The sequence below is a fragment of the Coffea arabica genome, chromosome 6c (genome assembly GCF_036785885.1).
Source record: "Coffea arabica cultivar ET-39 chromosome 6c, Coffea Arabica ET-39 HiFi, whole genome shotgun sequence".
In the NCBI taxonomy this organism is placed as follows: domain Eukaryota; kingdom Viridiplantae; phylum Streptophyta; class Magnoliopsida; order Gentianales; family Rubiaceae; genus Coffea; species Coffea arabica.
In genome coordinates, this window is record NC_092320.1 from 24,180,118 (window position 1) to 24,290,931 (window position 110,814).

At 35.5% G+C, this 110,814-nt stretch overlaps 5 protein-coding genes and 2 long non-coding RNA genes across 12 annotated transcripts; 4 read left to right on the plus strand and 3 right to left on the minus strand.

Annotated features, from left to right (window-relative positions):
• Positions 1–40,741: 40,741 nt before the first annotated feature.
• Positions 40,742–41,536, plus strand: LOC113693180 (uncharacterized). Its single transcript, XR_011816065.1, has 2 exons — positions 40,742–40,881; positions 40,965–41,536. It is a non-coding gene; the product is annotated as an uncharacterized lncRNA (long non-coding RNA).
• Positions 41,537–41,923: 387 nt separating this feature from the next.
• Positions 41,924–57,159, minus strand: LOC113691637 (dihydroorotase, mitochondrial). Of its 6 annotated transcripts, XR_011816062.1 has the most exons (12): positions 56,821–57,159; positions 50,407–50,489; positions 49,855–50,000; positions 49,511–49,692; positions 48,559–48,695; positions 47,751–47,916; positions 47,544–47,660; positions 46,525–46,685; positions 44,155–44,300; positions 43,787–43,933; positions 42,728–42,927; positions 41,924–42,620 (listed from the first exon to the last, which is right to left on the minus strand). XR_011816062.1 is itself a non-coding variant. In XM_027209866.2 (10 exons), exons 3-10 carry the CDS (start codon positions 50,431–50,433, stop codon positions 45,503–45,505), a joined length of 1,131 nt encoding a protein of 376 aa, XP_027065667.1. In that variant the 5' UTR covers positions 50,434–50,489; positions 51,277–51,404; positions 56,821–57,159; the 3' UTR covers positions 45,172–45,502. The 6 variants fall into 6 exon arrangements, 2 of the variants coding, with proteins under 2 accessions (XP_027065667.1, XP_027065666.1); XR_011816063.1 differs by lacking the exon at positions 43,787–43,933; XR_011816064.1 differs by having other exon boundaries at positions 41,924–42,537; positions 42,728–43,933.
• Positions 57,160–59,058: 1,899 nt separating this feature from the next.
• On the plus strand, positions 59,059–62,243 carry LOC113693920 (conserved oligomeric Golgi complex subunit 4). The gene is made up of 2 exons (XM_027212697.2): positions 59,059–60,795; positions 61,462–62,243. Exons 1-2 carry the CDS (start codon positions 59,179–59,181, stop codon positions 62,089–62,091), a joined length of 2,247 nt encoding a protein of 748 aa, XP_027068498.1. The 5' UTR covers positions 59,059–59,178; the 3' UTR covers positions 62,092–62,243.
• A 12,125-nt stretch (positions 62,244–74,368) lies between these two features.
• On the plus strand, positions 74,369–76,228 carry LOC113691395 (protein ENHANCED PSEUDOMONAS SUSCEPTIBILITY 1-like). Its single transcript, XM_027209518.2, has one exon. The coding sequence runs from the start codon at positions 74,725–74,727 to the stop codon at positions 75,892–75,894; it is 1,170 nt and encodes a 389-aa protein (XP_027065319.2). The 5' UTR covers positions 74,369–74,724; the 3' UTR covers positions 75,895–76,228.
• Positions 76,229–88,376: 12,148 nt separating this feature from the next.
• LOC140008570 (uncharacterized) lies at positions 88,377–92,745 on the minus strand. The gene is made up of 2 exons (XR_011816066.1): positions 91,941–92,745; positions 88,377–88,575 (listed from the first exon to the last, which is right to left on the minus strand). It is a non-coding gene; the product is annotated as an uncharacterized lncRNA (long non-coding RNA).
• Positions 92,746–96,592: 3,847 nt separating this feature from the next.
• On the plus strand, positions 96,593–99,488 carry LOC113694181 (uncharacterized acetyltransferase At3g50280-like). The gene has a single exon (XM_072053336.1). The coding sequence runs from the start codon at positions 97,860–97,862 to the stop codon at positions 99,222–99,224; it is 1,365 nt and encodes a 454-aa protein (XP_071909437.1). The 5' UTR covers positions 96,593–97,859; the 3' UTR covers positions 99,225–99,488.
• On the minus strand, positions 96,747–97,115 carry LOC113693179 (uncharacterized). The gene has a single exon (XM_027211752.1). The coding sequence runs from the start codon at positions 97,113–97,115 to the stop codon at positions 96,747–96,749; it is 369 nt and encodes a 122-aa protein (XP_027067553.1).
• Positions 99,489–110,814: the final 11,326 nt, after the last annotated feature.

Below are 110,814 nucleotides of genomic sequence, written 5' to 3' on the forward strand. Positions count from 1 at the left end.
TTGGAAATTTTGGTAGTAAAAATGACGATATATTTATGTGAACCTCTGATATTAGATAAGATTGTAGTGATCCTATTCATTATGATTGACTACTACATATGCAATAATAGGTTTTAGTACTATTTGTTAACATGTAACATATTAACAAAGCAATTGGGGAGCTTTCGGTAGTATTTATTAAAGTGCTTATAAGCAATTGGTATTCTTTCCACATTCTTATAAACAATGAAAACAACAATAATATTATAATGTTCGAAATATTATTAATACTTAGAAGTACAATAAAAATGCCAAATTTTAAAGAATAAATAATACTGAAATTTCTAACTTGATTTTTATAAACAATGAAAACAACAATAATAATATAATATTAGAAATATTATTAATAATTGAAATAACAATGGAAACGCCAATATTTAAAGAATAAGTACCATAATTTCTAACTTGATTCTTATAAACAATGGAAACAGCAATAATATTATAATATTGGGAATATTATTAATAATTGCAATTATAATGAAAATGCCAATATATAAAGAATAGATAATACTGACTTGATTCTTATAAACAATGAAAACAATAATAATATTATAATATTAGAAATATTATTAATAATTGTAAATATAATGAAAATATCAATATTTAAAAAACAAATAGTACCGAAACTCCTAACTTGATTCTTATAAACAATGGAACCATCTCATTCTGGATTGTGCCCGTGCATAGCACAATCAAGATGTGACATGAATTTTACATTTTTTTAGAACCTCATTCCTACCATAAGTAAGATTTCTAAAAGATGTTTCAGTTGGGCAGATGCTCGTTATCATAAGTAGGCGTGTGAAAGATGCTTCGTGAGCCATTTGCTTTACACCTATCAATGTGCCCGTGCACATATTATTCTGGAAAGTTACTATATTATTCTGGATTGTGCTACTTCTTAGGATCAACCAGCTCATTCTCATGAGCTTATATGTCGATGGCACCTTTTATAAATACTAGTATGGGATTTTGCACAATGTTTAATTTGAAAGAATAATCAATTATGGATTTTGAAGGTTTGTCTTCTAAGGTTTCAGTTCCTACATTGTTTTACAGATATAATGAGTCAATTTTTTTTTTTAAATCAGTTGCAAAAACTTGGATCATATGTTCCATACCATTGACCTCAATTAGAGTTTTACATGATCGAACCGACTTGATCAGTTTCACCGCAATTCGTAAATCAACTGTTTGCATTTCTTAGTAGGCTACATGGCAGGTTTTTCCTGTCATCAGTGTTTGTCAATGATTGGTACTCAATTTGCCAAGTTTTGTTCAACAACGAAAAGGAGTCAAATTTAGGTACCTATTTCTGGCACATCAAACATATTGACAATAATACTAGATCTCTAAGTACGACCATTATACTTCAAAGGATACCCACGCAGTAGAACTCTACACCTTTAGCAATTTCTGTTTTCCACTAAAAGTTAAGCAAAAGATTGAATTTTTGCCTCGAAGAAGATACTTAAGAGTTAAAAATCACATAAAGACAGAGCCCCAATTCCTAAATTTGCAAGAATTAGAAGTCAAAGTGTGTAATTTGAGACCAGGTAGCAATCTGCCATTATGTAGACATTTCACGAAAATGTCTTTTTTCTCTAATCAAAGCTATGACCATGTTCCGGGACTAATCTAAATAATTAGTAATACAATGAGAACTATATGTCTAAATGTCTAAACTCACATAAAAGCCATAGTACCATACTTTGTTGAATCATCCAACAAAGATTAGTAACATGTGAAGAAGGAGAATATTTAAAGCATGAATAGTACCAAAACTTCTAACTTGATTCTTATAAACAATGGAAATAGTAATAATATTATAATATAGGAAATATTATTAATAATTGTAATTGCAATGAAAATGTCAATATTTAAAAAATAAATAATACCGAAATTTCTAAATTGATTCTTATAAACAATGAAAACAATAATAATATTATAATATTGGGAATATTTTTAATAATGGTAACTACAACGAAAATGTCAATATTTAAAGAATAAATAGTACCGAAACTTGTAAACAATGGAAACAACAATCATATTATAATATTAGAAATATTATTAATAATTGAAATTACAATGAAAATGTCAATATTCAAAGAATAAATAGTACCGAAACTTCTAATTTGATACATAAGATTACTGTCCATAAGATTACACCTAAAAAGTATATTAATTTTTAGGTGCCATTGTCTCATATGTTTTTGCAAGAATTATTTTTTGAATCTATTCCCTTTTTTTTTTGCTCTTTCTCTCGATCATCAATATTTTTGTCTTGCACGATTCCAACTTTCCACAGCAAAATTACAGCATAATCCAGATTTGAACAGCCCAAGGACATGTAATGCAGTAAGACACAAAATCTGCCAAAAAAAAAAAAGCCAAAACACAAAAAACGAACCTACCCGCTAGTAGTAATATCTTAATGTCAACCTTCAGAACATCTTATTTCAAAAAAATGAAGAAACTCCAAAGATCACAACTCATAATTAATAGTACTACTATTTTTCGTGATCAGAATTAATAGTACTACAACAATATGCTACCATATTAATAGTTTGGGGTAAAACCAACATAAGTCACATCATGAGCACAACCCATGATATGATCAGTTTTTCAGCCATAATGTGGGACGTAGTATACTTTTGGGAATTACTCATTATCTTTGTCAAATTTAAAGGGCTATAGTGAAGCACTTTAAGCATGATCTTCCACCAAAGACTTCTGCAATAAATGCAAACTGCATTCCTTGTTCAGTATAATGTTTCAATTAATTCACATTACCTTACTTATATATTTTTTTCAAAAAGAGAATGTTACATTACTCCCTCGTCAATTTCCCCAGCTATTTGTCTCTTAGTCTGGATAGTCACTCGAGGTGACTGGAGAAAATATTTTAATCTCCATTTTTGTTCTAAACTTTTAGCGCTTTGTGCGTAGAAATAATAGATTTGTTTTGAGTATTATTACATCTAATTATAATTTCCTTTATAATGTATTGTATACACACATCAGATTGTATCTCTTTTTTTTTCCGTTATGCCCACTATTCATAAAACAGTCACGGGACTATTTCATGAAAGAGACATTTAGGTAGACATTTCATGAAACAGTCACGCTAGTAGTAATATCTTAATGTCAACCTTCAGAACATCTTATTTCAAAAAAATGAAGAAACTCCAAAGATCACAACTCATAATTAATAGTACTACTATTTTTCGTGATCAGAATTAATAGTACTACAACAATATGCTACCATATTAATAGTTTGGGGTAAAACCAACATAAGTCACATCATGAGCACAACCCATGATATGATCAGTTTTTCAGCCATAATGTGGGACGTAGTATACTTTTGGGAATTACTCATTATCTTTGTCAAATTTAAAGGGCTATAGTGAAGCACTTTAAGCATGATCTTCCACCAAAGACTTCTGCAATAAATGCAAACTGCATTCCTTGTTCAGTATAATGTTTCAATTAATTCACATTACCTTACTTATATATTTTTTTCAAAAAGAGAATGTTACATTACTCCCTCGTCAATTTCCCCAGCTATTTGTCTCTTAGTCTGGATAGTCACTCGAGGTGACTGGAGAAAATATTTTAATCTCCATTTTTGTTCTAAACTTTTAGCGCTTTGTGCGTAGAAATAATAGATTTGTTTTGAGTATTATTACATCTAATTATAATTTCCTTTATAATGTATTGTATACACACATCAGATTGTATCTCTTTTTTTTTCCGTTATGCCCACTATTCATAAAACAGTCACGGGACTATTTCATGAAAGAGACATTTAGGTAGACATTTAATGAAAAAAAATGTTGTCTCTAATCAAAACTATGACCATGTTCCGAGACTAATCTGATTAATTACTAATACAATGAGAACTATATGTCTAAATGCCTAAACTCACATAAAAACCATAGTACCATACTTTGTTGATTGAGCCAGCAAGGATTAGTAACATGTGAAGAAGGAGAATATTTAAAGAATCTTAATGCTTATAAACAATGGAAACAACAATAATATTATAATATTGAAAATATTATTAATAATTGAAAATACAGTGAAAATATCAATATTAAAAGAATAAATAGTACCGAAACTTCTAATTTGATTGGCGCGGCATTTGAATCGGTGTAGTTGAGATTTTATCTATCGTAGTTGATGTGAGATTTCTCTTTCGTCGACGCAAAATTGTTGGAACTTTTCCAATTCTTGTGCGGGACCGTTGTGGCGTCCTTTTCGTTTTGTTAGCAGATGTTTCCTCTTTTGCAATCTTGCGAGTTTGAAATTTAGGCGTTGTTGACATGCTTGTAAACGGCCATGTTCCATTGTGAAGTTAATTTGAGAGGTTCGAGAAGGAAGTTGATTGGAAGGGTTTTAATTGGAGTGGGAAGGTGGGTGTGGAGTGAAATTGCAAGAGTTACTTGTAGTAGTACCATGTATATTGTTGCTCCATGGCAGTTGGAAAAGATCATGTGCTATCTTCAATTCCGTTGAATTAGGGGCTATCTTTATTCACGTCAATGCTCTTCAACTCACTGGAAAATGGGAATCAGTAGTGGTACCACAACCATCTGATGCGCGGGTAAGTGGAAAGAGTTTTAATGTAAGTGGAAGTTAAATTTTTGTTTGAGGGAACGTGGGACCAAGTATATTGTTGCTCCGTGGCAGTTGGAAAAGATCATGTGCTATCTTCAATTCCGTTGAATTAGGGGCTATCTTTATTCTCGTCAATGCTCTTCAACTCACTGGAAAATGGGAATCAGTAGTGGTACCACAACCATCTGACGCGCGGGTAAGTGAAAAGAGTTTTAATGTAAGTGGAAGTTAAATTTTTGTTTGAGGGAACGTGGGAGTGTTAGAGTTTTAATGTAAGTGGAAGTTAAATTTTTGTTTGAGGGAATGTGGAAGTGTTAGTTGGAGTTAATTTCTTATTTGAGGGAAACGTGGGGATGTAATGTGCCCATGATTTTTTTTTACGAAATAAAATAAATGCGAAATGTTAGGAAAATAGAGTTGAGAGTGGGAAGGGTTGTGGAGGCTTGTTGTTAAAATCCCTTCTCAAATTTATATAGACATGGATTAGAGAGAAAAAGTAGCCGTCATTCTTGACTCTTTTTGGAATTGACTTTTGCATCTTTTAGGTTGCTTCTTCTTTTCTCTCGTATGTGAGAACCAGAGGAGAAAACAATAAGTCATCTTTTTTGACTTTGGAGTTCCATTGATTACTATTTTATTCTTATTCCATCGTTTCTTATTGGGGAATTGAAGACAATGTCGGCGACCAGTGTTCCTAAAATCTTGTACAGATTTTCCGCAACAGGGATAAACTAATCTCTTTTTCTAGTCAAGGAACAACGGAAGATTTGGTTTGACTTAAATTGTGAGATCTAACTGATTTTAGTTTTCCTATTATTTCCTGGTATTCGCATATTTGTTGCGTTATTTTCTTATGATTATTGTATTATTCCATTATCTTGGGTCCGGATGTTAGATTAATTCAATAACCTAGAGCTAATTAGAATAATTAAATCTATAATTGTTTGATTGTTCTAAATTAGTGGCAACTGGCTTAATCAGGGTTATGTAAGGGAAATATACGGGCTAATTTGTAAACAACCCTCGTAGCGTATTGTTTGGTTAGAACAGGGTTTCTCTAAATCTTAAAACAATTGTGAAATTTAATTCTATGGTCGTACCTAAGATTATTTTGCAATTAGGGCGATAGCTAATGGTCGTATCTTAACTATCGATAATTACGAAGAAACTAATTTTCGTCGCTTGATTGGCAATTATAATTTGTTTATCAGTTTATATGTGAAATTATTCTTACATCGATGATCAATTAGAAGAACCATTTCTGAAGTTGCTTCTTGACTAGAGCCTTCCAATATTATCTGAGTTTTTACCTTATCGCTATTTAATTGTTATTTAATTATTATTCAACTGTAATATTTGATTAGTATAGTTCATTGCTAATTTCCCTAAAAATCCCCCATAACTTGAACTTTAGTAGAAACGAATTACTCCTAGTCCCTGAGGATACGATCATACTTGCCCTGTATACAAATTATAGATTTCTCGTGAATAAATTATGGTATATCGGGTTAAGCAAACTCTTCGGAACTAGGGTGAATCAAGTAACCCATTGCACATCTAGAGTCCCTGCTCCAGTACTAGAGTTGACACGAAACTATTTTGTTGGCACTTAGATAATAATAATTATTATTGCACAGGCATTGACAACCTGTCAGTATTTGATTTCTTGACTTCCAAATCTGCCCTAGGATATTTATTGTTACTATAATATGATCCTTTCATTCAACTCTATACTTGGCTTCCAAGATGCTATTCCACCACAACCAAAACTTATTTCTAAACTCATGGATTTCATCCCATTTAATTGGAGCCGCTTTCCATATCATCTTAGCATGTCTGCAAAAGAAAAACATATGTTCAATTGTCTTTTTACCTTCTCTACAATACTTGCACTTATCATATCCTTTTCCTGTTCTACTCTTCAACACCTCATTCACTGGGATTATTCTATGTAAGCATTTCCATAAGAAATGTGTGAGCTTTTGCTTCATATTTAGACTCCACAAAGACTTCCAGACTTCAGTGTTTTGCTCGTTTCTACAACCGCTCGCTTATTGTTGTGTCCTTTCTATTTTTTCCTTTTGGATCTCCTTTGCAACGATATATCTAGTTTTAATAGTATACACTCCTGTAGTTGAGTATGGCCATACTAGTCTGTCTTTTCCATTGCAGATGCTGAGTGGAATACTGGTGATACGCTTGCAATCTTCTTCACTAAACATTGCTTTTACTTTATCCACATTCCACTTTCCAGTTTGTATTAATGCACTTACCATCTAAGTTGACAATTTGGTGGCTTTGAATTAAATACCTTCCCTTTTCCTCTATCCATTATCCATTTGTCCCTCCAAATATCGATAGTACGTCTATCTCCCACCCTTTTTCTAGCACCTCTTTCAAGCAAATCTCTGGTTCTGAAACCTAATCCCCCTTTACTTTTAATTTCTGTCATCCTTTTCCAATTCATCCAATGAATCCTCTTCTCCTTCTCCTTTTCCCCCCACCAGAACTTTGCCATCTCTTTACTGATCTCCTCACATAATCCTTTAGGCAATTTGCAACATGCCATTACATACGTTGGCATAGCTAAGATAACTGACTTTATAAGCACATCTTTGCCCTCTTGATCTAATGGCCTTTCTTTCCACCCTTTTAGTTTATTTATCACCTTCTCCTTAAATATAGCTAAAGACTTGTTTTTTGGACCTGCCAATTACCATTGGCAATCTCACAAGATCTACCATGTACCAAATTTTACTAAAATCTAAATATCCCATTTTCTACAAGTATATAGATCGTTTATCAAGTATAGGGATATTAGTTGTCAATCTCACTAAGAAGATTGTCAATTACCGATGATTTTTGAATTCCTTTATTATTTAGACTACCACAAATACAAAAAGATTAAATGTACACGACATACATGAAATAAAGTAATAAAAATAACAATAGAAAACTCCTAAGGTTATGAAATTTCTTCCTACTCTTGCAAGTGAAATTATCGATTAATTAAATGTTTTTATCTTGGCTATGTGACGCCCCCACTTCTCCCAAGGGCGAACCCAAGGGTATCCGCGGGACGCCTGCCCAGCTCTCGCCAGGACTCAAGACAATTCAAATCGAACTTAACGATACATACCAAATACTACAAGTCAAAATAAAGAAAAGTCGCTTCTTTAACTAAATATTCCAATCTTACTTCATGTTCACAAAAGATATATCAAGTCCCAAAATACAACCATTAAAAGTCGACTACCAAAATTTTCCAATCCAACCTGTTAAGGAAAACAAACTAATGGGATGAGCCAATACTCAGTGAGGCCAAGAAACACACATGCAAACACATAATCCAAGTAGTCACAAATTACATAGTAAGTAAAGTTATAAAGTTCGAATAATTCACATTTCGAATAGGAAAAAAAACTAAACAGAAACAATTCAAGGATACTGTAGCTTTCAGGAGCTAAATTCCACGTAGTCGAGTCGAATTCTTGATCGCATCTCACGTTGACACTCCGTCAACCACATAAGTATCAAATCCGTAGATACACCACTTTGCTTCGAATCCCGTCACCATTACACCCCCTTACCGGGCCCGCTCATCAAAGTTTTTGATAATACTCGAGTATATCATGGCAATACTGCACGAGTAATGCCGAGCAAGATCTCTCCAATAGATCATGCTCTACGAATATCTCATGGTTGGCTAAGCTTATCAACCAAGCCCATGCTGGCTCGATTCGCAAAGTTAACCAACGAGTTTGGGCGTCCTCCGAATACGAATACGAATACGAATACAAATACGAATACGAATATAAGTCGACGAGCAACGCTCAAATCGACGATTCCAAATAGGAATCACAAATACGGATCGCATATACAAATCAAAACAAATACGAATCATATCCACATTACCATGTACAAGTCGGATATGAATTCACATAGCAAAATTCAAATATAATTTAATTTGAAAGAGCACGAGTGCGGTAAAGTACACCCTCGTCTCAAAATTTCAAATTTTCATAATGGATAAGAAACAGATAACCACTTAACATCAAGTTCATGCACTTGACACTCACCAATCGAAATAAGGGAGTAAGTGCGTAAACGAGCCTTTAGGTGTTCCCTCTCGAGATCCTCTTGAAGGTCTCCTTGAGCACCTGAGCAAATGGTAATTGTCTATTACACACTATCGCTTAAAACCCCTAATTATCAAGGAAGATTGCACACTTGTATAATCTAAGAAAATTTCATGAAAATAAGCCTTAATTACTAGTAAATCAAAGCTCAAAAATGGGGTTTTAAAACACAAGCGAAATCTGATTTTCATCTTTGAAATCAAGTGTAAAACGGCTTAACAATATCGAAGGAAAATAGAGAGTTCGCAACCCTCAATTTCCTTTAAGTTCGGAAATTTCAGATTTGTCACCTATACTTTGAAAAATCGTATCTCATTCTTTACAAGTCCAAAATTGGAAAACTTGACACCATTGGAAACCTCTTTGAAAGTACTAAAAGTTCTTAGAAGATACTTTTCCATGAATTTAAGTGGAAGGTATTCAAAAATGGGCTTAAAGTTACTGTTTTAGGGTGCTCAGAATTGTGCTGGGGTTGGTTTTTCGCTAACTTTGGAAATTCGGTAAAATTCATACGTTGCAAACCAGTCTCTGAAATTTATAACTCAATTAGAGTTGCAAGTAAAGTTTAGGACAGAACAAGTGGATCAAGAATCGGAGTTTTGAACACCGAGATACGGTCACTCAAAGTTGGAGGGAAAAACGAAACTGTTAAGCTAGTTTCCAGATTTGAGTTCCAAACTTTGGGACTTTAGTTTGATAGCAAAATAGACTCAGAACGGCACCAAATTTGGTATGAATATACTACCATAAAAGGGCCACTCCCTTGCCAAATTTCATAGAAAATATGAAAGGGAAGTCGGTTAACAAAACCGTTGAAATCGCAAGAAGTTCTAAGGCTAAGCTGCCTTTGAGCTTCCGCTTTGCCATTTTCCAAACATTTGGCCAAGAAACGACTCAAACATGATTCATTCCCATAGGTAATGTCTAAAATATACCCAAGGTACATTTGATAGGTGATTTACACCAAGAAATTTCGGATAACAAGTCCCAAATCATTGCTAGTTCAAATCTGTCCAAATGTAAGGTATTCCTTCACCATACCAGATTCGAGTTTTGATCATAAATCACTCAATTCAACTCGGAATTGAGCTTGGTTGATGGCGTTAGAAAATAGACTCATAAGGCTACATTTTCTCAGAAGAAACCATTTTCAAAATCTGTCCATAACCAGCTCGTTCGTGAGCATTAAATTGCAGCTCATGAGCTTCCTTCCAGGAAGCAATGAAACAGGACAGTGGATTTCAAATGAATGGTTTGGCTAGCTCAAGTGGAACCAGGACATGAATTTCATACCAACCGAAAGCTAGGAATGTCTAGTTTCCAATGCCGCAAACGGCACTCGATTCCGACATCGGAGCAACAAGTTATGGCCGAAACAAGAAGACTGCCTGGGGCAGTGACGGGATTCAAATTCCAGATTTTCAAGCTTTCGAATTTCCGACATTTCGGTGATCAAATCATGTTATTTTTCAATGAAACTTTTAACACAACCAATATAACATGTAAACAACATAAACAAACCATTAGAACCTCAAAATTTGACATTAAAGTGCTTGAACAAGGCAGGGGCAAAATGGTCACTTTTGGTCATTGCACCATCTTGGAGTTTCTAACAATAACCCAACATTATACCACTAAACTAACATAATTATCATCATCAACCACCAAATCAGTTCATCAACCAAAGTGGGAGTTCATAGAGCCCACACACCAAAATCCAACATAAATAAAGCTACCCACTTACATGCATGAGCTTATATGTGCAATAGAATTTCCATAAATCAAGATTTTAAAGCCGGATCGTCACTTACTTCACTAGATGTTCAAGGCAGAAATTTTCGGTCTTCTTGAGCCAAAGAAAAACCGTGAGAGCAGCCTCCTTTCCTAGCTCAAAGTGCTCTCCAAGTGATTAGTTAAGTGTAGTTAAATTTTGGTGTGATTTGGAGAAGATTTGGTGAAGAAATGATGAAAGAAAATTGATGAAGCAAGTTTGGTTCTTGCTCTTTGAGATGCACGGCTGAAATGGAGGGAAAAGAAAAGATGTTGCACGCCACTTTAGTTGAGGAATTGAAGGGTTTTGATCTAGTGTGATGCACCCATAAGGAGCTCAATAATGTGAGGCCCAAAATGCTCCAAAAGTCAACTATGGATAGTGCGCGTATACGCGCACTTCGTACTCGATTCCTTTCGAGTTTATTTCACAAGTGCACTAAACCTTTAATGCACTCATATTCATATAAATATTGTCCACTCTTAATTATCCCAAAATGAGGGTCTAAAGTCTCTTAATTAAATCGCACGTGTAAAAACGCGTATCTCCAAATTAAGCGCGATAAAGCGAAACTTCCAAGAATTTCTTATAACGATAGTACTAATAACTATCACTTAAGTACTTAAACATAAAATTACCTATTTTAAGACCATCCTGCAAGTCTCTAATTTTCCAAACTTAGTGTATCCTCGAATCGATTATTAACTCCAATCGCGTATTCGCAATTTTCACTTCGTGAGTTTCCAAAAATTAAATTTTAAAACGAGTCATTTTAAAATTATAACGAAGCTATAAACTCATGTAATTAGGTCTAAATAGACTAGAAAATAATATTCGGAGTAGATGGGCAATTAAATATTTAAATAAGCTCGAAATGGAATCTAAAATAATAAATTTTACGAGTCCTCACATGAGTCGAGTTTTAACTCCTCAAATCTCAAGTTAACTTTTCTAAATCTACTATTGATCATTCTTACTTCTCCAAAATTAATATACTCTCGATTCAAATATAGTCTCGAAAAACGTATACTCGTTGTTCCGAACTAAACGAGTTTTCGAAAAGTAAATTTTCTAACAAAACGCTTAAAAAACATAAGAGAGGTGTTTTTCCATATAAATGGATTTTATGTAGTCGAATTAAATAATTTGGAGAAAATGAATGAATAACTATTTAAATAAACCAGTAATATACGACGAAAATAAGAAAATTTTCGAGTCCTTACAGGCTAGTTATGGTGTAATTTTCTAATTTATATGAAATCTACTATCGTAGTGAATCATGACAGGTGTCGCACCTATGCAATAATAAATTTCTACTTACAAAGATATAAATGAGTTCAATGGCAAGTAGGGTCGTCTCCACAGGGATTAGGAGGAAATATTTGCTTCTTTCCAAGTAAAAATTAATTTGGGGGAGGTTTGGAAAATGGAAGTTAAAAATAAAATAATCAACAGAAACTAAAATAAATAAATGAAAGCAGATTAAATTTAAATCAAGGATAAACGAGTTCTAGTCAAGGAAATAACTCCGAAAGTGGTTCAAACAATTGAACATTGATGCAAGAATTATCTCAATTATTCGCTAATAAACAAGTTATAATTGTCATACAAGCGATAAACAATCAACTTTTCCTTAGTGTTTCGATAGTTGATGTACACCCGTTAACTACTTCTCTAATCAAGAAATAACTTTAGGTAAGCCCGTATAATTTAATTCTTTAATTACATTAGAAACTAGAAAAATCCTGTTCTAATCATTAAACACACTACCAGAATTTATTTAGATTAGATCGTATGTCTTTCTAACATGGCACCAATCACGTTAGTCGTCACTAATTTAAGACAATTAAATAATTATAGATTTAACTATCTTAACTGGCTTTAGTTTGTTAAGTTGAATTAAATATCGGGCTCTTGATATTCAAACAACAAAACAATCATTAAATATTAAATCAGAAAACATGCGAATACTAACAAATAAAAGAATAGATAAAAACAATTAGATCTCATAGATGCAGATGAACCAAATCCTTTGTTATTTTTTGACTAGAAAAGAGAACTTAGTGTGCATGGCCAATTGGAACAATTCACACGATTTTCTCAAAGCCAGCTGCATAAGTCTTTGATAAAAGAAAAACTAAAGAAACTAAAGACCCAGCGAAAAGCCAAGCGCCTGCTCTTCCCCTTTAGGCCAAAGAGTCCTGATGGCCTTTTCTATTCCTGGCCGAAGTACTAATCACTTGGGAATCCGGCTTTCCTAACTCCTCTCTGTTTCCTACTTCGTGCATACTATTTAATAATAAACTCCTAAATGAAAAAGGGATTTACAAAAGATAATGTCCATGTTTCCTAATTAATTCCTATAATTAATAAAGATAATTTCTAAATCTTCCACCAAAGGCTGCCTAGAATTTGACTCGAATTAGGAAACCTCTGCGCGTAAATCTCTAATCTTTTGGACTTGAAAGCAGGTCCCGACGTGCCACCACCAAATTAATTCTTGACATGCTAGAAAATCGTCCATTTTATCACTTTTTGCCTACTTTCCTACAATTAGCACCATTACCAAATATAAGTAGAATCTATCAATTAATGCAATATTTAGCTAAAATCAAGGGAAAAATAATCATAAATTAAATAGCAATTTTACACCCTATCAAATCAACTATACTTGTAGTTAAACTATACCTACTCTCGTGGTTATGAAATTAACTACAAGCTCATTTTTTTTCTGTCAATGGAACAAGTTACTAAAACCACAAAAGTGCACCTCTACTCTCGTGAGTGTACTTCTTAGGTTTATTACTTTTTTGAACTAGTGTCAAATCCCAATTCTTATTGTAAGCTTAACACTTTAAGATTATCACAATTAATGGCCGATTAATCATGATTAGAAAAGCAACAGTGATAAATAACTTGTTTAAAATAATATCATCAAATAACCAAATAAATATCATAAACAAAATATAGAAAGTTCATCCATAACTCTAGGCATAAACTTTAGCAAAACATAAAGAGAATGAAAGAAAAGACCATACTTTGATTATAACTAAATATGAACTCAAATACAAAAGAGAAAATGATAGGAGAGGTGACTATACTTGTCTATCAATTAATATACTTGGATTATAACTAAATATGAACTCAAATACAAAAGAGAAAATATAAATAGAATCTATCAATTAATGCAATATTTGGCTAAAATCAAGGAAAAAATAATCATAAATTAAATAGCAATTTTACACCCTATCAAATCAACTATACCTACTCTCGTGGTTATGAAATTAACTACAAACTCATTTTTTCTGTCAAGTTATATGGAACAAGCTACTAAAACCACAAAAGTGCACCTTTACTCTCGTGAGTGTACTTTCTAGGTTTATTACTTTTTTGAACTAGTGTCAAATCTCAATTTTTATTGTAAGCTTAACACTTTAAGATTATCACAATTAATGGCCGATTAATCATGATTAGAAAAGCAAAAGTGATAAATAACTTGTTTAAAATAATATCATCAAATAACCAAATAAATATCATAAACAGAATATAGAAAGTTCATCCATAATTCTAGGCATAAACTTTAGCAAAACATAACGAGAATCAAAGAAAAGACCATACTTGGATTATAACTAAATATGAACTCAAATACAAAAGAAAAAATGATAGGAGAGAAGTCACTCTTATCACATGAGTTCCAAACTCTCCATCTTGCTCCTTAATTCTTCATTCAAATCTACTTACAAGTACAAGATGGATAAACTGCACTAACTCTACTATAGTAATTAATGAACTAAGAAAAACTAGTGAAAACTATATTTGGATGGTGTTTCTAGCTTTCCAAAGTTATTAAACAAGCTCAATAAAGGTTCTACTTATAGAGAATTAAAACTCCAAGCAATCATGTTTTAAGTTGTGCAAATTGTGTCTTAAGATTCCCAAAAGTTGTTTCTTGAAATTTCCAAGATGCTTCTTGCACTTTCCAACTGAAATTCGCTCAGAAAATTGATCCAAAAATAATAGGAAAGAATTGCAAGTTAAAGTACAACTAGTTCTAGCTGTAAAGCAGCCAAAATGTGAATACACACCCTCCAAATAGGGGTTGAGGTCACATATTGCACCCGCATATTGCCTCTCCTGCAGATTTGCATTTTTCTAATTAGTTTTCAACATTGTTCTATTTTTGCCCCAATTTTAACTAATATTTTCTGAATGGTGGAGGCCGAACTAGCTTTTGTACAAACACGAAAGTTGCGGCCCTTTGAGTTAGCTTTTCAATGCATCAAGAATCATGTAATTTTGATCTCTGTAGACTGATAAATGACCAAAATACTCTTGACTGATCAATTCCTTGTTTCAGCTTTCGACAACGTAAATGCTCGACTGTGATTCGACTTTTTGATTAAGAAAACTCAAGAAATGGATTTCAATGTATGAAATGTGAAGCTATGTGTTAGCTTCAAATGACTCAAGAATCATTTCAATCCGATACTTCTAACTCAAGATATAGCCAAAATACCAAAATGTGTCAAAACTGTCAAACATTTCTTCTTTTATACTTGATTGCATTTTATCTTTTGAACATTTTGCATTCATATTCTTTTTAAATCACTTCAAATCATCAAGAATCATCCAAATATCTTCTCAATTCATTACATTTGATAATTGAATGATTAAAATTATAAAAACATGAAGTTTTCATCATTTGAACACATAGAAATGCAATTATTATACTTTGAACCACAAAATGCATAATTCACTAGAAATCTAGTTAATTAGTTATAAAATTAAATAAAACACATTAAAACTAAATGATAAAACATATTTAAATCACTCAAAATGCACACTTAAGTGATTACTTTGCTTTACTTCTTTCATTCCACCAAGAATTTCCACTAAAGGGTGATTACACTAAAAGATTTGCCTTCCAATCAGTCGGTGTTCTAGACATTGATAGGTTTCAGCTCATTAGATTTACAAACTCTTTTTTTTTTCTTTTGACGGCTTAAATTTTTTATCATCAAATGAAATTCCATTATACAACTTATTTTCATCATTTGATCCATAATACCTTGGTAAATCAATACCAATTTGAAGAAACAATAACTAAAAATTAACACAAAAAGAAACATGTTAAAAGACATTGTCGACAATAATAGTGATAGAGTTGAGGATGAACATTTTCGCATATCTCACAAAAGACTTGATGTTGACCACTAAAAAAAAGAAAACAATTGGATGAGCAATAATTATCTCACCAATGCTTTCTACTCCGTACTATCATATAATACAAGGTAATTCAAATTGAACTTGTAGTCTAACAGCTACGTGATTGATGACCAGAAGAAGGTTTGGTATATGTTAATAGTCACAAATATTTGTGAAAAGAGCAAAACTTAGGATCCAATAGCTTGTATACTTGCAAGAAAGTACTACACAAACAAACGATAATTGATTTGGTCGGAATGTGATCAGAGCATCTTATAAGCTAGAATCTTATACTAATTGATGACAAACATCTATGAAATAGTTAAGAGTCTTACTCTCATCCTAGCAAATCAATTTCTTAGCTTGAGGTGTATATGATACCAAATTTGAGTTTCTGTTTAAAAAGTATAATTTGTGAAAGCAATTTTCATGAATTGCCAGGTATTATTATTATTTTTTATTGGTTAATAACTTCCAAATATTAGATTCATGGCTTCTTTTTAGAAATTCCTATGTTTTATTTGATATATTTACTTTAATTTGACATATAAGCATTATTCAATGTAATATGCAGTAGCTTTTCAAAAAATTTGTTTTCTTTTGCAAGTAAAAATCAAATTAGGATTTGTTATCCCTTATGTTATATCCAGAATCTAGTAGAATAAGATTAAGTAGCATTATGTTATTTGGTAGAAACTATGTTTAATTAAGTAATTTCATTCCAAATCTAACTATATTTTGTAAGAAAAATGTAATATAGTTCTCTTTCTAAAATAAAAACTTAACAGTGACATTACACAAGTCATTCAAATTTGGAACTAGCCTTAATATGTTATGGGGGGGTTAATGTTGGAAAGCAAAAACTAATTTTTACAATAATTAATAAAGTAGAAATACTTCTTCAATTTCCTTTTACAATATGGTTCTCCTTTTTTGGCTTTAACTTTGCTTTACAATATTGTTTCCCTTTTCTTTTTTTGTTTGACTTTGTTTTGAATTCCTTTCCGGTTAGAATACTAAGTTTTAAAAGACAGTAATTACATCCACACTAATATCCATAAATATCCCTCACCCAATTCGTATTTGAATTTAAGATACGCTTCATTATTTAATTATACAAGGGTATTACTAGAAAGCAAAAACTAAATCACTAAAACACCAAATCACACTGTGCATTTAATATATATATATATATATGATAAATATTTGCACAGAAAGGCTTATTTGGTATCTAGTCTAGGGCGATATCCGCAAAACCAACGAGGCAACCACAAAATTGAAAAAAAAATAAATAAAATGCCTTGAGAAACATTAGACATAGATTCAAGGGATCGTCAACCATGGCATTCCAACAGAAAAGGAGAACAACAAATTAAAGAGGAGAATCATCGAGGACATCAGAAATTAAAACCCATTAAATTAACTTTCTGATGTTGAAATAATGGTCAAGTGAAAGGCATCCCAACTCCAAAACTTGTTTTTTTTTTTATTTTGGGTTAATAACAGCTCATATAAGTGTGAAAATTGTGGAAGATTGAAGCATAAATCAGCATATCGAGAAGAAAATTGAAAATAAACTTAGGATCAATGAGCTACTAATAACTTGGCCTATGTGTTTTAAACCAGTAATTCAATAAACTTCAAAAGTTTTTATTGAGCCAGCTAGCCTGCACCGACATAACAATTGTAACTGCTAATGACTTGATTAAGTTCAAATTACAAAACAAGAACACATGTAATCGTATGGAGTTGAATAATATTTATCAATAACCTGTTATAAATATGGCACCACAGTAACCAAGTTAGTCCTAGCACCTCGTGATCACCAATTTAATCTATCATCTCACTTCTTTTTTTCTTTTGTTTTTATTTTTTCATCCATAACAATGTAGTTAACCACCATTGCCCTTACTATTACTAGATAGGATGAAAGGCGGCTCTTTTTTACCAATTAGAATCGTCGTATCCTATCTAATTAGTCATTTGGTTTACTGTAATGTAAAGAAAAAGTTAGATGCGGTCGACAAAGCCAAATCATAATTTTGTGTTTCTATTTTCCTTCTTTCTTTTTTGCGGGAAATTATGCATACTATTATAGTACTTGATCTTTAATTGCCAATAATATTGAAGCTAGCACATGTTTCATTCCATAATTATCATGTCTGGAGGTTCAATTTTTTCGTCTGAGGTTTGCCCTTTTTTGCAAGAGTATATTCAACTTTCATCATTGAATTAAATTTTCAATGTACCAAGGTTTTCTCAAATCGCTTCATACAAGATGCATTGATATTTGTTCTGATTTACCATGTCATCTTAGTATTCGTATGGGACCTTTCTGTTTACCTGATCATTGTAACGATATATGGTTATAATGGAACTAAATGGGAGTATAGCTAGCGGGAGCCCGAACTAAATTCTTTTTGAATATGAGACCTTGATTATGACAATACATAAATACCCTCAATGATATTAGTTATTAGAAAGTGCATTCAAATTTAGGGACATGATGTAGTCCTAATTATTTTGTAAGAAGGGTGATCTTGAAAAGAAAAACTCAAACGCTCAACCATCAAAACGAACTCTCTCTTTTAGCTTAGATATAGATATAGATGTTGAAAATGAGGTTTGAATTAAAACCTTCATTGGTCTAGAAAGTTTCTTTCTTAAAAGTTATGATTCTTCATTTTTTTCAGATTAGTTTCTTCTTGACTTTCGGCTGGGAAGTCATGACTTTTGGTCTAAAAACTGTCTACCAACAGTTTCTTCATGACTTTTGATCTATAAATATATGTTAGTAGGAGAGAAAGTTGGTAACCATTAATTCCTTTGTTGCATCAAAAGTTTCTGCAGAAGTTCCATTGAATCATCTTGAGAGAAAAGTGAAAACACAGAGTTCATAGACTTCCTAAATTTTTTGTGCAAGTTTGAGGGAGAATTCACAGTTGAATCCTAGGAACAGATTACTCACGCACTTCTGCACAAAGGGAAGGAGCAAAATTCTATTTTAGGACATTGATCAAAGATCAAGCCTCTGTGATTTGTAAGTTAGTAAGTTATTGTTAATAACATTGTTCTAGTTTATTACATCAGTGATTTGAATTTGTTTAGTGGTAAGATTTGTTACTGGTAGGTTTTTCATTTCCTTTTCTTAGACTTCTCTTTAGTCTCCAACAATCTAAAACAGAATTTTTGTTGGAGGTTTTCCTGAGTCTCTCTTTATTAGTTCATTGATTTGGTTTCACTTGAAGGCCGTTGAAAGATATGGCTTCAAGTTCTGATGTGAAATCGGATGTTCAGATCTCTAACAAGATCAATGATGAAAGGTCAGAAAAGTTTAAGGGAGTAGATTCCAAAAGATGGTAGCAAAAAATGCTATTTTATCTTACAACCTTGAACTTGCCACACATCCTCAAGGAGGAATGTCCCAAGCTAGCGGATCCAGATTCAAGAGAGTCTCTCTTGACCGTAGAGACATGGAAGCAGTCTGACTTCCTTTGCAGAAACTGCGTTCTCAGTCGTCTCGATAATACACTATATGACATATATTCAGCGTATTCTACTGCGAATGAAGTCTGGGATTCACTCGAGAAGAAATACAAAACGGAGGATGCTGGGGCCAAAAAGTTCGTGATTGGAAAATTCGTCAAATATATAATGGTGGATTCAAAGCCTGTCACAAAACAAGTCGAAGAGATTCAAATTCTCATGCATGAGTTACATGGGGAAGGATGCTCAATTAATGAACACTTTCAAGTTGGTGCAATAATTGAAAAATTACCTCCATCTTGGAATGATTTCAAAATCTACTTGAAACACAGGCGTAGAGAGATGTCCATGGAGGATTTGATCTTGAGGTTGCGAGTAGAGGAAGATCATCGCAAGGGTGATAAGAGTGATGCACCATCCATGGAGGCCAAAACCAATATGATTGAGGGATCGAGTTTCAAGTCGAAATTCCAAAAGAATAAAGGCAAAAAGAGAGTTGGAGGGGCTGGAAATTCTATGGCACCAAAAGGCAAGAATTTCAAGCGAATCAGAGGATCATGCTGGGTATGTGGAAAACCAGGGCACAAGGCAAAAGATTGTTACTTCAGAAAGGGCCAAAATGATGCTAACTCCTTGAAGAACAAGGAAGCAAACATGGTTGAAGAAAATGTTCAGCATATGGACACCGATGAAGACAATCTTGTTGCTGTAATGACTGAAGTGAACGTCGTTTCTGATATCAAGGGCTGGTGGATTGATACCGGAGCCACAAGGCACATCTGTTCGAATGAAAATATGTTTTGTGAGTACAATAAGGTCACAAATGGTGAACAGCTTTACATGGAAAACTCCTCTTCTTCAAGAGTGGAGGGGAAAGGGACTATCAAATTGAAGTTCACTTCTGGAAAAGTCGTAACCCTCAAGGATGTTCTTCATGTACCTGATATTAGAAAGAATCTAGTTTCTGGTCCATTCCTTAGCCAAAAAAGATTCAAGCTTGTGTTTGAATCCAATAATTTGTACTTACTAAGGGTGGAATGTATGTAGGAAAAGGCTATTTGGATGATGGTTTGTTCAAACTAAATGTAATGGTTGCAAATACTATGACTAAAAATAATATTTCTGCTTATATCGCTGATTCCTTTGACTTGTGGCATGCAAGGCTAGGGCATGTTAATTCAAGATCTTTGCATAGAATGATGAATTTGGGACTTATACCTAAACTTGACTTTGATGTCAAAAGCAAATGTGAAGTATGTGTTGAATCGAAATTTGCTAGACATACTTATAAAATTGTCCAAGGAAGAACAAGTGCATTACTTGACTTAATTCACACAGATATATGTGACTTTAAGTCACTTCCTACACGTGGTGGGAAAAATTACTTCATCACATTCATTGATAATTGTAGTAAGTATTGCTATGTATACTTGATCAAAAGTAAAGATGAAGCTTTGGGAATATTAAAAATTTACAAAAGCTGAAGTTGAAAATCAACTTGGAAGAAAGATAAAGACAATACGATTTGACAGAGATAGAGAATATGAATCTAATGCCTTTGCAAAATTTTGTGCTATACATGGAATAATTCATCAAACTACTGCACCTTTTGCACCTCAACAAAATGGTGTAGCAGAAAGAAAGAATAGAACACTTAAAGACATGATAAATTCCATGTTTAATAGCTCGGGTTTACCTCATAATTTGTGGGGTGAGGCATTGCTTACTGCGAATCATATCTTGAATAGAATACCATATAAGAAGACTAATAAGTCTCCTTATGAGATATGGAGAGGGCGGTTACCAACATATAAAACACTTAAAGTGTGGGGTTGTCTAGCAAAAGTCTTAATTCCTATACCTAAAAGGACAAAAGTAGGACCTAAGACTGTTGATTACGTTTTTATCGGTTTTGCAAATCACAGTGCAGCATACAAGTTCTTAGTGATTAAATTTGAGAATCCAAATGTTCATATTAATACGATTATCGAGTCCAATGAGGCTGAATTTTTTGAAGGAATTTTGCCTTATAAAGATAAGGAGACAATCTCAAAGAAAAGAGGTTATGACGAGAGTCAAAATGAGTCTCCTAAATTAAGCGTTAAAGATCGAGACATGGAATCAAGAAAAAGCAAAAGGACAAAAATCTCTAAGGATTTTGGTCCAGACTTTATCAGTTATCTAACTGAAGAAGAGCCAAGAACCTATAGTGAAGCTATGAGGTCACCTGAAGCTCCTTCCTGGAAGGAAGCTATTGATAGTGAAATCCAATCTATTTCACAAAACAATACTTGGGAATTGATTGATCTTCCACCAGGAAGTAAACCAATTGGTTATAAGTGGATTTTCAGGAGGAAACTCAGAGCCGATGGTTCTATAGACAAATACAAAGCACGTCTAGTAGCTCAAGGCTATCGGCAAAAGGAAGGATTGGATTATTTCGATACTTATTCTCCGGTTTCTCGAATTACATCTATAAGGATGTGAATAGCAATAGCTGCCATATATAACATGGATATACACCAAATGGATGTTAAAACAGCTTTTCTGAATGGTGAATTAGATGAAGAAATTTATATGGAACAACCGGAGGGTTTTGTGGTTAAAAATCAAGAGAATAAGGTGTGTAAACTTGTCAAATCTCTTTATGGACTTAAACAAGCACCTAAGCAATGGCACGAGAAATTTGATCACACGATGTTATCACATGGATTTAAGATAAATGAATGTGACAAATGTGTGTACTACAAGGAAATGAAGAATTCCTGTGTTTTAGTATGCTTGTATGTTGATGATATGCTCATAACAGGAACTAGTAAGGATGCAATAAACTCAACTAAGAAATTGTTAAGTTCAATGTTTGACATGAAAGATTTAGGTCAAGTAGATGTAATTTTGGGCATTAAAATCAAAAGAAGTGATGAAGGATATGTCCTTACCCAATCTCATTATATTGAAAAAAATACTCCAACGGTTTCATCAAATGGATTGTAAACCAGCAGTAACTCCTTTTGATGCTAATTGCAATTTGCAAAAATATAAAGGAGATCCAATTCATCAATTGGAATACTCTCAAGTGATTGGGAGTTTGATGTATCTGATGAACTCTACTAGTATGACGCCCCCACTTCTCCCTAAGGTGAACCAAAGGGCATCCGCGGGACGCCTGCCTAACTCTCGCCAGGACTCAAGCAATTCCATTCCACTTATAGCCGAACCACACAATGCAAACCGATAACTTAGATACAATAAATGTGCAAGCGTTCAAACTTAATAATAGTCATCCATTCTCCAAACCACACGTTAGTATACAAAATACATTTCGTCCAAAGGTTACATTTTCATACCAAAAGTACAATCCCAAAATCAAAGGCATAACCAAAAGTAATAGCAAACCCTAAAACAAAAGTACATCAGGAGGGCTTCTCCATTTTACCTCCGAGTTCACACCTGTTAAGGAAAACAAATCTACAGGGTGAGCAAAACGCTCGTGAGGCCAAGAACACACATGCAGACACATAGTTCAGATAACAAGCCCAAATACAATTCAGGTAATAGCTTGCAAGTAATTAATAACGCCGACAAAATGTAACCAGAAACAATTCAAGGATATGGAAGCTCTCAGGAGCTAAGTTCCACATTTGCCGATGTCATTTGTATATCTCCCCGTGATGACTCTCCGTCAACCGGGTTGATATTTTCATATCCGTAGTTCACCACTTACTTCTCATCCGTCCACCATACACCACTTCGGGCCCGCACGACATTTATAAGGCGATACTTTACGAGTATGCCAATCGAGATCTCTCAATAGATCAAGCTTATCATGTGAATCTCATGGTTCACCGAGATTCCCGACCAAACCCATGCCGGCTAGAATTCCAAGGTCGGCCTATGAGTTTGGGCATCCCCCATGTATCATGTAAATGTCGAGGAGATTCACTCCATCGACGTATGCAATCATAGCATACCATGGCATATATTCAAGCATTCAACAGGTTTAAGCATGTATTGTAGGTCATGTAAACCAGGCAGAGCATGTTAGACATGAGTCATTTGTGCCAAATGAGAACGAGTGCGATTAAGTACACACTCGACTCCATTTTTCAAAATCAAATAGACTAAGCATGTAATCAGGTAAGTCAAGCATGAATCAAGACTTTAGAGTTCAAGTAGGCAAACACTTGACACTCACCAAGTTATGCAAGCAAGTAGGTTGGAGGGAGAGTTCAAACTTCCACGGTAGGGCCCTCTTGGAGGTCCTCGTGCGTGCCTGAACATCGAATATTAGATAATTACTATAGGTCCCCAAGTGGCGAGAAAGATTGAACACGAGTAAGGTTCGAAAATATTTGAAACTTCGTTTGACTTGCCTTTGAAGTTGGATTCTCAAAAGGTGTAGGACTCAAGTAAAAGAAAATCAGATTATTATCTTTAAAATCATTGGTTGGAAATGAGTACGAGCGAAATGATTGCAAAACGAACGATCAAAATCGAAAGAGGGTTGGCCACGTCACAATCTGGCCGGATTTCTGGCCGGATTGGAGGCAGTGGCTAACCTCCCTTTTTTTCAAATTTCACCACAAATCCGGCCGAAAATCCAGCCAGAAACTGGCCGGATTCAAGGCCGGATTCTGGTAGAATAGTTCCCGAGCGGATTTCCTTTAAAATTTCAGAATTTTCGATTTTTGGTCAAATCTTTGAAAAATCATAACTTCTTTTCTACTAGTCGAAACTTGATAAATTTGGTACCGTTGGAATCGTCTTTCAAAGTACTAAAAGTCCTTAGAAGACACTGTTCCATGAATCTAAGTGGAAGGTATTCAAAAATGAGTCTAAATTTGCTGTTCTAGATTACCAGGATTGAGCGGGGGTTGGTTTTTCGCTAACTTTGGAAATTCGGCAAAAATCACTCGTTGCAAACCGGCCCTTGAAACTTATAACTCAATTAGAAGTGCAAGTAAAGTTTTGGACAGAATAAGCGGCTCAAGAATCGGAGTTTCGAGCACCAAGGTATGGTAGCTCAAAGTTGGAAAAAATTCAAGACTGTTACAAAATTTCTAGATTTGGTTCCGACTTTGGACCTTTTATTAAGTGTCGAATCGGACTTGGATTGACACCAAATTTTGCAGTATAATACTCCCATATGAAGGGTATCTCTCTATCAAATTTCATGGAAAAATACCCTCGGAAAGGTGGTTAATCATTCAACCAAAGTTTGGAAAAATCCTTAAGGCAATCTGTCCAAATCTAAGATTTTAAAAAACGAGGCAGTCGCCGTATTTTGATCATAACTCCCTCAATTTAACTCGGAATTGGGAATGGTTGATAGTGTTAGAAAATAAATTCACAGGGCTAAAATTTCACAGAAGAAATCGTTACAAGTTTCAGCATGCAACTGGTTCGAAATTAAGCCTAAAGTTGCAGCATCATCAAATCATTTCGGCAGAACGGAGAAACAGGACAGCTGAATTCAGATGAATGGTGCGGTTCACACACATGGAACCAGAATGTGCATTATACACCGTTGGAAACATGGGAACGTCTAGTTTCAAATGCCGTTAACGGCACTCGATTTTGACGTCGGAGTACGGAGTTATGGACGAAACACGAACACTGGTCTGGTTACGACGGCAACCGTTTCCAGATTACTAGCTTTGGAAAGTAAATTCTTTTGATCAACCAAAACTCAATATTTTTCAACGAAATTTTGTACACAACTTCTACAACATGTAAAAAACACAATCAAGCCATTAAATCCTCAAATATCTGCCGTAAAGTGGCCGAACAAACAGGGGCAAAATGGTCAAACTTGGCCATTGCACTCAACGTGAGTTTCCAGCAGTTTTCCTTCAACAAATCACTAACTTAAACACTGATCCGATATCATAAACTTCATCAAGCACAAAATCAGCAACAACCCAAGAGTGGGAATTCATAGACCCCACTTTTTTTTTCCAACAATACAAGCTACTAAAGTGAAGATTTCAGCTCAAATGCATAAATCAACCTCCATAAGACAAGTTTAAGGTAGTTGATCATTACCTACTTTGATGGTTGTTCAAATCAGAAAATTTCGATCCCTTTGAAGCCTGAAGAAAACCGTGAAGCTCCTCCCTTTTTCAGCTTAAAGTGTTGTCCAAGTGTAGAGTTAAGTGTATGTGAAGTTTTGGTTGAATCTATGGAGGTTTTGGTAGTGATTTGGTGAATTTGTAGAAGGAATGGTGAAGCTGTTACGACTGAAGCTATCCGTCCATTGCAGCTAGAAGAAATGAGATGCGGTTCTGGTTTCCTTTGCGTACAAAAGACGCTTGACGTCTAATATTTTAAATACGTCAAATCAATTACAACTAGTGCCCTACGCGCGCGTTTTGTATTCGATTTCTCTTACGTTTGTTGCACTAGTGCACTAAACCTCTAGGGCATTTACATTCATATAAATATTATTCATTCTTAATTGTGCTAAAATAATGGTCCAAAGTCCCTCAATTAAAAGCGCACGTGAAAACACGTATTTCTAATTTAGGCGCAATAAAATTGAAACCTTTGAGAAATTCTTATAACGATCGTACCACTAGCTATTACTTGTGTGTTTAAACCTAAAATTGTCTATTTTAGAACCATTGTATAGGTCTCAAATTTTTGAGCTTATTGTACTCCCAATTGGCTAAAGTGTTTAGACACGTTTTCACTTTTTCGCTAAACAAGCTTATAAGAAAATATTTGTTTATTTATCCATATTTTTATTTTATTTATTTTTAAAATGAGACACTTTAGAAATATAACGAAACTATAAAACCATGTACTTAAATCTAAAAAGGCTAGAAAATATTATTCGTGGCAAAAATCCAAATAAATAATTAATTGAGCCAAAATTAGGGATTTTAAAATAATAAAAATTTTCGAGTCCTCACATCCTCTCCCCCTTAAGAAATTTTGTCCTCGAAATTTACCTTGATTGACGAACAGGTCTGGATACTTTTCTCGAATTGTTTCTTCGACCTCCCAAGTTACTTCCTCCAACCCATGGTTTTTCAGAGGACCTTCACTAATGGTATCTGTTTATTTCTCAATTCCTTTACCTTCCTACCCAGAAGTTTAATCGGTTTTTCCTCATAGGTTAAGGTCTAATCAATATCAACATTTTCCGGTTGTAAGACGTGAGAAGGGTCCGGATGATATTTCTTAAGCATAGATACATGAAACACATTATAAATTCGAGATAAGCTCGGCGGTAATTCCAACCCATGGGCTATACTCCCCACACGTTGGATAATCTTATAAGGCCCTACAAATCTTGGTTGTAACTTCTTTCCTTTCCCGGACTTCAACCTTGCTTTCAGAGGTGTAATCTTGAGAAATACCAAATCTCCAACATTAAACTCCAATTCTTTTCTCCGATTATCAGCATAACTCTTTTGGCGGCTCTGGGCAACCTGAATTCTTTGTCGTACCAACTTTATTTTTTCATTAGATTTCTCAATCCAACATACTGTGATCGGATCTAGGATTTTCCGTTCACCTATTTCGTTCCAACAAATTGGAGACCTACATTTCCGACCATAAAGTGCCTCATACGGGGCCATCTGAATAGAAGAGTGGAAACTATTATTATAGGCAAATTCCACTAAAGTCAAAAACTTACTCCAATTTTCTCCAAAATCCAGAACACAAGTCCTTAACATATCTTCAAGTGTTTGTATTGTCCTTTCTGACTGTCCGTCAGTCTGGGGATGATAAGTGGTACTAAAGTTCAATTTAGTCCCCAATACTTCTTGCATCTTTTGCCAAAATCTCGAAACAAATCTCAGATTCCTGTTGGACACAATACTCACAGGTATGCTATGCAACCTAATGATTTCATCCAAATACAATTTGGCCAACTTTTCCAACGGGTACTTCATGTTAATCGGCAAAAAATGGGCCGATTTGGTCAATCTATCCACTATTACCCAAATCGTATCATGGCCTTTCTGTGTTCTTGGTAATCCCGATACAAAATTCATAGTGATATTCTCCCATTTCCACTCAGGTATTTCTAGGGGTTGCAAAAGTCCTGACGGTTTCTGATGTTCGGCTTTAACCTGTTGACAATTTAAGCAGGTTTGGATAAATTGGGCAATTTTCTTTTTCATGTTTTCCTACCAATACAGACTCTTTAAGTTTTGGTACATTTTATTCCCTCTTGGATGTATCGTAAACTTTGATCGGTGTGCCTCTTCTAAAATTTCCTTTCTACGCCCTTCATCCCTTGGCACAACTACCCGATTCCGAAACCTCAATATTCCATCTGACCCCAAATTAAAATCTGTCTTGTCTTCCATTTTACCCTTTTCCACCCATTTTTGCACTTCCGTGTCCTTTACTTGAAATTCCTTAATGCGTTCCAATAGAGTGGAAGTTACTATAATATTCCCCAAAATTACCTTCCTTGGTTCCAATCGAGAATTCCAGTAACTCACTTCTTCCAATAATTGAAACTCCTTAATCATCAATCCAGCCATTTGTACTTGACGACTCAAGGCATCGGCCACTAAATTAGCTTTCCCTGGATGGTACTTGATAGTACAATCATAGTCCTCCAAAAATTCCATCCATCTACGTTGCCTCAAATTCAACTCCTTTTGAGAAAACAAGTACTTAAGGCTTTTGTGGTCTGTAAAAACCTCAAATGTTACTCCATACAAATAATGTCTCCATTTCTTCAAAGCAAAAACCACAGCCGCTAACTCCAAATCATGAGTCGGGTAATTCCCTTCATGTGGTTTCAATTTCCTAGAGGCATATGCTATTACTTTGCCATCTTGCATTAAAACACATCCCAGTCCTTCCTTAGAAGCATCTGTGTAAACCACAAAACTATCTTTTCCGTTTGGCAAAGCCAACACAGGTGCCCTTGTTAACCGTCTTTTCAATTTCTGAAAACTTTCCTCACACTTAGGACTCCATATAAACTTCCCATTTTTTTTGGTCAATTCAGTCATGGGTCCAGCAATTTTTGAAAAATCCTAAATGAATCTCCGGTAATACCCTGCTAATCCAATAAAACTCCGAATCTCGGTAGGGTTTTCCGGTCGTTTCCATTTCGAAACAGCTTCAATTTTAGCTGGATCCACTTTAATCCCTTCCTTAGAAATTATGTGTCCCAAGAAAGTCACTTCTTTTAACCAAAACTCACACTTGCTAAATTTAGCATATAATTGGTGCTCCCTTAAGGTTTGCAAAACAACCTTCAAGTGTTTCTCATGGTCTTGCATATTCTTAGAATACACCAATATGTCATCAATAAAGTCCACCACAAATTGGTCTAGATAAGGTTTAAAGACCCTATGCATTAAATCCATAAAAGCAGCAGGAGTATTCGTTAACCCAAATGGCATCACGGCAAATTCAAAATACCCATATCTCGAGTTAAAAGCAATTTTGGGTATATTCTTCTCCAAAATTCTCAACTGATAATAATCTTGTCTCAAATCCAACTTAGAAAATACTACAGCCCCTTGTAATTGGTCAAACAACTCATCAATATGGGGCAGTGGGTATTTATTCTTAGTTGTAACATTATTTAAACCTCTATAATCTATACATAGCCTCAAACTCCCGTCCTTTTTCTTAACAAACAAAACTGGGGCTCCCCACGGAGAATCACTCTCTTTAATAAAACCTCTTTCTAGCAAATCTTGCAGTTTCAACTCCTTTAATTCCGCTGGAGCCATTCGATATGACGTCCTAGAAATAGGGGCTACTCCCGGAGTTACATCAATCTTAAAGGCTATTTCCCGTTCTGGGGGTAGGGACTCCAATTCTTCAGGAAAAACATCAGGAAAGTCTTTCACTACCGGCATGTCCTCCAAATTCACCTTATCACTAGGGGTGTTAATAAGAAAAGCCAAATATCCTTGGGCTCCTTTTCTTAACAACTTTCTAGCCCGAATTCCTGAAATAAGTGCAGACGAAGCTAATTTACCCTTTACATCCAATTTCAGGGTTGCTTCTCCTGGAATACGCAACTCCACAACCTTCGTTCTACAGTTTAACTGAGCATTATAACGGGCTAACCAATCCATTCCTAAAATTACATCGTATCCCTTTATCATCAATCCCATCAAATTAGCCGATAATTTTCGTTCCCCAATCCAGACTTCACAACCTTGATACACCCAATTAACAATTAGACTTTGATCCCCAGTAGGCGTTTTAACCTTTAGATCATATGGTAACTTAATTGGTTTCAAGTCTATCCCACTCATGAAATTAGGGTTTACAAAAGAATGTGTAGCACCTGGATCAATTAAAACCCTAACTAAACGGTGAAAGATCAGAATCGTACCTTCTACCACCTCAGTTGCCTCAGGAACTTGTTGATAGTCCAGTGCATAAACCCTAGCCGGTACTTTCGGTCGACTCCCTCCGGCACTAGTTTGCTTAGAAGCTGACTTTTCTGGCCTTTGGGTATCACCTCCCGTCTTCATTTTATTTGGACAGTTCGCAAGCTGATGCTCGCTACTACCACAAGCCAGGCACTTCCCAGACTTCCTCCAATAGTCATTTTCTGAATGGTTTGGTTTTCCACAGTAACCACACGAAACTTGAGGGGTCACCGCTGAACCGCTAGAAGGCGCCCTTCTTGCCTGTGTCAGTCCACTACGACCTCCTCTAGATAAAGCTACTCTCGAAGGTCCAGCAGTCCTTGATTCTCGCATTCCTTTTCCCATTTTGGAAGGCTGTACATTTTTACTAGGTTGTCCAGAAGTATGGCTAGAAAAATTTCTCTTTCTATTGTGGAAGTCTCTCACTTGAGACCTTGCACTTTCAACCCTTTGTGCCTTCTCTAAAGTTTCAGTAAATGTAGAGATTTGGGCTGCGGCCAGGCCCTCTTGTATCTCCACATTAAGTTCTTGAACAAATCGCCTAATTCTTTTCCGCTCATTGGTCACCAATTCGGGAGCATACTTTGAAAGTTTAGTAAATTTTCCTTCATACTCCGCTACACTAAGGTTTCCCTGTTTCAGCTTGATAAATTCATCCTCCATCTTTTCTTGGATTAAGGGCGGAAGAAACTTTTCATTAAATTCCCTTGTGAAATTATCCCAAGTCCAAGGGGTTTGAGTTCTCTCTCATTTTTCTTTTATCAGATCCCACCAAGCACGGGCTACTCCCTCAAATTGGAAAGCAGCGAAATTCACTCGCCTATTCTCAGTGTAATCTAAAGCAGCGAATATGTTGGTCATCCTTTCCAACCAATTCTCTGCCACCTCAGGATCAGGTTCGCCAAGAAACTTAGGTGGGTTAAATTTCAAGAACCTCTCTAAGGCTCTATCCTCTCCTCTTTCCTGACCCCCAGGTTGGTTAAACGGTCCAGGGTCTTGTCTATCTGCCAAACACTCTAGGATATCAGTCATCCTATTAATGGCAGTAGCCACTTGATTACCCTCAATATTTTCCTAATCTTGGATCGGTGCAGTTGCCGATCCCTGGTCACCCCCTTGAGGTTGGGTCTGTCTAGTCCCTCGCCCACGACCTCGACCACGGTCTCGACCACGGCCTCGACCACCTCTTAGTCCTTCCATGACCTAAGCGTGCCTAGTGCAAGAAATAAATAAATTATGTGATGCAAAATAGAAAGCAGGAACCAATCAAGAAAACATTAGAATTAACAATAATTTACATTAATTAGCATATCCAGTTCATACAATTAGCAAGTCATGGGGTAGTCATAAAAATATAGCACACAGGTGCCACAAGAGTACTTTTAGTCACAGAAGACTAAAGTAAAGCTAGTACCTCAGAAATAGGCCACACAGTCATGCAAAATACAATGGCCTCAGCACTTAGCATCATCCCTGCTAATACTAGTCAAAAGGGTCAAAAGAGGTCGATCAATCTAGACCTAGTCCGCATCAGAATTATCAGGAGGAACCTCCTCCTCAGGATCCTCCTCAGAATCTTGGGCTACCCCCATAGCCTCATCAACTAGTCTAGTGGCATTAGCTACAATATCGGAAGCCCAACTACGGACCTCCTCTCTCAACCTAGTAAGTTGAGCCCTAGTGCTCCGGAGCTCCTCGTTAACCACAGCAGATGTGGCAACCTCGCCTTCAATCATCTCCTCAAGCTCGGCGACCCTCTCGCCCTGAGCGCTCACCATCTGTCGAAACTCGTCCACCTCAGCCTGTAAGTCTAAGTTGGCAGTCACCAACTGACGACGCTCGTCGTCCAAGGCCAGTACAAATATGATTTGGGTAAGCAAAGGTCACCTTACAAGCACATCGGGGATATCTGTCAGATGGGGAATAGCGTACTCGAGCTTCCCCAGCCAAAGCTCGATAGAAGATAGGCCTAGGAGGCGCTATATGGCCATTAGCATGGCCATTCCTGTTAGCTGCCGGAACTCCATTTCCGTTTTCCATCCCTGCAACATAATAGCACCTTTTGGGTTAGAAATTTAAATCTCTATTTAGTTCGAACATCCTGTAATGCATGTTTACCCAATCGCTAATTCGTCTCCAAATATCACTCTAGGTAAAATTAACTTAGTTGCTAGTTCGCCACGAGTTTCATTTTAGGTATGACTAAGTCATCCCATATCGAGTCTTAAGGTAGAGTATCTAATATGTTCCCCATATAGATCTCTAACCTAGCGCTCGATACCAACTGTGACGCCCCCACTTCTCCCTAAGGCGAACCAAAGGGTATCCGCAGGACGCCTGCCTAACTCTCGCCAGGACTCGAGCAATTCCATTCAACTTATAGCCGGACCACACAATGCAAACCGATAACTTAGATACAATAAATGTGCAAGCGTTCAAACTTAATAATAGTCATCAATTCTCCAAACCACACGTTAGTATACAAAATACATTTCGTCCAAAGGTTACATTTCCATACCAAAAGTACAATCCCAAAATCAAAGGCATAACCAAAAGTAATAGCAAACCCTAAAACAAAAGTACATCGGGAGGGCTTCTCTATTTAACCTCCGAGTTCACACCTGTTAAGGAAAACAAATCTACAGGGTGAGCAAAACGTTCGTGAGGCCAAGAACACACATGCAGACACATAGTTCAGATAACAAGCCTAAATACAATTCAGATAATAGCTTGCAAGTAATTAATAACGCCGACAAAATGTAACCAGAAACAATTCAAGGATATGGAAGCTCTCAGGAGCTAAGTTCCACATTTGCCGATGTCATTTGTATATCTCCCCGTGATGACTCTCCGTCAACCAGGTTGATATTTTCATATCCGTAGTTCACCACTTACTTCTCATCCGTCCACCATACACCACTTCGGGCCCGCACGACATTTATAAAGCGATACTTTACGAGTATGCCAAGCGAGATCTCTCAATAGATCAAGCTTATCATGTGAATCTCATGGTTCACCGAGATTCCCGACCAAACCCATGCCGGCTCGAGTTCCAAGGTCGGCCTATGAGTTTGGGCGTCCCCCATGTATCATGTAAATGTCGAGGAGATTCACTCCATCGACCTATGCAATCATAGCATACCATGGCATATATTCAAGCATTCAACAGGTTTAAGCATGTATTGTAGGTCATGTAAACCAGGCAGAGCATATTAGACATGAGTCATTTGTGCCAAATGAGAACGAGTGCGATTAAGTACACACTCGACTCCATTTTTCAAAATCAAATAGACTAAGCATGTAATCAGGTAAGTCAAGCATGAATCAAGACTTTAGACTTCAAGTAGGCATACACTTGACACTCACCAAGTTATGCAAGCAAGTAGGTTGGAGGGAGAGTTCAAACTTCCACGGTAGGGCCCTCTTGGAGGTCCTCGTGCGTGCCTGAACATCGAATATTAGATAATTACTATAGGTCCCCAAGTGGCGAGAAAGATTGAACACGAGTAAGGTTCGAAAATATTTGAAACTTCGTTTGACTTGCCTTTGAAGTTGGATTCTCAAAAGGTGTAGGACTCAAGTAAAAGAAAATCAGATTATTATCTTTAAAATCATTGGTTGGAAATGAGTACGAGCGAAATGATTGCAAAACGAACGATCAAAATCGAAAGAGGGTTGGCCACGTCACAATCCGGCCGGATTTCTGGCCGGATTGGAGGCAATGGCTAACCTCCCTTTTTTTCAAATTTCACCACCAATCCGGTCGATAATCCAGCCAGAAATTGGCCGGATTCAAGGCCGGATTCTGGTAGAATAGTTCCCGCGCGGATTTCCTTTGAAATTTCAGAATTTTTGATTTTTGGTCAAATCTTTGAAAAATCATAACTTCTTTTCTACTAGTCGAAACTTGATAAATTTGGTACCGTTGGAATCGTCTTTCAAAGTACTAAAAGTCCTTAGAAGACACTGTTCCATGAATCTAAGTGGAAGGTATTCAAAAATGAGTCTAAATTTGCTGTTCTAGATTACCAGGATTGAGCGGGGGTTGGTTTTTCGCTAACTTTGGAAATTCGGTAAAAATCACTCGTTGCAAACCGGCCCTTGAAACTTATAACTCAATTAGAAGTGCAAGTAAAGTTTTGGACAGAATAAGCGGCTCAAGAATCGGAGTTTCGAGCACCAAGATATGGTAGCTCAAAGTTGGGAAAAATTCAAGACTGTTACAAAATTTCCAGATTTGGTTCCGACTTTGGACCTTTTATTAAGTGTCGAATCAGACTTGGATTGACATCAAATTTTGCAGTATAATACTCCCATATGAAGGGTATCTCTCTATCAAATTTCATGGAAAAATACCCTCGGAAAGGTGGTTAATCAATCAACCAAAGTTTGGAAAAATCCTTAAGGCAATCTGTCCAAATCTAAGATTTTAAAAAACGAGGCAGTCGCCGTATTTTCATCATAACTCCCTCAATTTAACTCGGAATTAGGAATGGTTGATAGTGTTAAAAAATAAATTCACAGGGCTAAAATTTCACAGAAGAAATCGTTCCAAGTTTCAGCATGCAACTGGTTCGAAGTTAAGCCTAAAGTTGCAGCATCATCAAATCATTTCGGCAGAACGGAGAAACAGGACAGCTGAATTCAGATGAATGGTGCGGTTCACACACATGGAACCAGAATGTGCATTATACACCGTTGGAAACATGGGAACGTCTAGTTTCAAATGCCGTTAACGGCACTCGATTTTGACGTCGGAGTACGGAGTTATGGACGAAACACGAACACTGGTCTGGTTACGACGGCAACCGTTTCCAGATTACTAGCTTTGGAAAGTAAATTCTTTTGATCAACCAAAACTCAATATTTTTCAACGAAATTTTGTACACAACTTCTACAACATGTAAAAAACACAATCAATCCATTAAATCCTCAAATATCTGCCGTAAAGTGGCCGAACAAACAGGGGCAAAATGGTCAAACTTGGCCATTGCACTCAACGTGAGTTTCCAGCAGTTTTCCTTCAACAAATCACTAACTTAAACACTGATCTGATATCATAAACTTCATCAAGCACAAAATCAGCAACAACCCAAGAGTAGGAATTCATAGACCCCACTTTTTTTTTCCAACAATACAAGCTACTAAAGTGAAGATTTCAGCTCAAATGCATAAATCAATCTCCATAAGACAAGTTTAAGGTAGTTGATCATTACCTACTTTGATGGTTGTTCAAATCAGAAAATTTCGATCCCTTTGAAGCCTGAAGAAAACCGTGAAGCTCCTCCCTTTTTCAGCTTAAAGTGTTGTCCAAGTGTAGAGTTAAGTGTATGTGAAGTTTTGGTTGAATCTATGGAGGTTTTGGTAGTGATTTGGTGAATTTGTAGAAGGAATGGTGAAGCTGTTACGACTGAAGCTATCCGTCCATTGCAGCTAGAAGAAATGAGATGCGGTTCTGGTTTCCTTTGCGTACAAAAGACGCTTGACGTCTAATATTTTAAATACGTCAAATCAATTACAACTAGTGCCCTACGCGCGCGTTTTGTATTCGATTTCTCTTACGTTTGTTGCACTAGTGCACTAAACCTCTAGGGCACTTACATTCATATAAATATTATTCATTCTTAATTGTCTCAAAATAATGGTTCAAAGTCCCTCAATTAAGCGCGCACGTGAAAACACGTATTTCTAATTTAGGCGCAATAAAATTGAAACCTTTGAGAAATTCTTATAACGATCGTACCACTAGCTATTACTTGTGTGTTTAAACCTAAAATTGTCTATTTTAGGACCATTGTATAGGTCTCAAATTTTTGAGCTTATTGTACTCCCAATTGGCTAAAGTGTTTAGACACGTTTTCACTTTTTCGCTAAACAAGCTTATAAGAAAATATTTGTTTATTTATCTATTTTTTTATTTTATTTATTTTTAAAATGAGACACTTTAGAAATATAACGAAACTATAAAACCATGTACTTAAGTCTGAAAAGGCTAGAAAATATTATTCGTGGCAAAAATCCAAATAAATAATGAATTGAGCCAAAATTAGGGATTTTAAAATAATAAAAATTTTCGAGTCCTCACAACTAGACCTGATATTGCTTATTCAGTAAGCAGGCTAAGTAGATATACAAGTAGTGCAGGATATAACCATTGGAAAGCATTAAATAGAATACTAAGATATTTGAAGTTTACTTCAAATTATGGACTACACTATACAAAGTAACCTCCTGTTCTAGAAGGATTCAGTGATGCTAACTGGATTTCAGATGACACAGAAACCAAGTCGACTAGTGGATATATATTTACACTAGGTGGAGCAGCAGTATCATGGCGGTCCTCAAAACAAACTTGTATTGCATGTTCTACTATGGAATCAGAGTTTGTAGCATTGGATAAAGCTGCTGAAGAAGCAGAATGGCTTAGAAACTTTCTAGAGGACGTTCCAATATGGCCAAGGCCTGTCACAGCCATTTGTATACATTGTGATAGTATGGCTGCTCAAGCTAGAGCTAAAAATAGTGTGTACAATGGTAAATCAAGGCATATTAGGCGCAGACACAATACAATTAGACAGTTGCTCTCGAATGGATTTATTTCCATTCAATTCATAAGATCAAAGGCAAATTTAGCGGATGTTTTGACTAAAGGCCTACCAAGAGAGCAAGTCAAGTTCTTATCGAGGGAAATGGTTCTAAAGCCAATTAATGAGTAAAATCCAGTGGAAACCTAACCTAGCAGATTGGAGATCCCATGGTCTAGGTTCAATAGGCAAACTGGTTGGATCATACTCAAATAAGTAAAGCACATGAGTTGCTCATTTCTATGATAAACATGTGTTGTTGTTGACTGTTGTAGGGTATGCGTAAGCATTTAATGACAACTATAAGAGTTCTTCAGAACCTATAGTAGAGTTACCTATGTGATAGTAAATGTGCGGTCGCATTTATGAGAATGATAATAGTTAAGTTCTCTAAAGCTATCATGAAACCGGGATTTGTTCAGGACCAAAATTTGAACAACAACGTTGTGAACTACTGTGCTATTTAAACATGGTTGTGTATGTAGTATATTGTCTTGGTTACTACAAATGGTGATAAGTTCAAGATCAGCTATATCCACTGCACCATCAAGTAACTCCGGTACACTCTCACTAAGGTAAAGTTCAAGTCTTTTACGACACTTCACCTGATGCACAACATGTTAATTTTCTCTCAAGAGTATATTATTACTATATTTATTTTTGAAGTTTTAATTCAAATGTGGGGTATTGTTGAAAATGAGGTTTGAATTAAAACCTTCATTGGTCTAGGAAGTTTCTTTCTTAAAAGTTATGATTCTATATTTTTTCCAGATTAGGTTCTTCTTGACTTTCGGCTGGGAAGTCATGACTTTTGGTCTATAAATATATGCTAGTAGAACAGAAAGTTGGTAACCTTTAATTCCTTTGTTGCATCAAAAGCTTCTGCAGAAGTTCCATTGAATCATCTTGAGAGAAAAGTGAAAACACAGAGTTCATAGACTTCCTAAATTTTTTGTGCAAGTTTGAGGGAGAATTCACAGTTGAATCCTGGGAACAGATTACTCATACACTTCCGCACAAAGGGAAGGAGCAAAATTCTAATTTATGACATTGATCAAAGATCAAGCCTCTGTGATTTGTAAGTTAGTAAGTTATTGTTATTAACATTGTTCTAGTTTATTACATCGGTGATTTGAATTTGTTTAGTGGTAAGATTTGTTACTGGTAGGTTTTTCATTTCCTTTTCTTAGGCTTCTCTTTAGTCTCCAATTTGGCTAGTTTAGTGATATTTTCTGCTAAGAAATTAATTTGGTAACCAAAATTAGTACAAGTGAATAATTTAAAGACATTTGGTGTAATTTGCTTTTATTCTATCAAGGAATACAGGAGAGTAGCCAAATTTGGAAAAGAATAGAAAATTATGAATGAAATGCTGAAAGGAATCGAGAAATCTATAAATTACCCTCAAATGTCAAAAGAGTCGTGTTTCCCACCTACTGGCGCACCCGTTAACCCGTCGCCCATCTCTTTTTCAAATGAATGGTAGGTATATAGATAATTGAAATGCTTTTCTGGCTAAATGAGGTTTTACTCTTTATTACTCTTATTATCATGTTTTTCTTTTGGTCAAATGATGTCGTACTCAAATAAAAAGGAATTTGTTAAGGATTCGAATCTTATCTATTAAAAACTTCCTTCATTTCAAAGAAGGAAGTTGATTAGAGATTCCCTTTTCATATTCTGGTTTTTAACACAGTGGAACTTAAACACTTGCTAACCCTTACATTATTCAAACAAAAAGCCAACCAATCGTTTATGATTGCCCACATGTTGTTATATCTTATCGTCTGCATTGGTTCTTGGCTGCTCGCATAATTCTCATCTTTTTAATTTTTCAATTAATTACACTAGCTGGAAATGAATGCGAGTTCCACTTCACTACTAAAAAAGATTATTAGCAGAAGTAAAATTTATTAGCATAAGTTATTTATAGCCCACGCTCCCATGTGCAATATTACAATGTTAACATTGGTAAATAGCTAGGCGAGAAGACAAAAGAGATAGAGATGCCGCCGCCGAGCCTTAGCACCAAGCTGTCAAGTGGCAGATGCTCATGCATTTTCTATCTGCCCAGAAAGCAATACTAAATTCAGTGATGCCTGCGATTCTTCAGTCATCCCTTTTTTCCTTTTGGGTAAAGAATGTGAGGGTGGATAGATAGGGAAGAAGCAGAATCCCCATTTTCTAGAATGAGAAATAGATATCTTTAGTCATTCCGTTGTATCAGATTGATTAATTAGAGTTACCACGGGCAAATTTGGCATCTAAAATACAAGTTTTGTGAACTTATTTCACATATAAGTAGTAAAATACTAGCAATTAAGAGTGTATACATGTAAAGGGTATGTCTATTTGGTAGTGCTCCAAATAAGGGGTGGATCCAAAGTTGCCTAATTGGTCTATGTGAATATGAATCCTGTACATAAACAAGAAGCAGTTGCAGAGGGTACTGTTCAAAAAATTTTATCTGCTTTTGGAGGGTTAATTAAGTCATTTGAATTTTGATGGGCCAATCGGTTTAGAAGAGTGTACAAGTGGATGATGCTGCGGTATTTGTGAAATGACTTTGGGGGCCTTTATTTAGTTGCTCTTCCTTCACATATTTATCAATAAAATTAAATGACAGCTTTAACTTTTAGGCTCATATACACTAGTGTGTACGTGTGGTGAAAGAGATATGATTGTTTGATAATGATGGTTTTCTACCATTACAACTACAGTCACTGTTATTCGATATGTACTTAGTCAATAAATTAGTATTAATCTCACACTTATCTTACTAACTACGGTTAATTAGTCAAACTCTTCCCTTCCTTCTCCGTAAGAATTTTGTTAGTTTTCAATTCTTTTTACTATAATAATATGTGTTTTTGGTTTCGGTTTTGCTTTCAAAGTACATCAAAAATAACAAATAATCGTTCTACTGGTCTCATCTTTTTTATGTTCATTTTTTTTTCTTCAATCCAAAAGTTGCTGATTGTTGCCTCTTGTCTTAGGTTACAGACAAATCATCTTCTCTTCTCTTTTGTTTTTAGTATGTTCCTATACAATTGCTAAAAAATTCTCTGTTTTTTCTTCCCCCTTCCAGGGAGATTATATTGAATCACTTTTGCAATCAATATTGGTGATGGTGGCATGGTAATTAGTAATTAGCAACACAAATTCTTTACTAGCGAATCTATAACAACTAAAATGATTGTGAGATGTGCCACTGGCCTTAAATTCTTTTACGACTGTCATTGAGCAGCTCATATTTATCAATTGTATGATTACTTATGAATTAATCACATTGAACTAAGCAGAAGGAATGACTATGCAGTGAAATTAGGCCAGGTTGATACAGGATTTTATTACGTTTATTGGATTAATCATCTCACATGTTTCTAAGGGTGTTTAGATTACAAATTACTCAGAAATCTGAAATCTCTTACATTTCGTGAAGCATCTGTGAAAATGTGAAAGGCACCTCATCAAATTTCATGTTCGCTGGCCAGCTGCTGAATTAGCAGTTAGCAATTTGTCATTCCTTCAAATTTTCAGTGCGACGGCTGATCTTCTCCATCTGAGCATCTAGCTGTAAACAAATGCCAGTTTCTGTATTGTCATTGAGTTAATGGCAAAACTTCATCGGGCTTGTAAAGACTGGGGCTTCTTTCAGGTAACAAATCAAGAGAATCCATCACATATAGAATCCTAATTGTACTACTTGTAATGATCAGATTTACTTGTAATGATCAGATTCAGATACATAGCTTACTTTTCCTAGTAAAGTAGCGACTAACAGTGCGTGACTCAATCTTGCACAGTTAATTAATCATGGGGCTACCACAGTACTTGAGAAAATGAAGTTGGTGACAGAGGTATTCTTTAAGCTGCCATTACAGCCATGGTTCAAAGTCGCGGTAGCGATTGCAGTCGCGATCCGAGTCGTTCCACATCGGTTACGATGTATCGGTCACAGTCTCGACGAGACACGAATTTTTGAAATATTTAATAGTCTAAAATTACAAAAAATATGATAAAAAAAATAATTAAAAAATTAGTAAAAATAATAAAAATTTGAGTTAACTTGAAATGACTCGGAGTAATTCGGTGTGACTTGGCCTATGCACAGCTACCAAATGATGTTGAAGGATATGGTCAAATATTTGTGGCATCAGAGGATATGGTCAAAAGCTTGACCGGGGGGACATGCTCTTCCTCCGTGCATTGCCAGTTTCTCAGAGAAATATGAGATTCTGGCCTACGACTCCAGTATCTTTCAAGTAGACAATGGATAATACACAGCATCACAATCTTTTCCCACTTCTCTATGCTAATTTGCAAATTTCTGATGATGACAGAGCAACCATGGATGAATACTCACTTCAAATGCACAAGGTTTGCATCACCCTGTTTAAACTTATGGGGGCGAATCTTGGTGTAGACCCAGACAAATTATGCAGCATCTATCAAGATGGCATACAGGGAATAAGAATGAATTACTATCCACCTTGCCAGCAAGCAGACAAAGTTATTGGCCTGACTCCGCACTCTGATGCAACAAGACTGACCTTATTAGTTCAGGTCAATGATGTTCAAGGCCTGCAAATCAAGAAAAGCGATACATGGGTGCCTATTAAACCCATTCCTGGAGCAATCATCATCAATATCGGTGATATTATGGAGTAAATGACCACCAAAACCAAAGTCCTACTTACTGAGCATCTACAGGTATCATTGAGTTGATGTGCTTCGATGATTTGTGCAGAGAATGAGCAATGAGGAATATAGCAGCATTGAGCATAGAGCTATCGTGGATTTCCACAAAGAAAGACTTTCAATTGCTGCATTTCACGGAACAAATTTCACAGCAAAAGTTGGCCCTCTAGCAGATCTTGTCAAAGAAATTGGAGCACAATACAAGACAACAGAAACCGAAAGCCTTCTCAGACTGTATCTAAGCAGCTAACTGGATGGCAAAAGCTTACTGGATCACATGAGGATAAACAAGTGAAAGAATCAGCGCATTTTCACTTGCAGTACTACTGTTTTTTTTTTTTCATCTTCATTATAAACCAAGCTTAATGAATTACCAATATGCCTTCATGGAAGTTTCCAGTTGCACGTTATTTATCTGTTTACTTTTTTATGTTAAGGTCGGTTGTCCAACTCTGGTCCTTAGTTAACTTCCTTTCTTATACTTTAGTAGTGTAAGTACTAGCCTACTAGGCTAGTCCAAGTCAGATTCCTAAGGTTACATCGGCGGTGGTGTCTAGTTGTCCAAATTCAAGTATGTTCCCTGGATGAAGTATCAATGTTATTATGAAGTTTGTAACTCTATATATATGTACAGTGGTGTGCTATTTTTGCATTTGTCTGAACGATATCAGCCCAACCTTGGATGAATACTCACTTGAATTGCATGAAGTCAATAACCCTTGTTAAAGTGATGGTCACGATTCTTGGGGTGGACAGACCAGAGATACTAAACAGCATGTATCAAGGTAATGTGTCTCATCGCTGCACACTCTGATGGAGGACTTACACTACTGGTTCAATTCAACAAAGTTGAAGGCCTGCAGATCAAGAAAAGTAATAGGTGGGCGCTTACATAACTTCCTAGCTCTAGCTTTTTGGTCATGTACTGGAGGAGAACGATGACATAGGAAGTGTGGGAAAACAAGAAAAATTGTCACAGAGGAAGAAGTCAATTTCTAAGAATGGACATAAAGTCGATTTAGAAGGACATTACTTGGCTTCAAATCACAGTGAACAACGGGAATTGAGTAACTATGATGGAGATACTCCAATGCAGATGCCACATCTATCATCACATTCATTCTTTGGATGATACTTGAGCAATTATTGTAAGAATACAACCGCTTCTCAAGTCAAGGCTCCCACTGGGCATCTAATCATGTATTAATCTCTTAAAGTCATCATTCAGATTTCTGTGCCTAAGAATGCATAAGACTTTCTGATTCTCTGGTGCAACTCTTGAATGAATATTCCAACTGTAAATTGAACGCCTTTATGGCCACATACATTCCATTAGCTAGAATCCCTTTGTAAACAGATCCAAAACTTCCTAGTAAGTTGCTTTCATCATAACCATTGGTTGCTTGTAGGAGTTCATAATACGAAATCCTTCCTTTTGCTGTCAAGGAGAACAAATTAGTTCCATTAGGAACCTTCTCCGTCTTTATGTACCGAACGAACAAAAATGCCAAGGCAATACCAGCAATTATTGCTGAAGCTCCAAACACTATCAATTTAGTTTGAAGCACTTTCTTTGTCCTCGATCTGTGAATTGAAGTGTTTGGCTTGCTGGAACATGAAACCTAGATGATCCACATAATACATCATTGGAGATAAAAGATTCACTAGTGAAATTCTTGAAAGGGCCGTTAGATGGAATTTGCCCCTGTAAATAATTGAAAGAGACATTGAAGTAGCTGAGAGATTGAAGTGTTCATGATAGGTCCAAATATTCCAAACTTAGCATGTTACTGATTGACTCAGGAATGGTACCTTCAAAGTTGTTATATGCCAAAGAAAGAGGATTCAAGTTTTCTGAATCTCCAATTCTGCTGGGAATGTTGTTTGCGAACTGATTCATCAAAAAATCTATCCATGTTGCAACCTTCAACAGTCCAATCTCTGAAGGTAGAGAGCCAGTCAAGAAATTCGATGACAGAATAAATCCCAAGAGATCTTTGAGGCTCCAGAAACTGTCAGGCACATGAGAAGTTATTCTGTTGGAAGCTAGATAAAGATACCTGAGAGAAGTAAGATTACCTAAACATGCAGGAATTGATTTCCAATCAGAAGCAATAAATTCAAGTACTGTAAGCTACACAAACTATCAGGCAAGGGATTCTCTTGTAGACCTAGCACTCTCAAATTGCTTAGATTGCCAACAGTTTTTGGAATTCTTCCCTTCATTTTATAGCCACCTGCATAAATGTCTTCTATAGAAGAAGAAAGGTTTCCTATAGAAACTGGAAGAATACCAGTTAACGGGTTATTAGCCACTGAAATTTTTCTCAGGTATCTGCATTCTGTTAACGTAGTGAAGAAGCTTAACTCCACAGATGAAGATTCACTGGTTAAATCGTTATCAAACAGCACTAAGCATTCAAGAAATTGTAGATTCTCTAAGACTGTGTTTCGAGCAAACTCTACATGAGTGAGTTTAGAGGAGTTTTAGATTGAGTCAGGTACAACAGTCCACTGAGGTTATTAGAGCTGAGGAAAAGTTCTTCTAAATTGGGCAGACCTAAACCCATATTGGATGGAAGATTAACTGAAAGACTGTTGGCAACAAGTGAAAGCACTCTTAAAGTTGAGATGTTGAAGATCCTGGTTGGTATGGAACCTTTTAAACTGTTAAATCTTAGGTTCAACGCCTCCAATGTTTGTAGGTTTCCAACCTCATAGGTAATTACACCTGCCAAATTAAAACAGATAGAACTCCTGAAATGGAATGTTTCGCAATCCTGAAGAAACACATCATTTGCAAACGGAAGCATGTTTATTTGATCAAGAAAGTTTCAGTTGTCTCATGATTGCTATTCTTAAGTGCCATACCTGTTAAATTGTTTACACCAAGGTATAGTTCTTTAAGTGAAATCAATTTTCCAATAGCTCTAATTGGTATAGAGCCTTCAATCTGGTTATTCTCTAGACTAAACAGCATTAGCTTTAAAATACCACCAAGCCTTTGCGTAATTATACCTGCCAAATTCAAGATAAAGCAAGGATATATATGTTGGAACAGAATAATCAACCTTTGTAACAATAAAAGATGCTGGACTGTGAGACTGGCTTTGTTAATCTTTTTACTTGACAAGAGAAGGAGTAAATAGAAATACATAGGAGTTCAAATTGTTACCATCTCCGTTAGCAAAGCAAAACTTATTAATATTTCTCTTGAAGTAGTTAGTAAATTGTCACACCTGTTAAGTTGTTGTGCCCAAGATAGAGCCGCTGAAGCCGAGTCAAATTCCAGATTTCTCTTGGGATAGATCATATAATCTGAGGTTATAATCCATGGCTAATAGTTTCAGGTTATAAAGATAACCAATCTCTTGAGGGATTGTACCTGCCAAATAAAAGTGTCGTCTTGAGTTAATGCATGAAATTGGAACTAGGCATTGGTCCCCGCGGTGTCGCGAGATGCCCATATTGTATGTTTTTTTTGTGTATTTTTGGGGTATGATAGGCTGTTATTATTATTATTATTGTTATTATTATTATTATTAGTATTATTATTATATGTTTTTTTTGTGTATTTTGGGGTATGATAGGCTGTTATTATTATTATTATTTGGAGGTTTTAGGTCCAAAATCTCCTACTTATCATTCCTCTCATCTAACCATCCAATTCAACCCTTCTCCATTCGTTTATCAATTATATGTACATGTAATTTGTATTGGAACATGTGTAAAAATTTGTGATATAATTTTTGTAATGTGGTATGAATTTGTCATATTTTGTATTGTTTTGAATGATAATGATTTTGATATATTTTTCTATTCGTAGAGTGGTTAATTGTTTCGCATTTTTATTTTTTGGTATTTTTATTGTTTACAATATATTTACGATTTGTCTAATTGTGATTTGATTATTGGTTCTGATTAATTTTATGCTGGTAAAAGTTGTGAGACTGGATTAATTGAAGGATTTCTCAGTGTATATGATAGTATAATTTGAGGTGTATTATTCTAGGTTGTGTTGATTTTTGTAATATTAAATATTGATTAGTAATGCATAAATTGTATAAATTTTTTATTGTTTGTTGTTGGTACTATTTAACTTGTGAAGAATAATTTAGCAGCTAAAGTTGCTGTTTGTTTGTGAATCATATGTTTTTTGCCATAAGGCGCCAGACCCAAAGAAATCTAGGTAGACATATGAAGCAAACAGCTGCCCAACCGCTAAAAGTACTATTCACAATAAAAAGACCAAAATCTGTAGAGAAACAGCAGCGAAACCACCGTAAAAGGGTAAACTTGGTATAGGGCCGTCAAAATTCAGAACTCGTGGCCGACAAACATGAAATAGAGTCAACTACAAAGATTCTTAGAGAGAGAGAATCTCTCCTTAGAAAATCCTAGGACAATTCTCACACTAGAAATTCTAGATTGAAACACGCAGACCAAATGACTACCCTACTTCTGTGGACGAAGATGTGATCTTATTTGAGAGGAATGGAGAAGAAAGCTGTAATTAAAATGTGGATTTGAAAAGAATTCATTTCAAATTCATTCATTTGATGGTCATCTTCTGAAAACCATCCACTTTCAAACAGGAGATGGTAACCAGTCGAGCATTTCACCAGCAAACATTGGAACGACATGCCCTGATGCATAAGAAAATGATTCTGGAACTTTCCATGGGGTCTTCCCTAACGTGATTTTCGATGTGTTTCTTGGAAGCCCATAAAAGTCCGGACCATTGAAACTTGTAAATGCCTCTAGCTTATCCAGCGCACCAGCCTAAGATACACAAAGGTTACCGCCGACATCAATTCAACTACCGTGTAAATGACTTAAGCGTGCTATTATAGATCTACTACACTATAAACCTGAATGTTACCCTTCTTCATATCATACATAAATTTTTAGTTTAGAACCAAAATTTTTTTTCCAAAAGTACAACGCAGGTAAACGTATAGACTACATGCAAATTGCAATTGATTATTCGTGAATCTGGACCCACAGTTATCCACTAAATCTTGACACAGAAAATATAGGGAAGAGACATACGGATGCAGCTAAGATGCTATAATACCCCAGAAGCAAGAGCATCACACGAACTTGCATGCTAAAGTCAACAATTCTAGGACATGCATGAATTCATGTATCACGTAACTTGGTAAGGTGCATGACTAAGTAACTTTTGAGGGAAAAATTGGCCAGCATGTTATGGTTCAGAAGAAAAACCAGTTTTTGCAATCTGTACAAATAGTGCACAAAATAATAACTTAATGTCATGACAGACACAAACATAAGATTTGGCACAGCAAAATATTGAAGTGCTACACTATCAAAGTTCAAAAAACCAGCATAAATGTCATGAATGATGACATTCTGTACACATTGTGATTGCAATTTATGCATTGACTCCAGCTAATGATTTAATCCTAATATGCTCATTAAATTAGGCTTCTATAACCAGAGAGAGAGAGGGAGAGCGAATCCGTCTGGACTTGGACCCATGTAAGGTATCAATTCAAGGTTTAGAACCACCAGGAAAAATTATGCAGATGCATATATCATTGAGAAAAAAGCAAACAAATGATAGGGTGTTTTGCCAAAACTACCTCCTCAAAAACCTTTGCATACACTGCCAATGCTACAGGAGCATTATAAATACCAGCACAACCACAAGGACACTCTTTCTTTAGTCTATCATGGGGAGCGCTGTCAGTTCCAAGGAAAAATCTTTTACTTCCGCTCGTCACAGCTGATACAATAGCTTGCCCTAAATTTTAAACAAACGACACATCAATAGTATTAAGGAGGTAAAATTTTCATGTTGCTTTGTTGTCCCTCTTCCAAAGAGGACAAAAAAAAAAGAAAAACACATGACACAGACATGACAAATGATGGAAGTACTGCAAAAGTAATGAATTTTCACTACATCATTCAATCACCAAAAATAAACTAGGCAATAGTATCTAATTTAGTTTAAGTACCAAGTAAGACTTATAGTTAAATCCAAAATCTATATAGGGTAAGCAATCTCATTTTATTGTCACAATGATTGACTTCTGCAGTTTTACCAACTAGTATTAAACTCCTGAGGTATAATCACCACCCATTAGCTTGTGTGTAATTTCCTGCCCATATTTCCAAATAAAAGGTTAGACCAGGAAAGGTCTCAAACAACTATTGAAACTTAAGTTCTGTTGCTTCCCAAATACCAACAAAACAATGAAAAAGGAACCCCCAAGACATCACGAAATCTTATTGTAGCCTCAATCCCACGAAGAGAAAATGGGCATATGAAGCAATGACAGTTTTGTAAATTGCAAATGAGATTTCGTCAAAAAAGCATACTACTAATCAGAAAGGTAGTGGAACAGAAAACAAAACAAACCATGACAAACAACCATGTTCAAGTTGCAGCACTAATGCGTAGAGCAATCATTCATCCACCTGGTTTTCAAGATTAGTGGATAAAAATTACTAGATTTCTTACATGAAGGTGTCCTTTTGAATAATCAGATTCTTACGGCAAAAAATCGTACACAACAAACACATGATGCCAACCTCAAGAAATAAAAAAAGGATCTGAAGATATTTAATATGTAAAATGAGAAAAAGTTGAAAGATGTACTATGAGTTTCTCTCTTAAGCACAGGAAGGCAGTAATTATGTGGTTGTAACCCTCCTTGGAAAAGAGAATTCCTATTCAGGACAAGGTGCTGTGGAGTGACTGTAGCAGCAATACGCCCTAATCAAAACAATTAAAATTTCATTTTTAACATGATCATGTAATGCAAAAACCAAAATAAGCAACCAAACAAGAATTATAGAAAGTTACCTTCAGCACAAGACTCAACAAACTTCACAGCATCCATAGTGGTAACATGCTCCATCACTACTTTCAATTGTGGAAACTTCTGCACCAAGGGGCTTAAAACGGTCTCAATGAATACTTTTTCCCGATCAAAAATGTCAACTTCAGGACTAGTAACCTCTCCATGGACCTACAATTAAGACCTCATTTAAGTAAACAATAGCCTTCCTCTATTGGCTATAGCATAAAACAAAATGCAAATGAAAGAATGTCATCCAGTTGACCTACACTACAAAGAACCTTAACAATTAGCTCACAAGCAATTTGCTGCTAGTTATTGGAGACAAGTGGGCCTCTGTGTCCATATTACCTCACCACCTTAAGCTGTGCATTCTAATAATTACAATACAAGTAGAATGGATTCACTTATAGATTAAGTGATAAAAGAGAGCCATAATTTATTCACCCACACCTAGTCAATGAGAATTACGACATTGTTCATAATCTAAGGCAATTAGAAGAGCAAGTTGAACATGCAGTGTATCATTGCAACATATGCCTCTAGATTTAATATCTTTCAACTGTAGCATCATAAAACCATAATCATAAATGAGCTCACTGGAACCGAAACAACAAAGAGTATCTGTGATAAATTGATCTAGTATCATAAACTCAACTTAGTGCAAAACTTTGTCAAAGGAATTACAAGCAAATAATATGATTCCATTCATGTTCTGAAAATACAATAATGCAGCTGTACAAGACAACATTGCAATTCTGATTTACATAGTTAGCATGACAAAGAAATCCACCTAAAGGGTGACAAATGTACCAGGAGAGGCATATTGTGTTTAACCATCTCTTCAATAACAGGCATACACTTCCCGAATAAATCTGTCACACCATCTTGAGAATTCGTTGTAGCACCAGCAGGATAGAGCTTTACAGCAAATATTACCCCACTCTCCTCTGTAAAAGGGTTCAATTAATAATAGCAAACATGACACGAGACAATGCCAAAACTACTCTGGAAGAAAATTGACCTACCACTTGAGTTCTTCAAATAAAATTTTCAGCTACACTGACTGGGATATTTGATGGTACATCACCCACTAAGTGATAAGAACATATTCAAATGACTAAAAAGCAATTACATATTTCTTAGGAGCCTTCTTAATAGTTGTTAATAAATTTTAACAAGATGCTTCAACAACATGGTATCATGTGCAAATAGTTAAGAGGGCTTTGTTGCACCTTCTCCTCTCATAATCAAATAGAAGGCCTTCCTCTTAATTCGTTTTCAAAGTTTGAACAGCCCAATAACATGGAAGACTAGTGAACTTTCCTAACTCCTCTTCGACATAGTAAAAGAGGAAAAAAAAATGAAGCAATGGATAATATTTAGATGGATCTACAACAGAGAAACACTAAGGTAAACAGAGAAAAACATCACACAGTGCAAGAATACCTTCTACCATAAATAAAAAAAATCTAAGAGAGCTCAAATTCGATATATAATTCAAGATTGGATAAGCTATTGTAGCAATCTAGTAGTAGAACAGTTTTGGGGATATCAAGTTTTGCTCTTTTTCTAAAACGACAAAAGCCCCTTTAGTGAAGCATATCTGTAAAACACATAAGTAACTACTGGAACAATAGTCTTCAAGGACTACTCCCCCAGTTGAGGAAAGCCAAAAAAGTAGCACTAGAAATAAGACAATAAATAGTCACAAAATTCCAACAGACATAATTAAGACAGCTACTAAATTACGAATTGAACTCACTTGCCAGCTTGATCTCGGCAGGAGTGGTAGAATCTGTCAAATAAAGTGTCATGAGAGGAGTGAAGCCACTATTAATGGGTAGTGCTTTGAGAATAGATTCTCGATATGCCATTGCTGCAGCTGTTGTGGTGATAGGAGGTTTCAAGTTCGGCATAATGATTGCCCTTCCAAAGTGATGCGCACTATATTCGACAATTATTATCATATAAAGTTTTCATAGTCCAATAGAAAAAGAAACACACTCTTTGACAAAGAAAAACAGGTGGGCATAATCTAAAGCATATTTAATATGTCAAGGAGAACATGCTTGTAAGACACTAAAAGAGAAATTAAAGAAAATCAACCTGTGAGGGACAACCGCTTCGAGAAGCTTTCCATCACGTAGATGAAGATGCCAATCATCAGGCCGCGTAATTGAAAGCTCCATTTTTATGATATTTATTTTGACTTCTTTCAATACTTTAAATGTTGTAGACGGAAAACTGGATGCCTGCAAAAGGAATTAAATCATGACACAGCAAAGAAGAACAGACTAAAGCAACAAGAACAAAGGAATCATAGCTATCAAGGTGGCTTTAACACATCATCAAGTTTGTTCTTTTTAAATACCAAAGAGAAGATTGTTTATTTGCATGAACATAGGCCAAATGATGAGACATGAGTGAGGGCCTTCTTTATACTTGCAGCTACAACACAAACATTTTCAGATTCTTTCTGAGAAAATAACAAATTTTTTCTCCCTATGGAGAGACTAGAGGGACAACTAGGCTTGGTTATATATCTTCTATCTCACAGTATGAAGTGATTTAAAGCAAACTCAATGAAAGAATAAAAAAGACTGAAATGCTTGAATAGTACAATATTCTCACAAAGCTTGTTAAGAGGATATTGCATACTTTGCATGTAAAGATTGAACTCTTCATAACTTCAAAAGCCTCAAAACAATAAGAAACTCCTGTCTAGAGTTACTAGTCCATCTCTGAAAAAGAAACAAGGAACTTTGTTAATCAGGGAATAAAAATAGCTGTAGAGGCATTTCTAAGCAAAGACAGCATTTTCAAACTCAAATGCCATTTCACAAGTACACAAGAATCCAATAAGCTCATAATTATTAAAAAAAACTATGGTGCTATATCACAAAATACATATAATAACACCACAATATCATACAGGATGAAAATTACAATGCTAGGACTATCATTTCCTTTTCTGGGTCATTCATGACAAAAAGAACTGGGTCATTCATGACAAAAAGAAATGATAGCTTCAAGAATGAGATGACAAAGATTGAGAGATGAATTGGCTCATAAGAAAGCAGCCAAACACAAGATTGCAACTTAAAAGATTCAAAATCCAGTAAACCACTAAGAAATTGCAAAAAAAGAAAGAAAAAAAGAGGACACCAAAGTTTCATAATTATCCATCCAGGACACGGAGGAAGCAGATGCTTCTTTTCTAACTATATCCAAAACCTGAAACCTCAGATTCCTATAGAAAATCAAATTTTCACATCTCAATTCCTAAATGAACTTATAAATATGGGCTGATTCAACAAGTCTTCCACTCACGCTTTAATTTTCAAACTTTAAATGGAATCTTTTTAAGCATTTCATCTCATAAGCATTTCACCAAACAGGTAAAGGGCATCATGGCACCAGACTCCCTTACACTACTGCACTTAGATTAGGTTACTAACATACAGTATAAGAAGCCAATAGGTACTATTCCTAATGCATTGTAGAAGCCAAACCAAAATGCAGCTCAACCTTCAATTCAAACTCAAATGCGCATAACAAAATTTCAACTCCTGGGCAGCTGGGAGCTGCAAAGAAGAAAAAGAAAGCACTTCCCGATCCTTTTGTCGTCACACGAATTACTCCTTTTTGAATCAGCACTGTGAACAAGAAAATCAATTGCTATAGAGGAATAGCACAAGCTAAGGCTCAATGGAGGAATAAGCGGGCTCAGGTTGGGACGAAAAGAGTCTATTTACCCTTCCAATATTCCGGAATATATAAAATATTAAAAAAAAAAAGAGTTCTGCAGCTCTGCGGCGCAGGGCGGACAAATAGATATCCCGTGATGTTGAGAAGGCCCATGTCAATGTTGCGTTGAATTCTAGCTTTTTTTTTTTTTTTTGGTTGCAACGATAGCATTAGTATAACCTATTTTAACCTAATCTAAGGGGTGGGGAACCTAATTGACGAAAACCCCATTGCAGACAGCCACAATTAAGCGGCAAGGTGGAGGTCAAGGGTTACACAGCCTCTTGGGCTATTGGTGCTTCTAGCCGTTTACAAGGTGTCAATTAGGCTCTACAATTCAAGCAAGTCCAAACCGGTTCAAAAAAATGAAGCTCTTATGCTTTTGGATTTGGATTCGAGTGTAGGTTATAACTAGGGATGGGTGTGGGTCAAGTACCTGCCTCGTTCATCATTTTGCTGACCCGACCAGTACCTTACAAATCAGTCATTTTTTTACCATTATCCGCCTTGCATATCAGTTGGTACCTGGTCATAGGGTACTCGCTGAAATAGGGTCAGGTCAAAAGATACCTGCCCCACTCCACTTATCATTTAATTTTTTTTAAAAAAAATAATTTACACTAATTTAATTTTATATTTTGCACATTCATCTAAAATTTAATAAAGATTTTTTTTTCAAAAAAAAATTTCCCACCAAGAAACAAACATGCGAAGGGAATACAAGATAAAGGAAAAAATTAAAAGAATTCAAAATCAATAAAACTTTGAAATAAGTATCACAGTTTTTAAAAATATATGTTCCACATTAATTAAATTCTTTTCTATAAAACATAAGATTATGATCTCTACAAATGAATCATATAAATAAATTATAGTTTCTTGTATTTGTAATACAATTAGTTCAATTAAATTACTTATTTAACTCTAAAAATATTATTTTATAATATGTATATAAAAATAAATATATATATATATGCAGGACAGGTAGGGAGCCCTACGGGTTTTTAATTATATGAACTTAATCCACCCCACATTTTAACGGGTACCCGACCCTCTTTTGATTCGATTAAATAATACATATCGAGTATCCTAATTTTTGAATAGGATCGAATCAAATATAGCGGGTTTTTGGATTAGTGGATACTTTTGCCCACCTCTATATTGAACTCCACCCAAACTCATAATTAACTACATAATTCGCACCCCATTTTTCGCGATGAAAAATAAGTGTTTACAAAATGATGTGATTTCATTTAAAATAAATAAAAAAGAACCTAGAATGGAACTTTAAAAAATACGACAGTTTAGGTCCAAATTTTAGTCTAAAAGGGTTTTCAAGAAAAATAGAAGTCGCACTTGGTATTGAATTTTGGTGTATCAAGTCACCCAAAAAATATTTTTTGACAAAAATAAAATAAAATAAAATTCTTTTCGACAACTCCAGGTCTTTAAAAAACAAGAAAAAATGAATTCGGGAGTCACGATTGAAAAAAGGGAAGACAAAGGTTCGATTAACTCAAACCTAAGGCACCTTTTCAACCTAATCTAAGTTAGTTGCGAAGTTTAGTCAAAAAATTTTCTTAACCTAACCTTTAAATTTATCATGTTTGAATGTTTCCTATATGGATGCAGTTCTAAATTTTAAAAAATATCAAAAGGGATAAGATGTCTATTCAAGGATTTAATTAATACCAATCACATTAATTACGAAGGTCAAAATGATTCCTTAAAGGTAGGGGTGGGCAAAAAAATCCGCCGATCCGAAAACCCGATGAACCCGATCCGATCCGATCCGAAAAATAGGATACCCGATCCGATTTTTCTTAGCGGGGCAGATGAGGGTCGGGTACCCGAAAAATCGGGTACGGATACGGATCAGAAAAATAAAAACCCGCGGGTACCCGACCCGCAGGGTATATTTTATAAATATTTAAAAAGTAGGGATCATTTTATAATTTTGTAATTTTTAATTCTAAGTGCAAGTGAAGTGGCTCGCAGCCTCATATTCTAATCCTATATGATCTACTCTTCTCATTTTTGTTGAAGAAAGCGAATATTCTCGGTGAAACATGAACAAAATGAAAAAAAAAATTTGTGAAACTCTGTTATAAAAATTGTTCATCCCTTTCATCTTTTTTATTTTTATTCTACCTCCATCGATCTTTCCTGCAAATCTTGCATCAATTCAATCAAAGATTTTTGTTTGGAGTTTCAATTTTCTGTTAGCTAGATAATTAAAATATTTGTGTCATTCATTTGCAATTATATCTCTTTAATTTGTCTCTTTTATTTAGTGTAAGAAATTTATTTTTCTTTTTCATCACCTTAATACCATAAGGTCTATTCCAAAGATGTAAAGAAGTTGGGGAAGATTTTTAACATTATTTTGGTTATATTTTTTTCAAAAATAATTAGTTCTATTCAATTCTTTTCCGAACTTGATTTCACAATTGACTTATTTGAGATGCAGTCTTGTACCATAATATCCTTGGGGAAGTTACCAAATACTTATTATCCTTGTGTTTGTTGTGTTATAGAAGTATGAAATGTGTGAAAATGGTGATGTACTCAAAATTATTATGAAACTTCGTTTTGTCTATTAGATATTCTAATATGTACTAAATTTATGAGATCGATTTGATTATTGGATGAAATGTGTGAGAATGGTGATGTATGGACTTTAATTACAATATCTCTACCAATATTAATTGGAAAAGCATGTTTTTTTTATTGAAAAACATGTTGATATTAAGTAGAAAATAAATTTTTTTTATTGAAAAATAGTTTTTTTTAGGGGCGGGTACCCTATGACCCGCCCCTTTTTTTCGGGTACCCGCTATTCGGGTACCCGAAAATATTAGGAGCGGGTTAGGATCGCAAAATGGCTGATCCGATATATTAGGGTCAGCCAAATCATGTTAGGGGCGGGTACCCGACCCGTGCCCACCCCTACTTAAAGGTGTCACGGAAATGTGAATGATGAAATTAAAAAAAAGAAAATTAAATTAAATTATATACATAAGTATAAGTGATCAAAGGAAAAGGAGATCCAGCATAATGGGTACGAGAGACGAAAAACTCATGACATAATTTTCATATACAGGGATTAATGGAATATTTAAACTAGAGAGTTATAATCACCCATATCCATGTTCAATGAATAATTCTCCTAATATGAACAAGCAAATGAACTAACTTATTTTACAATTTCTTAAATGAGATGCAATTCTAAATGATATAATTAACACATATAGAGGATATGAGATAATATAATAGGGAATATCATGCACATGAAAAAAGATCCTAAAAATGAAAATATGCATGAAAATGTAATGAATATCACACAACAATGAATCTAATGCACGAACGATCTAAGGGTCTAGCGTTGGACTAACCCATTTTTAAAAAATCCTTTCCAGTGTTGGACTAGCAAGTAAACGAAGGGAGAAACCACAACTAGGCGTTGGACTAGTGTGGTGACGTCATGCATTAATAATACATAATAAAACAGATGAAGCATAAATTAAAACAAATAAACACGCAAGAGCACGTAGCACGTAACACATAAGCATAATATCTAGATACAAAAATCCTAAGGAATGCGGATAAAACATATAACACATAAGCCACATAAACACACAACCTACCTATAACATCGGGGAGCCTAACTACAATCTAAATGGAGAAAGTATGAAATAAACCTACCTATCCGATCTATTACATTGGTCTATCTAATTACAATTTTTTGTAAAAAAATTATTACCTATCTATTACATCTTGAGGTATTTAAACATCTCTCAAATAATTAAAAAATTAACTAAACAAACATAAAAAAATTGGAATAAATATTTGAATCAAATAAATAACAAAGCATATAAAAATATATAGACAAATAAGGGCACGTAGGAACACGTAATTGACATTTAAATAATAATAGGGGTACCTCCTTTTGAAATGGTGATTAAATGGAAGTCAAATTGCCCTATTTATACTCAAAATGAACAAAAGAATCATGACACCAATTTAATTGAAAAAAAATAATAATAAAAGTACTAAACTCACACTAATATGTCAAACATAAAGAATTTTAAGAACATCTAAAAAATCATAAGTTAAATATATTCAAAAGTAACATAATTAGCTATAAGAAAAGAAACAACCATAATAAAGAGAGTCAAAGTTCACTAGGGACTAACTGCAAAAATAGGAAAAAATTTTGGGGTTAAAATATAATTTTTCCAAAATTTAGGGGTCAAAATTAAATAAAAGATAAAATTCATGGACCAAAGTAAAATTAATTTAAGGACCTAAGTGAAAGAAATTGTTCTGGGCCACAGTGAAACTACTCCAAAGATCAGGGGCTAAAGTGCAAATCCGTTTCTGGTCTCTTAGGAAACAAGGCCACTGGGCCAAATTTTTGTTTATTTTCTGGGCCAAAAAATTCTTTCAGCCCAAACGAAAACCCGAAAAGAAATAAACCAAAATCCATTCCCAAAACCCAACCCAAAATAACCACCAGCCCACCAGAATAGAAAAAACATTAGCCCATTCTTTTAATTTTCTTCTTTTCTTTTTTTTTTTCTCTTCTACCCTTCCTTCCGTTTCTTCTTCTTCCCCGGCGACCTGAAGCTCCTCGCAGCTGGTGGCCATGGCGGGCTCCGGCGGCGCCACCGCTGGTCCCGGCGAATTTTTCCGGTCACAAAAAATTATCAAAATACACAACCCAACTCGATTTTTTGCCTAGAATCCGTTTTTGAAGTTAGTTTTTACAAAAAATGACCCGAAAGTGGCCAAAATAGCAAAAGTCAGTCCAGTTTTTATTTTTTTAAAAATCCTTAACCTTCACCAAAAATCATAAAAATTATGCCAAAACCCTCCTTATAACTTCTACATTACAACTATAATTTTAATTTGACAAGAAAACAACATAAAAAGGCTAAATTAAAGCAAACACAGCCCCTAAATGAAGAAAAATACTTCAATGCCTTTAAAGCTCAAAAACTCCAAAATATTTAGATAACCCAACATTTTCAGACCTTCAATAGCAAATGGTCATCTATTTTGACAAAAAAAAACATGCACAATGTTCAGCTTTTAATTCGTTTTCCATTTTGGCATTTTATCAAACATGTAGCATGCATACACCAAAATTCTCTTTTCCTCTTGATGTCACTCGTGACTTACCCCAAAATTCAGCAACCCAATAACATAATGATAACAGAAACCAGCAAGAAAAAGAAACAAAACTAACGTCTAGACATGATTATAATATAACGAATTAGAAAAGAAAAGGCTGGAAAAAGAAGAGAAAATGAAGGGAGATACCTCAGTGAGAGTTATGGTCCTTTGTTAGAATTTTTTGATGAAATTCCCAATTTTCAATTCAACCGGTTGCTGCATTGTTGTGCTTGACTTGCTAGCAGGCGTGTGTGAGATTGAGAGGGGAAAAAGGAGAGAAGAACCGAGAGGGAGAGGGAAATTTTTTTTTGAAGGAAAAATTAGTTTGTGTCTTGGGACCACGAAGAGAAAACCGAGAGCTTGTATTGGGAGCAAGAGTGGTTCTTTTTCTGTTGTGTGTTTTCTTTTTGGGTCTTGTCTGTTGAGAGACAAGAGAGAGCCGAGAGAGTCCTTTGAGCCAAAGTGGAGTTTGTGTGTTGGATTGACAAAAATGATGACTTTTTTCACCTAATGAAAAGAAATGTACATGCTAAAATGATGAATTTTTTACCAAAAAGAGAAAAAATGTTAATGCGAATGGAGTGTAGAAATAGCGATTTTGGTAAAACAAAATGATTAGAATGATTTTGATTTGATTTTTTTTTTGTTTTGTTTTGTTTGTTGTTGTTTTTTTTTTTCTTTTCTTAAAACAAACCTTCAAAAATGAGAAAATGCACATTAAAATGCAAGAAAATAAACAACTCATTAAATAGAAAAAATTGAGAAAACATTAAAAATTAACAAAAATTTGTTGTCTACCTAAATTATTATAACTTTTTATATAAAATCATTAAATTTTTAATGTTATAATATATATACTTATATATTATACACTTATATACACCCCACTCAAGTAAAAGTTTTCAAGGTCTTCTATCAATTTTTTTAAAGCAATAATGAGACAATATATATAAACCAAATAAAATTAGTTCAGTGCAATGGTCCGGGGGAATTTAACACCCCACAAGTCATCAAACCAAAATAGAGCCTAACTATGGAGGACATGAATGTAAGAGTGAAAAACTAGGCAAAAAAGCTTCAAGGTCTTATATCATTTGATTCCTCGCGAAAATATGTTTTCTGTGTACACATTCCACCCCCATTCAACCAGATAATCAACTTCTTCATTTTCCCAATCATAAGCTGGGAAAAAAAAATAAATTTTACCCACTATTTATGCTCATTATTGGAGATAGTTTCTGTGAGTTAAAAAAACAAACACAGAAAAAGATTATCTGTTATTACCAAATCTGCTGGGCCTTTTAATTAAATTTAAAAAGACATCATAAGAGTACTCTACGAAAACCCAAGGGGCTAAGTCATTGTATTTCAAAATTTTGCACTGTGTTTGTCTTCCTTGGATTAATCTCCTACGAAAATCCGGTTCAACTTGTCTAAAACCTTCTTCAACAACTTCCCCACAAAAAAAGTTTGATTTTCGAAAGATTAGAAGTTAAATTAGATCGGGAGAAAATTAGGGTTCCATCCTCCAAAAGTTGGGCTTTTTTTTCCGTCTTGCCTTCTTCAATTTTCGCACAACATAAATCACTAAAAAAAAAAAAAGAAAATTTGTTAACTCGAGTCAAGGAGAGTGATCGGGAATACATTTGTCTAATAGTACACTTTCGAGTTCTAGGGTTGATTAACCATTGGAATATTTTATTTTAAAATATGAATTGTTGTACGATTTTTATTTGCAATACTAAGTATAGGGTGAATACAAAATTTTATTGACATAATACTGCAAATAGGTTTGCGTTTGTTTCAAAATTATAAGAATGCAAATGGTTGTTTTGTCAAAAAAAAAAAAAAAAGAGAATAAAAATAGTAGTTCGAATTTGATTTATTAAGTTTATTGAAGCATTCGAGTTCGAAATTCATTCGCCAAACATACAATAATATTGCATAAAATTAATATAAGAAACTTTTAATAGTTCAAGTCTACATGCTAAATGTTAAAATTTCCTCAGGTGAAACTTTACATATTTATAATATTTTTTGTTTCACCGCTAATGAGAATACTTTTTTTTTTTTTTTCACTTTTTTCTATTAGCATTTGTGAATAACGTTTGATTGTTTGAATACGAAACAAATAAGAGTGTTAAGTACTGAAAATCAATCTCATGAGCTGAACCCTATCCATGTTTGCAAGTAATTTTGATTCATTAAAAGCTTTTGGTTGTGCATTCACATAAATATACATTCAACCAATCTCAGTTTCCAAACGCCTTTTAATTTTTACTAATTCAACCATTCAAATCTAAGTTTATAAATTTTTTTTTTTAAATTCTCGAGAAGATGCTGCTTTTAACTAAAGGTAAAAAATTACTAATAACATATTAGGTCCATTTAACAAATTCTGCTATTCTGGCAATTAAAATTTGACTCCTTTCATTCATCGGCTTCAATTCATTGGTGACTGAATCAGGCTGCAGATTCTGTCACAGAAAATAAACTGAGTCCGAAATGGCTTCCAGCGACGGAGACGGCGGCGGCGCGAGCATCAGTAGTAGCAATACAGTATCATCGTCGTCGGTGAAATTCGGGACGGCGGAGGCTCTGGAGCATGTGCGAAAGCTCACTGACGTGGGAGCCATGACCCGTCTCCTCCACGAATGCATCGCCTACCAGCGAGCCCTTGATCTGGAATTGGACTCCCTCCTCTCCCAGCGTCCCAACCTCGACCGTCAGCTCTCTGCTCTCAACAAGTCCGCCGACGTCCTCCACATCGTCAAGGCCGATTCCGACCACTTGCTCTCCAATGTCCGCTCCACCTCCCACCTCGCCGATCACGTCAGCGCCAAAGTCCGTCAGCTCGATCTCGCCCAATCCCGCGTTTCTGACACGCTCCTCCGCATTGACGCCATTGTACACCGCTCTCACTGCCTTGACGGCGTCCACAAGGCCCTTCAGTCGGACGATTTTGAGTCTGCAGCTAATTACGTCCAGACGTTCCTTCAGATTGATGCCAAGTTCAAGGACTCCGCTGCGTCCGATCAGCGTAGTCAGTTGCTCGCCGCCAATAAGCAGCTTCAAGGGATAGTCCGGAAACGTTTATCTGCGGCTGTCGATCAGCGGGACCATCCAACCATTCTCAGATTCATCAAGCTCTACCCGCCTCTGGGACTGGAGGAAGAAGGGTTGCAGGCTTATGTCAATTACCTGAAGAAGGTGATTTCTATGAGATCTAGGATGGAGTTTGACCAATTGGTTGAGCTGATGAAGGAGCAATCCCAATCCGATTCCAATTCTGGTCGGGTAAATTTCATAGCTTGCTTGACGAATTTGTTTAAAGACATTGTGTTGGCTATTGAAGAGAACAATGAGATTTTAGGGAACTTGTGCGGAGAAGATGGGATTGTTTACGCCATATGTGAGCTTCAAGAAGAGTGCGATTCTCGGGGCTCTTTGATTATGAATAAGTATATGGATTACAGAAAGTTAGCCAAATTGACTTCTGATATTAATTCTTACAAGAGCAATTTGCTCTCGGCAGTGGCCGAAGGACCTGATCCTAGAGAGGTTGAACTGTATCTGGAAGAAATTTTGTCCTTGACACAGTTGGCAGAGGATTACACTGAGTACATGGTCTCGAAGATTAGGGCATTGAGCTCTGTCGATCCTGAATTGGTTCCCCGCGCCACTAAGGCTTTTAGGAGTGGGAATTTGAGTAGGGTTGTTCAAGATATCATGGGCTATTATGTGATATTGGAGGGGTTTTTCATGGTTGAAAATGTGAGGAAAGCCATCAGCATTGATGAGCACGTGTTTGATAGTCTTACTACGTCTATGGTGGATGATGTCTTCTATGTTCTTCAGAGTTGTTGCAGGAGGTCTATTTCCACCTCCAACATTAACTCTGTAATTGCAGTTTTAAGCAATGCAGTGAGCTTGTTGGGCAGTGAGTACAACGAGGCCTTGCAGCAGAAAATGAGAGAACCTAATCTTGGAGCTAAGCTTTTCTTAGGTGGTTCTGCTGTTCAGAAGACTGGTTCTGAGATTGCAACGGCTCTAAATGACATGGATGTGAGTAGTGAGTATGCTCTCAAACTGAGACACGAGATTGAAGAGCAGTGTGCAGAGGTTAGAAAGCCAAATCTATTCATTCCCTTCCCCTCCTTTTACTTTTCAACCCTGTTTCTGTTCGGATTTTCTATCTATTTCCTTTCAATTCAGCAGTTAAAAGGAAAATCTTATTTGTCTTGCATTTCTTTTAAGAGAAAAAGCTCTAGTCCCTTATTATGCATTTCAATGGGGCTGTCAGTTTACAATGATGTCACATAAAAGGTTAAAAAAGATTCCTGAACTTAAGAACACTTGGTAGTTGGGCTAAGTCTTCCTTTCTATTGTTTGAATCACATCCAGAGTCTTGTCTATAATTGATGATGGAAAAAGATATTAGCCCTTTGGTGATCTTTTGGGTACTTCGTTCTGTTTGATTTGCAGTTCTGACAAGATTTTATAACAGTTGAATATTTTCTGTAGATAAGATTATTTCTTGATGCAGTTCATTTTACTGTGATTTTCCCTCTTAATGACAAAATATGCTTTCTACTTCTGCTTCCCGTCTAAAATTTCCTTGTGCTGCTACGTGATTCCTTGATGGGTTGGTACTACATTAGATTACTTCACTATAGATGTCTTATTTCTCCATTTGGAAATCACATTGAATTTGTGTGCTTTCCAATGGATTTTACTCTTGAAGATCATTTCCCAATGTTATTCTTATTCAACCATTTTTTTGATTAGGTATTTCCCGCTCCAGCTGATAGAGAGAGAGTTAAATCCTGCTTATCTGAATTGAATGAGATGAGCAATACTTTCAAGAAGGCGTTGAATATGGGAATGGAGCAACTTGTAGCAACAGTTGCGCCAAGAGTTCGACCTGTATTAGATAACGTGGCAACAATCAGCTATGAGTTATCTGAGGCTGAATATGCTGATAATGAGGTGAATGACCCTTGGGTTCAACGGCTTCTTCATGCCGTTGAGGCCAATGTAGCGTGGCTTCAACCCTTAATGACTACCAACAATTATGACATGTTTGTACATCTTATTATCGATTTCATTGTGAAAAGACTTGAAGTGATCATGATGCAAAAGAGATTCAGTCAGCTAGGAGGACTTCAACTTGACCGAGATGCTAGGGCCCTAGTCAGCCATTTCTCTAGCATGACCCAAAGGACTGTCAGAGACAAATTTGCTCGCCTAACTCAGATGGCTACCATCTTGAATCTGGAAAAGGTCTCCGAGATCCTAGATTTCTGGGGTGAAAACTCTGGACCCATGACCTGGAGACTAACACCGGCTGAGGTCAGAAGAGTACTGGGTCTGAGGATAGACTTTAAACCTGAAGCAATTGCTGCTTTGAGGTTGTAGTCACATTTGTTTCTGCATGTTTTGTTTGATATCTATATCATTGCTCCCTTTCCTTCTTCCTTTTTCTTTTTTCACATTTTTGTTTGGGGGTTAATCTCTGTTTATAATGAGACCTCCTCCTATATAAAGATGAACTGATCATGATTCATTTATATTCTGTTTTATTAGTCTGTTATCAGTGCAGTGCTATTTTTCCTATTTTTAATTAATTGCCCATACAAATTCTACATTTTAGATCCTATATTGTGGTTGACGTTTTTTGGTTTAGTTTTACACCTTTTGATATTTGTGCCTTAGATGTAAATTCTCTCGAGAATACTGGAGAATAGTGTTGGTTTAACATTATTCTTACCACTGTTCTTATATCTGATTAAGTACTTTCAGTGGACCAAAATCAAACGATCAAATATGCTATGTATGCCTTCCCATTTTCTGTTTGAACCATGCAGTCACAAAAGTAATGGTACAATGGTTATTTGGTGTAAAGGGATGTAAGAGTTGAAAGAATCTTATGGAAACTTATGCTTGGCATGGCAATATCCTTTGCTTGCTGTCACTTTTTCAGTTTTTCTCTTTGTTTTGCTTTATTTATTTTTTAAACTGAAACTGTAGAGAGGGACAAGTTTATTGCCTTTCTGTCTGTCTCCCTCTCTTTGTGCTGCTGCTCTGAGCTTTCATTCTGCTTGGAGTTTTTGGATCAATGGGAGGTGACTCTGCTGCTGCTACTGCTGATTGTGTAGCATCTGTTGTCTTGGATGCAGGTAAGATACTATTCCCCCTTCTTTGTTCAAAAGTTCCATCTGGAAAGTGAAGTAAATTTTCATCTTAATTTTGTTTTACTACATTTGTAAATTGGATGTGATGTAATGGTAGTCTTCTATTTGATTGTCCAATTCTACTTAAAGTTCTTGGATTACAGTATTTTTACTTTAGTAGCATGCAACTGTGTCACTGATTGAAGTGATTTGTTTAGTGAAACAATCTTGAAAAGATCATGGTTACTCAAAAATGCATGTAGATTTTTTCCTTTTGTTTATGATGACTTAGCACTACCACTACTTTGAAAGCTTAACTATATTTGTAATAATAAATAATTTTCAGAACTTGAACCAACCCTGAAGATGCCTTTAGGATAAGTTTTGTTGGGTGCACTAGCATTTCAGTTTGATGTCAGCACAGTCTTAGCAGAACTTTCTGCATCTTACCTCTGAGATTCAGTTGGGGTACTGCCATCTGTGTATCATATGTGAACACGTTTCTGCGCAACAAATAAGTGCAAGTAACAATAATAATAGTAGCAGCAATGGTAATACTAGTAATACTAAAACAATAGTAGTAGTAATATTTGGGAGCTTCTTGAGTTGAGATTTCTTAATGTTTTTTCGATGTGGTTTTCTCCATTTTGAACTATAATCCGCCATCTATGCTGTTCTGTTCATTTCTTTTGCAAGTGATCCTGATACGCTGCTATCCTTTCTTTTTTCCCCTTTTTTTCAGCACACACTATTACATTTGCACAATTTTGCTTTGGGTTTAATCTCTGTTTATAATGAGACCCCCAATATTGAGATGAACTGAGTATGGTTCATTTACATCCTGTTCTGTTAATCTGTTATCAGTGCAATACTATTTTTCCTATTTTTTTAATTACACTGACCAACAAATTCTACATTTTAGATCCTGTATTGTGGTTGACATTTGTTGGTTTAGTTTGATGCCTTTTGATACTTGTCCTTAGATGTAAATTCTCTCAAGAATCGTGTTGGTTTGACATTACTTTTACTACTGTTCTTATATCTTTTTAAGTGGTTTTAGCAGACCAAAAGCAAACAACCAATATGCTATGTATGCCTTCCCACTTTCCATTGAACACTTGTGCAGTCACAACAGTAATGATTCGAAGATTATTTGGTGTACTGGGATGAAACAGTTGGAAGAATCTTACAGGAAACTGATGCTTGCCATGTCAGTATCCTTTGCTCACTGTTACTTATTCAGTTCCTTTCTTTTTCTTTGATTATGTTTTAAACTGAAACTGCAGAGAGGGGCAATTTTATTTTATTTTTCTATCTGTCTCCCTCTCTTTATTTCTGCTGCTGCTCTGTGCTTTCTTTCTGCTGGGAGTTTTCGGATGAATGGGTGGTGACTCTTCTGCTGCTAGTGCTGATTCTCTAGTGGTTGTTGGCTTGGATGCAGCTCAGATATGATTCCTCTTTTGTTTAAAATCCATCTGGAAAGAGAAATAAATTTCCATCTTATTTTTGGTTTACTACATTTGCAGATTGGTTTACGACATTTATAGATTGGATGTGTTGTAATGGTAGCCTTCTATTTGATTGTCCAGTCCAGAGTTTTTTATTACAGTATTTTTACTTTAGTAGCACATAGTAGAGTTATTGCTTGAAGTGATTTGTTTAGTGAAACAATCTTGAAATGATCATGGTTACTCAAAAATGCATGTAGATTTTTTCCTTTTGTTTATGATGACTTAGCACTACAGCTACTTTGAAAGCTTAACCATACTTGTAATAATAAATAATTTTCAGAACTGGAACCAACATTGAAGATGCCTTTAGGTTAGGTTTTGTTGGGTGCACTAACATTTCAGTTTGATGTTAGCACAGGCTCAGCAGAACTTTCTGCATCTTACCTCTTAAGATTGAGTTGGGATTCTGCTGTCTGCATATCATACATGTTGAACACATTTTTGTGTAGTAAATAATTGCAAGTGACAATAATAATAGTAGCAGCAGTAGTAATATCAGTAATACTAAAACAATAGTAGTAGTAATGTTCAGGAGCTTCTTGAATAGAGATTTCATGGTGAACTGGGTTTTTTTCAGTTTGTTTTGGTGTGTGTGTGTGTGTGGGGAGGGGGGGCGGGGGAGAAAAAAGACATCAGCATCACATTAGGATTGGTTGCAAAAGGGATGAACAGAAAGGTGTAGATGGAGGATCATAGTTTCAAAAGGGGGACAACCACTTCAAAATTCCAAATATTTTCTTTCACAGATCTACAAGAACATCATTGGAAGAGGTGGCTCTCTTATCATTTTTTTTCTTTTGTGCAGGGAGGGGGTGGCGGCTGCTTGGCTTGGGCAGAATAGCAGAGCAAGTACTAGTAGCAGAACAAAAAAGCCTTTTTATATCTCACAGCAATTGTGACCTCTTGGGAGAATCGATGACTGCATCTTTGATGCAGTGCTAGTACTAGTACATATGCGAATTCTTAATTGTGTAGTTGTAAATAGCCCCAGGGCTATTGAACAAAGGATTATCCCGGACATACACCGAGGTATTAATGGTGATTTTCAAATCTTGCAGAATGTGATATGATGAGATAGAATGCAAAGACAAGGAACGTAGCTGACTGCAATGACTGCACTGAAAGTTCCGTGGAGGTCTACTAGGTTGTAAAAAAATCATGAAATCAAATACTAGTTCTTGCTGTTATGCCTGTTTGTAATGCATAAACAAATGTCTGCAAACTTCCAGTGATTTCACTGAATATTAACCTAGTATACAACAAGTGAGAATGGTATCTATTATCTGCATAAAGTCCTTGTGGTCATTCAGGTAAAGCATATACTTGTTCTTTTCCTTTTATGATGCTTTGCATCTGTGTGACCTTTTCTTCTTCCTGAACTAGATAATTTGAGATTCCAATTCTGTAGTTGTATTTCATTTTAGATATTGTACAAGCTTGATTCTCCTCTTTTGCAAATTTTTGCACTTTTTGGAAGAGTCGTCTCTACTCCTTAGCTCCCTTTTGTCCTTATTCTTGGTGTCTAAACTCATCAGATTAAGACAAAAAATCATATGCCCCATTAACTCCTCTCAAAGACCCATTGGTCATTCTCATTTTCCTTTGTACCGCTGTTAAGTTCCTGCTCATACTCAAAGGTCCAGTTCAGTATTTCTCAATCTCTGGTTTCAAGAGTTTATCCAAGAGATTATAATAGTCTTTGACTCGTGCAATTGCCAAGAAATTCCTAAGGTTTTCATGTGTAGCTCAATGTTTGTCCCCTTTTCTTAGTTAATCTTCTCATTACCTAAGTACTTTTGTTCAAAATGAGTAAGCTGTTTTTCTTTTAAGTTTACATTTGGGGTTTACTAATTCACTTTTGTATCTTCTCGTGGAAATGGGAAGCTTTGATGGGGTTTTGGTTTTATGTGCTGAATATTGAGACACATATATAACTTGCTTGGTACATTATCTGGAAATGGCTTGGTTTGCTGGTTACAAGTTATTCCAGATGGCAGAGTTTGGCAGTATAAATCTGCTGTTCAAAGTTAATATGGTCTTGAGTTTTTATTGTATTTTTTTATTATTATAATTTTAACTAGTCCAATTTTGTGAACCTTTGAAGTTGCTCAGTCAAAATATGAGGAATGAGGGAAAGGCTAAGAAGTCAAACCTTTCGTTATAATATCTATACCGCTATTCACTTGCCTTTGCTTTAGTAGGAGGGAGGAGGAGAGGGGGGGGGGGGGTGGGGGTTTGGGGGCGGATGAACAAAAGAACAGGAGATCACATATTTTTTCTTTCCCTTTAAGGCTCACTGCTAGGCTATTTTCTGAGCAGTCAAGCTGGGTAGGTGCTTTGCTTTAGGCACTTTTTGTAAGCATATTTTGGCTACACCTAGGAGATGATATATATATATATATATATATATAAACAATGAGCTAGAATGAGGTATGGAAGGGCTTGTGCAGCAGCCCTTGTTGATGTTCCTTGTGAGGCGGAAAGAGTTTTCTACTTTCACAGGGTCACCTGGACTATGTAAAACTTGATCTCTAATCCCTTTTCCTTGCAGGATAGAAATTGTTGAGTTCCGTTAGTATTAAGTTCTGTTTGGTTCGAGTACATTTTCACTGTTGTTTTCTTCTGTTGGAGACAATTGTTTGATTTATCTTCTGAGATTTTCTACTAAAATGGATCCTGTTATGCTTCTGGTATATATTCATTCTTTATTCTGATGTGCTTGTACATTGCATTTATCACTAGGTGCATTGTTTTGGCTTGCTCTGTAGGAAGAACAAGGGACAGATGAAGTTTATGCTGAACTTACTTCACACCCTGAAGTAGATGTAAGCTGTTCTAACTTGCTCTCTCTTTATTTCATGGCCATTTAATTGGATATTTTCTTTGTTCCCCCATTCCAGTTAACTTGAAATGAAAAAAAAGGAAAGGCACCTTAACAAGTCAATTTGATGGGCAATTAAAATGTTATTAGTACCCAAGTTTCAGTGATAGCTCATACAAGAATGTGAACATTTTACCCGATCGAGTAAAGAATTGACTTCATAACTTTCATCTGCCTCATTATGGACAAGTTGGTCTTCTAATATTTTGTAGCACTATTAGTACAACCAATTGTACAGCAGGTGGCTGCAGTGTTTGGTATTGAAAGACTTTAAAGTCCTTCATTCAATACAACAGAGGCTTGTGGTCATGTCAGCACCAGCTTTAACTGTTATTTGAGTTTTTAGCATTCATTTATTGTGGAGCCTCCGTGCGCAAATAAGAGTTAATGGGAATTATTGGACTAAATAAATGAGAATGTAAATTCATAACTATTGACTGCTAGAACTGCTGACTGGTTGCAATTCTTGTGCTTCGGCTTCATCTGTCTAAGATGGAATTAACTGTTAATTACATTTACCTCCCTTGAGGTTTGACCAAACAATGAGATTGTCCCTATGATTGGCAAAATAACAAAACAATCCCTGAAAGTCATGGAGCCATAACAAATAGACCCTTCCAGTTAGTCCATAATCGTTTCACAGCGCTTATTTTTAGGCTGGTCAACAGAAAAGTGCAACAAAGTTTGACCATGTTCTCACAAAAACACTCTACTATCAGTTTCCAGTCAAACTTGCCTGTTTCTCTAGGAACCTGCATTTAGGGGGATCTCACAATAATACCAAATAATTTAGTATACAGGCATCTGCCGTTATCTAAATTTCAAAATCCATCCAAAAGATTACACTCTTTCATAATTTTTAAAAATTAAGTAATCTTGTTCATCATTTTTATTTTGATTTTTTTTTTTTGGGTTTAAATTCTAGCAGGATTCTTCTTTGCATGTTAGTAGTGTTTTTGTCCTAGCCAATTGCTTAACCAGAATAATCATACAATCCTTGTGAACAAATTTGGACATAATCATACATATAATTATAGGAACTCAAGTCTTGGAATAAAATCTAAAAATAACTGAATTTGGCACAAACTTGGACATAATCGTGCATATGGTCATAGGAAATCAACTTTTGGAATAAAACCTGAAAATAAGTGCATTTAGTCTTCATATTTTGCTGCCTGTTTGCCGCTTGTAAAAGCTGGAAAAATCTTCGGGTGTTTATATATTTTCTTTTTGTTGCTTGGCGCCTCGATACACTGAAAGATTTCGTGAAATTGCAGGTTCTTTCTTGATATAATGTGGATGAATGTCCTGTTTGTGTTTTCACATATAATAATAGTCCTTGTGGTTTGAATGTCTGAAGAGCAGGTTATTTAAATCACTTACAACTTCGCCATTTAGTTTAGATCAGATAGCTAAAATATATCTTTGTTATTACGTTTAGATTAGGTAACTAAACTTTATCTTAGTCATCATGAAAAAGCAGAGGACTTCACTTGGAGGAGGACGTTTTTTGTTAAGCGGGACTCTGGCATCAATAGTGTTCTAGAAGTGCAAGAGAAAAATAAAGAACTTTCACTTGTAGCATAAGGACGTCTTGAGCCATAGCAAGAATCCTTGAGCCCTTTCTCCTTATGCTATGGGGCCTTATAAGACGTGAGGCCCATTTTCGGGAATGGGTCAAATCATTTCTCAAAACGGGCAACTCGATGCAGATCAACTTTTTTTTTTTTGGATTGCGATCCACGTATCAAATGTTAAATCAGATATATGCTATACTAGCAAGCTTAGATTAATGGGTTAATTACATTTACCTCCCCCGAGGCTTGACCATATTACCAATCAATCTCTGTAATTTGTCCAAATAACGGTCTCACCCTTTGAATGATCAAACATTTAACAAAAATCCCCTTAATGTCGAAAATGCTCTTATTGAGGCCATGTTGCATTAAAAAAAGAACATATTTTTATTTTATTAATCCTGAAGCAATCCAAAAAAATAGAAAAAAGTTTTTGCTTATTATTTTATAAAAATCATATCTGCTTCTTTTTGCGGTTCAAGGCATGTTGCGGAGAGCACAAGGCATGTTTTCCTCAATTCAAACCATACTCCAGGAATTAAAATAATTGCTTCTTTTTTTATTTTTCTTTCAATTTATCTAATTTTTAATATTCATTTTTAAGATTTAAAGTAATTATTGATTCAAAACTATTTATGGAAGCAAAGATATGGTTTTTATAAAATAATAAGCAAAAATTTTTTTCTATTTTTTTGGATCACTTCAGGGTTAATAAAATAAAAATATGCTCTTTATTTAATGCAACATGGCCTTAATAAGGGCATTTTCGGCATTAAGGGGGTTTTGTTAAATGTTTGATCATTCAAAGGGTGAGACCGTTATTTGGACAAATTACAGAAATTGATTGGTAATATGGTCAAACCTCGGGGGAGGTAAATGTAATTAACCCTAGATTAATTGCTCTCCCTCCTGTTTGATTTAAAACTTTGGGGTCATTCCAATAAACCCCTTCAAACAATACTTCTGCCTCACATTGTTTCTCTGAAGGTATAAATGAACCAATCCACCTCCTTAGTACTATAATTTTCCCAATCAGGTTACAATTGGGAACGGCAACCCAATTTCGGATTGAATTTAGCATATGCAATGCACATGATTTCATGAATTGACTAAATCTCTCTTTAGTCCTTAATTGCTAATTTTTTAGACTAGCCGCTATTGATGAAAAATTTTCTTAAATTATTTAGTTATCCTTCTATTGCTAAAAATTCTAATTTTGTGCGGCTTTTAGTTAATCATAATTGAAGTTTATCTTTCTATATATTATCTTATGGCTACATATTTTCGGTATCTTTGTTACAATGACAAAATATATTGAAAAGCATGATTTTAAGGATATTGTAATTCATATTTTTGTGAGTGGAAAAGTTTTTATAATAAATATAACGTTCACAGTTCTTCTTGATTTAGTTTTATTAGTTCAAAAGTTTGGTTAAAACTTTATTGCAAAAATTTATATAGCATGTAAAAGTCCTTTGGCCCTTTATAGGACCAAAAATATGAAATTTATATAGTAGGAAAGGGTAGTTTGGTCAGTTAGCAATCCATGTGCATTAACATGCCCAAATTCAGTACAAAATTAAGCTGTCTAACCCAATTATACGTGATTGAGGAATTTGTAATGGTACAAGGAGTGAATTGATTCAATTAGACATTCACGGATATATGTGAGAAAGAGGTATTTTTTGAAGGGGTTTATTGGAATTAACCCTAAAATTATTTTTATATCCTTTCTTTGGCCTGTATTAATTAGGTTAGAAGGGACGATCCATTCACTGGAAGTAGAATTCGAACCTTCAACCCATGGTCAAAAAGTGACTTAATCCCTTTCCCTTTTTTGGTGGCCGCCAAAGCTTGTTGGTTCACTGAATGGGTATATCAGTATATGATGTATCTTATTATTTATGTGATATAGTGTCCCAGCACTCTATTTTTAGATCCTGGGCCAAGGTCTACCAGCGTAGAAATTGCTATAAGTAATTGTAGTATTCTTGCCAAAGTTCCAGATGGGAATAGGTTCTTGGATTTAAACTGTGAAAGAGTTGAGATCTGAACTATGGCCGCAAAATACATTACGTCTCATCGAAAATTCTAAGGATTGGTACAGTGGTTTGTATCAATGCATTGGTAAAGTGGTTTGATGTGGTACGGATGTGGTAGGAGCCAGACACGTTAGGAAAAGCAAAATTCAAGGTTGTTTTTGGTGTGGGTTAAGGCTACCGAAACTTAATGAGTGTTGTGATGGTGGGTTCCACATTGAAATGGCCCAAGACAATTTGTCAGTCACATGGGTTCACCCACGTTAACCCATGTGAAAAGACCCAAGACATTATTATTGTTTTCTAATTTATATACAATAGACATAATGAAGAAAATGCAAAGTTGGATACATAACTGAAAGAAATTAGAAAAAATAAATAATATATGTATGTACAGAATTAGATAAATTTTGATTCATTTAATTACATAAATTGACAAAAGAGTAGATAATTTAAATATTTTGGAAGAAATTTGGAATAATATATACAATTAATTAAACCGATCATAGGAATTAATAATTGTAAATGAGTAAATGAATGGTTAATTAATTAGTTGAGATGGAATATTTGTAGGAGGAGTAATATGTTGTTTTATTATATGAGAAGTAATTAATATGATTCTTTTATTATATTTGCAGGTAGAACATAAAGAAATGTTTAAAAAATGCATTTGTAATGGTATTAGTCCAAATTAATGAGAATGAATTGATGACATAATAACCGGAGTGCAAATAGGTGAAATTTAATTAGACCATACTTGTCACTTTTAAATTTTCAACATTATCATCATAATCACCTTAATTATACTTTTATCATTTGATTAACATATTGTCTATGTATTGTCATCCAATAGCACAACTAACTTTCATAAGGGGTACGGATCAAAATAAAAGAAAGGAAAATAAGGTAAATAAAAAAATCAAAATAATGCAAGGGCAATTTTGTCCTGTAGGGGGTTAAATGAGTAAAATTAAAAGTTTGGAGGTAAACTGAGAAATGAGATATATCTTTAGGGGATTAAATGTGAGTAACCCTTAAACCAATCATGGGTAGGAGGAAAATGATCGTAAATTAATATGTGCAATTAATTAAACCAATCATAGGAATTAATAATTGTAAAGGAGTAAACAAATGGTTAATTAATTAGTTGAGATGGAATATTTGTAGCAAAAGTAATATGTTGTTGCATGATTGTTTTTTATATTTGCCGGTAGAACATAAAGAAATGTTTTAAAAATGCATTTGTAATGGTATTATACCAAATTAATGAGAATGAATTGATGACATAATAACTGCAGTGCGTATAGGTAAAATTTAATTAGACCATATTTGTCACTTTTAAATTTTCAGCATTATCATCGCAATCACTTACGAGCAAATCTTATATACAGTGATAGTGTATAAGTTGAATTTATGACATACATGTAAATGTTGAATTTTAAATTTAAATTTTGCATATTTGTAATTCATTCAAATGTTGATAGTGTATACACTGTCAGTGTAGGAAAGATTAATTCATCACTTAATTATACTTTTATCATCTGATTAACATGTTGCTTATGTATTGTCAACCAATACCACAACTAACTTTCACCAATAACCAACCACAAACATTATAATTACCAAGTTCATGAAAATAATATTAAAAAAAACTTTTAAAAGATCAAAGTTTTTTGTTTATTAAAATTTTATACTAATTTCTTCCATATAAAAAGTGATTGTTTAAATTGTACATAGATTGAGTGCGCCCTTTATCACTAGTAATACTAATGCTATTTGTACTAATGTATACATGCTTGAAATCAAATATTCGTATTAATTAAACTATGTAGTGATACAGTTAAGAAATATTTTTAATAGGTGTAAATACAAAAATATAATTGCTCATTGTCTATTCTAAAAGTAGGACAACAAACAATCTTCACATTAAAAGTATTCCATATATTTTCATGGATAATATAATACAAGATGACATGCCTGAATTTACTAATGAATGAATAATTTTCTTTCAAATAATATAAAAACTTTTTACTATTGGTACTCCCGAACTTGAACATATTTTTAGGCAAAAGGAGATAAAAATTTATGATTAAGTGACAAATCACCTACACTTTATTAGAAAATGATATCACAATAATATTAAAACTAAATTATCACTAACCAACCATTATGAAGAAAATAAGTTTAAAAGTTGTAATTTAAATCAATACATAACATATATCCAAAGTTTGGAAGAAATACAATTCTTGTTTATAATACTCTGCATATGTAGGACTGATCATTAATGCTTGGATCAAAACAAATTTGGTCCCCAGTGTTTCAAATCTTAAGCATATTTAGTAAATTGACGAAAAAATGATGATTAAAGATCAAAGTCAAGTTGCCACTACTGAATAGTTTTGACTTTGCATATTTTATAGCAATGTTTCGAATTTGGATCATCATGGTATCTTAGATTTTAAATAGTGATATTAACGGTTTCAAAGGAAAAGAAATGCAAATTAGATTGAAATTATGTTGAAAATGTGCAAAGGTTCAGGAAACTTCTTTCTTTTATTCTTTTATTTTGTGTATTCATCCTACTTGTTTCTCATAGACTTTTACTCTTGCATGACTGGTCCCAAATGTAGCATTATATATGTATGTATGCTTTTGCATTATGGAGAATTAATTGATAATGAATTCTTTTTTTTTTTGGTTACTTGTATTGATATTTAAACGCTCAATTAGATATCCATTCAAACTATAAAGAATATGAACTATAAGTAAATCAGATTTGTTTTCTTTTTTCAATTTTAATAGATTATCAATTGAATTTAAGATGAAATTAATATTTTGTATAATTGTTTGAATCATTCAATAAAATTCTTAAGGTAACAGGGGGGAGGGTTGTGGTAAAATATTAAAGTAAACAAAGAGCAAAGTAACTATTTTAAAACTTTCCATTGAAACTTTGGATTTAATAGACAGAAAACTGAGAAAAGTAAATAAATTGTGCCCCCACTACGAGAGCAATTTAGCACGAGTTCAAAGTAATTTAAATGTCTCTTGGTTATATGTAGTTGACCTACTATAGTTTTTTTTTATGAAATATATTTTGATTGTTTTACTTTTTTGGTTCTATAGATAAATAATTCAAATTAGATAACATAGTGTCGTTAACCACTATGTACTCTATATAGAATAATATAGGCACAACATTATCATTTAAGCTAAAAAGTATATCTTCGTTAAATAAGTTAAAATTGGATAATAATACACATATGATATATAGAACAAAAATTAAGAGGCTATAGTATAGGAAAAATTGAAATAGGATTTTATTGCTAAAACGATTTTGACTGTTAATCAATGTTAAGTTCCATCAATTGTTCTAAATGTGCTTAAAATTATAAATTTTGGAGACCAAATTTTTTTTATTGAAATATTATAATTTTAATATATAACTAAACATTCACATTCATAACCTGCCTATCATGTGATGCAATTCTCAGCCCACCTCTTTATCAGCTTACCGGTAATCTTTTAGTTCTACTCTCTTATTTTGTGCTTCATTTTCAAGGTGAAGTCAGCCTTGTCAATTGTCCTTTGGTTCCTATTGACTTGATGTGAGGCAGAATACCATGTACCATTGTGTCAGTCTAATACCAAAGAAATGGTAGAAACCGCTATACCATTTTGAAGAGGCTTCGTACGTCTCATCCCTTTATTCATTACGTCTCTGAATGTCTTGTCCAACCAAAATACGTTCCCCAAGATTCAGAGCAGCGAATATACCTTGCACCATGGGATCTGTCGCTGGCCTCAATACACTACAACCAAAAAGGCCTCCTTTTTGCCAAGCCTCCGGCTTTTGATAGTGAGGGGAAAATGAAGGACTTCTTGCAGAAGCTCAAAGAATCTCTTTCGCTTACCTTGGTTCATTTCTATCCCTTAGCTGGACGCCTTGCAACTCTAAAACAGGAAAATCCTCCAATTTATTCCATCTATGTTGATTGCACGAATCTTCCCGGAGCTAAATTTGTTCACGCATCAGTAGACTTGACCATTGACGATATTCTCACACCTATCTATATGCCCAAAATTGTACATTCATTCTTTGATCATGTTGGTGCAGTCAACCATGATGGTCATTCCATGTCTTTGATGAGCATTCAGGTGACGGAATTAAAGGATGGCATCTTCATTGGATGGTCAACCAACCATTTGCTGGTGGATGGGACGTCATTTTGGCATTTCATCAACACATGGTCCGAGGTGTTCAATGCCAAGGGGCAAATTTCAACCATCTCCAGACCACCTATTTTGAAACGTTGGTTTCCTGAGGGACACAGATCCCCTGTTATCAGCCTTCCATTTACTCACCATGATGAATTCATCAGCAGATTTCAAACCCCTGAGTTGCTGGAAAGGTATTTCAACTTTTCAGCAGAGTCGTTGGCGAAACTCAAAGCAAAAGCAAATGCTGAATGCAACTCCCCCAATATTTCTACCTTCCAGGCACTGTCAGCTCTCCTTTGGAGGTGTATCACAAGGGCTCGAAACATGCCAGCTGATCAACAGACAATTGCTGGAACGTCTGTAAACAGCAGGTTAAGGATAAATCCGCCCTTGTCCGAGGAATATTTTGGTAACTGTGTACAGGGAGTGGCAGTAACCACTACTCGTGGTGAATTGCTGACAAATGGACTAGGATGGGCGGCCTGCAAATTGCACGAGCTGGTGATCAATCAAACGGACAGAAGTATACGCGACTGGGTTGAATCATGGGTGAAATCGCCCTTCATAGTTTGGATTGGCCGGTTTTCCAACAGGATCCAAATTGGAAGTTCTCCCAGGTTCAATGTTTATGGGAGTGAATTTGGACTTGGCAAAGCATTAGCAGTTCGAAGTGGTTTTGCCAACAAACCTGATGGGAAAATAACGTTGTTTCCTGGAAGAGAAGGTGGAGGAAGCATGGATGTGGAGGTTTGTCTTCCACCACAAAGTATGAGTTTTCTTGAATCTGACCAGGAATTCATGGAGAATGTCTCGTTATAAAGTCCCCTTTGAAATGATCCTGGTAATCATTCCATAAGATCAAGAAATGGGCTCACCATCCCTCTAGGAGACATGGAACGGCAGCACTATGAATTCTGATGTTCACATTCAGATATTTTTAGTCTGAATTTTAAAGACTGCAATATGGAATGCAGTTAAGGGGAAAAAAATGTGGGTGTGATCGACTCTAATTTGGGTTTGTTTATGCCAGTTTGTGCTTGTAGTGGAGGCATATTGCACTTTATCTTCTACAATAATGTTTTGTTTCATAAATTGGTGGCCAAATTTTTTATTCACCGTTTTAGTAGCAATAACATGTTAGTGTTTGTTACTATTCGATCTTAAGTTACTTGACAGAAGTTATTTGACAACACAGTTACTAAAACACGGGACAGTTATAATAGGATATATTATACACATATATATTATATGAATTTTAAAAAAAATATATTAAAAATTCAGTGCAAAAAGTCAAACAAATACAGAAAATTACACATATAAATTCATATGTAAGTGATACAAATATATTTGAAAGTTATGAAACTAAAAACACAGGTAAAGTTACTATAATTTTTGAAGATGTTACTATATTCATATCATTTTTAATTCTCATCCTACTTATGCGATGTTAAATTTATTAAAATCTTGTTAACTAATTTTTTTTTGGGTATAAATCTATGGAAACCATTGCATATGTTGTTACTAATTTGTATATATCTTGAAAGGTATGTTATTAATTTTACTCAAACTTTAGAAATTTTCAAAAATTAAAATATGATTCATGATGTATAATATGCCAATAGTCTATTACATATTTTATACATTTAGTTGAAAAATATAAGTATTTTTTGTAACATTTTTGAAACATACAAAATACAAAAATTTTTTAAGTCATACGTTTGAGTGTGTATTACAACCATGATACAAGTATTTACTAAGTTCCTGAGACTTAGTTGATAGAGGCACTAGCAAGATAATTTTTTTTTTCGGGTGTAGGTGGGACGTCTCAAACCTGAGACCTTTCACTTACACTTCCTCCCTCTGTACCATCCAACCTATCCCTCCCCCTGCGTTAGCAAGATAACTTGGCTGATGAAAACATCAGTAAGGTAACTAGGAGATTCTTGTTTCAACTCCAAAATGCTTATCTTCCCGCATATCCTTTGTAGGGTTTGAAGTCTTTTCATAGATTAGAAAAACCCGTTAGATAAAAAAAAAAAAAAAAAGAGAGAAAATGCGGGAAGCAAAATAATAATATTCATAGATAAAATTGCATTGTTCTATTGATAGATCTACATCAATGGGCAGAGAGGTGTAAATTTTACCCTTCTGAGCATCATGCTTAGATAAAGCTCCTAAATTCCCAAAACAATCACATACAATAGATTAGGTACATTTTTTTGGGTGTTTTTGAAAAATTTTACTGTAATGATGTATGTAAAAAAATTTTACTGTAAATAGTTAGATTTTTTTTTTAGAGTTTTTGAGAATATATTTTGAGATATTTTTATAATTAATTTTTTAGAATAATTTTTAAAAATTGAAAACCATCATCCACTACAACGCACAACCACCACCTCTTTTCCCCTCCTTGCACGTCTCTCCTCAGCCTCCCTCTTCCTCCTGTCTTAAAAGGATAGAAGATTACAGGTTAGAACAAAAAAACAAAAAAAAAAGAGCTGCAAACACTGAAACTAGCATGTGTGATGTTTTGGAATTCGACAGAATTGGATAGAATCCAAAAATAGAAGATTACAAGTTAGAACAAAAAAAAAAAAAAAGGGCTACAAACATTGAAACTAGCATGTGTGAGGTTTGGAATTGGTGACATATTTGTAAAATATGAGGTTGTACTTTAATTTTTTGTTTTGACTAGAGACATGTTGTATTTCTATTAAACCAACATTTTACTGCATTTGATTATTTACCTTACCTTGCAATTGCTCTAAAAACTGCCAAGATCTTCATTTAACATCGTGTGACTGTATAAAGTATCAAGTACCAGCATCAGACCAGAATTGCAGTAAGAAATGTCTACCTTGTATATAAAAGAAGGAAAGGAGGTTTAGTTCTTTGCCTCCCTTGTTACCACTTGACTTTTCAATAATTTGACAAGTGGCATAAGTTTAATATTTTTCTTGCATATGGTTTCCTTGCCTCTTGCATATCCCCCTCTTTTTTTTTTTTTTGCTTTTTTTTTTTCATGCCAAACTGAGCAAGTTTGGCTCTTTTATTCTCCTTTTGAGCCTAACGAATTTTTTTAACCTTAATGATTTGACTAAGTGAGTCTATTGTTTAATTCATCACCGTTAGATTAGTTTTAATACAATAACACTACATTATAACCCTTGGATCAATTTTCATTCGTTCTAATTGTCTACCTATTATATAAGAGACATGAGAATTTAATATAACACTCTCATTTATTGACATGTGATGTAACTCTCCTATGAGGAATCTATGATTTTTCTCCCATTTTTTATTTCCCTACTTCTATCTTGATGGAGCAAGACAAAAGATTTCAATTGCAAGTCATGTTGCACAACTACAATAACTTCTACTGTTTTTATATATTATCTAATTTATGACTATAAGATCAACCTTTATAGATTAATGAAAAAATTTTAATCCTTGGATATTGATTAATTATGTTTGATTAGTAGCTAACCAACTATTACATTTAAACAACTCTTTTATGTAATCAATTTAAGTCTCTTTTTCTATTTCTTTATAAATCGTTTCTCAATGTTGCATAGAAAAAATCAGATTTCTTCCTTCCCAATTGCATTCAACTATGCACTTGTTTATTAATCTCAAGATTAGTGATGGATTTAATAGATGCTATGTTTATTGTCTCCTTGATTTAGAAGAGTTAACTTCATAGATGAAATTTCTTCTGATGCTCAATTTTTCTCGTGTTTTTGTCTATTATGTGCCGAAAAATTTTGCTGTTATATGTTCAATTAAATTATTAGGGGACCTAGGCTGTGCCTTGCACAGCCGAGGTACCTCTAGTATTATCTATAAGAAGACATAGCAGTAAAATCCAAGGGCTACGTCAGGTCAAATAAAGTCTACTTATTTCAATGCAATTACCATTACCCATAAAACAGTACTCTAGTATCTGTATTACAATCATAACATTTCTCAGTTCTCAACATTGGAATAAGCATTTTGTTATGAAACCTTTTACTATATAGGATCTACTTCACTCTAAAGTTAACAAAATGTGGTGGTTGGTGTTTTTGTGTTTTTTTTTTTAATATTTAAAGAATGATGCCAAACTTCAATACTTTCAGAAAAAAAAAGGACGTAGCTAATCACACATTGTTTACATGCTTTGAAAGTGAGTTGGAGTATAGTAATTTCAGCAAATAGATAATTTTAACGTGGAATACTGGAATACATACAAGAAAAAAGTTTTTAGTAAAACGTGGCGAAAGATGTAACTTTAGGGTACCAAGAGTACAAAATAAAAATTGAGGGTGCAAGATTAGAATTGAGGGTGTAAATTGGTAATTTTGTTTTGCAGAGCACAAATAAATAAATTAATATATATATATATATATATATATATATATATATATATATATATATATATATGTGTGTGTGTGCGTGTGTGTATTAATTTTCAAAAAAAAAAATCATTCTATTATATAACTTGAAAATGAAAACATGCTGGAGGGAAACGACGAAACGTAAAGCCTTACCTGCTAATTTCAAGAAAATGTATGCTTAAAGTACTTGAAAGTCCAACCAAATGATTTTTCTCTACCATGCCCTATAGTGATAATTTTATCACGGAAAATGATTAGTTCCATCATGGAAGATGTTTAATGGAGGAGAAATTAAACGAATGTTTCTACCATGGAAAATTGAGTTTAAGTATTAAAAGATAAAATAGGAATTAAAACATTAAAAGCTAATGCATGATATACTCGGTTATTTATGTTATATTAGTGTTGAATTAAAATAGGTAGGAGCAAATTTAGACCCCTCCATTTTTCTGTTGCTGCTTAATTTGTGTTTTGCACTCAGCAGTGGCAAGGAGCAAAGCTTATGATTGGATATGGTGCGAACATATGTGGATATTAGATTTTTATCAGTACACTTGTCAAATTCTAATTCATGCACAAGCGTACGGTTTTGGTCTCTGCTAAAAGTCAAGTGGCAGATATATATATATATTTTTTTTGGGGGTCAGATGAGAGGCTTTAAACCTTACGAGGAAGGACAAAAGGGGAGGGAAGATTATTTAGCTAACTGGAAACTACAGAATGAGTTGTACTTATAATTACCTCTCTTTGTCCAGACTAGCTAAAGGCTTCATTGGATTAGACAGACGAAGTTGTGTTTACCTTAGAATTCATCATGATATATTGGCAAGCTATTTATAGAAGACGTTGGAATAAATTGTGCTCATAATTTTCTCTCAGGGTGCAAACTAGCTAAAAGTTAAATTCTATGGATGAAGTTGTGCTTATCTTAGAATTCCATCATGATTTATTGAAACTTCATCATGATGCATCTTAAATAATTCAAACAATTAAAGTGATTTGTATGGATTTTAAATCTTTCGTTAAATCCCTCAATCCAAATAAAGCCTAATATTATTCTGATTTTTTGTTTTGTCAAATGATCTTCAATCCGAACAGGCCATAAACATCAAGTGTGTGAAGTTGCGGGCATGTTGTCAAATTCCTATCATTAAAATCCAGAATAAACGGGGTTGTTGTAACTTATTGAACAATACTTCCTTAATAGAGTTTTTAAAAAAAGTATTTATTGAGTGTTTATGTGAGAACCCTAAAATTTTCACATTTTCTTAGCCTTTTGTTTACTCTCATTTTTCCTTTTTAAGTGGAAATTTGTTAACCGTTTGTTTTGAACAAAGGAAGGGTTTGTTATTACGTGTAATTGTGTGTGAGATATATATATATATATATATATATATATATATATATATATATATATATGAATGTGTTGGAAGTACGGTTGAGCGCGGCAATCGAATTCGGGAAAAGGAAAAAAAAATTTGTGAAAGGCTGAAGGGCCAAATCCGGCCAATTCTTGGCCGGATTGCTGGCCGGATTGTTGGAGGTTTTCGAAAAAAATTTGATTTCGTCTCTGGCCTGAATCCGGCCGGATTGTGACGTGGCATGTCGGCCATCAACTTTGACCAGCTGATTTTCTTCCTTCTTATACTGTTTTGGGCCAAAATATCTTCATTTCTTTCCCCTGGCCAGCTCTGTGTTTGAGAGAGAAGAAAGAAAACTTCATTTTCTTGTTTCAATTTTCACTTCAATCTTGAGTTTTAACCGTTGGATTTTCAAACCACTCCAGACAAAGGTGTACTGAGGAGGACTAGAGGTCATAGTGGAGTTGTTTTTGGGAGTGAAGCTCTAAGTTCCTACCTTTCTTGAGTTGTAAGCTGAGTTCCTAAAGAAGTTCCTGTTTTGTTTTAATAATGGTATATTGGTGGATTGTGAAGGTTAAAGATGCTATATTGTGGATGATTTCATGGTTTTAGGTCAAGTTGGACCATTTTCTGATTTATTGGAGATTTTTCTGATTTTATATGAAAGTCATGGATTGGTCTTGGATTGATGGATTAAAATAGTGTTAAATGGAACCTTTATACGTTAATTGCGGTTGTTTATGGAAAATTTTCGCTTGTGGGGATAAATTCCGATTTTAGGGTTTTGAATTTGGGGGTTTTCTAATGGTGGGCTTTTGAGCTTCTAATTGTCTTTAATTGAAGGATAGTGTGGCCTCATTGGACGTGTTTTATTATTTATAAACCGAATGTGTGGTTGTGTTTGATTCTTGTAAGATGGGGTATTTTATTGTAGGGAGAAAGTGAAGTATTTAAGGGGAAATGCCGTCCGTTTATTTTCTTGTAATGTGAGTAGGTTAAAGTGGTTTTTAAAATATGTTTTGTGTCAAGTTGGGCGTATTTCATGGAAAACCACTTTGGTGCTCTCGAAGTGTGTTCGAGAAGCTATTTTCCATTTGAACTCATATATTTCAGCTTGGTGAATATCATGACCGTTTTACTATTTTAAAACATGATACCTCTTCAATTTGAAACTCTAAATGCTACTTACTCCTTACCAAAATAAAGAGGTATGAGTTAGGGTTTTATCGGCCACAAGTGAACTACTTTTAAGTGAGGTTTTAAGTGTGGAAGTTAAAGTATTTTGTCTTCCTTTTTCACATGATTTTCATCAAGACATGTAGTCCGTAATACCTACTTGAATGTATATTGATTTTGAACCACATAAACGATTCCGAAACCAATAATTCTTAGCCTATCTAATTGGATTCCGACTTGTCTTTGGTCCAAGTGTTTTCCGTTGGAACTTTTATAACCCTTTTGAGTTTGGTTTCTCGTTTGGTTTATGAAACTCTAGTTATTCCCGTCCACGGATCCAAATGCCCTCTTTTCACTTTAAAGTCATCTTTATACGTTTTACTCGCAAGTAGTCGGATTTTCTTTGGTTTCGCCTAATTTTGCTAGATGAACTGTAATATGCTCCCTTGTTTAATCTTAGGTTTCATCGGTGACTGAGAATAATATCCGGAGGGATATTTTGGACGTTATTTTGCGTAAATAGGTGAGTGTTCTTTGTTTGCTATATTTTTCTTGACTTCATGGCTTGTGTTATGGTTTGATAATATGTTAAGTGCTTTCAATGATTTCCAAAACGAGTTTTCTAGGCAAGTTTGTACTTTACTATACTTGACCTAAATGAATGTGAAATTTTCAATGATTTAATGATTGAAACGTTACTTGTGCATGGATGTAAGCCTTTTGGCTGAACTGGGCCCTGCCCCTTCGTTACTGATCGACTTGAGCCAAAAACGGTCTTGGTTGGGCGATATGGTGACCCTGGTGAACGTTTGGTATACTCGAATATTACCTTGAATTCTGGTGGAACCTGACTAACGTCCAGGAGGGGGTGAATGAAATGAATGAACGAATGAGGGTTTTACTTACAAAAATACATTTTCAAATGATTGGAGAAATAAGAGAAATGACAGGAGAATGAATGAACGAATGAATGAATAGCTCCCTGTGAGCCCGTATCCTTTTAATGAATGTGTTTATAGCTTTATATTGTATTTGTATCTTGAATTGTTAGTTATAAGTAGTGAATATATTGGACTTATGGTTTGCCTATGTGTTCGGAGCCTCACTGAACTTTTAGTTCATCCCTTTAGTTTTGTTTTTCTTAGCAGGGGAAGAAGGCGAGCAAGGACGAGAGTTTGGTATCGACTAGCCTAATCTAGTTCTTTGATTTCTTTGTAATGGTTCTCGCCCTACCTTTTGGTACGGGTTGGATGTATGAAGAATTGAGAACCTTTGTATATTCGATGTTTGTACTCACTTTTGAGATAGCAATGTATATAAGTTTTGCTTTAAGTTTTGAATCGCTGTTATGTTTATTCTTGTGGGTTTATTCTGGTTTTGATTGAGGATTGAAGTGAACGACTGAGTCCCGGCGAGAGTTAGGCAGGCGGTCCGCCGAACCCTTTGGTTCGCCTTAGGGGGAGGTGGGGCTGTCACAATTGGTATCAGAGCCTGCTTCACGTGGTCTCTGCGCGGAGTGAGCCTAGACTGAGTGGTGAATAGGTATGAAGGATTAAGTGCTCGTTTGAGTATACTATGAATTGTGAATGTTCTAGACCTTAAATCTTTCTCGTGGTATCTGAGGATCATAGATAGGTACGTCAGGTAGGAATCTCGATTATATATAGTTTGCTCTTGGGACTGGCCAGCTCGAGATGTGAACTGTTTTATTTCAGATTCTCGTATCCGAGTACTCTAGAGTTGAGGATGTTAAGTATGTGAGACTTGCATTTTGGGAACATGAACAGGCTTTGTCTGACTAGAATGAGTACAAGAGGTCAATGGACATCTAGTTGAATAGAAAGTGACGTGAGAGACCGGACGGGGTTATTTTAACTGAGTGTGGGACAATATATCCCTTTTCTTTTGATTCGCCTGTATATTGTTACTACATGCCATCAGTTTGCGTATTTGTGTATATGAATATCTGCCTGACTTGAAACGTATTTGTGTATTTGATCATCTGTTTCCCTGATATGTTTATATGGTGTGTTATGTATGTATATGTTTATTTGGTGCCCTAAATTTTAGTTACTTTAGTCACCTTATTGCGTTTATTCATTAAATTACCTTTTGAGAAAAGAAAAAAAAAGTGAGGGAAAAATATATATGGAGGGAAGACGTAGTCGTGGATGTGGTAGGGGCCGTAGAGCTAAGCGAGTCCAAGAGTCAAGAGAAGAAAGGGAAGCAACAGCTGCACAAGAACAAGGACCGAGGGTGAAGTTGGGGACCAAATGGCGACGGCGATTCAACAGATGACAAACATTTTAGCGAGATTGGTGGACCAACAAGGTCAAATACCTGTGAATCAGTCCCAAAACCCTGAAATAGGAGAAGATCGAGCTCTTGAGAGGTTTCAGAAGTTTGTACCTCCAAAATTCGCTGGAGGGCATGATCCGGACATCGCTGAACAATGGTTAGAGGCCATGGTGAATATTTTCACAGTTTTGAACTACACCGAGTAAAGACAAGTAAATTTTGCGGTGTTCCAATTTGAAGGGGCGGCTCGAGCGTAGTGGAACATAATTAAAGCGAAGTGGGAAAGAGAACAAACCGTGTGGACGTGGGCGAGCTTTGTAAGAGAATTTAACGAGAAGTACTTTCCGCCTTTAGTCCAAGAAAGAAGGGAGGATGAATTTATTGGGCTACGCCACGAAATCTCAAGTGTAGCTGAATATGAAACGAAATTTACCAAACTATCCAAGTTCGCTTCGGAATTAGTGGCCACGGAACCGAGAAGAGTAAGACGATTTATACAGGGATTGAATTTGAAAATTCAAGAAGCTTTAGCGGCGGTTCAAGTGAATACGTTTACGGAGACCCTTGAGAAAATCCAACGAATCGAGAATGCAAAGGCTCAGGTAAAAGCCTCCCAAACTCGGAAAAGAGGTGCATCTGGTAGTGTGATTGAAGAACCTAATGAAACGATAGCACCTTCTAAAGTGCAGAAAGTGAACCCGTTATCCCGCCTACCATGGACATTAGAGGCGGTAGATGAAAGGTCTACAAAAGAAAGCCAAATCGGACCTGAGGAGATTTCTCAAGAAAGCCAGAAGATGGCTTCTCACTTGACTTGTGGCTACTGTAGAAAAGCCAATCACACCGAGAACGATTGTTGGCGGAAAGGGCGGAAGTGTTTGATTTGCGGAAGTGGAGATCATCAAGTTAGCAACTGTCCGAGAAGACAGTCACGTGAAGGTAGTACTCCGCAACCGGATGGAGCCAATTCAAAACAAGCGAACGAAAGAGGGAAATGAACAAATGTACCGGCAAAAGCTTATGCGTTAGACATCCAAGCGATTTCGGACTTGTCTGAGGCAAATGAAGGTAAAAATTTCGAGGACGAAATTTCTTAAGGGGGAGAGAGTGTGAGAACCCTAAAATTTTCACATTTTCTTAGCCTTTTGTTTACTCTCATTATCCCTTTTTAAGTGAAAATTTGTTAACCGTTTGTTTTGAACAAAGGAAGGGTTTGTTATTACGTGTAATTGTGTGTGAGATCTATATATATGTGAATGTGTTGGAAGTACGATTGAGCGCGGCAATTGAATTCAGGAAAAGGAAAAAAATTTTGTGAAAGGCTGAAGGGCTAAATCCGGCCAGTTCTTGGCCAAATTGTTGGCCGGATTGTTGGAGGTTTTTGAAAAAAATTTGATTTCGTCTCTGGCCTGAATCCGGCCAGATTCCGGCCGGATTGTGACGTGGCATGTCGGCCATCAACTTTGACCAACTGATTTTCTTCCTTCTTATATTGTTTTGGGCCAAAATATCTTCATTTCTTTCCCCTGGCCAGCCGTGTGTTTGTAAGAGAAGAAAGAAAACTTCATTTTCTAGTTTCAATTTTCACTTCAATCTTGAGTTTTAATCGTTGGATTTTCAAACCACTCCACACAAAGGTGTACTGAGGAGGACTAGAGGTCATAGTGGAGCTATTTTTGGGAGTGAAGCTCTAAGTTCCTACCTTTCTTGAGTTGTAAGGTGAGTTGCTAAAGAAGTTCTTGTTTTGTTTTAATAATGGTATATTGATGGATTGTGAAGGTTAAAGATGCTATATTGTGGATGATTTCATGGTTTTAGGTCAAGTTGGACCATTTTCTGATTTATTGGGGATTTTTCTGATTTTATATGAAAGTCATAGATTAGTCTTGGATTGATGGATCAAAATAGTGTTAAATGGAACCTTTATACGTTAATTGCGGTTGTTTGCGGAAAATTTTCGCTTGTGGGGATAAATTCCGATTTTAGGGTTTTGAATTTGGGGGTTTTCTAATGGTGGGCTTTTGAGCTTCTAATTGGTTTTAATTGAAGGATAGTGTGGCCTAATTGGACGTGTCTATTGTTTATAAATCGAATGTGTGGTTGTGTTTGATTCTTGTAAAATGGGGTATTTTATTGTAGGGAGAAAGTGAAGTATTTAAGGGGAAATGCCGTCTGTTTATTTTCTTGTAATGTGAGTAGGTTAAAGTGGTTTTTGAAATGTGTTTTGTGTCAAGTTGGGCGTATTTCATGGAAAATTACTTTGGTGCTCTCGAAGTGTGTTCGAGAAGCTATTTTCCATTTGAACTCATATATTTCAGCTTGGTGAATATCATGACCGTTTTACTATTTTAAAACATGATACCTCTTCAATTTGAAACTCTAAATGCTACTTACTCCTTACCAAAATAAAGAGGTATGAGTTAGGGTTTTATCGGCCACAAGTGAACTACTTTTAAGTGAGGTTTTAAGTGTGGAAGTTAAAGTATTTTGTCTTCCTTTTTCACATGATTTTCATCAAGACATGTAGTCCGTAATACCTACTTGAATGTATATTGATTTTGAACCACATAAACGATTCCGAAACCAATAATTCTTAGCCTATCTAATTGGATTCCGACTTGTCTTTGGTCCAAGTGTTTTCCGTTGGAACTTTTATAACCCTTTTGAGTTTGGTTTCTCGTTTGGTTTATGAAACTCTAGTTATTCCCGTCCACGGATCCAAATGCCCTCTTTTCACTTTAAAGTCATCTTTATACGTTTTACTCGCAAGTAGTCGGATTTTCTTTGGTTTCGCCTAATTTTGCTAGATGAACTGTAATATGCTCCCTTGTTTAATCTTAGGTTTCATCGGTGACTGAGAATAATATCCGGAGGGATATTTTGGACGTTATTTTGCGTAAATAGCTGAGTGTTCTTTGTTTGCTATATTTTTCTTGACTTCATGGCTTGTGTTATGGTTTGATAATGTGTTAAGTGCTTTCAATAATTTCCAAAACGAGTATTCTAGGCGAGTGTGTACTTTACCGCACTCGACCTAAATGAATGTGAAATTTTCAATGATTTAATGATTGAAACGTTACTTGTGCATGGATGTAAACCTTTTGGCTGAACTGGGCCCTGCCCCTTCGTTACTGATCGACTCAAGCCAGAAACGGTCTTGGTCGGGCGATATGGTGACCCTGGGTGAACGTTTGGTATACTCGAGTATTGCCTTGAATTCTGGTGGAGTCTGGCCAATGTCCAAGACGAGGTGAATGAAATGAATGAACGAACAAGGGTTTTACTTACAAAAATGTATTTTCAAATGATTGGAGGAATAAGGGGAATGACAGGAGAATGAACGAACGAACGAATGAAGGGCTCCCTGTGAGCTCGTATCCTTTTAATGAATGTGTTTATCACTTTATATTGTATTTGTGTCTTGAATTGTTAATTATAAGTAGTGAATGTATTCGACTTATGGTTTGCCTATGTGTTCGGAGCCTCACTGAGCTTTTAACTCATCCCTTTAGTTTTGTTTTTCTTAGCAGGGAAATGCGAGCAAGGACGAGAGTTTGGTATCGACTAGCCTAGTCTAATTCTTTGATTTCTTTGTAATGGTTCTCGTCCTACCTTTTGGCACGGGTTGGATGTATGAAGAATTGAGAATCTTTTTATATTCGATGTTTGTACTCCCTTTTGAGATAGTAATGTATATAAGTTTTGCTTTAAGTTTTGGATCGTTGTTATGTTTATTCTTGTGGATTTATTTTGGTTTTGACTGAGGATTGAAGTGAACGACTGAGTCCCGGCGACAGTTGGACAGGCGGTCCGCTGAACCCTTTGGTTCGCCTTAGGGGGAGGTGGGGCTATTACAGTTTAAATACTTTTAAATATATTGTTGGGAGAAATAGTTCGTTAAGTACATATTGTATTGGATAATGAATAATTTGAAAATTTTTAAATGTATTTATCTCTTTATTTAGTTCTTAATATCAGATAAAATGATTAAATTTAATATTTTATTTTTTAAACCACAAAAAGTTATTGTAAAGTATGAAATTTAAACTTTTGCTAAAAGTGCTTTTAACATCAAAAACTCTTCTCTTAATTTTATAGGATGATATTCACCAAATAATTTAAAAATTCTTTTAATACCTAAAAGTACTTTTTTACCCAAAGTATCGCATGTCAAGTAAATATACCATTTGTATTCCAATCATGTCATATCACGAAACTAAATCCACTTTGCATTACGTTCGCTAGTCCTTTAATTATCGAACATCTTCCAATGGACATAACTTCCAAGCCTACAATCAAAACAAGATAATCAGAATAAACGTCCCATCAAAATTAGATAAAGACAATATATATAATTAATGGAAATGATGCAGCAGCAAGTTTTCTCCATAGAAAACTCTAATCCCTTGAGTAGGTAGGATAGCAAATATGTTGCAACTCTCTATAAATGGACACCATGGATGCACAACTCCACAATTCAGCATGTCAAGTAATCTACTCACTTGCCCAAAATCAACAAATATACTTGGCAAAACAAAATAAGGATGGTTAGTCATAAGAACAAACACTCTTTGCTCAGCTCTCAAAGTTAACTCACACCCACTTGTTTTAACACACAAATTCAACTTCCTTTCCTTCTCATGTATCTCATTCGACTCACTTGAATCTTCGTTCCTTTTTTCTTTCACGCTTTCCTCGAGTTTTACCTCTTTCTTACCCTCAAATTTTACCTCATGGGTCACACTGCTATCTCGAATCCCACTCTTCTCTCCAACTAGCTCTTGATTACTAGCTAATGTAGACTGAACTTCAAGTACTTTCCCATCATGCTTGATGTTTGGATTCTCTTCCACTTCAACCTTCTTAACCAATAGTGGTACAAAATAAGATTCTCCTTTATGAACAATGAACTCAACAGATTTCTCCATAGGAATTTCATCTTGATGGCAGCTCTTTGAAACCTTCATTCGTCTATGTTGATCAATGTATGGTGCTAGATAGGTCTCCACTATACGCTCACATGACTCCGCCATAGATGACTCATCCTTATGCTTAGGTTTAGAAGAAATGGATTGAAACTTCTCCTCCTTCCATGGATACTGCAACCTCTCATGATTAGATTGATAATTGGAATAAGGTTGAGTAGTACCCTTTCTTTTGGCACTATTATTTGCCATTCGATCAGGCCGATGGTGGAGTGGCTTGAAAGCATCATCTAAAATCTGTTGAAATTCTTTCTTCATTGACTAAATCATAAGATTAAAGTCATTAAGCTAGGAACTCCCTTCACCTCCAATAGACATTGTTGTTTTAACCTGCAACAATGGCTAGTGGAACAAAGAATACCTCATGCACTTCCTTACGTGTATCCATTCAACTCTTGTATATCACTCAAATGTATTAAACTCTAATAATCTTATCAATTAAGTTCTCAAGACTTTTAATCAATCTTCTTGAAGAAATTAGAATTTTCTCAAGGTGAATAAAAAAACTAACCAATCGAACCCACAAGAAAGTTACCAATTTAGGATTTGAGAAATTTAAGGAAACACGACTCAAAAGCCTGAATTACCTACAAAATATAACTCAATTTAGACTCAAAAGATTGCTGGAAAATAAGAAGACTCAACTATATTAAAAGGAACACTCAATCGAGTAGAAGAAGGAAAATCCTAATTCTAGGGGGAAATGGTGTGGCTGTGAATTCCTTTGTATCAATCAAATCTGGAGAATTTCAGGAATAAAGTATGTGAATAACCACTTTTCCCACAAGGACAAGGATTAGAATTAGAAATCCCCTTTCCCCAATCCAATGAGCTTTTGGACAAGAATTTACAATAGTAAAATATTTTGGTATAATCCGAATCCAACTTGGAAAACTAAAAGTAGCGCCTGTTTCTGTTTCTTATACTGCCACGAGGAAATTTTTCCTCGTTTTATTTCCAAAACTTGTCAAACATCCTTGTATGAATAATTTGAAGATCAAACAAGGTTGTTGCACATTTTTTTCAAGAATTCGAATAGACTACGAGGAAATTTTTCAAACAACTAGAGTTTGCTGTCAAAATATCCAAGATCTTCAAGAACCAACTTAGGATTATCAAGAACTGCCAAGATTGATAATTTCTCAGCCTAGAACTTCAAGAAAACCAAGAATTTGATTCAAGACTTCAAGAAACAATCAAGATCAGCCCACACAACCCCAAGAAAGTGCAAGACTCAAGCAAGAAACAAACAAGATAGCCTCGGATGGAAAACAACACGCAAACAGATTTCATTTGTTTGGATCAAACAACCACAAGAAATATGAAATCAAGAACAAGAATTCAAGAATCAATTTAGGGTTTTCAAGATTCAATGAGTTTAAGTTCAAGAATCCATGAAACTCTAGAATTGCTCCAAGAACTTCAAGACTTTAACCAAGACAATTCAAGAATTTCAAGACAATGTCAAGAATCAATTCGGATAGCAAAGATCAACTACAAAAATGGCCATGTTAACAGAGACAAACACAATGAATAGCCATAGAATTTTTTTTGGATGAATAATACCCACGGATGAACAGTAGCGATGAACAATAGTAATGAACAGTATGAATTTTTTTATGAACGACTCAAGGAACAAGGACACATGAACAAGAAGACATGGCTGGAAAATAAAGAAACAACTAACAACTTGACCGGAACCCTGGAAACTCTAGAACAAGAATGACACAGAAAAAAGTATATGACTTTGATACCTTCAAGCAGCTCTAATGCCAACTGATATGATTTACGGCCCGTTTGGCAAACGATTTTTTTTGGGTGTTTATCTAAAATTTTACTATAACTTACTATAGAAGTTGTAGAAAAAAATTTTTAAATAGAAAACTTTTTCTTTCTTTTTTCCTTCTTTCTTTTTCTCTTTCTTTTTGTTTTTGTTTTTCTTTCTTTCTTCTCTTCTTTTTCTCCCTCCCCCTCCCCATTTCCCTCCCCGCTGGAACAACAACAGACGTCGGCCTTCTTTTTTTTTTTTTTTTTTTTTCCTTTCCTCTTACCCTTCCTCCTTTTCTCCCTCTCCCTCTCCCCGTCTCCTCCTCTAATATTTTTTTGGGTAAAATACAAAAAAGCCCTCTGTGATAAATCATATATATAGAAAAGTCTCCCGTGATTTATTGGAACCTAAAATAAAAATTTTATATCTAAATTTTAACAAATATACATGTTCTATCTTTAACCCTCAATTCTCTCTATCTAAAAAATAAAACAAATATTTTGAAACAACGAGAGAACTCCCCGTACCACCACGGCACTACATACCCGTCTGAATTTTTTAAACAAGGTCACATTTAATTATGACAAATTGGTGGGAGGCAAGATTTGAACCCTTATCACCTACCCCATCAAGCCTTAATGCATTGGTGGTGACCACCAACCTAAAGGTTGATGGTTTCTATAGGTTTTCTGATTTCTAATATTTGATCTAGAGGTTTTCTAATATTTGAGCCTGTAAGTTTTATCCTCCAAAGAAACAGCAAAGCAAAAAATCCCATTTCACAACAACCAGCGACAAGGACAAAACTTGCAACAAATGTAGTAATCAAACAACTCCTCAAGCAGTTTTCTCCTTTTGTACTGAATCATTTCAATAAAATGAAAAAAAAAAATTACGTTACCAGAAAACTATGGAGCTTTGATGGAGATTCGGGCTAGGGTGAATGATGCAATCGGGTGCTTTAAAGAGCAAAGTTACCCTCTCTTTCTCCCTGCAACTCATCAGAGAGAGGCAGAAGGAAAGCGAAACTGAGAGAGAAAAAAACTCGAGTGATTGGATGACTACTGGCTGGAATACTTGCCGTCTCCGACTGTGGCACCATGTGGAATTGGGTAGAACAGTGGGAGGGGAGGAGGAGGGGGGAGAGGGGAGTGGGGGAGAGAGGGGAGGGGAGGAGGAGAGGGAGAAGAGAGGAAAAAAATAAAAAGACAGAGACCAGATTTCTACTGGCCAGATTGCCGGAGGAGGTAGCCTGCGCCGGAAGAGGTGCTGGCCGGCATTAGACGTCGGCAAAAGTGGTGGTGGGTTGAGGTGGGGGAGAAGAAAAAGGAAGGAAAGAAGGGAATTTTTTTTTAAAAATATTTTAAAGTGTGTATTTTAAAAATTTTGAAATTTTTTTAGATTGTTATAATTAAAGTTATTAAAAAATTTATAAAAAAAATTAAACAAAAAATTTATTTACCAAATAGGGCCAACGTCCTATTTCCACATACAGAAGACTCAAGATCTAGAATTGGATGATATCGAAGCTTAGCAGTGGAAACCTAATTCGAACTTGGACAGCACAAGATCAATTAGGTTGATAGGGCCTACAATCAAGTGTGTTTTTTATTGATAAGTTGAATGAATATCTTAGAACAACTCTAAAATACTCAAAGAATGCTTACAAAAAGCCGAGTGAATTCTCTCAATTTTTATTACTAGAGTAATCGTCTTCCTTGTTATTATAATTAAAGGAATGGCTATTTATGGCCAAAACTAAGCTATGTAGACTAATCCGAAGTGGATAAGGAATCACTGGTCTTATCCAATAACTACTATACTAATGGACACACGATCCATTAAACTTATATCGGGCCGAATTTATTGAAGAAACAAACTATAAAATAGACTAAATAATGACTGAGGAACTGGTCAAAATAAGGGTCTGTTTGATAATATAAAAAACAGTGGTGAATCTGAATTTTTTCAGACATTCAGATGTTTTGAGTGTTTAATAAATGAAATTCATTTGCTGAACTTGTTAAGTAGTGCTGAGTTTGTGTGTATTTTTTTCAGCACAAAAATCCTAACTGAATGCTTAATTATGATAAAAATCAATAAAATTACTTCAATTACCTTATCTTATCTACCAAATCTACCATTGTTTGTTAATTATGTTCAAAATTCTTATCTAATTAAACAATCTAATATTCTCTATCTAATGATTTTCTATTTCTTTTTTCTCCATTTTGAATGATTTTCACATCTTCTCCGTACTCTTCATATAATATATTTCATCTTTTATATTAATTTGATTTAAAAATAAATATTGTCATTTTCATACCTAACATTTTTAACTAATTAAATCATAGGTTCTATTTCTTTTTTGGATGAAAAGATATAAGGGCAAATTTGTCAAATTTAACTTATTAAGCATTCAGTTATAAAATGTTTATCAAACAGTATAAATAGGTTTAACATTAAAATTCAGACATTCATATATTTCTTTTTAGTGTTTAAAGTTTAACAAATTAATTGTTTCAGTATTCAGATTTCAGAATTCAAACTTCAGAATTCAGATTCAGTTTTATCAAACAGAACCTTAAACATGGCACAAATGACTTGAGACAAAACAAGCAAGTTTTGATCCGCTTCTTGTGATCCATGAGCAGCTCATCCAACTAGAGTTTTGCGGCAGATCCATCAACACCAATGACTTGAATTAGGGTCTTAATTGGCAGGTTCTCAAGCTTGATTCCTTAGCTCGGACAAGTGTATAAAGTTCATTTCATGCAGGTTCAACACCTTCTATGTATTTGAATAACATGGACCAAAGCTTGAATTAAAGCCTTATGCATATTTAAAGGTCCGCTTGAATAGTTCAACACTTAGCTCGGCAACCTTGGGAATGCAAAAGCAAGCAACCAGATTTACATCATTCTTCCTCTCTTGAAAACGATTTGTCCTCACATCCAGCCCTTGCTTGCAATAGAGCACATCGGGGAATGTTTAGATGAATGCAACAAAAGAAACACGCCTTCTTTCAATTTGAATAAGATCCAAAACACACGTTCTAGCTCACATTCCATTTGCCATGTACATGTATCCAAGAACTCATGAACATCAACTCCAACGGATAGGATAGCTAATGCATCGCAATGAATTCTTGGACCTTTATCAGAAAATGTCAACATGGAGGATTGTTGTAAGAAGATGCTTTTCTAGCCCAATGGTTACTGCATCTGATCTTGCATATCAATTCGTGTGAAACATTCAAATGTTGTTTTAGAATTCGTGTGACGTGCATTTAACAGACACTTGTTAATATATCTGATACATTATCCATACATATGCACACATCTACATTTATTGCATGTCTTACTAATAGATATTTTTGCACTTCAATTTGACATCCTTGCTAGCTCCAAGGCGAACCCTTTCTGTCAAGGTCTAGAATTATTGAATCTGTGGGGCTATATGGGAAGATAAAGCGAATAAAATTTTATCCAAAGTCAAAAATATGAATTGAATTTCTTGGGATGACACCACTTGAGGGACAAGGCTTGGGCTTAATATACAGCGGTAAGGGTGACCTCTCATCCCTCAATTTAATTCGTTTTTGAATGTTGGGAAAATGGTCAATTTCGTCCCTAAATTTTTTTTTCGTGTCAATTTAGTTCATGTATATTTTTTTTAGCCAATTTGATCCTTATACTTATTTAACGATTCCAATTGAGGAACTCTGCGGCGGCGCCACCGTATAAATTCAATTAAATAACTAATTGAACAATTAAGCAAGGGTATTTTGGGTAGTTCATTGTTGGAACAGTAACAAAAGAAGTAAAATCCGGCAAAAGGACCCAATTAGCTTTTTATAATTGCAATAATCCGGCAAAAGACCCAATTCTATTCTAAACTTAGAATTGGGTGCTGAGATTTATGTCGACAAGATTCCAATCGAGTTTTGAGAATATTGAGTCTTTATTGAAGAAGCTCCACTGGATTTCGGTTTCCTCTGCTATTCGGCTACTGATTATCACCACTCGAAAATCCCTTTCCACTACAAACCAGCAAAGCTTTTCCCTTCTTTTCCCAACTGTTTTGATACGTTTGAGGACCAACAGAGTTGAGTGTTTTGGGGACCGATTTTTATCACTTTTTTTGTTCTTCAGAGCGCCTTATACCTGATATACACCCCTTTTTCTTTTATTTTTTTGGAAAAATTTAAATTATCTTGGGTAGCTGATTTTTGTTTAATTATGTTGCGGGGATACAAGCACATTCTTGAGGATTTTCTGGGTATTGAAGGAGGTGCCGATGGTGGTGCTGGAATTGGAGGAGGTGCAGGTAGTGGTGGTGCTGCTGGAGGCAGCGTTGGAGGTGCTGATGGAGGAGCTGGAGTTGGAGGAGGTGCAGGTGGTGGTGGTGCCGCTAGAGGTGGCGCTGGAGGAGGTGTAGGTGGTGGTGTTGGGGCTGGAGCTAGTGTTGGAGGAGCAGGTGGTGGTGGTGGAGTTGGAGGCAGTGCAGGTGGTGGTGCTGGTGCTGGAGGTGGCATGGGAGGAGGTGCAGGGGGTGGAGCTGGTGGAGGAGTAGGTGGTGGTGTAGGTGGTGGGGCTGGTAGAGATTGGTAGTGGAGTTGGGGGTGGAGCAGGCGGGGAAGTAGGAGGGGTCCTTGGAGGCATTAGTGGGGTGCCAGAGGTGGAGCAGGTGGAGGTGTAGGAGGAGGAGCCCGAGGAGGCGTTGGCAGAGGTGCTGGAGGTGGGGCCGGTGGCGGAAAAAGGGGTGGAGCAGATGGTGGCTTTGGGAAAGGTGGAGGTATAGGAGGTGGTGCAGGTGGTGGTTTTGGGGCTGGAGGAGGTTTTGGTGGAGGGCATGGGGGATTTGGTAAGGGTGGAGGAGTTGGCGCGGGCGGTGGATTCGGAGGCCGGACTAGTCCTAGAATTGGACGTCGCAAATTGTGATCTCACTGACGCAGTTGAAAAGAAATAAAGCAAAACTGGGCAATTTTTAAGCAATGGGAGAGGAGTTCGGACAGCCTTTGGAGACTTTGTTAGTCAAGAATCCAAGGTTTAGAATTGGATCCTTCAAGGATTTTACTTCTTTTGTTATTGTCCCAATGAACTACCCAAAATACCCTTACTTAATTGTTCAATTAGTGATTTGATTGAATTTATACGGTGGCGCCGCCGCGAAATTCCTCAATTGGAACCGTTAAATAAGTATAAGGTTCAAATTGATCAAAAAAAATATACATGGACTAAATTAACACAGAAAAAAAGTTTAAGGACGAAATTGACTATTTACCCTTGAATGTTTTATCCAACTAAAATGCGATCCAAAAGATGCGGGAAAAATCCATTTTTCATCCCTAAACTTTGACACAAAGACATATTTAGTCCTCAAACTTTTCAACAGAACACATTGAGTACCTGAATTACTAATTTTTTGCCACATTTAGTCAAAAAAGGAGAAATTGCTCAATTTGGACGGAGAAAATCATGTGAGACTCACGTGGCCGTTAACAAAAACACAATTATCCGTAAAAATGTTGGTAGAACCCACTATTTTATTCTCTCTCTACCAGGGTTGCTTTTCTCCTCCAAGCTTCCCCCTTTCCAAATACAAAGTTATACAACAACAGAGAGTAAATCCCTTTATTGCTTGACTAAATACAACATTGGCGATTGAAAGCCAGAAAAAAGGGCAGGAGAGCAGAGGCCAGCAATCAATTAGGATTTTGATGCTTGCATCGATTGTAATCAGTACAGCGCCCATTAGCAGCATTAACTTGGACTATGCAATTGCTGTATTGAGCCACACTACAAACTGGCTTCCTCTGAAGAGCTTTGTACCCAATTGTATTTTGCTGCTGGGATTGCAGCCATCTCCCAGGTGTAGCATAGGGCCTGAGAACCTCACCTTCAGATTCCATGCTGCCTTCCAAGAAGCACGTGGAAAAGGTACCATTGCACGGTAAACCAGCACCCTTTATTGGGGAAGAAACTGAAGCCCCTGTCAAGTTGCTCCATAGGATGAGGAACAAAATGAGGAAAGAAAGACCAGTATTCTTCTTCCTCTTGAAGCTGAAGCTCATGATGTCTATCGTTATTAATTCCGTTATGCTATCTTCTTCTTCCTCTTTTTTTTCCCCCCTCACTTTCTTCAATCAAGAATCTCTGGAGGTTATCAGCAAAGCAGAGACATGGGGCTATAGGAGGTCTGAAGGGGGTATTTAATTCACTAATTTCTATTTGCTACTAAAATCAAACTATGTGATTGCAGAAGTCGTAGGATGTGCACGGACAGCAGTACTGCTAGTGATAGTGATTTTTTGAAAAAGTAATGATCAGGAAGTTTTTGTTAACGGCCACGTGAGTCTCACATGGTTTTCTCCGTCCAAATTGAGTAATTTCCCATTTTTTAACTAAATGTGGCAAAAAATCAGTAATTCAGGTACTCAATGTGTTCTGTTGGAAAGTTTGGGGACTAAATGTGTCTTCGTGTTCAAGTTTAGGGACGAAAAGTGGATTTTTCCCCAAAAGATGCAGACCAGCTGCTACTTGACACCATGGACCTACCACTAGTCTCTACACACTACACCCAAGGCGAAGGAACGGTCCACCCTAAGGAGCTAGGATGGCTGGTCCAACAGTCACTGAATGGGTATATGATGTATCTTATCATTTATGTGATATAGTGTCCCAGAACTCTATTTTTAGATCCTGGGCCAAGGTCTACCAGCGTAGAAATTGCTATAAGTAATTGTAGTATTCTTGCCAAAGTTCCAGAAGGGAATAGGTTCTTGGATTTAAACTGTGAAAGAGTTGAGATCTGAACTATGGCCGCAAAATACATTACGTCTCATCCCTTTATTCATTACGTCTCTGAATGTCTTGTCCAACCAAAATACGTTCCACAAGATTCAGAGCAGCGAATATACCTTGCACCATGGGATCTGTCGCTGGCCTCAATACACTACAACCAAAAAGGCCTCCTTTTTGCCAAGCCTCCGGCTTTTGATAGTGAGGGGAAAATGAAGGACTTCTTGCAGAAGCTCAAAGAATCTCTTTCGCTTACCTTGGTTCATTTCTATCCCTTAGCTGGACGCCTTGCAACTCTAAAACAGGAAAATCCTCCAATTTATTCCATCTATGTTGATTGCACGAATCTTCCGGGAGCTAAATTTGTTCACGCATCAGTAGACTTGACCATTGACGATATTCTCACACCTATCTATATGCCCAAAATTGTACATTCATTCTTTGATCATGTTGGTGCAGTCAACCATGATGGTCATTCCATGTCTTTGATGAGCATTCAGGTGACGGAATTAAAGGATGGCATCTTCATTGGATGGTCAACCAACCATTTGCTGGTGGATGGGACGTCATTTTGGCATTTCATCAACACATGGTCCGAGGTGTTCAATGCCAAGGGGCAAATTTCAACCATCTCCAGACCACCTATTTTGAAACGTTGGTTTCCTGAGGGACACAGATCCCCTGTTATCAGCCTTCCATTTACTCACCATGATGAATTCATCAGCAGATTTCAAACCCCTGAGTTGCTGGAAAGGTATTTCAACTTTTCAGCAGAGTCGTTGGCGAAACTCAAAGCAAAAGCAAATGCTGAATGCAACTCCCCCAATATTTCTACCTTCCAGGCACTGTCAGCTCTCCTTTGGAGGTGTATCACAAGGGCTCGAAACATGCCAGCTGATCAACAGACAATTGCTGGAACGTCTGTAAACAGCAGGTTAAGGATAAATCCGCCCTTGTCCGAGGAATATTTTGGTAACTGTGTACAGGGAGTGGCAGTAACCACTACTCGTGGTGAATTGCTGACAAATGGACTAGGATGGGCGGCCTGCAAATTGCACGAGCTGGTGATCAATCAAACGGACAGAAGTATACGCGACTGGGTTGAATCATGGGTGAAATCGCCCTTCATAGTTTGGATTGGCCGGTTTTCCAACAGGATCCAAATTGGAAGTTCTCCCAGGTTCAATATTTATGGGAGCGAATTTGGACTTGGCAAAGCATTAGCAGTTCGAAGTGGTTTTGCCAACAAACCTGATGGGAAAATAACGTTGTTTCCCGGAAGAGAAGGCGGAGGAAGCATGGACGTGGAGGTTTGTCTTCCACAGCAAACTATGAGTTTTCTAGAATCTGACCAGGAATTCATGGAGAATGTCTCGTTATAAAGTCCCCTTTGAAATGATCCTGGTGATCATTCCATAAGATCAAGAAATGGGCTCATCATTCCTTTAGGCAGCACTCTGAACCTTACATTCAGATATTTCTAGTCCATGGATTAGTAGAATGTACTTCAGGAAAAAAAGAAAAAGAAAAAAAAAAGAATAAATGTGGGTGCTTTGTGGCTCTAGTTTTGATACGTAGTAGTTTATGCATGTGGTGGAGGCTTATTGCACATTATCTTCTTATACAATAATGTTTTATTTCACAAATTGGTGACCAAATGTTTTATTTACCGTTTTAGTAGCAGTAAAACGTTAGTGTTTGTTAATATTTGATCCTAAATAACTTAACAGAATTTATTTGACAACGCAGTTACTAAAATACCGAAGAGGTATAATAGGAAGTATTATACATAATATAATATGAATTCTTTTTTAAAAAAAATATTGGAATTTCAGTGCAAAAACAAACTAATACAAAAATACGCATATAAAATTGTATGTGAATGATACAAATAAACACAAGTAAAATTTATATAATTGTCGAATATATTATATTCATATCACTTTTTATCTCTCATCCTAGTTATGAGATGCTAAATTTATTAAAATCTTATTAACTAATTACTTTTTCTGTGTAAATCTATCAAAACTATTGCATATGTTGCCACTATTTTGGATATATCTTGAAAGATATGTTATTATTCTTACTCAAACTTTAAAATTTTTTAAAAAATATGAAGTATAATTCGTGACATATAATACTTCAACGGTTTATCACGTATTTCATACAATTAATTGAAAAATATAAGTATTTTTTGTAGTATTTTTGAAATGTACAAATTTGACAACTCACAAAAATTAACAAGTAATAGCATAACAAAATAGAGTAGTAGTATCCAAGACCCAATTTACTTGTGACAGCCCCACCTTCCCCTAAGGTGAACCAAAGAGGTTAGCGGACTGCCTGCCCAACTCTCGCCAGAACTAACGGTGCAGTATAAAGCGATCTATCACGTTCTGAAACTTATAATGCGCGCAAACAAGGCAAAGGGCAAAATAACCCAAAATAAAAGAAATGAAATCCAGAGTCGGCCATGAATAGTAACCGACCCGTCCGAAACCCAACCAAACATCGAAATACACAGACAACATAACATTAACCATTTACAAGCCACAATGGCATTTAAAAGTGATACAAAAGTCACTACATGTGTGGGTTGCCAAAACAAAAGTGAAAACGGCCCTAATGATACATTTAGGGTCCCATTTTATATACAATACAAAAGAGGCATTCATCTAGTTCATTCGGCAACCATTTAACAAAATTCATTCCAAAAGAGTCATATTCCTGTAAGGAAAACAAAAGAAACGGGGTGAGTTAAGTGCCCAGTGAGAATACAACCACCATAGCAACTAAGATCACATAAGCATAACCGTTCAGTTCAAGTATGCAAATAAGAAGTAAATCAAATCAGTGAAAGGATACGGACGGCTCTCAAGAGCCCATTTCCTCGCTTATTTTCTTGATCCAACCTCATTGACCCTCCGTCAATGTTAAAAGTACCAAACCGTAGACCTCACTTTACTTCCATTCCTTCCACCCAACATACCCCAACCGGGTCTGCACTCCAATTCAGTAGCTTTTGGTAATACTCGAGTATACCGGAACCAAGAGTCTCATTACTACAGGGTTCCTCAGTACAGTCCCCGTGGCATGACAATTTTCACGACCAATCCCGCGCCGGCTCGATCCAATTGACTACCTACCGGGGTTGAGCTCAGTGATATATTAAAGCCGTTGGATATTCATCCAAACGACACCAAATCAGTTTTCCAAGAATGCAATTCAATATCTCATATAGCCAGTGCAGTATTTCAGTATAACAGTAAACAGACATGAATGAAATCACAAGGGGGTGAGGGCGGTCAAGTACACCCTCACCTCTATCAATTCCAATAGCCAAGTAAGCCTTCAAGGCATCGAATTCACATATAACAAAGCCACATTGTAACAATTAAGTGAGTAGTATACTCACCAATCACGTAAGTGATATTTCATGCACCGTGATCAAAAGTGCGTCGTGAACCACCGTCACGCCCTAGAACACGTAAACAAATGCAATGAGACTCGATAACGAGTCATATAGCAATGCCAAACATAACCCCCAATAGGGTTTATATGCATAAATAGGCATCATTGGTAACCAGAAATTAAGAAATGGCTTTAGCTTAAGCCTTAACAAAGAAACCGTATTTGACCTCAATATGCGGTAATGGCACCAAATTCACTACGGTTATCGGATGGGGGTGTAAGACCCACCGTTTCGAAGCCAAGAAACAGGGCTACAACAATGTAGAAGGTCACTCAGTCCAAATCCTAGCACAACTAGGTCAAATATGCAAAATACTAAACCAGAATTACCAAAACAGGTTTGCAAATCACATAATGCTGTAATGAGTCCAACTCGGTCCATACAAGTCCAAATGCATTGATTCCAAAGGCATATGGTAGCTAAGACATCCCTCTATATTTCATCAGAAGACACCAACATCCAAATCCAAAGTAATTCCAGTCAAAATAGCCAAATACAAACGCAGTTCTGCCATCCTGATGAACCCAGAACAGCTACAGTAAAAACGCCATATCTCACTCTACACTACTCCAAATGACCTGAAATTTTACAGGCACCTCAACCACATCAATACCTACAACTTTTATGTTTTGAGAAAAGGCCAATTCGGCCTCTAAGCCTGAGATACAAAACCAGACAGAAAAGGGGGTTTTGAAACCCTAACATTTCACATTTCAATCCAAATCCAAAATTGGTTGCAATTATCAACAATTCACATCCACTAGAGTCATAACCCCTCATTATCAACCATCATAAACAACCACAACACCATGATCACATTAAACCAGAAAATTCCTCAAAAAAATAAAAACTTCACCAATTCATCACAAATCAAGAAATAATTCACATAATCCATCACTTTAGCTTCCACTAGGCACCAATTAACCATCATTAAGTATAGGAGGGAGTTCATATACCACTTACCAAGTAAACAAGAGAGAGGGAGTTGTAGGACACCTTAGCTCTCCAAGAAAACTTCACTAATCAACTTACTAGCACCTAATGGAAGGATAATATGGAGTAGAAACTAATTTAGGTAAGTGGTTTGGATGATTTGTGCTAGTTGGGAGCTTGAAAATTGAAGAAATCCTCTTCCTTCTTGAGCTTAAGAGAGCCGGCCATGGAGGAGTAAAAATGAGTGAATTTTGAGCAATTTTTAAGATATTTAACCTTTTGGTCAAAAAGTCAAAAATTGGAATAGTAACTCCTAAATCCTATCCAATGATACCATGGCACTTGGCACCTCATTAATGCATTCCTATCCTTTCTTTTCTCTCTCACATCAATCATTTCACACACTCTACTTATCTCTTAACACCCGATAAATTTTACACAGTATCCGGAATTTAACCTAATTGGCCGAATTTTCCCGAATTTTTCGCACTAGTGGGTCCCACGTCCATTATATATTCTTAATTTTCTAAAAACTCTCTAATACTAGAAAAATTATCTAAAAACTATAATTATTCATAAAATCCACCAAGAAATATTCCTAAGCCAGAAAATGCAGAAAACATGCAATTAAGGGGAAATAAACCCTAGGAAAAATATTAGAGAAATACGGGTTCTCACATTATTTGATAGAGACATTAACTAAATAATTGTGAGATTATTGTTTCGACTCTTAAACCTCCCCTTTTCTCTCATCCCTTGTAAAGCTTGGAGTCTTTTAACCAAGTAACAGTGAGATTTTTGTTTCAACTCTCAAACTCTCCCATTTCCACTTGTCTCTTGTAGGGCTTGGAGTCTTTCCTTAGATCACAAAAAAAAAAAAAATCCTCCTTTGACAGCAGAAAAGAGAAAAAGTTGGAATGCAGAGTAATAATATTCATAGATAAATTTGCAATGTTCTTTCGATAGATCTACATCAACCGGTAGAAGAGTGCAAATTTTACCATTGTGAACAACAAACTTAAGATAAAGTTCCTAAAGTCCCAAACAAACTCGCATACAATAGCTAGAGAAAAATCGATTATACAAAAGGGAAGAAAATTCTCTAAAAGGCACCATTTGGATTGAAGGAAAAGGAAGGAAAGGAAATGAGATGATTCTAGTGGGAAAGAAAGGAAAAAGAGTAAATAGATTGTATCCATCTTGTTTGGATTAAATACGAAAGGAAAATAAAAGAAATATTAAAGATATTATTTGGATTAAGAAAGGAAAAGAAAGAAAAAAAACTATTGCATGTTAGTTACATTTTTATTCATAATAATTTAAAAGTTTAATTTAAAAACACAAGATTTTTAGAAACTTTTAAAAAATTTATTTATCTTGGTTTCCTTTTCGTCTGTCTCTTAGATAGAAAGCAAACTAACAAAAGATAACTAGATCTTATACCTTCCTTTCTAGAGCTGTTAAACGAACCGAACTGTTCGGTAGCTCGGTTCGTTTCGACATGTTCGTGCTCGTGAAAGACTCGTTCGAAACCTTAAACGAACCGAATTCGAACGAATTTTTTTGTTCGATTAATAATCAAACAAACACGAGCATGTTCGCGAGTTTTAACAAACGTTCGCGAACATGGACATAATTATCATTTGACAAATTTTAGAGTTAATTTTATGCCTAGACTTTTATATTTGGAGGGTTTTATTTGTTATTTTTATGTTAATGTTAATTATATAGTTAATAATGAGAATATAAAGACCAAGGCCCATTCAAGCACATGGGGAATTGGAAAATTTAAGTGAAGACTAGTTGATTGCACGAATGCTTGAATTTAGTAGGATTATTTGATTTTTCTCGTTGATTTTGGTTATTTCTCGTTTTAAAAAATCTAGGTAATTAAGATAGTTTAATTGCGGCCCATTTGTTAGTAAGTAAGGCCCAAAATCTTTCTTAAGTATGTATGGTAGTTTGGTCAACTTTTGGATTAGGGTTAATGCTTGTAAGGGTTATAAATAGCCCCACTTCCTCTTTGTTTGGGATCAGTTTTTGACTATTAAATACAATTAGTGAGTTTTCACTTTCTCTTTGGCAAGAGAGTTTCCTTTGAATATTTGAGAATCTTCTCAAGTTATTCACCTGAACTTATCAATCGAGTATCTCCTTGATTGTGGCGTTCTACTACCTCCAATTTGGTTCGTTAATTCGAGTAGTGACGGGTTGAGATAATATCAAAATTGTTCGTGACTTCTAGGGATTAGTTGGGTCAAATTTCCGCTGCCTAAGCCATGATGTTTTGGTTGTCTAGATCGGGGTTTCACATCAGTTGGTACCAGAACTAGTCGACAACCACCAGGTTATATCTTTTTTTTTTCTCTTCGTTTATTTCGAGTCATATATGTTTATCCCAATTTGTTCGTTTGTTTAGAACCAAAAAAAAAATTAATTATTACTGTTCATCGTACTGTTCACCGTTACTGTTCACCGTTACTGTTCACCGACACTGTTCACCGTTACTGTTCATCCGAATACAAATCTGTCCAGCCTTGTTGTTTGTGTTATCCAACTTGTTTACTTAGTTTTCAAATCTGAATTTTGGCAAAACTTGTTGGAATTTTGTGAATCTTGAAGAGAACTTACAATAATCTTGAGTTTCTTGCATTCTTGATCATAATCTTGAAATTTCTGAAGTTCCTGACAACTTCCTTGAAAGTTCTTGAAAGATCTTGGAGTTCTTGGTAGTTATTATTTGTGGACTTCCTTGTTTTGTGTCGTGGTTGATAGTTGTAGTCAAGAAAAAAAAACAGAAAACAAAAACGAAAAGAAAAAGAAAGAAAAGAGGAATCGGTTGGCAAGAAAAAAAAAAGGAAAGGAAAGAAAGTGGCAACCGAATTGTTTTGAATAGGGGACCAAATCTGATTTATGCAATCTTTCTTGGAGTAGAATTTGGAAGTTACCTAAAGGTTATTTCAAGAAGGTTACCAAAAGTTGTTTCAAGAAAATTACCAAAAGTTGTTTCAAGAAAGTTACCAAAAGTTGTTCAAGAGGAAAAGGATTTTCAAAGGGTTTCCAAAAACTAACTTGTTTCCAAAATCAATTAGGAAACTAAGTAAAGTACTTGGATAACTCTTTGTACTCACTTGGACACACTCTCTCCTACCTTTTTTAGGAAACTTTCCCAAACTCTCTCATCCATTTTTTTTTTTGGAAATTTTCCTAAATTCTCTCATCCATTTTTTTAGGAAACTTTCCTAAATTCTCTCATCCATTTTTTAGGAAATTTTCCTAAACTCTCTCATTCATTTCTTTTGGAAACTTTCCTAAAGTCTCCCATCTATTTTAAGGAAACTTTCCTAAATTCTCTCATACATTTTTAGGACCTTTCCTATATTCTCTCATCCACTTTAGGAAACTCTCCTATATTCTCTTCCTAGATTTTAAGAACACTCTCCTACACTTTTTCCTATATTTTCTCCTAGTTTTTAGGAACACTTCCCTACACTTTCTCCTACATCTCCGTGATTACTCTTGAAGAAGAAGTTGGTGACAATTATTTGGGCTTGAGCAGCATTTCTCAAACTACCTAACCCAACAGGTAAAGGTGTTTGGTAAGTCCATTGGAGCTCTTTGAATGACATACACGAGGGCGAGTGGATACACGTAAGGGAGCGTGAAAGGCAATATCTTCAGTTTCGTTGCTAACTTTTTGCAAGTTCCCTCATACGTCATGGCGAGTATAAGATGCATAAAAGCTAGCCCACAACATTGTCTTCCTGATCCTAAGGGAGTCAAAGAAGTGGCATTACGTGGTGTAGATGAGCAATTGGACCTCGTCAAATCTCAGTTGTTTGGTTGGTTTTATACTTATTGCGGTGTCAAAGATAAAATTTGTGGTTTGGCCATTGATGGTAGTTGTGAAGTCAATCTTGCAAGTGCTATCATGGTTGAGAAATTAAATCTTCCAACCATTGATCATCTTCAACCGTACAAGTTGACGAGCACTCATAGGGATGTTTGGGTTACTAAACACACACTTGTATCTATTCAAATCAGCAAATATATGGATGAGGTGTTGTGTGATATAGTCCCAATTCAAGTGACACATGTGTTGTTGGGCAAAGCATGGATGTCGAGGCGAGAAGTTAAAATTGATGGACATACTAATAAGTATTCTTTCGTATTTAATAGTCGTCGTCTTACACTTGTATCACTTACTTATGACCAACTTTGTATTGATCTAACATGCATGAAAAGTGAGATTGAGCGTTATAGAATGGAGAAAAAGCTAGATGAGGGAATTGTACCTGCAGAGGTAAAACCCGAGAAAGTTGAAAGTAATGAGATAAAAGGGTCAGCTGTTGAACTAGAAAAAGAAATGGAAAAATCTAATGACATGGGTGGTAAAAAGGAAGAAAGAAGAGAAAGTGGGCTGATCTTGAGCAACCCGGTGAAGGCCTATTATTTTCTTAACAAACTTACCTTTGCTTTGTTTAGTATTTCTTCTTTTATACAGATCAAGCAAAGGCAAGTTGAGCTGATCTTGGTATGTTCCATTCCAAAATCAATTGTAGACGTTGCAAGCCTCCATGGAGTTGGTACTCCAAGAGTTAAACCCCCTTAGTATCCATTCATGGAACAATGTCAACTCAAATCAGTCTACACCAAAGGGGAGTTGATTCGAGCTCATCTTGAAGGGAACACTCCATATTTTAGGGATGGTTGTATACCAAGGGTTCGTTTAAAGAACAAGTACCTCAATGACCATTATGATTTTCGTCTTGCTCTTAGTCCACATGCAGCTCCAACATCACCAAATCCGCCTTGGTGCCTTGCAAGTGTGTTCGAGCCGGAGTTCGATTTCACAGGATACACTTCATACCACTTTGAGGACCCTTACCTCATGACCACAAACAATAAAGTTGAGCATACATTGAAGATGGTTTGTGAGAGTCAAGGTTCGACGAGGGTTATTTTCCAACTTAGCACATGGGCTTTGCATTGGATGCCATCTGTAGCCATCATAACAAGGTTGAGTCGAAGGCATGTAACTCGTCTTGTCACCATTCATACTTCAATTTGTGGGCAAATTGCTTTTAAGAGGAGGGGAATGATGAGAATATAAAGACCAAAACCCATTCAAGCACATGGGGAATTGGAAGATTCAAGTGAAGACTAGTTGATTGCACGAATGCTTGAGTTTAGTAGGATTATTTGATTTTCTTCGTTGATTTTGGTTATTTCTCGTTTTAAAAAGTCTAGGTAATTAAGATAGTTTAATTGCGGTCCATTTGTTAGTAAGTAAGGCCCAAAATCTTTCTTAAGTATGTAGGGTAGTTTGGTCAACTTTTGGATTAGGGTTAATGCTTGTAAGGGCTATAAATAGCCCTACTTCCTCTTTGTTTGGGATCAGTTTTTGACTATTAAATATAATTAGTGAGTTTTCACTTTCTCTTTGGCAAGAGAGTTTCCTTTGAATACTTGAGAATCTTCTCAAGTTATTCACCTGAATTTATCAATCGAGTATCTCCTTGATTGTGGCGTTCTACTACCTCCAATTTGGTTCGTCAATTCGAGTAGTGACGGGTTGAGATAATATCAAAATTGTTCGTGACTTCTAGGGATTAGTTGGGTCAAATTTCCGCTGCCTAAGCCATGGTGTTTTGGTTGTCTAGATCGGGGTTTCACATCAGTTAATAAATAATAGAATTTAGTCACTTAGTGCTTTAATTATTTTTTAGAATGATTAATGATTTGTATGGCATATTTAAGGCTTAAAATAATTTGAATTCGAGTATTTCGAGCATGCTAGTTTATGTTAAATGAGCCGAATACAAACTCGAACTCGAGCATAAACTTTATTTAACGAGCCAAATACGAACACAGGTTTGGAATTTGAAAATTAACGAACGAACATGAACGTTGTTCGAATCGCTTAACGAACAGAACTCAAATATAAAATATTCGGTTCGGTTCGGCTCGTTTACAACTATATTCCTTTCCATCGTTATCATTTTCTTTCCCACTTCAAAAACTAATCCAAACATCAAAATCTTTATTCCTCCATTTTTTTCCTTTTCTTTTCCTTCTATTCCCTCAAAGGAAATAGTACTTTAGAGTCAAAGACAGACCACGACAAAAGCCTCCGACATCAATTAAATGCGAACAATTTTAATATAACTCTATTTTAATCTTTTTGGTATGGTATCATTTATTTGTTCACAAATTAAATGTCTATGTTAAGATCAAAGAGTAGTGAAGAGTAAGGGGGTTGATGGAAGTTCACCAAGATTTTTTTGATTCATATATTGTACCCATCCATCATGCCTTTTCGAAATAACCCTGCTATTGAGGCCTATTTGGTCATCTTGTTTGAGAGCATGGAGCTCAAGCTGTAGTTTGGCTTTGCGTGCATAATATTCTGTTCATTGGACTGCCTGCGTCAATTAAAATATCCTGTCTTCTACATTTAGTCGTCTTTTGGCGAGTTGGAAGTCATTTGTCTTGTTTTCGGCCTTTTTCATGGTCCCAACTCCATAGAGTCCATCAAGTACAGAACCCACTTAGTCTACATGCGAGGGTTCAAACATTACCTGCGAAAAAAAAAATCTAAGAGTAATGTCATAATACTCTCTTGGTCTAGTTGGGTCGTTATATCTATTAGTTCCTAACACAAGCCTCTTTAGGCTCCTCCTCCCCCTAGATTAGGATAAAGTAAGTTATACAATGTATCGTTGCTGAAAAAAAAAAAGTACAGAACCCCACTTGAACAAGAGGCCTCGGATATGAACTCTGAACTCATTTAAAGAGATGCACAAGTTAACTGGCCATATTGTAGCCGCAAATAAAATAGGTAGAGTATCCGTATTGGAACATACTTATATTTTCAAAAAAATAACATATAGTTTCACAAAAAGAAAAAAGAATTTTGGAATATATATATATATATATCCTTATATTATATAATAACGAGTTTTGGTCAAATATTTGTTTTGAATTTTAACTGTATAGGTAGGGGCATTTTGGAATTATGAGGTTGTTTAGAGTGTAGTTATAGTACAAAGTATAATTTATGATAGAATGTATTTTCTTGTATTTACCAAATGTTGTTGTATTTTTTTTAAATGTAGTGCTAATTTGTTCAAAGACATGGGCATTTCTGAAGAATAGTTATGTTACGATCGACTGAATAAAGCTAATAATAGTTTGTTCACCCATGTTGATCATCCTTTTAGCAGTAAGTACAAGTCATAATAGCTTTTTTGTTGTTGTAATTACTTAAATATATTGAGCGTTACGTATTCTTATCAATGCGTGTGCTTTTATTTCGCAAAACATGAGTGTATAGAATATTTATGAAAAAAAGAAATGTTAAAATACAATCATTCGAAATTATTAGGAAAGTTATGCTGGATGATCATTATCAAAATAAATAGCCAACTTGTTCGACTTCTTCTTTTTTACTATCACTTTAATAGCATCAAAGTTGAGGAGCTTATCAATTGGAATTTTGCTGCTTGGTGATTAGTTGCTGAAGACCTTTCCTTTCATTATCAGAAATTGTGTCTCTGCAGCCTTCTTGTTCCTTTCATTCCTTTTACGCTAATACCCAACTATTGACATGAATAAATTCAGGTGTACAATTTCTACCAATGGCTTTTACGTCCAATTCACAGGTGAGCAGTTTATTCTAATTTTGGCTACATGGTATCCAAACTTCAAATTCAAATCTTTGATTAATTAAGTTTTGGTCCAAACTTCATATTTACTATTTCTTTAGTCGATCGTAACGTAACTATTCTTAGCTTTATTCAAATGACGAACAATTACTGGTGACTTGAGTGGTCAGTAATACAACCTCTTACTCATAATTTGAGTACTATTATTCACGTGATTGAGAAACAAAAACCATAATACTCAAAAGATGGAAAATGCTATTAGAAATTACTCTTCGTCAATAGTTAGGTAATGTACGAAAACACGAACCAAACAAAATAAAATCTATTTTTCCTACTCCTTCAATCACTTTTAGTACAATGGTTGGCATGTATCATTTCACCTTATGTATTGATATGCATAAGTTTTATTGCTTGTTTAATTACCAACTTTAAGACTCAATAGTAGTACTTAAACAATCGACTTCTAAATTCCATGTGTCATCTACACCTTAAATGATACTTTCGTCGTTTCACATTTTCTTATACTATATAAGAATGAGTTGTAGTCAAAGAGGAGTTTTGAATTTCAACCACATAGATAAGGGCATTTTGGAAATGTGAAATGATGTGTTGTTTTTGTAAGGCTTTTGGTACAACTGATGGTAGCATGTGTTTGGGTATGTTTATGGAAATGCCCTGATGTTTGTACATTTAAAACTTGTATTTATGGAGACATCTGGGTATTTTTAGCATGTGGGATTACTTTGAAATCGTCTGTGCATTAGGCACAACTCATATAAACTTATGTGTTGGTATAATTACTGAAATGCTGTCATAGTGCAATTAAAATAAAGGCATATTACTGATAACTAACCATTTGATACGAATCTAGACTTGGAAGAAGTGTAACCGGGGGACCTA

Excerpts from the sequence above, each read along its gene's own strand:
- LOC113691637 (XM_027209865.2), bottom strand. The coding sequence starts at position 50,433 with ATGAAGAGTTCAATCTTTACATGCAAA. Across the intron at positions 50,001-50,406 it reads GTTCAATCTTTACATGCAAA|GCATCCAGTTTTCCGTCTAC; the intron begins GTATGCAATATC and ends TTCCTTTTGCAG. Across the intron at positions 48,696-49,510 it reads TGCCGAGATCAAGCTGGCAA|AGGAGAGTGGGGTAATATTT; the intron begins GTGAGTTCAATT and ends ACCCTTTTACAG.
- LOC113693920 (XM_027212697.2), top strand. The coding sequence starts at position 59,179 with ATGGCTTCCAGCGACGGAGACGGCGGCGGCGCGAGCATCAGTAGTAGC. Across the intron at positions 60,796-61,461 it reads TTGAAGAGCAGTGTGCAGAG|GTATTTCCCGCTCCAGCTGA; the intron begins GTTAGAAAGCCA and ends TTTTTTGATTAG.
- LOC113691395 (XM_027209518.2), top strand. The coding sequence starts at position 74,725 with ATGAAGGACTTCTTGCAGAAGCTCAAAGAATCTCTTTCGCTTACCTTG.
- LOC113693179 (XM_027211752.1), bottom strand. The coding sequence starts at position 97,115 with ATGAGCTTCAGCTTCAAGAGGAAGAAGAATACTGGTCTTTCTTTCCTC.
- LOC113694181 (XM_072053336.1), top strand. The coding sequence starts at position 97,860 with ATGGCCGCAAAATACATTACGTCTCATCCCTTTATTCATTACGTCTCT.